At 41.1% G+C, this 144179-nt stretch overlaps 3 protein-coding genes across 4 annotated transcripts; all 3 read right to left on the bottom strand.

Moving 5' to 3' along the window:
• Positions 1-23953: 23953 nt before the first annotated feature.
• LOC139465964 (uncharacterized) lies at positions 23954-32748 on the bottom strand. The gene is made up of 2 exons (XM_071247987.1): positions 30986-32748; positions 23954-24005 (listed from the first exon to the last, which is right to left on the bottom strand). The coding sequence occupies exons 1-2, from the start codon at positions 32746-32748 to the stop codon at positions 23954-23956; spliced, it is 1815 nt and encodes a 604-aa protein (XP_071104088.1).
• A 34647-nt stretch (positions 32749-67395) lies between these two features.
• Positions 67396-128612, bottom strand: LOC139465295 (HCS2 neuropeptides-like). 2 transcript variants are annotated; one of them, XM_071246978.1, is made up of 3 exons: positions 128344-128612; positions 70792-71229; positions 67396-67813 (listed from the first exon to the last, which is right to left on the bottom strand). In XM_071246978.1, the coding sequence occupies exons 2-3, from the start codon at positions 71213-71215 to the stop codon at positions 67740-67742; spliced, it is 498 nt and encodes a 165-aa protein (XP_071103079.1). In that variant the 5' UTR covers positions 71216-71229; positions 128344-128612; the 3' UTR covers positions 67396-67739. The 2 variants fall into 2 exon arrangements, with proteins under 2 accessions (XP_071103079.1, XP_071103078.1); XM_071246977.1 differs by lacking the exon at positions 128344-128612 and adding an exon at positions 87527-87708.
• Positions 124400-139934, bottom strand: LOC139466054 (uncharacterized). Its single transcript, XM_071248068.1, has 3 exons — positions 139926-139934; positions 134558-136251; positions 124400-124805 (listed from the first exon to the last, which is right to left on the bottom strand). The coding sequence occupies exons 1-3, from the start codon at positions 139932-139934 to the stop codon at positions 124400-124402; spliced, it is 2109 nt and encodes a 702-aa protein (XP_071104169.1).
• Between the last annotated feature and the right edge of the window lie 4245 nt (positions 139935-144179).

Genomic DNA, 144179 nt, shown 5'->3' with positions numbered 1-144179 from the left:
ATATTTCAATTTTGAATTGTGTAAAAGGGCAGAGATTATGCTGCTTTTAAGTAAAGAAAAACGTTTAAGAACACCGCAACACAGTGGGGACAGTTTTAATGTCTTTACTCAAACATTTCTTTTGCAGTTGACTCAGCATAGATAAATGTTGCTGAGCTTATGATGAAACAGGGATTTTAGTCCACCAGCAAAAACACCGACACACATCAAGTATATGTATATCGTCAACGCCAGACAATAGCCGCCCAGATAACCTGGTTTAAGCAAGTCTTTTGCCCGAGCTGATTTTCTTAGAAGATGTAGTCTTAGATGAAAACAATGTAAACCTATGGTAAAAAAATGATTTCAGGTCCTGGGTTCGTTCTTTCTAAGATTTAAATTCGAAGAAATCCGTCATTATCATTTTCAGGATACCTATGACTTTACTGATGTTAGAAATAAAAAAAACCAGCAACTTAGTTGAAATTTTGGAAATGTTTGATAATGTTCATACCAGTATTTAAAAGTGTTCTGTAACTTTAATATTTGACATTTCAATGGTCCAGAAAGAACCCGTCGCCTTCCGCCACCGTTGTGCTACGTTTTATCAAATTGTGCATCATTTAATGGTTTTTTACCTTTTTTTATAGAGACAAGCCAAAGATTATTTCGTTCCCGAGATTCCTTAATAATAGTTTCCATTGATGCTGTCGATGCTTTGTTCTGATACAAAGAACGGGTGATAATGATGAATGTTAGTCCTACCTGTGAGTGCTGTTACTCGTGATGCCGTAGACGAGGTCGTGACTGCTGCCGGGACGCTGATGTGTTGGAGTAAGTCCCCTTGCAAGTGGACGACAGTGGTGCCACGCCGTGTAATAAAGGCAACGCGCCGGGAGGGGGTTGGCGAGGGGTGGGGTAGGGGATCGATACCGTGCGTCTATGACGATAGAGGCGGGGCTAAAGACATCAGATTGGATGCGGCATGTAACATATCGATCTACAGTTGGCGATAGTCACTCCGGTCCTCCCCCGTGTACCTGGGGTGAAACTAAACCCAGTGTTAATGATTCACACCTTCCTCTAACGATCCATTTAGTCGTATTACAAAGAAGAAATATACCCCACGATACAATAGAGATCATTATTAATCCCAACAGTGTTCTATACACTCCATCTGCCTCCAAGACGGAGCTCCTGTGTTCCGTCAATGAACTAGATCCAAGTCAACAGGTTTCGTTACAAAGACCATATGTCCAGTGAAGAAACGATGTCCTATAGATATTTTCCTTTCGTATTGGTTGATTTACGGAAACCGTCTCGACGACTGCATACAGACATGGCTTGACGTTAAAACAGCGTTTTATACATAAAGTAAAAACCAAATCATTTCGTGCGTTCCTCTCTTACCAAGATTCTTTTTGTAGATTTCTTTCGTGTTTTCTGCACGAAATGTATTGCCACACATCCTTTGAATATTGTAGTAACCGCAACCTTGCATTTCGTAACCTGTAAATGTAGATATAATTTTTTAAATTTGACTACCGGCAATGACTTTAAAATGTAATATTCAATGCAGTGATGCGACAGTCAAACCATCTTTTTCAATAAGAGGGGGTTTATTGTGATTTAATAGCACCATTGAGTCTGATCCAAATTAATGGTAGAATGAGGTTTAATGCCGCTTCGAATAGTATCTCCGTGATACCATCTTGGTAAGAGATGGACGCACGAAATGATTTGGTTTATACTTTATGTATAAAACGCTGTTATAACGTCAAGCCATGTCTGTATGTAGTCGTCGAGACGGTTTCCGTAAATCAACCAATACGAAATGAAAATATCTATAGGACATCGGTGCTTCACTGGACATATGGTCTTTGTAACGACACCTGATGACTTGGATCTAGTTCATTGAGGTAACATGAAAACAAGGCATTCCATAGTTTGCTAAAACGAACCAAGGATGTCGGACATCATCTCAATGTCGGTGTTGATTTTGTTGCTCGACGGTACAGAAATGAGTGTCAACCAAACGAAGTGACATATCGAAACGGCCCAGACTCAGCTTCAGAAGGAGAGGCTATCTGAACGACCACTGCATCGAGTTTATATGCAGTGTGTTGAGAAGATCAACAATCCTGCAGAGTTCTTCGCTTGGATGAAGTCGTCTGGCCTGAAGAGTTAAACTGAAGGCTTTCTGTTCGCTGCTCAGGACCAGTCACTTCCCACTCGAAACCGTCAATGTGTGATTTTGCCTCAAAATGTAAATATGAAATGTAGTTTATGTAATGAATTTAATGAGACTGTCCAACACATTGTCAGTGGATGCCCAGCTTAGGCACAAACACAGTATCTTAAACGATATGATGGTGTAGCTCGATCATTTTATTACCGTCTTCGCCATGCTTGTGTTTTTTACGAAGAGGTCCATCCATGGTACGACCCGGAATATGAAGAGGGCGTCATGGTAGATGTTAAATACAAACTTCTTTGGAATAGGCCCGTATACAGCCTCAGACGTATCCAGCCCAACAAACCTGATCTTGTCCTTTTTGATAAATGGAATGAAATCATTTACATTATTGAATTTTCTGTCCCTTTTGGCACCAATGTGATTGACAAGATTGAGGAAAAACATAGCAAATATGCAGACCTCGCGTTCAAAATGTCACGCTTGCATCCCAAGTACCAAGTTGTCCGACTCTCCATTGTTCACGGTGCCTTTGGTTTGGTCTGGCCTGCGTGTAGAGGGGTCAAGGTCCATGAGCTCATGATGAGCCTTACCAGCCTGACTGTGCCAGGATCACCCAAACCCTCTTTGCAGCATTATTTATTTTAATCTTATTTTTATTATAACAGTATTCCAGTTATATCGCGGCGTGTCAACTTAATGCGGGAGGAAAGCCCGAAGTGATGCAGGTCTCAGACGTTTACCATTTCGGCGAGACCCTCGAGCACGGGTATGGTGCTGACAAACCAAGGACAAACCAAGGAACATAATCGAGGCGAACCGGGATTCGAACCATAATCTGGTGAGCACAGCGAATCGCGGCGCCTTAGACGACTTGGCCAACCGTGCCCCCGACTAGAGAAACAAATTAAGGGAAAAGAAAATTATTGTTAACAGTAGATTTTACTGTCAATATGGACAAAACAAAGGTAATTGTGTATAAGTAATTAGGGAAATTATCAAGACATGAACTATGGTTCTACAAAGGCTGTACTAGAAACTACCACTTCATACAGATATTTGGGAGTGTATGTTACTCATCACCTATCTTGGGCATAACATGCCAAATATGCAGCAATTCAAGCACAAAAGGTATTGATAGGAATACTAAGGCATATCAATATTCTTGGAGATATAAACCATACTATTTCTTTAGAATATTTGATGTTAAGATACATTCAAGAATTCTATATGGGGCAGAATCTGGGATTGAATAAGTTTGAACAAACAGAAAGAGTACACTTATTTGCACGTAAGAAATTCCTTGGTGTGAGTACAAAAATACCTATCATGATTTATGGTGAATTAGGCAGATAGCTTTATATATTTCACAATATATTAATGTTATACTGAGTCTAACCATGTGATGAAAAGACACAGAGGAAGCAAGCACAAGGGTAGTCAAATTGGCTGATGCATGTCATCGTATCCCAAGTGCGTGGATCGATGCTCATGCTATTAATCACTGAATTCTCTGGTCCAGGCTGTCGGTTACCTAAGAAATATTATAATATCATGTTACTTTACGATAAAAATGGGCAAAGAAGTTGTGTAAAAGATTTGTTGTTAAAGGTGAGGTGAGGTGAGGCGAGGTGAGGTGAAGTGAGGTGAAATTGGGTTTAATGTCGCGTCCAAGATTATTGCACTTACATGGCGACGTGCGTGTACGTGTATGTGTTTGTGTTTGTGTGGCTGCTTGTACTAGTCCGGACTGATGCCGATTTATAGTGCTAGCTCACTGAGATACCATGGCGCAGTTTAACATGAATACCCCACTCAGACACAGTATACTGACTCCGAACCGACCAGTGCTTGTTTTAGCCCCTTAATGCCGAGCGCCAGACAGTGTAACAACAAGTACCATCTTTTAACGTCTTTTGGTATGACGCGGCCGGGGATTTGTTGTTAAAGGTTGGATATGGTTACATATGACAAAAACAGAATGTAGAATTTACGCAGAGATCAAAAGATCTGTATATTTACAAAGTCAGAAAAATCATCTGCATCACGTAAATGTAATTACTACGCAATGTTAAAAGTTGTAAATGTACAGAACTCAACTTAGCTGAGGAAAATATATAGAAATGTGGGATAAGCTTAGCACGCTTTCGATGTTCATCGCATGACTTATAAATTGAAAAAGGAAGAAATATAAATATTAAAAGAGTACTGATAATTTTCCAACTGTGTTATTTAAATGCAGTCGAAGATGAGTACCGCTACCTCCTTGTATGCCCAACTTTTACAATGTTAAGAAATAGATACAAACAAAATTATCATGTCCATCTAAACAAATAAATTTTCATCTTTGCTAAGCAGTACAAACCATGACACCCTTCAGAATCTGTCCATGTATATTTATTATGCAAGGTTACATAGAAAACATATTACAGAACATGTTTTATTTAGTTTTTGTGTATTTGTTGTTTAACGCCGCGCTCAGCTATATGACGACGGTTTATAAATAATCGAGTCTGGACCAGACAATCCAGTGAATGACAACATGAGCATCGATCTACGCAATTGGGATACGATGACATGCATCAACCAAGTCAGCGAGTCTGACCACCCGATCCCGTTAGTCGCCTCCTACGACAAGCATAGTCGCCTTTTACGGCAAGCATGGGTTGCTGAAGACCTATTCTACCCCAGATCTTCACGGGTCTTTAGAACATGGATCATTGTCATATTACAATGTTTGTAACGTACTACAGGCATTATGCAAGGTTACATAGAAACAATATTTCACTTTAGAAATACTACAGACCTGTGGCCTCTTGAGTATCGAAATAAATGAATACGAATACAGACCGCAATCATACAGCAGGAATATTGCTTTGTGCAATTGCTGGAGGTATTGATTTACATTGCTGTTCCATGTTAATATGTTTGTTTCAACTTCAGATAGCCACAATACTATGTTTCATATACCGTAGTCGTTATGCAGGTACCACGCCGTTGTTTAACACTGAAGACTACTTCACTGTCTGGGGCATGGGTGGCCCAGTCGTCTAAGGCGCCGCGATTCGCTGTGCAGAGTTGCGTCGCTTGGGCACGCCAGAAACCTATGATTGTGGGTTCCAATCCCGGTTCGCCCCGATTATGTTTCTAGGTTTCGTCATACCCGTGCCCGTGGGTTTCACCGAAGTGGTAAACGTCTGAGACCTGCATCACTTCGGGCTTTCCTCCCACATTAAGTTGACATGCCGCGATATAACTGGAATACTGTTAAAAGCGGCGTTCAACCCAACTCACTCACTCACTACTTCACTGTCTCTACAGCAGAGGTCATAGCACGTTGGACAAAGAGGAATAGGCATATATCTTCGATAATGCGTCAATCGCAGTTTGCCCATGTCGTTATCAATTCCAGTATGTCCACACCGTGATATAACCGAAATACTCTCCAAGGAGGCATGGAAGCAGCTCCATGACTCCAATATGCTCTTTCGCAGATTAAAGATCAAAAGAACGATTTTTTTACCGACACTATAAAGAAAGGTCAAATTTGATACTGACATGAGACTCAATATGCAAATATTCGCAACAGTAACTTGACAGTTATCTTCAGAACTCCTGTGTTGATGATAACTCTACATTCAGCTGCTGGAGCTAATCCAGGTGGCACATGCGTTATTCTGTAGGTGGATACTTGCCATCTTTGATGACATCCTCTTCTTGCATAAGGCTAACGGAAGAGTAAGAGCACGTCCATTAGCTGTCAAAATACTGCCTCAATAACAAACAAATTCCTCTCTTCCCTGGATCCAACAAGATCCTCGGTTCCTTGGATCCAAGAAGATAGAATGATCTGACTTGAGATGGCATCGAACAATTGGAAATAGGCCAGGGCTATTAACCAAAGTTCCTGCAATTAAATGGGTTAGTTTCATCTCAATGTCTGCGAGTAATTAGAAGCCCCCGGAAACTTAAAGATTTGTGGAATCTAACGCAGTAACGCCTTTGTCACACACGTGTACATGTGTTACTGGTCCTTGTTCCAGAAAGAACTGCCTCTGATACTATCGCAAGAATATTCCGTGAGTGTAGGACAGAGAATACAACGGTCATATAATTAAGGGACGCTTCATAGTAATCTTTCCAAAGGATTGTTTGTTTGTTGTTTAACGCCGCACTCAGCAATATTCAAGCTATATGACGGCGGTCTGTAAATAATCGAGCCTGGACCAGAGAATCCAGTGATTGATAGCATGAGCACCGATCCACGCACTTGGGATACGATGATATGCATCAACCAAGTTGACTACCCTTGTGCTTGCTTCCTCTGTGTCTTTTCATCACATGGTTAGACTCAGTATTTGCTTCCATCTTGAGAATCGTTGTGTTCTTCTACCCACAGTCCGACCCGTGAAGATCCGGGGTAGAATAGGTCTTCAGCAACCCATGCTTGCTGTAAAAGGCGACTATGCTTGTCGTAGGAGGCGACTTACGGGATGGGTGGTCAGGCGCACTGACATGGTTGATGCATGTCATCGTATCCCAATTGCGTGGATCGATGCTCATGATGTCAATGACTGGATCGTCTGGTCCAGACTCGATTATTTACAAACCGCCGTCATATAGCTGGGATATTGCTGAGTGCGGCGTTAAACAACCAACCAACCAACCAACCAGCCCACAGCCCATGAGGTATAAGTTGTACATTGGACATTTATTAAATGTGGTGCTTATCCCTTTCCCTCTCACCTGGCGCAATCACTATTTGATAGTGATAAACACATGCTTATGAAATCGCCGAAATCGCATAATGGACTTTGATCAAGGTTATAACACTCAAGGCCTCAAAAAACTTACAAAGAACTTCATGGTAGGCATGTGATATTTCAAATTTGACGCATCAGTGACTAGAATGATGTTCGATGCTATTCCCTATTTTGACTTGTATCATATGTTCTCGTGTTTTTTCAAGTGAACAATTGACATGCCTATGTATGTGTTTGTGACGGGTACCATCGCTGGGGCAGGGTACGCTCACCTTTACGCGAACACCTGGTATCATCAATATTTGATACTGATTCATACGTTCAAACGGGTTCAACTGCAGCGCGTGGCAAATTTGTCACGTCCTCCTTTGGATGTCGAGATGTTCCTGCGCTGAGCTTGCACGCACCAAATGGTGACGTCACGATTGATAGCGTGAGTCAGTGAATGAGGTTGGGGGCGTTCAGTTACAATTCTTTGTCACCATTAAACAATAAACAATATGATAGTGAAAGATGTATCTTTACCGGAATTTGAAAACCCCCATAGAAAATAGAAACAAGGCAATTGAAGTTTGATTAATTCAAACTTAAATCGAAATCTAATGTAAGATCTTGAAACTTACTGACGTAGAAACGAGTCGCGCTTTCTTGTTTGTTTAATTTTATCCACCATCAAACATGTGTGTATTATTTCTTTTCCCCGGTACATGCAAGACGGATGTCGCCTATCTCTCCGGTTTCCGCAAGCTGCATTGTATTATTGATAACTAATAAGAGATAAACAGGAAGTAAGGACTAAAATATAATATAATAAACATTTTACATCGAACGTCCGCTTGAAAAGTACCAACTCAGCTTAAGATATCGTCCACATGACGTTAAACGGTCTTTCCACCAATTTGAGAAAATAATTCCGACAGACATAAACAGTAATTGCTTGAAAGACAAGTACAGATCAGGTTGTGAGTCTGCCGATATTTACTTCGAGGTATGTTTGGCAGTGATCGTTAAAGTATCAGAAGTAAAATATTTCATTTGTTTGTTTGTTGTTTAACGTCGCACTACAGCTACATATAATATTCCAGCTACACGACGGCGGTCTGTAAATAACAAAGTCTGGGCCAGTCAAGCCAGTGATTGACATCATGAGTACAATCTACGCAATTGCGACACGAAGCCATGCATCAACCATGTCAGCGAGCCTAGCCAACGATAAGCATGGGATGCTGAATACCAATTCTCATCCGGGGCAGAAGCAAAATATCAGGCCATAATATATAGTATATGCGGCATCTAGCATTACAAAAATGAACGAGTGAGCTTTTAAGCCACTTTGAGCAATGTTCCATCAATATGATGTCGGGGACACGCCAAGATTACACTCACGTACTGTATACATGCGACAATTCAAACCCGTTTCTCTGTGACGGGGGAACGCTTGAACCTCTAAGACACTCAGATTTAACAATTACCTATAACTATATATTACCACGTGCACGGCGATGAAAAGTCTATCAAGGAGATCGAAATCCTCCAGGACATCCCATTTTCCACGTAATGACATCGCGAAAGCGTTCCACGGGAATACTGTTTCGCCAACTGTGATTTACAATCAATTCGAAGGCACTTTACAGATCGTGCTCATGTGACTATATTTCATTCCGTATTTTATGCGACCGCCTCCGTGGTCTAGTGGTAGGGCGTCCGCCCGCAGAGCGGAAGGTCCGGGGCTCGATCCCCGGCCGCGTCATACCAAAAGACGTCAAAAGATGATACTTGTTGTTACCCTGTCTGGCGCTCGGCATTAAGGGGCTAAAACAAGGAGTGGTCGGCTCGGAGTCAGTATACTGTGTCTGAGTTGGGTATTCATGTTAAACTGCGGCATGGTATCTCTGTGAGCTAGCACCATAAATCGGCATCAGTCCGGACTAGTACAAGCAGCCACACACACACACACACACACACACACACACACACACGTGCATGCACGTCGCTATATAAGTGCAATAATCTTGGATGCGACAATAAACCCAATTTCACCTCACCTCACCGTATTTTTTGCATTTTTAAATGTATGCGAAATGTCAGATTATCAGATTGTTTCATGAACACATAACATTGCCAGGAACTACAAGGAATAAGGTAAAGTTTATCTCATATTATTTCACAACAGACATTTATTTTGGAGCAGGGTCGATCACCATCTCAGGACACATGATATTTTCGTGTGTAGTCTTTTCGTAAAATTTATAACAAAAGAATGTTACAGATATATCGATTGTTTGGAATGTTTACGAACTGTAAATGACTAAAAATAATCATTATTTAATTCTTATTCTGATTCATTACGAAAATGTATTGATTTGACAAATGAGTTAGTGACGTCACATCGGCAATATTTCAGCTAAATGGTGACGATTTGACAGATGATGAAATATTGGTGATATATGTCCGAGACATACATTTTCTATCAGTGTGTTTTCTCTCTGAAAGGTGGATCCAATAATATTATTACGACTAACAATTATTTATTCCTTTATTGTCTGGAACAAATTATTTTTTTCACAAAAAGGCGCAATGCCGTTTCGGCCTAGGACACCGAAACTGACGGTTTCTCTCTATAAAACAAGACCCAAGACCTGACATTGTCACTTGGTACACCTTGGTTTGTGGGATGCTTGTCGTTCGCCGTCGGTGAGTTCGTTATAAGCATCGCTCCTGTAGCCCGCGTTTACTGTTATCTTGTGTTTGATGTTTGGTGCTGTGTCTATCATATGTCCGCAACCAACCTGTTACTGAAACAGGGATAGCTGTCATCTACTATTTCTGTTACAACCATGGCGATCCGCTGGTCACTTGCGACAGCGTTTCCGGTAAGCGGTTGTGCATTGCGATGCCCACATCCAGCTGTCGCCCTCAGAATCAACAGCTAATGTAGACTCTAGCATCAGAGGGAAATTAGGGGGTAGTAATTCAGGTGGGGTGATGGAAGTTCTTCCATTCTACTAGGAATACTAAAGCCGTTGTGCCCGCGGTTACATTGCAAGACCAATAGCTAAATCCGTCTCAAGTGATTTCGATGTCATTTAGAGAGTAGTTTGAGTGTAATTGGATCACGCTGATGTGTGGGCATTCGAAGAGCGCCCACAGGGCCGTTAGGTGTCATTCTGTGTGTCAACACCTCGGCTACTGGAACCATGGTCCTGATCATAATGTCACGAGCTCAAACCAGTCTTTTGTAGCACCGACCAAAGGCGATATGTTACCTCGCTTATTGCGATGCTGTTAATTGCATCTATTGTCTGATAAGGACATGGCGTTAAATAAGATCCCGATATTGTAGTTTAGGTACATTAAGAACTGTTAAGGTATTGTTCGTCCATGTTATAGTCCAGCCTGACCAATCAGGTGTGGGTGAGCAGATGCTGATGGTGGACTGATTTATCTTGAAGTCAACTGCTTAAGGACATGGCGTTATATAAGATTCCGATATTGTCTTTAAGATTAATTAAGACCTGTACGGTATTTTCGGCCATCTTATAGCGCCTAACGCAACAAAGGAATAACGGTAAGAAGTAGGAACATGACTACTCAGAGATAGACAATACCTGTTTGTCTAACTTATTAAACCCTGATCGAAATACAGTTAAAGACTGTCCTTTTTGTGTATGGGTGAGTGATTCGCTTACTTGGCAACTTGCGTCAACAAGAACAAACCGCAGAGACATGGAGAATAAAACCCGGGTCTGTGGCGAGACAAGCGACAACTGTAACCATAAGGCCGCTCTTCAGGTATGAATGGTCAGATGAAGTACACACGGGGTGTGATGCTTCAGGGCGAATCGTTACAGTAAAAGCGACAAAAAAACATTTCCATGAAGAGGTGAGGTGAACTGGGGTTTAAGGTCGCGTCCAAGATTATTGCACTTATATAGCGACGTGCATGCACGTGTATGTGTGTGTGTGTGTGTGTGTGTGTGTGTGTGTGTGTGTGTGTGTGTGTGGCTGCTTGTACTAGTCCGGACCGATGCCGATTTATAGTGCTAGCTCACTGAGATACCATGACGCAGTTTAACATGAATACCCCACTCAGACACAGTATACTGACTCCGAGCCGACCAGTCCTTTTTTTAGCCCCTTAATACCGAGCGCCAGACAGGGTAACAACAAGTACCATCTTTTAACGTCTTTTGGTATGACGCGCCTTGGGATCGAACCCCGGACCTTCCGCTCTCCGGGCGGACGCTCTACCATTAGACCACGGAGGCGGTCCCATGAAGAGAAATCTTAACTAAAAGCAGCGCCCCTGGTACTATCTGACTATATCATATAGGCATCAAACGTCAACGCCATTTTCTTATGAATCGCTATATAGGGCGGTCGGGTAGCCTAGTGGTTAAAGCGTTCACAAGTCACGCCGAAGACCCGGGTTCGATTCCCGACATGGGGACAATGTGTGAAGCCCATGTCTGGTGTCCCCCGCCGTGATATTGCTGGAATATTGCTAAAAGCGGCGTAAAAACCATACTCACTCACTCACTATGAACCGCTATCAAATAGTGACGACTTGAAGACGCCTGGTAGAACGCCCCGAATAACAGTGCATAGAACCCCCTAAGTCATTACGTATACCCTACTTTCAGTGGGGGTGCCGCATTGTTGAGCTTTAATTACTCCAGCTGTCAACACTGTTCCGATTATCGCCACAGAGCTTGATGGCGTATGTTGGTACTGTGGGGAGCGCCCTGTGGGATAATCACCTGCAATATATATTGCTTATCGATACTTGAAACGGTGGTCAAGCTCGAGGTTCGTCCTAACCCGAGAGCGTGGGACGTTGCTTTAGTGTCAACCACTGATTGGAATCTCGAATATATACAATCCGCCTAAATGCCTGGGATATTTCTGGTTGTGTCATCAACAAACAAACAAAACAAACAAACAAACAGATCACTTTATACATTCATTGCTCGTGTAAAACGTTCAAACTAAACGTTTATCATTTGAAATCATTGGAATCAAAGGTAACTGATATATTCCCCTTTGCTTTTTATTCATATAAACTACAGTAAAGTACGGTTATAACGAACTCAAAGGGACTACTAACTTTAGTTTGTGATAACCGTAGTTCGTTATAAGCATATATACAGTATAACAACAGCAAATAGTCGGGACCAAAAAAGTAAGTTCGTTATATCCGTCAGTTCGTTATAAGCGTGTTCGTTATAACCGTAGTTTACTGTATACCTAGAAACTTGAATCTAGATGAAGATGTTCTATTTTCAAAGTTTTGTGTGAAGTCAAATATATGGTGAATATGTGAACTTCTTAATTTACGCTTATACAATAACATATAGAGTTGGAGTTTCGTTAACATGGCGAAACTGTGAAAAAGACATTAACATATATGAAATATATGTACAGTGTATGTTGTTTGTTTGGTGTTTAACGCCGCACTCTGCAATATTCCAGCTATATGACGGCGGTTTTTAAATAATCGAGTCTGGACCAGACACTCCAGTCATTGACATCATGAGCATCGATCCACGCAATTGGGATACGATGACATGCATCAACCAAGTCGGGTCGCATATATATGTAGCATTTGTGAAGAGACAACTGAAGGGCCAGATTGGAGCTGATATGGAACTAGCATTCAACTACTTACAGACAAATGAAATCAAGAACCTTTTGAATCTTCGAAACATTGATGTAGATAGAAATCGAAGATACCAAGCGACATCTGTTGTAGTATATTACAGCTTGTACTTCAATAAGGAGACCAACTGAACTTTGAAAACCCCCCACATTTTCAGTTTCCTACTGATAGACCCAATATACATGCACGTATCGGATGGAACGAGATGCTGCTGTGTGTATGTATGTGACGTAGCATTAAATCAATATGCCACAAATAAAAAAAACATGTGCAGATCTGATCCTGCAATTTTAATACTGGAGATGGATCGTGCATATGACAAGCAAGTCCAATAAATCAAATTACAACTTTTAAACCTCATAAAGAATGACGTAAGATTAATGCAGTTAATATTGACAGTATTAAACGCCTCACAAGTGTCTGGAGTATTGGTCGTTATGAAGCGCTGTTGTAATTGCCTGAGGGACAAACCTTTAGATCGCCAGGAAGGAAAATCTGGAGGCTTCTTTGTTGACACAGTAATGTTTTTATCATTCTTTTAAAACATACATATTTTGTCAAACCAGAAGAGACATTGTTCGGGTTTATAATGCAATTATTAATAATTTCTAGATACTTAAGAACCTATTTTGCACGGTTTTTAGCCTGTGTAAACCTTTTCAGGCATAATTGCTTCAATATTTTATTTTTTCTAAACGTTGATTTTCTTTAACTGACCGACGTTACGTGATTGGGTGTGGGCTCACGTGGACAGTGTTAATGACGTTCAGCGTGGGCATGGGAACGCATGAAGAACAAACACCCCACGTCTGGCTGTGCTCCCCTATGCTGTCTAAAGATTCAGTTCAGTTAAATTAAAAGCGACAAAAACCATTTCCACATCATCTCTTTCAAAAGCAGAGGAGACCGCATTCGTGGTCTAGTGGTAGAGCGTCCGCCCGCAGAGCGGGGGTCGAACCCCGGCCGCGTCATACCAAAAGACGTTAAAAGATGGTACTTGTTGTTACCCTGTCTGGCGCTCCGCGTTATTAAGGGGCTAAAAGAAGGACTGGTCGGCTCGGAGTCAGTACATTGTGTCTGAGTGGGGTATTCATGTTAAACTGCGGCATGGTATCTCAGTGGGCTAGCACTATAAATCGGATTCGGTTCAGACTAGTACAAGCAGCCATACACACACACACACACACACACACACACACACACACACACACACACACACACACACACACACACACACACACACACACACACGTGCAGAAGTGCAATAAGTGCAATAATCTCGGACGCGACGTTAAACCCAATTTCACCTCACCTGACCTTCAAAAGCAGAGTCTACTGTTTCGACTTTATCATAAGCATATATAACTATTAAATAGTGGTGACGCCAGTTGTTCGTGTAATCATGAGCCTATTCTGCCCTCTCGGTGGCACCCATTATAAACACAATTGAGACAAGTCAATTGTTTACCTAAAACATCTGGTACAAGTCAAAGTAAGGAATTGCATAGAACCTCATTTTTTGTCTCTGATGCGTCAAATTTGGAAGTGTCCTTAACATGTCTACCATAATACTATTAGGCCTGGAATGTTGTAACCCTGATTTAACATCTTTTGAGATAACACCTTATGACACGCTTGAGATGTTCATAGAAAGAGCGTGCTGGATTATACCGCGAAAGATGTGAAATGTAGACACCAAAGACTGGAGCTGCGGGAAATATTCCTCTCCATAAAGGGAAGTTGTCTGTTGGAAAGCTGAAGTCATCCCTCCTGTCATAAGTCCCGTGGAGACTATTTTCTCACTATCATACGCATGGATCTAAATATGATTTGTTTGTTAGTTTTTTTGTTGTTTCACGTCGCACTCAGCAATATTCCAGATATATTACGGCGGTCTGTCAGTAATCGAGTCTGGACCAGACAATCCAAAATATGAAGCAGATGAAGCGGTTTCACTGGTACATTTGTTCTTGTTCAGGAAAAGGGAATTGGCTATCTGATGGTTATTGAATGAAATCCGACCATCGATATAGCTGAAGCTTAAGTTAAACTTCTTGGCCAAATCCCCTCCAAATCACCTTGTTTGATCACGTAAAAGGCGACTAACGGGATCGGGTGGTCAGGCTCGCTGACTTGGTTGATGCATGTCATCGATACCCAATTGCGTGGATCGATGGTCATGATATTAATCACTGGATTGTCTGGTCCAGACTCGATTATTTACAGACCGCCGTCATATAGCTGGAATATTGCTGAGTGCGGCGTAAAACAAACAAACAAACAAACAACCTTGTTTGATCTTGCCAACCCGAGCAGATATTCCAATCACTTGCATAAAAAAGACCAGAAAGAAGGGGAGCGCAGTTGGCGCCCATGGGGATGCCTACTTCTTGCCTAAATGTCTTACCAACAAATTCACATCAATGTTAACGATATGAATTTCAGGATTCCACATTCTCAGTTACCTTAACTCCAGCACCCGTGAAAATCCGGAGTAGAATAGGTCTTCAGCAACCCATGCTTGCCATAAAAGGCGACTGTGCTTGTCGAAAGAAGCGACGAACGGGATCGGGTGGTCAGGCTCGCTGACTTGGTTGATGCATGTCATCGTGTCCCAATTGCGTAGATCGTTGCTCACGATATTAATCACTGGATTGTTTTGCCCTGACTCGATTATTTACAGTCCACCGTCATATAACTGAAATATTGCTGATTGCGGCGTTAAACCACAAGCAAACACACAAGTTAACTTCAGAAGACATTTGCTTTAATTTTGGGCAAATTGACCCGCACCTCTAATGATAGAGATTGTATTATATCTATGGTCACCACGTTTAGTAATACAGTAAAGTACGGTTATAACGAACTCAAAGGGACTACTAATTTTAGTTCGTTATAACCGTAGTTACACATAGCACATATACAACATAACTACAGCAAATAGTCGGGACCCGAAAAGTAAGTTCGTTAAATCCGTCAGTTCGTTATAAGCGTGTTCGTTATAACCGTAGTTTATTGTACATGTCCAATGGGCCAAGGATTGACGTTTTCCGTTCGGTTTGTCATGTGGTGTACAAAGTTGAAAATTCCAACGTTTGGACAGCATTTAACTTGGTTCTTTTCTCGCATTGCAAAAATTCAAACAAGTCCTCTAAGAACCCACATGGTACTAATTCCACTCGTCTGAAATACTCAATTTTAGAAAATTCCCGCCGTGATTGTATCAAGAATTGTGGTTAATCTTTGAGACAAGGATTTGGCATCACCACAAAACACATTCTCATTAGACTAATTACTACATGATCAACACATCTGCGAAGTGTCCTCGATTTTATTTACGGACTTTTATTTTAAGATCCATGACATAAAGACTGCCACGTGTTATTGGTGGCCACTTTACCTGGCAACATTTTGATGGATCTGATCTTCTTTCTCTTTATCGTCATCAAATCCAGGGAGATCACATTTCCAGGGACGTATTGACGTCTTAACCTGTTTGAGAAAACCCTAAATGGACTGCAGCCTCATTACTATGACATGTTAATTGCACGTGTGTGTCCCCATCGTGAGAAATTGGTTCCCTAGACAAAGAACAGAGTAAATTTAGATGTGTCATGTATAACCGATTGCTTTACAGAAAAAGGTACAACTCTTTACAATCTGGAGGGGTAACTTGTGTTAAGACTGTCATTCAGAGCTTGGTATCACTCCATTATCCGAGACTTACTGATGCTTAATGAATCGTATTGATGACTTTATTATCCAGGTGAGGGATGTTTGCACCCAGATGTTAGACGACAGGGAGAAAGGCGTGGGCCCGGTGTTCAAAAAGAGTGATTACAGATAGCTGATTTCCCCTGTACCATCGTATAAGCTGACGAGGGAGTATCTGTCATTGGTTGACGACAGTGGTGTTTGCGAGGGTTATTCTGAGACTGTCTACAGCTGTGGCGTGAGCACAGGGGACGAGGTAATTTCCTCTGTTTATACAGAGGCTTGGTGAAGTAAATGTGTCCACTCCGTGGTATTGGCAGTGTATTGTATCTTACACATGGTCACTTATCGCATCCAACTCGTCAAGGATTGTATTCACGTCATTTGATGATGCTTATACTTTCTTGTCAAATTGTTTGTCTGTATTACTACTAATGTACGGGTCATTGCATGTAACGCAGGACCGCCTCCGTGGCCTAGTGGTAGAGCGTCCGCCCGGAGAGCGGAAGGTCCGAGGTTCGATCCCCGGCCGCGTCATACCAAAAGACGTTTAAAGATGGTACCCTGTCTGCCGGTCGGCTAATGGGGCGGCTAATGGGGCTAAAAGAAGGACTGGTCGGCTCGGAGTCAGTATCCTGTGTCTCAGTGGGGTATTTATGTTAAACTGTGGCATGGTATCTCAGTGGGCTCGTCATCTGTCCGGACTAGTACAAGCAGCCGCACAAACACACACAGACGTACATGCTAGTCGCTATATAAGTGTAATAATCGTGGACGCGACGTTAAACCCCATTTCACCTCACCTCATGTAACGCAGCTATAATAAAATTGTGGCATTGCTGATAGTGAACATTGAGTTAGCGTTAGTATCATTTGAGTGAGTGAGTTGGCTTCACGCCACTTTTAACAATATTCTACATTGAAATACGAACATCGAAATCGATTATCCAAAGACATATTTTAACTATTTAATGTCAATAGTGATTTGAAAACCCTTTGAATTTTCCCTGTGGTTCTTTGCATCATATGCACTAGTGGTCATCTGGAGTGACATGGATTGTTCTTGTTCCAACGACCACCTGTGTGGTCCAGTGGATAGAACGTCTGCCCGGAGAGGGGAAGGTCGGTGGTTCAATCCCCGTCCGCGTCAGACCAAAAGATGTTGCAAGATGGCGCTCGGCATTAAAGGGACATGACAAAGAGTGGTCGGCTCGGAGTCAGTGTGATGTGTCTGATTTAGGCCAAAAAGACGTTAAACCCTTTTTCACCTCGCTCAACATTTCACAGGTTTCGGTGATGTCCAGTTGCAACCATACGGGTGAATTTCCAGAAAAGATATAGAAGTTCGGGATACATATAAATAAAAAAAAAGGGTTGTCACCGTTTTTTTTCCAGTAATATATACATGCATATATCGGTTATTGGTGGAAGGTAAGACTGGAACATCCTTAAGTCGTTTCATTGTTTCGACGGACCTCTTAATCAAATATCGCTTTTTGAGCAGTTCATTTGTTAACACAGTTTAATACTGACACCTGCTTCACTACCAGTTCAACGCCCCTCAATACCATACGAAGACCTAACGGCAGAAACACTACCAAACGCCAAGAACCTAAAGGTGTAGTTTATAAAACTGACTGACAATCAGACGTAGGGGAAACATCCCGTCCCATCAACACAAGATTCAAAGAGCACAAGACTTCAACCATCAAATCAGACAGTAAATCAGCCAACTAGGACCATATCTGCAACTGCCCCTATCCCAACAGCAATTGGGAAAACGGTCAAATCCTCTCCAACAACCTCCATGACTTCGCTAAACGAAAACTAACAGAATCAGTCCACATTCGCCACCACAAGCCATCAATCAACAGCGATCAAGGCTATTTCATCCCATCCGCCTACTATGAACTCATTAAGCAATAATCGCCCCACCAATGTACACTTAGTCCTGTTCAAGTTGCTTCCGGTCTTATTGGCTTTCCCATCATGGGTTCTCTGCCCAACATGTTACAGAGTTGTCCTACTGATGTCATGACTTAACTTACTCATGTTAATGTCGCTCTTGAATTCAATTGTTACTGTTAATTCTTCACCTACTATACCATGTTCATTAAAGTGTACCATGTTCACAAGGGGGCACAGGAGGCGCCGCGATTTGCTGTGCAGAGTTGCGCCCCTTGGGGTCGAGACCCGTGAAGATCCGGGGTAGAATAGGTCTTCAGCAACCCATGCTTGCCACAAAAGGCGACTATGCTTGTCGTAAAAGGCGACTAACGGGATCGGGTGGTCAGGCTAGCTGACTTGGTTGATGCATGTCATCGTATCCCAATTGCGTGGATCGATGCTCATGATATCAATCACTGGATTGTTTGGTCCAGACTCGATTATTTTACAGACCGCCGTCATATAGCTTGAATATTGCTGAATGCGGCGTTAAACAACAAACACAAAACAAGTCCTTGGGCTCCTCAGAAACCTATGGTTGTTGGTTTGAATCCCGGTTCGCCCTGATTATGTTTTTAGGTTTGTCAGCATCATACCCGTGCTCGTGGGTTTCACCGAAGTGGTAAACGTCTGAGACCTGCATCACTTCGGGCTTTCCTCCCGCATTAAGTTGACATGCCGCGATATAACTGGAATACTGTTATAATAACAAAACAATAAAAATAAAATGAATAATGCAGCAAAGAGGGTTTGGGTGATCCTGGCACAGTCAGGCTGGAAATGCTCATCAAGAGCTGACACGCCGCGATATAACTCAAATACTGTTACAAGCGGCGTTAAACCCAACTCACTGACAACCATGTTCATTATTCAACGGTATAAGGATCTTTACCGAACGTCGCCTTTGAAGTTGTTATCCATAAATTGTGTCCAGTTTGTCATGGTACTGTTAAAACGCGCATTATTACGTGTAGAGTGCTGGTAATAATCATATATAAAGGCCATATGTGTGAATCGACATAACTCGTCCCGTATTCATTCTTACTAGTATTTAATTATTGGAGGTTAACGCTTCTAGTAATATGTCTGTAGGCGTTAATTATCAATCCTTAAAGGTTATGTATTAGCGGATCGGTCTTATGTTAATATGATTCAGATGAACATTTCAATGTACCACGTCAGCAATATCCACACTGGGGATATTCTTACAAACGTATTTTGCCTTATTACGTTAAGCGGCAATACTGTGACAGTTCCTCACAGACACGCCAGCCAGCTCGTGTGGAAGGAAGGCCTTAGTTGCCGCAGGTGTACTGAGTCAGATGTTCCAAGGGAAGGGAAATAGACGTTAGGCCAGTGGACTTTAACAACCAGTATTAACTCTAAATTTTAACATTGTATAACGCAGCATAAGCAAATTACGGAAGCGTAGTAGGGCCACGGTGAAATATTCTTTTGTCTAAGTATCTCCAACGTAGGACTTATTATCTTCTACATAGGACTTAGTATCTCCTACGTAGGACTTAGTATTGACTAGAATAACTATCTCCTACGTAGGACTTAGTTATTATTACTTACGCTTCAAGTTCTGTTACAAAACCAAACAAGAAAACAGCGTTATCACTATCCCCCGCCACGAGTGAGTGGGTTTGGTTTAACACCTCTTTGAACAATATTCCCGTTATACCACAGCGTGTAACCTTAATGTGGTGCGATCCATGAGCACGGGTATGGTGTTGAGAAACCTAGAAACAAAATCAGAGTGAACTGGGTTTGGGCCCCACGATCATAGATTTCAGGTGTGCTCAAGGGACAGAACTCGGCGTCCCATAAAGCCTTAAGAAGTGATAAGCACAGGATGGCTTCATATGTTTAGATTAGAAATTAATATGAACGAAAGGTCTCTTCGCTGGAATAAATAAATTTTGGTACCAGTTTTCGAACTCAGTCTTGATAGGTAAATATTCTCTTATATACGCTTGCAAAGTTTCATTCATGTTACATCAGTATTTTTAAGTCCAACTTGTTGCCATGGAACCGTAAAAAATATAATTTCTAAAATTCCTAAATAGCAAAAGGCACCTGTTCAGTGTGTGTCTGGTAAACATGCACAGTTTTGTTAGAAAGAATTGAATGGTTTTGAGTTACGCTCCGGAAACGAACACCATCCTAATAGAACCTAAGTCCAACTTGTTGCCATGGAAACGTAAAAATAAAAAAATAAAAAATTCTAAAAAGCAAAAGGCACCAGTTAAGTATGTAGACATGCCTGGTAGACATGCAAAGTTTCGTAGAGACATATTTAACGGTTTCTGAATAATGCTCCGGAAACGATTTCGGGATGCATTCACACACGAACGGACGCGCGAACGGATGGACGGACGGATCCCATTTAAACATCCCCCGCCTACTTCGTTGGGGCGGGGGATGATAAGGGTCTGGGTGAGACTTGTATCCCATCGCTTGTGGTACCTTATTGCGAACAACTGGTGTCATCACTATTTGATTCATAAACACATGCTTTAAGCAGAGCTTTTTTTATGAGTATTGAAATGGTATCGTTTTTTATTATAGTGAGTGAGTGAGTTATTTAACGTCACTGAGGCAATATTGCAGCCATATCGCGACGAGTTTTTATTATAGACCACTGACCAAATATGGCAATTGCCATGTGTTACAATATATGTTATTACAATTCAACAAAAGGAATTTGAAATGTCTTATTATGCTCTGGAAGGCATGTATTTGAAGAAGAAAAAATCTAAATAATATTTACATTAAGAATGCAATATCTGTTTGTTTATTTGTTGTATAAAGCCGCACTCATCAATATTCCAGCTATATGACGGCGGTCTGTAAATAAACGAGTCTGGGCCAGACAATCCAGTGATTGACATCATGAGCATCGTTCCACGCAATTGGGATACGATGACATGCATCAACCAAGTCAGCGAGCCTGACCACCCGAACCCGTTAGTCGCCTCTTACGACTAGCATAGTCGCCTTTTACGGCAAGCATGGGTTGCTGAAGACCTATTCTACCCCGGATCTTCACGGGTCGAATGCAATATAAATTACATTTACTGTTTTCACCTTCCTCCCTATATAGTGGAGAACTAAAATGTTATCGGTTTATGTTAGGTTATACAAATCGATTCCACCATGCTCACAGCTCGTTAATTTGAATCTTCATGGCAAATATTACCCAAGGCGAGGTCCACAAAGCCCACACATTGAAGCTGTCAGGGCAGAATAAAGCAAAGCATAATGAAGAGACACCATTTTTCATCATTTCCCAACTAATAACAATATCAGATGAAGTCTCTAATTTCAGAATATGACTTTTTTCATCGACACATGAGAGATTACTCGTTCGAGAGTTTTTTCTTGTGATAGAAATTAATAAAAGGCCATTGAGCGTTACAGGCAAAACGACCTTCAGCTAGCTCATTAAAATGTGGTTATTCAAATGTGGGAAAGAAAGGGAGAATGTGGGTGATAACCGCATCAATTAACGTCCTTTGAAGAATTTTATTGGGAGGTTTGAAGAAAGCTGGACAAAAAACGGATCACCCTATTACGATGACGTCACAATGCTTTATTATAACATCTGTGTACGTTCACACACTGCATTTGGAATGAAACGCTCTCCCTTCTTCTCCACAGGAAGATGTGATTTAAACATATTTGTTTCCTCGAGAACGGACTGGTTCGAGCAACAAGCCAACGAGACTTATGTAAACGTTGCAACAATGTACAGAAAATAAAAGTACAGAAACATATTATTAACAATGAATGATATTAATATAAACAAAAAAGCTCATAATTAACGATTGTTCTTCCCACATATGGATCGATTAAAAGACTACTGTAAACGTGACATAAATAATCCACAGCGATGCAAGCCAACTTTCCGATTCTCCCAAATGGATTCAGGAAGTGACGCCTATTAATGACGCCAACCGCATTGATCTCGTTGCTGTTTATTTGTTTATTGATTAACGCCGCACTCGGCAATATACCAGCTATATGACGTCCGTCTGTAAGTAATCGCGTCTGGACCAGACAATCCAGTGATTGACATCAAATAAATAAATATATATGTTTTGGAAGTAATAAGAATTTTTCAACTTTTGCTAATCCTTTCAACTGTTGGTAATAAAAACCTTTTGAATGCCACTTTTGAATGAATCGATCTTTGAGAATTCTTTCGAACTTTGAGACCAGCCCTAACGTTCAGCAAATAGATGGGTTTATGCATATTTCTGACAATCTGATATCATTTAGAAAGTTTTTGACTGTTTCTCTCCATTTACACGATGTTTCATTTACACCATAAATTAGTATCATTCAAAAATATAAAATTTGATATAGAGAATCTGACCCTCGTGTCTTTTGATATCAAATATATGAACACGAGTTGATAAAAGTGGGAAAACTCACGCTTGAGTGGCATGGTATCGAATTATTTCGTCAATCGCTCATTCAGGATACTGGTGAAAAGGAAAGCCACGCTTGCCTCGGGAAGATGAAGAATGGTGATAAATGTGTTTTATTCGGTATGTTGTACACTATAGAGGCCATACATGTAATTGGGTTGCATTTATTTCATATAAAGAACAAATAGAAACAAATATACCCTTTTCTTGATCAAGGCTGTGTTTGCTCATGATAGTCCCATGGATATGGTTAAGTAATATATACATGTAGGTAATTGACTAACATCCCCCGGGAGATGCATTTCACACCCCGAGTTAAAAAGAACGAGTTGCATGTGCTAAAGGAACACATTTCACGTGCATCATGCGTCGATGACTCGCAGTTTTCTCACAGCTGAACATACAGTTCCTGAATATCGTTGTACTCAAAACCTGGAAGAATATGTCATCAGCAACCTATCCTTGCCGTAGAAGGTGACTATGCTTGTCGTAAGAGGCGACTATGTTTGTCGTAAGAGGTGACAAACAGGATCGGGTGGTCAGGCTCGCTGACTTGGTTGATGCATGTCATCGTATCCCAATTGTGTAGATCGATGCTCATGATGTCAATCACTGGAATATCTGGTCCAGTCTCGATTATTAACAGACCGCCGTCATTTAGCTGGAATATTGCTGAGTGCGGGAACCAAAGCAAAACCTGTCCTGTCTATATCTCTCGAAACCCTCCAGTGTGCGCTTCGAGCAGGTCATCGTGAATGGAAATTAGCGCGTTATGAATGTAAATTTATTACCCACTCCTGTTTAAACAATCATGAAATAACTGCCGGCCCACGAGGATGGGCAAAGTTGGAGTGTTGTAATTCAATTAAAATTTAAAATGACGTTATTTGATTGATTGTGACTACGGAATGTGATGGCAACGCGTCAGACACACTCTTGATGACCCAGTGTTGACCCTCTGTTGGCTGTTGAACAGTTCTCGACAGGAATTGCCACGGAGTTTCACGCATCCAATAAGTCTACAGGTGCTTGACGCATTTGCTGATTAGCTGAACGTTGCGTGCCTCTAGTCGAACAACTATGAACCTTTTGATCAAGGCACTATTTAAAGACATGCTGGACAATGACGCCAAGTGCCCCCGGGCTTGATGTGCTGGTGTTGCCTTTCCTCTTGCTTCGTGCGTCAACTGTCGTCCTGTGTTGTAACGCGACAGGGACCCATCAACCAACGTCGGACCGTCCACCGGCGACAGCAACATCATCGACTCCATCCTGACACCCTTCCGACGCACGACGGCGGGCACTGGCCCCTGCAAACAGTAACATTGTGTGTGAGATGTGTAATTGCATGTCTCCAGTACTTAGGCTGACATAAGAGTGGCTGTTTCCTTTGTGCCAAATAACACCTGACAGATGGTTGTTTGAAACTACTTTGTCAACATTTTGTACACGACAGTTGCTATTTATTCTCTCAAATCAATAGGTGGTGGGTGGTCTTATTTCTCATCCCAACAATCAAATGTGGTCGACGAATGTAGCTCTTAGTTCTAAGGTGTGGTGGGTTCACCGTCGCGTTCAAGATTTTTAAATTACACATGTGGTGTGGTGTGGCGTGACGTGGCGTGGCGTGGCGTGGCGTGGTGTGGTGTGGTGTGGCGTGGCTTTGCGTGGCATGGCTTGGCGTGGCGTGGTGTAATAATAAGGGCATGATGATGTACGCCTCTCCATGGAATGTCGTGGCGTGTCGTGGCGTGGCGTGGCGTGGCGTGGCGTGGCGTGGCGTGGTGTGGTGTATCGTGTCGTGCCGTGTGGTGTCGTGTCATGTCGTGTCGTGTGGTGTCGTGTCGTGTCGTGGCGTGGCGTGTCGTGTCGTGGCGTGTCGTGGCGTGGCGTGGCGTGGTGTCACCTAGCACGATTTTCATGTGGTCATCTGTAGTCTTCAATCCGCATGTATTCTTTTAGATTCTAGTGTCAAATACATGCTCATAAAAGGTCTCGTCACGCCGAAGATCGGGCTCGATTCTCCATATGGGTTCAATATGTGAAGCCCATTTCTGATGTCCCCTGCCGTGATATTGCTGGAATATTGCTAAAAGCGGCGTAAAACCATACTCGCTCATTCACTCACTCGTTAAGGGTATTCTTTGCATCAGCTAAAGCTGCACAACATAGCAACGGGAAAAAACTATTAATATACTATTAGTCTTGTGTATATAGTCCTGAAGTTAATTTAAGGTACCGACGTTTACTATAAACTCTGCGTGCGTGATTCCCGTGCAACCTTTCGAGTTGAGTTGATTGGTTCAACTGTGTCATATGGGCCCAGTGACGCAGGGTTAGCATTATGCAGATGGCTGTTACAGTGAATGCTCGTTCCACCCGTGACGAACAGGTCTGGTTGTTGATGAAATGTAGTGATAGCTAAATAGACAGATTTTTTTCATGCACCGATTGTATCTAAATGTAATATCCAGTTATGTATGACTGTTTAATAATCTCGTACCAACTTTGACTGGAATAGGTCCAATAGTTTTTCAGATATTGTAGTAAACGTCTGAGCCTTAAATTACATTCCAGACTATAATTGTCCCGATACACCACATGGCTGTACATGCTGCGCTAGTTAGGCTTAAACCTACTATTTTCAAAATACATTCATCCACAGATTATCAACGCATTCCAAACAGGAATTGAAGACAAAGACGGAAACTGATTTAAAGATTGATGTACATCATGTTTTCACGTGACATTAATGCTAACAACAAAATGAAACACGCACGTAACACTGTATCCAATTACCCCGGTAAATGACGCCATGGCGAGGCCTAACGTGGCCCCCGGATTTTCTATGGGATTACTGGAATCCTCAGAACGAGTAATGAAGATAATTTCTCCTGATCCCCAATGCAGTGTTACACAACCACCTCCACAAGACAGCTAGATTAATGAAACCGATGCTACACGTCTCCCACAGTGGGATTGTTAGGACAGATATACTGCCTAACGATGTATTGTTTCATGGAAGGGTGACAAATAAAAGAGCTAAATCAATCAACAATACACATAAACAAACATAACAAACAAAGCAGAGAGACTATTAAATTGAGTTAAGTGACTTGTTACAATTTATGAAAGAAGGCAATGTCAAGAATTTTCTATATATATGTAATCTGATTTTTTTCTGTTTTATAACCAACTGGATCAATACACGTAGGTCATGATGGCTAAGATACGAGTGAACGAACAACGAACATTCATGTCTAGAAATGAAACACATATTAATGTTATAGTTGTATTTCCATTTGTCATAGCTGTTTACTTTCAGTTCGTCCTGGAGGCGTCTAGCTAGTGTTTAGGTTAGGTTAGGCCGGATCCACAAAGTGTTCTCAGCGCTATATGAGCATTGTAAACATTTACCCAATTCTATGCCAAAAACCCTCATCCATTGTAAACCTGTCTCACAGTCACACAGTACACACATGGTATACCTCATAGTCTTACAATATTACAGTCACATATATAAAGTGCACACACTGTAGGCCTTATAGTCTTACAATAATACAATCACACACACAGTGCACACATTGTACACCTCATTATCTTACAATACTACAGTCACATACACACAGTGCACACATTGTACACCTCATTGTCTTACAATGCGACAGTCACATACACACAGTGCACACATTGTATATCTCATAGTCGAACAATACTACAGTCACATACACACAGTCCAAACATTGTATACCTCATAGTCTTACAATGCTACAGACACATACACACAGTGCACACATTGTATAAACCATAGACGTAAAATACTACAGTCACATACACAGCCCACACATTGTATACCTCACAGTCTTACAATGCTACAGTCACATACACACAGTGCACACATTGTATAAACCATAGACGTAAAATACTACAGTCACATACACAGCCCACACATTGTACACACCATAGTCTTACAATGCTACAGTCATATACACGCAGTGCACACATTGTATACCTCATAGTCTTACAATGCTACAGTCACATACACACAGTACACACATTGCACACCTTATAGTCTTACAATACTACAGTCACATAGTGCACTCATTGTACACCTTATAGTCTTACAATGCTACAGTCATATACACACAGTGCACACACTGTATAAACCATAGACGTAAAATACTACAGTCACATACACAGCCCACACATTGTACACACCATAGTCTTACAATGCTACAGTCATATACACGCAGTGCACACATTGTATACCTCATAGTCTTACAATGCTACAGTCACATACACACAGTACACACATTGCACACCTTATAGTCTTACAATGCTACAGTCATATACTCACAGTACACACATTGTATAAACCATAGACGTAAAATACTACAGTCACATACACAGCCCACACATTGTATACATCATAGTCTTATAATGCTACAGTCACATACACACAGTGCACACATTGTATACCTCACAGTCGAACAATACTACAGTCACATACACACAGCCCACACATTGTATACCCCGTAGTCTTACAATGCTACAGTCACATACACATATTACACAATTGTATAAACCATAGACGTAAAATACTACAGTAACATACACACATTACAAACATTGTATACCCTACAGTCTTACAATACCACAGTCACATGCAAACCCCATCATCTTACAATACTACAATCACATGCACACAGTGCACACATTGTATACCCCATAGTCTTACAATACCACAGTCACATACACACAGTACACACATTGTATCCCTCATAGTCTTACAGTGATTACAGTCACAAACACACAGTACACACATTGTACGCCTTATAGTCTTACAATATGATAGCCATATACACACAGTACACACATTGTAACCTCATAGTCTTACAATACTACAATCACAAACACACAGTACACACATTGTACACCTCATAGTTTTACAATACTACAGTCACATACACACAGTACACACATTGTATACCCATAGTCTTACAATACTACATTCACATACACACAGTACACACATTGTATACCTCATACTCTTACAATACTACAGTCACATACACACAGTACACACATTGTACACCCATAGTCTTACAATACTACAGTCACACACACACAGTACACACATTGTACACCCATAGTCTTACACTACTACAGTCACACACACACAGTACACACATTGTACACCCATAGTCTTACACTACTACAGTCACACACACACAGTACACACATTGTACACCCATAGTCTTACACTACTACAGTCACACACACACAGTACACACATTGTACACCCATAGTCTTACAATACTACAGTCACACACACAGAGTACACACATTGTACACCTCATAGTCCTACAATACTACAGTCACATACACACAGTGCACACATTGTACACCTCATAGTCTTACAATACTACAGTCACATACACACAGTACACACATTGTACACCCATAGTCTTACAATACTGCAGTCACATACACACAGTACACACATTGTACACCTCATAGTCTTACAATACTACAGTCACATACACACAGTACACACATTGTACACCCATAGTCTTACAATACTGCAGTCACATACACACAGTGCACACATTGTACACCTCATAGTATTACAATACTACAGTCATATACACACAGTGCACACATTGTACACCTCATAGTCTTACAATACTACAATCACATACACACAGTCCACACATTGTACACCTCATAGTCTTACAATACTACAGTCACATACACACAGTCCACACATTGTACACCTCATAGTATTACAATACTACAGTCACATACACACAGTACACACATTGTACACCTCATAGTCTTACAATACTACAGTCACATACACACAGTGCACACATTGTACACCTCATAGTATTACAATACTACAATCACATACACACAGTCCACACATTGTACACCTCATAGTCTTACAATACTACAGTCACATACACACAGTGCACACATTGTACACCTTATAGTCTTACAGTTATTACAGTCACACATACACAGTACACACATTGTACACCTTATAGTCTTATAATACTGCAGTCACATACACACAATGGACGCACTGTACACCCAAAAGACGTACAATGCTACAGTCACACACACACAGTGCACACATTTTATACCTCGTGTTACAATGCGGGGGCAGTAGGGTAGCTTAGTGGGTAAAGCGTTCGCTCGTTACGCCGAAGGTCTGGGGCTGATTTTCCCACATGGGTACAATGTCGCCGTGATATTCCTGGAATATTGCTATAAGCGGCGTAAAACCTCACTCACTCACTCACTCACTCACTCAAACCCTCACTCACTCACTCACTCACCCACTCACCCACTCACTCACTCACTCACTCAAAGAATGCATTGCGCCGACTCACAGTCCCTTAACCGTATTATTTTCACTTTTGTCTATCCTGTGATGATGTAGCTTTATATGAAGCAAGTCTAGACTTTTCATAGGTTCTGAATTTCCCATCTCACTTGGGCTCTTTTCCAATTTTAATGGAGTTGTTTGTTTGCATCAAAATTATAGATTTTCAGAGATAAAGAGCTGAGGTAGCTAAATCTGGTCAACACTGTGTGTGAATCAATATGTACAGATTGACGAGGCCAAGTCCGAGTTATTTTATGAACGCTTCATAAACTTCACGTTACAAATGAATCGGGTAAATAGTATATATAAACAAAATATCTTCTGAGACTACGGGGTCATGAGAGAGCAAAATATGTATATCCACAAAGTAAAACTAACTGGTTTGTTACGGAGTGTCTTTGAAGTGATGTTTTGCTTTGAATATTCATAATTATTATGTAACCTCTGCTGTGGTTGTGTATGCAACGTGCGTACTTACCGAAGCGGCACTAATATACACCTGTTGTAGTTTTTATTCACGGTGTATGACTGTGACTTTGTCAGTGTTTGTTTGTTGTTTAACAGCGCACCTCAGCAATATTCCAGCTAGGTGACCGCGGTCTGTAAATAATCGAGTCCGGACAAGACAATTCAGTGATTGATGTCATGAGCAACGATCCACGCAATTAGGACACGATGACTTGCATCAACCAAGTCATCGAGCCTGACCACCCGATCCCGAGACCTACTGGGATCTTCACGAGTAGTCGGTGAGTGAAGATTTAACACCGCTTTGAACAGTATTCCAGTTATATCACGGCGTGTCTGTTTAATGTGGGAGGAAAGCCCGAAGTGATGCAGGTCTCAGACGTTTACCACTTTGGTGAAACCCACGAGCACGGGTATGGCGCAGACAGACTTAGACACATAATGGGGCCAACCGGAATTCGAACCCACGATCATAGGTTTCTGGCGTGCCCAGAGGACCTAACTCTGCACAGCGAATACGGGCGTCTTAGACGACAGAGCCACCCGTGCCTCCCAGGCAGCACTTTAATGCAACGCGTTGTGATCGTACTTTACTACCTGTATTACTGAAGCGGTACTTACATCTGACCACCCGTTTTGTATGAAGAGTTTACCCCACAATCTATACTGGGCATCTTCATGAGGCAAGAGAGTTAACTGACTTTAAAAGTCCAGTTTCCACCTTTGCCGAACTAGGCTGGAATTACTGGTCTCGATCGTAGCGCCACCAGTGGCTATTACCAGTTATGTCCCTTCTAAGCCTCTCCTAAGGACCAATTAGATTCCACCTCTCGCATCACTTGCGTTTGCTTCACACAAAATGGTTGCGCCGGGTCAGGACGATCTGATTGATAATCAAGATCTTTATTGTGGTAAGACAGGTCTTACATCGCGAAATGCATCAAATCACCTGAGCACCTTGATACAAAACATAAAAAGATGTGGAAAATATCTGCTGACAACGAGTTGGCGGTGCACATGCTTTGCAAATCTTGCAATCGACCGAAATCTGCACGACAGTTTACGAACCGGATTTCGATTTCGGTGCGCGATTTTGATTGGACTATGCAGAGAAGTGGTAAACGTCCAAGACCCGCATCACTTCGGGCTTTCCTCCCACATATAGCTGACACGCCGTGATATACCTATACCGGTCTTCGGCGTGACGAGCGAACGTTTTACCCACTAGGCTACCCGACCTCCCCTCAAACATACATGTAAGTTAACACGGCTAGTTAGGAACTGTTTTCAAACACTCGAACAAATATTTTTCTACAAAATCAAACCCTCAAGCAAATTAGTGAACGTTATGTTCTGGAAACTGTTTGAAAACTGATTTTGTCATTTTATTACTATGTGTTAAAGAGTTACCTCTCGAGGCATACTTACACTCGACACAGCGTCAGGCAGATATCAGGAATTGATGTCTTAGCGCTTGTAGTAGTAGTCGTCGTTGTAGTGGTGGTTGTTGTCGATGGGGTTGTCTCTGTTGACGTCACAGTGGCTACAGTCCTCCCTAAGGCTAATGCTTCCATGCCACCGAGAAGTTGTCTCTGAGGACCTCGTTTGGACGTTGTAGTAGAAAATTCATCCCGTTGTAAATTCTGTTTGGAAGATTGGGGTAATGAGTTGCTAGTAATATCCGTGAACTGGGTCTGACTCACATCACCAGGCAGAGAACGAGGATCAACTCCACCATCACCCTGAGCTAGGTACCTCCCGAACATGTCACTGGCTCGGAAGGGTATGCTGTTGGTGTGGTGTGACGGTTCGGTTGTCATGGAGCTCAGCGCTTTGGAAAGAATCGACAAGAGTGACTTATTACTTGAGCTCGTTGCGTCTGCTGTGTGACTGACGCCTGCAAGTTCATTCAAGGCGGCGTTTAAGCCCAGCAGTGGTTCAGGAGCTTGAGGAAGGCGACTTACATCTGTCTTCCTGTTGATGTGCAAACCATGGTTCCGGTCCGCTGCAACATCAAAGCTTTGTGTCATTTCTGGTGCTCTTCTTGAATGAAGCTGGTGTCCATAAGACCTACTCACAACTATGTAGTCAGGGGAAGGGAGTAATGAGCTTTGATCCAGAGTTCCGGACGTCGAACTGAAGACGTTTGGTGCTGTAAGTGAGTCAGATTGAAAATTAAGAGTCTTGACAGAGAGGTATTCCCCATCCAGGTCAAAGCTTGTCTGGGTGTTCAGGTCACTCGGAAGAAGGGTAACCGATGACCTGGAGTAGGGTTCAAAAGTGCGACGAGTGTCCCCTGGGAGATAGGTCGACCGACACTCTGCATCCTCACTGGTTGTCCCCGCTTGTATCGTATGTGTAGCTGTTGGAAATATGGACACAACGTTCGTGTTCATTCTGGTGCTTTGTGAGAGATGTGATAGCATTGGTGCTGAAGCAAGAACCGTCTTGGAACCGTGTAGACTAGACTGTGGTGACCCTGTGGACGTTTCTGTGACACTTCTTGACGGTTGTGGTGTTCGGGTGAGACTGTCAACCATCATTGTGGTTGCGGAGTGTGAGATGGACGAGGTGGTCGATTGTCCTGGAAGACTAGCTGATGATGTGGCTGACGTTGAGTGAGGATGGGGTTCAGGTTCCACCTGGGATGTTGTCCTGACTGTGTGGTGTATTGTTTTTGTAGGAGTTATTGTTAACCGTGTCTCAGAGCTTGTGTCGGTGCTAGACCACGTTCCCAGCTGAGCCACAATGGGTGGAGGACATCTTATCACGTTGTCATTGATGCTGGATGATGTGGTTGAAACTGATGTCGACACTGATGGTGTTTCTAGGGGACCTACATCTGTGGCTGATGATGGTGGTTGTAACGATGACATCATAGATGATGACGATGATGTATTTATAAATATAGTTCTCACCGTATTGGGGAAATATATCTGACTCTGCTGAGACGTATAGATGAAGAGTGAAGACGGAGAAGGGGAGATAACTGTCGGTTGAGTCGTCATTTCATCAGGCTGAATATGTCTGGAGTTAAACGGGAGGGGTGGGTAGATAACGGGCGCTCGTCTTGGTGTAAGTTTCCCAAGTAGGTCGTCCTCGTCCACCGTGAAGGATGATGGGACAGTTCTCGGTGAGGTCACGTGAATCAACGCAAAGGTCAGCAGGTGCACTAGGGATAGGCGCGTCATCTGTCAAGAACAACATGAAATTATAGGCAAGGTTATAACTGAGGCAAAATTAGCATTATCAATTTAAAGATTTTTGTATATATTATCCTAATTTTCACACTCTTTCTTTACAAAGAGCGCGTGTGTGATCATATATGTATGTCAGACATTACTACAGAGAAGGTAATGGAAATCTGAAACGTACTTCCCCCAAACATTTAATTTGTAACCCCATGCCCTCTATACCACCGTGCGGTATTATGTTACCATCCTAACCTATCACTCATTTATGACGAACACACGCGCCATTCGTTCACTGGGGTCTTCCGTAAAAGTTCACACAGCATTATAAATTGTGTTACTCGGTTTACAGATCCTCTGATCGTAAAAATGAGGAACTTGAAAGCTTTAGATTCAGGTTCATAGTTGTTTAGCACTGTCGATCCCGACAATCACACATGTGAAAAAAACCCAACACAAATAATTACCCAAGTTCCAAGCGCGAGAAATACTATTATTGCTTCGCCGGTACTTCAACAAAAATGTGTTTTTATTCTCGCTTAAACCCTAGAAAGTTTAAACATTCCTGTCGCATTTTACACAAATGCCAAATGAAATTAAAAAAGCCACAGAACCTTTTCCATATTCAATAGAAACCTCTGCAAAAAGCAGAATCGATTGTACGATTGTACGATCACGGACGTGAGTTTATGAATCACTATCAAATAGTAATTATACCAGGTATTCGCGAAAAGGTGTGCGTATCTTGCCCCACCAGTGAAACCGTCACAAACACATGCAAAGGCAAGTCAATTGTTTACCTAGAAAGAGACAGAACATGTGGATTGTTTCCTAATACCGACATAGAGACACTGAGGATTGAATTTTATGTTTATTAACAGTCCTTGCTGTTTCTACTATCCACGGCATGATTGGCACCGTGGGTTAAATCGGTATTCTATTATGAATTGGGAAATAACTCGATTCTGATTGGTCAATCAGTGGCTATTAAATCATAAACCCACTCTGATTGGAATAGATTGTTTGACGGCCGCATCACCGCGGAAGCTAATATTCATAAAATAGTTCTTTTTTCAGTCTTGTCGGTAGGCATATTTATATAATTATGTCTCCAATTATAGGTTAAAAATGCAAAGTTGCTGTCACTACCATATTCAAAGGATATGTGGTAATACATTTCGAGCCGAAAATACGACATAAATCAACAAAGAAAATGTATTTTAAGTTTTGGGGACAACAGAGAGCTTGGAGTTGGCGCTGTTCTATATAGAAGTGCGCTACAATGAGCGATATGACGTCATAATGGTGATGTGCGGTGTAGAACGAAGTCTTTGCAATCCATGCTTATATGCTTGCAATGCCTGTCATGTGTTCGAGTGAAGTATTACGGTGTAAACAAACTGTTTGAGCATATACAGCGCCATATTTTGTTTTAAGGGTGTTGTCGGTGAATCTGTAATTCATATCGACAACCCGCTCAAAACACTGGACTCAACCCATGCCGCTTCACTCAAAAGAGTTCTCGTTTTAATTAGTCATGGTCGAATGGAGGTAAACATTCTGTGTTTTCAATGTAGAGCTAGGTTACCTGTAGATCTAACCGCGCTAAATTGAATTTGGAACCGAACGCGCACTTCGGGCTTTCCTCCCACATGAAGCTGACACGTCGTGATATAACTGTAATACTGATAATTTCGGCGTTAAACCCAACTCACTCACTCACTCACTCAGTGGTGAAGACAACTTGGCCATAAGTATACAAGCTGGAACGTTCTGACGTTGAGAAGAAGCATATTTTCGGGGGCACGAGTCACTTGTTACCCGGACATTAGGCATAAGCCACCTGAAATAGTCGGTATTGAAGCATGGTATTCATACACTAAAGCTAGGACTAAGTCACCATGAATAGTCGGTATTGAAGCATGGAATTCATACACTGATACTAGAACTAGATCACCTGGAATAGTCGGTATTGAAGCATGGTATTCACACACTAAAACTAGAATAAAGTCACCCGGAATAGTCGGTATTGAAGGTATTGAAGCATGGTATGCATACACTAAAACTAGAATTAAGTCCCCTGGAATAGTCGGTATTGAAGCATAGTATGTATACACTAAAACTAGAATTAAGTCACCTGGAATAGTCGGTATTGAAGCATGGTATTCATACACTAAAACTAGAATTAAGTAACCTGGAATAGTCGAGATTGAAGCATGGTATTCACACACTAAAACTAGAATAAAGTCACCTGGAATAGTCGGTATTGAAGCAGGATATTCCAAGACGTACAAAAGGGAGTGAGTGGGTTGGATTTAACGCCACTTTTAACAGTATACCAGTTACATCGCGGCGTGTCAGCTTAATGTGGGAGGAAAGCCCAAAGTGATGCAGATCACAGATGTTTACCACTTCGGTGAAATCCACGAGCACGGGTATGGTGCTGACAAACCCAGAAACATCAAAAGGACGAATCTGAGATTTGAAATCTAAATCGTACGTTTCTGGCGTACCCAAGGGGGGGGGGGGGGGGGGGGGGGGGGATTGCGGCGCCTTAGACGACTGGGCCACCCGTTCCCCTACACGTACACTAGACATAAATAATCTGAAATAGTCTGTATTGAAGGAGGCTATTTCTACACGTACTCTAGTCATCAGTCCCCCGGAACAGGACCTGATACTCCTAATACATTTGGGGAACCTCGTTATTAGCCACTGAACCGGGATATTATCAAGTTTTCATAATAATATATTCCACAGGAGTGTTTCTGTTTCACTGTCAAATCATCCACAGGAAACTGTTTTTGCGGACGTTTAAACAGACAAATCAAAATATCTCAAAATGCTTGAATCCGCATGTCAGTATAATGACAACCTATTACCAATACCATTTCCAACATCGACTATACCTGGTTTAAATCGAATCATGTCAACGTCATTCTATTAAGTTTGGTTTTGAGCAGAATAGATCACAACGTTCAGAATGTAGTTAGGCTAGGCAGAACAATCTGTTCTAGCACGGTAATATAATTACATGCGTATTGATGTGAATATATGTACAATGACAGGTTTAATCGCTCAACTGTAGCTATGTATTGTAGCATTCCACAGAGACAAATGTCAAGTTGTAATTACATTCCTCATTGTCTATTTCTGAGAGCAATATTTGTATTAATCACACGATTGACGCGTTAATCTTTCAACCGTGTTTAACTTCTTGTCTTGCTGTCCAAATCCAACTTTCAACATCTCAAGGTTCTTTACGCGTTCCTTCTCCATGTTGTATAAACCAAATCCATCTTAATTGTGACAACATGACACGTTCCTGCTTTAACGTTACACCAACTTTGCCTGTCTCTCTTTCGTGTGTAATATCAGACGTGAAGAATTAAAATTCATCATTTCTAGGTTAACAACAAAAGCAATGTGATTAAAATCAGATCATTTACAGCAATTCGATACCTCTCTGTATGAATACCTGAGGACATTCTTTGTAGGTGACTTCTATTCAGCCCATCGGTGCTTCTAAATTCTTGGTACACGTTAACGAAGCATACAGATAAGCACATCGAAGCACAAGTTCAGATTGCAAAAGATAAAACCGCGCCGTAATATTGGTGTGCGTATTTTATATATGCAGGATAAATATGCATGTTTTTTTTTCAAAAATCAAAATTTCCGAATCGAGGTGGGAAGGAAATGAAGCTTTTTAGAAAGCTGACATATTACTGGCTCAAGAAACGTCTTTCATCGGAATGTTAGCATCCGCCCAGGTTTCTGACACGACCTTCTATGGAGGTGGCATCAGAGCTTTGAGGTATAGATTTCACATTCATGAGGTTGACAAAAAAAGCCCAATGGGATCACACAAGGGAATGGCAATGTATTACAGAGACAACTCTCTCATACGTCTGTGTTGGTGGGTAGGGCAGAACAGTGTGCATACATAGGCCTTGGACACAGCGATGTGTGTCCATTTCACATTTTGAATACCTGGGTTAATACAAGGCATACATGGAAACCTGGGAAACATTATTTATGATGTAATTCATGGCTGTTTCCCTGAGGCAGATGGCATTTCTGAAATTATACAGGTAAATGTGTTCTGTGTGAATGCCTATGAAATAACGTTGTTTGTCTACTGCACTGCAATATTACCCGAGACACACATTGTATGTTCGTTAAACTGCAAGAATACCTAACACACATTCTATGTTCACTACACTGCAAGAATACTTAACACACAATGTATGTTCACTACACTGCAAGAATACCTAACACACATTGTACGTTCACTACACTTCAAGAATACCTAACACACACTGTATGTTCACTACACTGCAAGAATACCTAACACACATTGTATGTTCACTACACTGCAAGAATACCTAACACACATTGTATGTTTATTAGACTACAAGAATACCTAACACACACTGTATGTTCACTACACTTCAAGAATACCTAACACACATTGTACGTTCACTACACTTCAAGAATACCTAACACACACTGTATGTTCACTACACTGCAAGAATACCTAACACACATTTTATGTTCACTACACTTCAAGAATACCTAACACACATTGTATGTTCACTACACTTCAAGAATACTTAACACACATTGTATGTTCACTACACTTCAAGAATACCTAACACACAATGTATGTTCACTACACTGCAAGAATACTTAACACACATTGTATGTTCACTACACTGCAAGAATACCTAACACACACTGTATGTTCACTACACTTCAAGAATACCTAACACACATTGTATGTTCACTACACTTCAAGAATACCTAACACACATTGTATGTTCACTACACTTCAAGAATACTTAACACACATTGTATGTTCACTACACTTCAAGAATACCTAACACACACTGCATGTTCACTACACTTCAAGAATACTTAACACACACTGTATGTTCACTACACTTCAAGAATACTTAACACACATTGTATGTTCACTACACTTCAAGAATACCTAACACACATTGTACGTTCACTACACTGCAAGAATACCTAACACACACTGTATGTTCACTACAGTGCAAGAATACCTAACACACATTGTATGTTCACTACACTTCAAGAATACCTGACACACACTGTATGTTCACTACACTTCAAGAATACCTAACACACACTGTTTGTTCACTACACTTCAAGAATGCATAACACACATTGTACGTTCACTACACTGCAAGAATACCTAACACACATTGTACGTTCACTACACTTCAAGAATACCTAACACTCATTGTATGTTCACTACACTGCAAGAATACTTAACACACATTGTATGTTTATTAGACTACAAGAATACCTAACACACACTGTATGTTCACTACACTGCAAGAATACCTAACACACACTGTATGTTCACTACACTGCAAGAATACCTAACACACACTATATGTTCACTACACTGCAAGAATACCTGACACACACTGTATGTTCACTACACTGCAAGAATACCTAACACACATTGTATGTTCACTACACTGCAAGGATACCTAACACACACTGTACGTTCACTACACTGCAAGAATACCTAACACACATTGTATGTTCACTACACTTCAAGAATACCTAACACACATTGTATGTTCACTACACTGCAAGAATACCTAACACACACTGTATGTTCACTACAGTGCAAGAATACCTAACACACACTGTTCGTTCACTACACTGCAAGAATACCTAACACACATTGTATGTTCACTACACTTCAAGAATACCTAACACACACTGTATGTTCACTACACTTCAAGAATACATAACACACACTGTATGTTCACTACAGTGCAAGAATACCTAACACACACTGTTCGTTCACTACACTGCAAGAATACCTAACACACATTGTATGTTCACTACACTTCAAGAATACCTAACACACATTGTATATTTATTACACTTCAAGAATACCTGACACACATTGTATGTTCACTACACTACAAGAATACCTGGGACACAGTGTATGTTCACTACACTACAAGAATACCTGACACACATCGTATGTTCACTACACTACAAGAATACCTGGGACACATTGTATGTTCACTACACTGCAAGAATACCTAACACACATTGTATGTTCACTACACTTCAAGAATACCTAACACACATTGTATATTTATTACACTTCAAGAATACCTGACACACATTGTATGTTCACTACACTACAAGAATACCTGGGACACATTGTATGTTCACTACACTTCAAGAATACCTGGGACACAGTGTATGTTCACTACACTTCAAGAATACCTGACACACATCGTATGTTCACTACACTACAAGAATACCTGGGACACAGTGTATGTTCACTACACTACAAGAATACCTGGGACACAGTGTATGTTCACTACACTACAAGAATACCTGGGACACAGTGTATGTTCACTACACTACAAGAATACCTGGGACACAGTGTATGTTCACTACACTACAAGAATACCTGGGACACATCGTATGTTAATTACACTACAGGAATACCTGAGACACATCGCATGTTCACTACACTACAAAAATACCTGGGACATAGTGTATGTTCACTACACTACAAAAATACCTGACACACAGCGTATATTCATTACACTGCAAGAATACCTGAGACCCAACGTGTAAATATATAACACTGTAAGAAATCCCATGGACTTATTTCGAAAGGTGATTCGAATTTGATTTAAGGCTGTATTGTATCATGCCGGCCATTTTACATGGACTGTCTGTCTCCAGTCACAAACTCTCGTCTCACGTTACAAGTAAGGTCACACAGGTTATTCCTTGACAAGTTGTTTACTCGCATCTGATTGGATGAACTTGACTGATATATCTCCCACTTTATAGTTGACAGCTTATTGACAGTTTGGTGCATCCACGACTACCGTATCGCTTTACTTGTTTGCACGTCAGTTAGGATTACTTCGCTTTTTGACAATTGTGTCTTTTACTTTCAACAGAAGCTGTTTGTTTGTTTGGTGTTTAGTAATATTCCAGCTATATGACGGTGGTCTGTAAATAATCCAGTTTGGACCGAACAATCAAGTGATTGACATCATGGGCATGAATCCACGCAAATGGAATACGATGGAATGTTTCAACCAAGTCAGCGAAACTTACCATTCAATCTCTTTAGTCGCCTCTAAAGACAAGCACGGATTTCTGAAGACAGAACCTGTAGAAGTATTGTGCGTTTGCAGATATGATCAAACGTTTTGGAAGAATCCGTGAGAGTCAATGCTTTAATAACATGTTCCAGTTTTATCAGTAACCAGAACTACACTAGCTTGTTTTATCGATATTGGAAAATGACGTGTTGCCAGACGGGATCGCGTTTTTATAAGCACACATTAATCTGTAATCGTATTTCCCCACTCTCTATGTAAGTCTAGAGCAGAAACCGAATGATTAAACGCTTTTTTTAGTTTGTCAGTGCCTACGGGTGACAGGCTATATGTCAACGATGATAATCACCCTGACGATGATTCAATCTTCAAACGACTGCGTCTGATATATTGAGATGTGTGTACTGACGACAACCACGCTGCTTATCACAAGAGGTCGACGATACACCACACATAAATCCTTTTCTGTATGAATTATCTATTTATAAGCTTCTTGTGTGAGAATGTACACGTATGTGTCAATTTTAACGTAAATTGTTAGTTAGATCTCATGGTACATGTCAAGTAAGTAATTTGTATAAAAGGCATTACTTTCATCTGGAGAAAAATGACATCTCTAAGAACCCACGAGCATAGTATCCACATTTGTAAAAGCCTCACGTCTCCTCCACACCCATGTGAACATATATTACACTCAGGTCGTAATCGTTGGCATTGTAGATATACTGTATTTGTTACATTAACATCCACACATTATATGTTAAAAAATGCGCAGCTCAGAATACACAATATCTGTGAATATACATTCATAGACTATAGGTGTATCTTTAAATTCAGTTGAAATTTATTCATAATTAGTTTTGATAATTTGCCCCGTCACGTTAGTGATAATGTAAGTGTGCAGCTACAGATTGAATGGTGTACATTATCAGCTTAATATAGTAAAACAGGTAATACCTCACCACATTAGGGATAGTAGGCTTACCTCTTCTGCTGATGAATCCGTCTTGCGTTACATAAGCCCTATAGGTGTTCAGGTGTGTGTGAGTTAGGGAAGTGCTCTACTCCTCGCCATTGTTGAACAAGACTGAGTGTTAATGTCGCGTGGGGGAGGGAGGAGGGGGAAGCTGTGACGGCTTCTTGATTTATGTTGGCCCCAGGCTGGTCCTGGGTGGTGCCTGTGTTGAATACATCACGACGTGGTCGTCTACTGCGACAGGGTCGTCAACAACAGCAGGACGTTGTGTGTGAAAAACTGTTTCATGGCGGAAAATGAGGAATTTCCGCGGGATAGTGTTGTCAATCAAACTAAAGTGTCATTAAGGAACTCGTTAAGCCGGATCCTTAAGTTTCCATGACGATCGCCCAGAACAAGTCGGGGTTAAGAGAAGAGATTAAGGGATTAGGTTGAGAAATATGATGAGTTATTACTTTATTCCATCAACAATGTTATCATTCGGGAGAGGGGTTTCGGATAACACCATTCGTACTGTGGCGGTTGATGTGTAAATCTGGAAAGGGTTAATGTCGCTTATATATTTAATGAAATGCAAGGATGAGGATTCGCTTCGACATAAAAATATAATACGAAATGTTGACTTGCTAGTTAGAAAAGATTAGGGTTAAAATTAACTCCAACATGAACATCGGTCGTCTGTAGTGTCTACAATCTCTCGGATTGCACATAGTGACATCGTGCCTCCATCACAGATCACAGATCGCTGATCACAGAATTCTTGAATCTTCATTTTGACTGCCATTCGTGTCACAGTATTGAGATTATATGAGAAGTTTACTCTTGAGGCATTCATCTTGATGGATAGGCAGTAATTAATGTAAATGAAAATGATAAACAAAATTCTTTGGAATAGGCCCGTATGTAGCCTAGGACCTATATCCAGGCCAACAAACCTGATCTTGTCCTTTTTGATAAATCCAATGAAATCATTCATATTTCTGTCCCTTTTGACACTAATGTGCCTGACAAGATTTAGGAAAAACATGGTACATATGCTGACCTCGCTTCGAAAGGTCATCCATGCATCCCAAGTACCAAGTTGTCCGACTCCCCATTGTTCTCGGTGCCTTAGGTTTGGTACCTTCCAATTTGGCACGATTTTTTACACACCGCCGTCATATAGCTGGTTTAATTTATTCCTGAGTGAGGGGTCAAACAACAAATAAACAAACATACTACTACTACTACTACTACTACCACTCGCTGGAATATTGTTGACTGTGTCACAAACAAACAAACAAACTACCACAATTGGTATTACCTCACATCATTACCCTCGTTGGGTACGTAATTTACACCAGCCTCAACTGTTAGGTCCGATCACCTCTGATATATATCGAAACCCGTAAACCCATTTTACAGGCTTCAGTTTACTGTAATATTTAGGAGAAGAATAGACACGCATACAATTCTAACACTATTATTTCCCACGGCCTAGTTTTTACGGTGCCTGACACAGATTTTGTGCACTTGGTTAAATACACCAGGAGCGGCATTACACCTGATTTCCGTCGAATTCAGCCCTGGCGGAAGTGGGGTTCCAGGTCTGTTCAAACATTTCAAATTGCTCATGGTACCACGTCGTCGATCTGCCATTTTTTATAATTGACTGGCATGGCCGTTGATTTCTATTGACGTTTTTCTCCATACATTTGAACTGTTCGAATAAATCCTATACGGAAATTTTTTCTTTTCACAATGTGCAAGTACAAATCACGTTTCTAAAACGATCTCATGTTATTAGTAATAGGGACGAAGGATTCTACCACAGCAGGATGGTAACTGTAATATGATAAATATATTGAAAGGCGTAAGATTTTTTTCATGTCAGGTTTACTGCTTTGTTTAACGCGAATTGTTATCGGGGTGAAACAATCCATTTACCACCGGTCAATTACTACCCGATAAACCTCAACTGGATAATACGAAAAATTACCACCCGGACAATAACCACTGGCATAATTACCATCTTGACAATTCCAAACCCCGGACGATAACTACCTGAACAATAACCGTCAAAGCTGCTCATGACAAAGGTATACATAAGTGAGTGAGTGAGTGAGTGAGTGAGTGAGTGAGTGAGTGAGTTTTTAACAGTATTCTAGTTATATCATGGCGTGTCAGCATAATATGGGAGGAAAGCCCGAAGTGATGCAGGTCTCAGACGATTACCTCTTCAGTGAAACCCACGAGCATAGGTATGTTGCTAACAAACCTAGAAACATAATCAGAACGAACCGGGATTCGAACCCATAATCATAGGTTTCTGGCTAGCCAAGGGACGCAACTCTGCACAGTGAAAGGTTTACATTAAAGAAAACGAGGCAATGAATGTATTTTATTTGAAACGTGTTTTGAAGTTCAATCAAGATAATTTCAATATAAGGCCACACGATAATTTCACGGAATTTCACATGAATTAATAAAAAGCAATCAAACACATCGGGGGTTAATTTTCACGTAAACTTCATGATGACGTCATTGGGTATGCAGTTCAATTCTTCAAATGAGGTACGTTCCAGCTACTTTATGCCGCTGCATATGTTCCCGTGTTTTTTTGCCTGTGTTTGTGACTGGTGCCACCGGTGGGGCAGGATACGCTCACCTTTTCGCGAACACCTGGCATCATCGCTATTTGACAGTGATTCATAAAGACATGCTCATGATATAGTCGGAATCGTACAATCGACTCAGTGAAGCGAGTAAGTGAGTGAATATTTATAGTCACATCGGCAATATTTCAGCCATATCGTGACTAAATCAAGTAAGACAGTAATGATATATTCAATTTGATTATACAACCTGTCGTCAAAGAACAGTAAAATAACAGTAAAAATGTAAAATAAGAGTATCACAGATATGTAGTTTAAGACTAGTGTGGAATCATAAAAAGATATCACGATAAATAACAAGACATTATAACAACGGGGTCAGGGATCTTGTGATAGAAAAATCAATACAGCCAAGCAGTACATGCTTGACTGTGATTCTTTCATCTCAAGGGATACAGAATGGAGGATCCTCACCAATACCACCAATACTCACCAATGTATAAAAAACATAACTTTCTTCATCAATATTTATCATGTTTATTAATTAATTCTATCTTTTAGAAAACTAATAATTAAATAAGAACTTATCTGATTTAGAAGATCCTTTATGGATGAAACTTTGGACTATTTATCCCTTGTGATGGAAAAATAAACATAGTCAAGTCAGACATTCTTGACCGTGAATCTTTCATCCCAAGGGGATCCTCATCGTTCAATGAATATTCATTGGTATATTTTGAATGGCCAATACGACATCGCCGTATAATTACCTCATCAAATCTGGACTGACAACCCAAGTAGGTATAACCGATATTTGGTGTAATTTCATGTAATGTACTGTACTTGGGTGTCCCACTTCATTTGCATCAGATCTCGGATGTAACATCTGATCACTGGTTTATAATCACTTTATGGAATTATGGTGTCACAGATTTGTTGAGTGATGCTTTTGCATCGGCCGTCGCGTTACCCATTATGCCAACATGACTGGGTAACCAGTAGTCGTTTTGGCCAGTAGCAAGATCATGATATAATTCGACAATTTCTAATAAAAGTGGATTATGAAGAATACCCGGGACACATCGTATATCTATTACACTACAAGAATACCTGGGACACAGTGTATGTTCACTACACTACAAGAATACCTGGGACACAGTGTATGTTCACTACACTACAAGAATACCTGGGACACAGTGTATGTTCACTACACTACAAGAATACCTGGGACACAGTGTATGTTCACTACACTACAAGAATACCTGGGACACAGTGTATGTTCACTACACTACAAGAATACCTGGGACACAGTGTATGTTCACTACACTACAAGAATACCTGGGACACAGTGTATGTTCACTACACTACAAGAATACCTGGGACACAGTGTATGTTCACTACACTACAAGAATACCTGGGACACAGTGTATGTTCACTACACTACAAGAATACCTGAGACACATAGTATGTTCACTACACTACAAGAATACCTGGGACACATCGTATATTCATTACACTGCAAGAATACCTGAGACACAACGTGTAAATATATAACACTGTAAGAAATCCCATGGACTTATTTCGAAAGGTGATAAGAGATTGATTTAAGGCTGTATTGTATCATGCCGGCCATTTTACATGGACTGTCTGTCTCCAGTCACAAACTCTCGTCTCACGTCACAAGTAAGGTCACACAGGTTATTCCTTGACAAGTTGTTTACTCGCATCTGATTGGATGAACTTGACTGATATATCTCCCACTTTAGAGTTGACAGCTTATTGGCAGTTTTGTGCATCCACGACTACCGTATCGCTTTACTTGTTTACACGTCAATTAGGATTACTTCGCTTTTTGACAATTGTGTCTTTTACTTTCAACAGAACCTGTTTGTTTGTTTGGTGTTTAGCAATATTCCAGCTGTATGACGGTGGTCTGTAAATAATCCAGTTTGGACCGAACAATCTAGTGATTGACATCATGGGCATGAATCCACGCAAATGGAATACGATGGAATGCTTCAACCAAGTCAGCGAAACTTACCATTCAATCTCTTTAGTCGCCTCTAAAGACAAGCACGGATTTCTGAAGACAGTTTTATCGATATTGGAACATGACGTGTTGCCAGATGGGATCGCGTTTTTATAAGCACACATTAATCTGTTATCATATTTCCCAACTTTCTATGTAAGTGTGGGGCCTCGCATTGTCCTGTTGTGTCTGTCTTCTGTTTGTCTGTTTGTTGTTTAACGCCACACTCAGCAATATTACAGCAATATGACGGCGGTCTGTTAATAATCGACAATCCGGCGATTGACATCATGAGCATCGATCCACGCAATTGGAATACGATGATATGCATCTACCAAGTCAGGGAGCCTGACCACCCGACCCCGTTAGTCGCCTCTTACGACAAGCATGATCGTCTTTTACGGTAAGCATATGTTTGCTGAAGACCTATTCTGACCCTGATCTTCACGGGTCGTGTATATCTTCTGAGAAAGGGTGGGCAACTGCAGCTTCAGGTTGACATCCCGCTAACTTTGGGCGTTCTAATTTGCACCTGTGTCTTCCTCTCAAGACAAACACCACCACCTTCAAAAAGGTGGACCTCATACATGCATCCTGGAGCCAATTGTTCACCTCTCCGTCGATACACCCGCTTCCAACCACACGAATGAAACAACTTGAGCCTGATTTCGTCACCAAACAGTACCTTAGCCAATCGGGGCGCTGCCAACACTTTAACACCTTGAGGCCACTGACGTTTATCTCACCGATATTGACGGCTCAAGGCAATTCCGCGATTGGGTCTGTAGGTCGTCTTTACACTGTGAGTCCCTGTCACAGTTTTATACAAAATTAAAAAATAACAATTTACAAATTACTCTCTGGCGAATTTCGGCCCGGCAGTAACCACCCGCGGGGCGGTGGGGTAACCTAGTTATTAAAGGGTTAGCTCGTCACGCCGAAGACCAGGGTTCGATTCCCCACATGGATACAATGTGTGAAGCCCATTTCTGGTGTCCCACGTCTCGATATCGCTGGAATATTGATAAAAGCGGCGTAAGACCATACTCACTCACTCAGTTTCCACCCGAACAACTTTTACCTGATAGTTACCACCTGGACAATTACCATCCGGAGAATTACCATCAAGATAATGACCACCCCAGAATTACCATCTAGATAGTTACCACCCGGAGAATTACCATCTAGATAAATACCACCCGGGGAAATACCATCTAGATAATTACCACCCGGAGAATTACCATCTTGATAATGACCACATCAGAATTACCATCTAGATAGTTACCACCGGGAGAAATACCATCTAGATAAATAACACCCGGAGAATTACCTTATAGATAATTACCACTCGGAGAATTAACATCTAGACAATTGAGACTCGTACCATCCGGACAGAATAACCCGTACATAACCGCTAAGACATAATTCACTAACCCATGCATTAGTCATCGTTATAACGCAATACCTCATCATTACTCCTACTGTCATTACCAACACCACTACTACCAACAGGTACCCCTATCCACCAGAGGATTACCTGGTGATTCATCCTTCAATCAAGTGGTATGTGTTGCAGAATGTCAGCCTCAGAATGCCATACTCGTCTGTATTCTCTCTAACAGAAATACAATAATGACGTAATAATATGACGTCAAATATAAGTACGGGAATTGTGACGTAAGGTTTTCCTTCACAATTAGTTAGATATAGATATGCTGCACTCGTCCCCCGTGAATGCCCTAACCATTCTCGGTGGTCAATACGGACCATTAGATGGTTATACATTATTCTTATCATGAAGCTACATGGATGTAGATTGCATAATTGGTTTACTTAATACTTAGGAATTTGAGCAATCCTGCTTTAACCTGTAAACAACATTCACTTCTGAAAGTTGTGTAAGTTTTAACCTCCTTCGGTAGAATGAGACAATGTCATCTCCATAACTTTAATAAATCACTGAGCATTGTGAGCAAATATCGACCTGTGATGTTACAAGCATATTCCCAATGAATACTGCAATTTAATTTAGTCACTGAACACATTAGATTGAATACTGGGCATTTAAAGTCAATGAGGGATGCACATCAGCTCGTGTCACCACTAGTCTCACATCAGAGGTCTCTTCTCTGAACTGATCTTCTCAGGCGTTGGACATAACGCCTGGAAGGGAAAGTCTGCATCCATTGCCTTAGAGCTACCACCATCAGAAGTACCAGGCGTGTACCTCTTGGGACTAGGTGAGCACATCGAATCAGATGTACTCGGTGACCTCAGGGATATAGCTGCCGGATGAGGTTACTGGTTACTGGTTAACGGTACTTCGGCCTGTTCTTGGGATTCTGTACCTTCCCAGTATCTTCTCATCTGGTCCATGTGTGTCCCTGCAGAACCAATCGGTACCATGTACCTCAGTAGACCATGACTTTTCACAACGCGGCCTCTGATCCGTTTCCCTCCTTTCCTCTCCCGGTAGTCCCGAACTAAGCAATGTGTATTGACTTGAAATTCCAGTGGTTTTCCTCAATGTTTCTTGGGCACGGGCGGCCCAGTCGTCTAAGGCGCCGCGATTCGCTGTGCACAGTTGCGTCATTTGGGCACGCCAGAAACCTATGATTGTGGGTTCGAATCCCGGTTCGCCCCGATTATGTTTCTAGGTTTGTCAGCACCATACCCGCGCTCGTGGGTTTCACCGAAGTGGTAAACGTCTGAGACCTGCATCACTTCGGGCTTTCCTCCCACATTAAGCTGACACGCCGTGATATACCTGGAATACTGTTAAAAGCGGCGTTAAACCCAACTCACTCACTCAATGTTTCTTTCCATCATGTGTTTCTTTCAGTTTTTAAAAAAATATTTTGGGCTTCGTCAAGTCCTGACATGCATTCAAGTGCACTTGACGATCGAGGATGAATTTTGCAGGATCCTGTAACACGGCGTTGCTTTGCTTTAAACTTGAAGTTTTATACCAACTGGTTGACTGGTGATGTATCTTGCCCTTCTTGATACACGTCGTGTTTCGTCAGTGCCAACTTGGCAATATGTATGACACCTTTAGCCTGTCCACTCGAAGATGGGTAATACAGCTGGGTCGTGTAAGTAATGATGTAATTCTTTTTGTGTGTGGAAATGTCCTACCCGTTTCTACTGTGAATTAGAGCCCGTTATAACATACAACTTCTGTTCACCCATAAGCAGCCATGAGCCCTCTCAGGTCATCTATCGTCTTGATTGAAGTTGTGGAGGTCATACTGGCTTTTGTATCCATTTCCATCGACTACAACTAGGAACCTACAGTACGGCTGCTGCATTCTCCGGGATATAAGAGTATGTAGATCGTTTACCATATACTGTTAGGGTAAGTACAGGGATGCAACGGTACAACTGGATGTTCGCTGTGGCTGATTTGGAATATTTCACATCCTTTGACAGTGCTTTCAATATCTTTACGCAATCCGGGGTACCATAAATAGCTTTTAGAAATGCATTTTGACGATTCCAGTGTGTTCTGCATTTTGCATCCGGAAATCTTCTTGGAATGATAACCCTTACCCCCGCTGACTTGGTTAATGCATGTTATCGATCCCAAATGCGTGGACCGATGCTCATGATGTCAATCACTGGATTGTCTGGTCCAGACTCGTTTATTTACAGACCACCGTCAAATATCTGGAATACTGCTGAATGCGGCGTTAAACAACAAACAAACAAACATTATTCAATTAAATAACATGTACGAGGTGTATTATATTCCCTTGAAGAAAGGCAATGCTGACGTCACAATACAACGCCATATACAAGTACGGGAAACGTAGTGTGAAGAATTTCCACAAAACTACACAAATGCATAGATATATACAACTACCACTACTATTACTACCACGACTATTACTACCAACCAATACCTACAACTACTACTGTTACAAATAAATATAAGACCGCCTCCGTGGTCTAGTGGTAGAGCGTCCGCCCGGAGAGGGAAAGGTTCGGGGTTCGATCCCCGGCCGCGTGATACAAAAATACGTTCAAAGATGGTAATTGTTGTTACCTTGTCTGGCGCTCGGCATTAAGGGGCTAATACAAGAACTGGTCGGCTTGGAGTCAGTTTTCTGTGTCTAATGTATTCATCTTAAACTGTAAAGCACTGCACTATTAATCGACATCAGCCCGGACTAGTACAAGCAGACCCACCCCCCCCCCCCCCCCCCCCCCCAACACACACACACACACACACGTGCATGCACGTCGCTATACAAGTGCAATGATCTTGGACGCGACGTTAAACACCATTTCACCACACCTCACCTCACCACATAAGAATAGCAGTGCTGCTACTGCTACTGCTACTGTTGCTACTGCTACAGCGGCTATTGTCGCTATTACAGCTACTACTACTAGTACTGCTACGTCTGCTCCGACTCCTACCGCTTTTACTAAAATCTAGCCCGCAATACTCAAGACGCAAGCATCACACACGTGTCTACTGATTCAAGTTGGCATTTGTTCCTCATCACATATATGGCCTTGACTGTCGCTATTTTAACAATTTTAACAATCTAAAAATAACACCCGTCAAACCAATCCACTATATTTGCATTAAATCTTCACATGCATTTGCATTGTTTTACATTTTAAAAACAAATTTGACGGCAATTATTTCTGATGACGAGAAGAGCAGACGCCGAACATTTCCATATAATGAATAATGAATCCTGGACATGAACGTCCTGATTTTAGTGAACGTGTGATGGCACGTGAGTGAAGGATGATGACAGTGCAATGTAAAATACATCTTAACCCTCTCATTTGTAGTCAAATAGTAACTAAAGGGCAGGAGCTTAAATGAAAGAATGGCAGCTTCGGGTATAGGGCGCGCGTCACCTACAGGGAAAGGATGGCATATGCATAGATTTGACGTTCCCCTATGCGACAGGGTGTCTCCAAAACATATTTGCAAAGAAATCACGTCAGCTGTAAAGAAAGGGTGTCAGCCTCAGCGAAAGGGCATCTTTAGAAAAATGACTTTGGAACTTGATTTCTGTCAAGAAACATTGTTAACCTGTTTCTCGATACCATTCACAGTTGTACGGGTATACCACAATGGTAAATCACATTTTATAAAAAAACCCAATAAGGTAGACCTTTTAATCAGTGACAATGTTGTCAAGGAGGATTTAATCGTCGCATATCAAAATTATATTTAATAAGGTAACACTACACCTCAAGGTAATGAAATATTTTCCGATATATTGAGATGCGGATGATGCCAACTGGATTTGATTTAACCAAAGTACATTCGTTTTCAAAACGCCACTAAAAAGGGAGAAAACAGTCGCAGAAACACAGCAAACTTTAGGCCCGAAACATAGCTATAATACCCGAATCAAATACACCACCATCGAATACTAGAAACCATTTCTTGTTAGTTGCATATTTGGCCACTATAAAAAACTATGCATAAATGTTCTTTGTCCGGCGTTTTAATTGAACAATAACAAAATAATTTTTTTTGAAAGATTAAAATAAATGGATAGCAGTTTTCTTTTTGTAGGTTTAAATTTAGTCAGTGAGTGAGTGAATGTTGTTTTACGCCGAAGTCACTCTAGCCAGAGTTGAAATGGTTAATATGGAGAAGTATGTTAACAGTCCGCCTCCATTTCGCTCCGTCACTACAGCCTTTCTTGGTGTCCAACGCGAGAGACAGTCCGAACATTAATGATGACATGTTCAACTGAGACGCTCTGGTTAACCTTTAGTAATTCTGTTACAGACGTATATTGGATGCCAATCATTTACGGAGAAGTACAGGTGTTTCAATTTACGATAGCTACAAAATAAAGTGACACCTTGAAGAATTTGTCAGTCCCAACTTCCTGTAATAGCCATTGGTCTTCAACTGAGTGACATGTCGTATCGTCCTTAGTATCCAATTAGAATATATACTACCGTCATAAGATAAGGGAACTGATGAAATCACAGCAAAGATGTCATGGCGATAATTAGTTGCGGGGGTGTAGATCAATATATGGTGTGTCCACCATGTTGGACTTAACATGCACGACAACCCTGGCAGCATAATGTCAAATAACCTGCGTGTGGTTCCCCTTGGTATTGCTCGCCATTCCGCCTGAAGAGCTGCCTAAGCTGGGCCATGTTTAGTTTGCACGTGCATCTCGTGTTGTTAATGCATGATGTAAAATTTCATTGTGATTAGATGCTGCGTTCACATTCAACGCTAACGGTTTTAGAAATGTCCAACTGAACGATAGCCACATGTACATTCAAATAATTTGTTCCCTTATTTTTGGTCAGTAGTATATAGATGTAATCACATGGGTGAAATGTGAAATGTTTGTTCATCTCTGGAATGTTTTGTTTTTTGTATATTCTCTGCAAAAGAAAATAAACAAAAGTAGTTAAATCTTACAGTGTTGCCGACATCCACACAAAGTTGACATCAATAAATTATCTTTCTTATATGTATCACTTCTAAATGCCATTCAATCTCTTGATGAAGAAGTAAACATATTCTCCGAAACGTTGTAATCCTCAGAATGAAGAAGTTGACATACATAGATTCTCTTCCTTTTGTGTACCACGTTTAAATGCAACTTAAAGACTTGTTTTATATTTGTTCTTTAAAAATCTTCCCTGGGGTAGAATGTGTCGGTGCACGTAGGTAGCGGAGTCCTTACTCACTGACTGGATTAATTTATCTGTCGATATTGTTTTTATAATGTTCACATCGGGAGCATATACTTCAGGTGATTTTATTTTTCGTTGCTGTTCGTTCAAACTAATGAGGAATTAAAGCGCGAATGAATGTTGTTTTACACCGCAGGCATCAATAGTACAGCCTCATCGCGGAGACGGGTAAATAATCGAGTCTGGACCATACACACCAGGTCATGAGTAACGATCCACGTCATCGGGGCACGAGGACTGGTCATCAGCCAAATGACGTAATCTGACCAACCGATCTCCATTTAGTCAGTCTTGGCCACAAAATAGAATTGTTTGTTGTTAAACGCCGCATTATTGTGTATTTTTTTCATTTGAAATTTTGATAATCCTTAAGCAGCTCTCACACTTTGCCGAGGAGGTTGCCGAGCTCTCCCGATCCTTACTCGGTCAGGACTCGGGAAGAGACTACATATTTTCGAGTATCATACGAGTACGCTACGAGTGTATTACGAGCCTCATAGGAGTCTAATAGGAGTCTAATAGGAGTCTATTAAGAGTTGCATACGAGCACAACGATCTCGATACGAGCTGTGCGACTTTGGTACGACTTCGGTACGACTTTGGTACGACTTTGGTACGACTTTGGTACGAGCTGCTAAATAATTCGGCGGGAATTTGTCACATGATGTAACATGGAGGCTCGTATAGCTCGTATTAGACTCGGTCAACTCGGCAATAAACTTTGCAGACGATCCTCATACGGGTTCTGTACGAGCACCACGAGGTCGCCACGAGGGTACTACGAGAAGGACGAGTTTGTTAGGAGTTTGTTAGGAGTTGGCTGGCGGCCCGAGTGTTTTGAGCAGTTCGACCGAGTTTAGTACGACGTAGCTACGAGCTCCATACGAGTACACCCGAGTCAGCTCGGGTCTATACTCGGGACGCAACTCGGCAAAGTGTGAGAGCCCCTTTACTGACATTATAATAACACATGTATGTATTTATTAAAGTATTTAACCGGACTGTCGTAGAAACAATGGTTTGTTATTATTTAATAGGAAATTTGTGTCGAAATTTCAAAATCGATTACATTGTATAAAATGGTTAAAAACATAATATGTTTTTTTCTAGAAACTCAACTGGTGAAGAAGCACAACATGCCTATAGTAACACAACTAGCAACAACACAATTACAAACATGATTATAGAATATTTACTGAAGAAAATATAAACGTTTAAAACTGTTTCCTAATAATATTCATGAGTAAAGTAGTAACTCATTTCTAATAATAACATATTTGGCCCATGTGACGAAATAAGCAAGAACACTTTCGGTTGAGTGTGTATTATTTATTTATCAGCATCACAGCCCAAACGACAATACCACACTGCAAAAAATGTGTTTATGTCCTAGATGCAAATCTAAGCACGTTCCTTGTCCCATAGTGTTGACGCGGTAAGGGTATAAAAAGGTTTAGGGTTGTGCTCAACAGCTAACCCTGTTGGGGTCGGGGTTTGGGATGGCGGTTACTTAAAGACATTGGGTGTTTATTGTAGTTATCAGAATTACATTCATTGACAGCTTCCATTTTCTGTGGAGAAAAACTATTCGCCAAAAAGCAATAACGCGTTCATGAACACAACACTTTTATAGACTCGGCCGTATACGAACATTCAGCGTCTCGATTTGTAATTCTACACGATACCACCTGCGTTATGGAATCAATTTTCTTATTTTCCATTAACTTAGATTATTTTAGGATTATCATGATAATATTGTCCCAAGTTCCTTGTACATCCTAGTGGTATATGTGGTATGCAAGTTCCTGTGAATCTGATTGCACATCTTATTTCAATATGTAGGATACATTTGACCATATATGACTTTAATAATGCCAAATGGTAAACCCTTAAGATAAATGTGTAAACATGTTTAGATTATTAGTATAATACACAATGATATGCACTTTGCCGTAACATATTTAAACAGGTTTAAATTCTAAACCTGTTGACATTCTGGGGGTGTTGTGTTTAACAAATGTTTAGGCTGTGAGAAGTAGCTCATTTCGTGCGTTTGGTCTCTAAACGTGTTTAGATATAATAAGCGAAAAATGTATTCCGTTTAGGACTGTAAGATATTTAGATCTTGTATATGTTTACATTCTAAACACATTCATTACAGTGCAACCCAGACAACGACAATTTGATGATTTAACATCATTACCAACAGTTTTAATCAAAATGTAGAGCATTTTAAAATGTATATTTTACTAACAATGCATAGCATGCATAAAACATAAGCTTGTGTAACTACTCCGTGTCCGTATCACTAGGATGTGATGACACATGAACTGGTACGTGGAATAAAAAAATCATTTAAAGAGGCATGGGAACTGTCTTCATTGAAACGGTGAATTGTTCAGCAGATATTCAATTAGAAATGTTGTCTTTACAAAGTGAAATTAATTCCTTTTTAGAATTCCCCAGCGGCACACAGTTCGGCTGTTGACATACTCGACACCTCTTTGAATATTGACAGGCGTGCATAATCTTGTTAGGTTATACCCTACGTGGATATAGTAACTAATATTGATAATATAGTCAGACAGGAAAGAAATAATCAAGAGCATGTTCGGTTGGGGATTTGCAGGAACCGTCATATTCGTCAGAGATAATTGTTTCGAATTCTTCAGTAATAAGATCGGTTTATCCTCACTTTGCCACCAGGCCACCAGGGAGTAATAGTAGCAATGTTTATACAAGCATGGAGGCCATATCAAAGTCACCAAATACTGAACTGAGTTCACCCCCTCAATTAATGTCAAAAGTGTTCACTGGCAATATTGGTGAGCGAGTTTTCTTATTTGTTGATTAATTACTGATTAACGATCAACTTTCAGTTTGTAGATCCTGCTATATAAGAAGGTTAATTTTCAGTTAATTCACTATCCCTCAAAATCCCAAAAATAAGCTTAAACTTACCCATCTCAAAATCAGAAATTAAAAGTGTAAACAAACAAAAAATCACAAAAAAATGGCATAACCTATATCTAAACTCAAATAGCCAAATCAAAAGAGTGCTCAGCAAACCACTAACCAAACCAAAAATTCTCCATCCATCAAAAAAAATCGACAGAGTAATCACTAAACTCCAAACAGGACACACCAACCTAAATAACCACCTAAAAAAATTAAAAAAACACACTACAGGTAACTGCCCACACTGCAAACAACCAGAAACCCCAGAACACGCACTCATCCACTGCACACACTACCTAACACATCGAACCGCATTACAAACCACCCTCAATCTAAACAAGGCTCTCACTCTAGAAGCAATACTAAACCCACAAAATAAACTAGAAAACTTCAAGGCCTTAGGCGTATTCTTAATCAAAACGGAACTAATAAAACGCATCTAAAACCATAATAACCTACCAAATCAAAATCACATAAACAAACAATCATCCACCATACCCAGCTCCTTTAGTTCTCCTCCCCAACCCCATCGGCATCTATTCCAAATCTCAAAATTCCCAAATTCTATATAAGCCCCCTCTTGGGTTGCACAGACCACCCTCGCCCCTTTCGGAAACACATTAAATGGCCTGGCCGGGCCCGTGTGCGAAATACGCATCAGTCGGAAAGCGCACGTTAAATCTCCAAAGTAAGTAAGTAAGTAAGTTAATTCACTATATCTAAACTCAAATAGCCAAATCAAAAAAGTGCTCAGCAAACCACTAACCAAACCAAAAATTCTCCATCCATCAAAAACAATCGACAGAGTAATCACTAAACTCCAAACAGGACACACCAACCTAAATAACCACCTAAAAAAATAACAAAAAACACTACAGGTAACTGCCACACTACAAACAACCAGAAACCCCAGAACACGCACTCATCCACTGCACACACTACCTCACACATCGAACCGCATTACAAACCACCCTCAATCTAAACAAGACTCTCACTCTAGAAGCAATACTAAACCCACAAAATAAACTAGAAAACATCAAGGCCTTAGGCGTATTCTTTTTTAAAACGGAACTAATAAAACGCATCTAAAAACACAATAACCTACCAAATCAAAATCACATAAACAAACAAACATCCACCATACCCAGCTCCCTTAGTTCTCCTCCCCAACCCCATCGGCATCTATTACAAATCTCAAAATTCCCAAATTCTATATAAGCATCCCCTAAACCCACCCTCTTGGGTTGCACAGACCACTTTCGCCCCTTTCGGAGCTTACCTCTTATTATAATGTCCATAATTTTATTTACTAAATATTTCAAAGATTTCAAACACTTGTAATGTGTATTTGTGTCTTAAAACTTATTGTCTTATTTAACTTAATCTGGGTTTTGTCAGATTTTAGAACTGCGGAGAGATAAAGCAGATATGATAGCAGAAGCGCCAACCTTCTAAATCGTCCAATCCAGTCTCTACCGTGCCAGGGCCAAGGAACTTCCGCCTCTACCACGCCAACGCTCGGAGATCGACCTTCCAGACATCTATACCAACACCTCCGGTGGCGACGACTTCCTTCCTCACTTCGCCGAGCCTGTGCCCTGCCTCTCCTGAGACTTTGTGACATTGACGATTTGTGACTACACGCTCTTTAAGATGCCGACTTATTCAACCCTGCCATCCTCCAGTTTGCAGATTACATGACAGAAACTTGGGTGGAGGTTCCTGGCCGATCCATATGGAATCACTTCAACAACGACGGTGCCAGAACAACTAACCACATGCCAAAATGAAGAAAAATGGACATTCCCACCCCAGCTTGTTCAAGTTCATCAACATCATCCATAAAGAACAATCCAATACTGAAATGATCATCAGCCAACTCCGAGCAGGTGGGCGTCATCCTCCACGTAAGAAGAAATACAGAGAACTAGACCAGCGTCTTCAAAGGGAAAAAGACTTTCTTCTAACTGGCACCAAAACATCCATTGAGTATGCCGATTCAGTGTCACGTCTCATTGAACTGTAAATATGTGTATGAATGTAAATAAATGCTAAATGTAATGTTATTTAATGCTGTGATATGAAGTGCTATATAGAATAAAATAATGAAATACACTGTAAATATGTGTATGAATGTAAATAAATGCTAAATGTAATGTTATTTAATGCTGTGATATGAAGTGCTATAGAGAATAAAATAATGAAATACACTGTAAATATGTGTATGAATGTTTCTAAATGCTAAATGTAATGTTATTTAATGCTATGATATGAAGTGCTATATAGAATAAAATAATGAAATACACTGTAAATATGTGTATGAATGTTTCTAAATGCTAAATGTAATGTTATTTAATGCTATGATATGAAGTGCTATATAGAATAAAATAATGAAATACACTGTAAATATGTGTATGAATGTTTCTAAATGCTAAATGTAATGTTATTTAATGCTATGATATGAAGTGCTATATAGAATAAAATAATGAAATACACTGTAAATATGTGTATGAATGTTTCTAAATGCTAAATGTAATGTTATTTAATGCTATGATATGAAGTGCTATATAGAATAAAATAATGAAATACACTGTAAATATGTGTATGAATGTTTCTAAATGCTAAATGTAATGTTATTTAATGCTATGTTATGAAGTGCTATATAGAATAAAATAATGAAATACACTGTAAATATGTGTATGAATGTTTCTAAATGCTAAATGTAATGTTATTTAATGCTATGATATGAAGTGCTATATAGAATAAAATAATGAAATACACTGTAAATATGTGTATGAATGTAAATAAATGCTAAATGTAATGTTATTTAATGCTATGATATGAAGTGCTATAGAGAATAAAATAATGAAATACACTGTAAATATGTGTATGAATGTATCAAAATGCTCAATGTAATGTTATTTAATGCTATGATATGAAGTGCTATATAGAATAAAATAATGAAATACACTGTAAATATGTGTATGAATGTATCAAAATGCTAAATGAAATGTTATTTAATGCTATGATATGAAGTGCTATATAGAATAAAATAATGAAATTTTTGTGCATATCATGTATCAAAATTTTGAGATGACCCCTGGTGCCTTCTATTGTTTAACCAATTAGCATGCCTGCATACTGGGAACAATAGGTGGTGGCAAAGTGAGGAGATCCCATAAGATCACTGCAACCAAGCCTAAAACAGCAATCGATTATTTGACAACACCTATACGCAAAGTTTAAATCAAAATTTAAGTACTTTAAAACGTATATCATAGTTACACTGTGAAGTAAGCATTATACATATGCAAATTACATAATTACATATAATTCCGTATCACTATATCTTGTGTTGACACACAAACTGATTTTTATATTTAAAAAAAACATTTAAAGAGAAATGGGAAACTGCCTACCATAATACGATAAATAGAAAACAGATATCTTATTCAGATTAATTTCATTCTAATTCTTGCCAAATTTATATTAATTCCTTTTCATGGTTTCCCTAAGGCACACAGTTCGACTGTCACCATACCCGACACCTCTTTAAATGTTGATAGGCTTCAGAGAACGTAATCTTATAATGTCATACTCTCGTGGATATTGTTAAGATCATGAAATCTTCAAACGATTGCATGTTCTGGTTTTGTTTGTTCTATTTTACGATTGATTAAAATAGTTATGTCATCTGAGAAGCAAAAGTAAAACCTTTGAACATTATTTTCCCCGCACAATTCATAATGGATGATGAATATCTAAGACATATTGTCTTTGAAAATAAAAATAAATGTTGTTTTTTTCGGCACAAATTTACAGCATTTCAAACATGGTAGGGGTCATGTGGTTGCAAATTTATTTAATTCCCCAGTCTGCATAAAACCAAATTGAATTTATTTTGACGCACATTTCCCAGCCATAGGTTACTTTTGCCTATATAGAGTTGTGATACATCAATAAGTTCGATTAATCGCTAAAGCCCTGATAATTTAGGTCTTTCAAACTGTTATCATATAAAATGAATATCATTTGATATATAGAGTTCATTGACGCCTTTACAAGAATGGATAAATGTTTTTCCTTGTCACAACATAGAAGGAAACGATGTATACTGAGTCAAATTAAAAACTTCACAATTTTAAAAGTAATCCCATATATGAAATACAACGGACAAATGTATCACAGAAGGTAATTTTTAATCAATATTGTCCAAAGAAGGATTTTAATTAACGGTGGTAAGCATAATTTGTTCCAAGCACCTACGGTATTCGGTAATAACATCAACAGTTTAAATCATAAGTCCCAAGCACGAGAATCTGATGGCACACAAGTTCAGTAGCGTGTATGGCCACCATGTGCGTTGACAACTGCCACACAACGCCTCCGCATGGACATTGTGATGCTTGTGAACACATGATTGGGAAGACGACGCCATTGTTGCTGCAAAATGGTGCCAAGATCTTGCAAATCCTGTGGTTGGTTTTGGAGAGTGCGCAGACTTCTGCAAGAGCAGCCCAGACGTGTTCAATGGGATTAAGGTCGGGAGACCTTGACGGCCAGTCCATGACGTTGACTCTCGCATTCTGAAGGAAATTCCTTGTCAAAATTGCTGTGTGGGATCTGGCATTGTCGTGTTGGAAGATCAAACCGGGTCCATGTCCTGTCATAAAAGGCAGAAGTTCTGGTGCCAGTACCTGGTCGCGGTAAGCAGCAGCGTTGAGGTAGCCACGGATGACAAGAAGCCTGGAACGTGCATTGCCACTGAAAGCACCCCACACCATGACACTTCCCCCTCGAAATCTGTCCACTTCCTGTACACAACACTGGGCGTAACGTTCATGACGGCGCCTCCACACCCTCGCCCTACCATCAGCAAATCGAAGATTGAATCGGGATTCATCACTGAGACAACTTGATTCCAATTCCTCTGAGTCCATCGTAAGTGTCCCTGTGCCCACAATTGACGTTGACGTCTGTGTAATTGAGTCAGAATCGGCACGCAGTATGCCCGTCGTGCTTTAAGGTGAGCAGTTCTCAGACGGTTTGGAACAGTTTGCGCACTCGGTCTACCCCTAAACAGTTCATTTCTGGTTGATGTAGCCGTCAAAAATCGGTTACGGAGGTGACGTAATACAATCTGACGTGTGACGTCACACGTGGTCGACCTGGCCGAGGGCGATCAGCGGTGGTACCCATTTGCTGTAGACGCGTCTGTAAATCATAAACAGTCCGTCGACTACAACCCATCGTCCTTGCGACTTCAGCTACGGACGTTCCCGTCTGCAACATGCCGATGGCACGTTCACGTTGCACATTTGAAAGGTGTGGCATGACAAATGGCCGTAAAGACTTTTGTTTTCTTGTGTTGCTAACAAGTATGGCTGAAAACACGTGCGGTATTATGGCCACGTGACCAGTTGCACGTGAAAAAACACTTTTGCCACTATAGTGCTGTGCACATGTTTTTGATCGATTCACCTGCCAAAAACGGGTGTTATCTGAAGACAATACGTGGCCACAATAAGGGCCCACAATGATAACTGGTCAAAATTTTAGGATTGTGAAGTTTTTAATTTGGTTCAATATATTTACTATCCTGAAGGTAGCTTAGGGTTCGTTATTGCCTCAGTAGTCAGGTCTATTGTTTGAAGAGAGGGGACCAACCAAGGTGAGATAGCAGTTAGCTGTTGTTTTGAACCTGTGTGATACACCTTTCAGTACTGAATAACGAACTCGCTGCTGGTTTGGTTTTAGTTGCTAGCTTTACAAATTACCGAATAACTAAACAGAAAGACAGACTAAACATCTTAAATGTGATAGAATTGTTGGACATAAACTGAATAACGAACTACGTGCTGGTTAGACTATCTTATATGTGATGGAATTGTTGGACATAAACTGAATAACGAACTACGTGCTGGTTAGACTATCTTATATGTGATAGAATTGCTGGACATAAACTGAATAACGAACTACGTGCTGGTTAGACTATCTTATGTGTATAGAAAATTGTTGGAAATAAACTGAATAACGAACTACGTGCTGGTTAGACTATCTTATATGTGATAGAATTGTTGGACAAAAACTGAATAACGAACCACGTGCTGGTAAGACTACCTTATATGTGATAAAATCGTTGGACATAAACTAAATAACGAACTACGTGCTGGATAGGCTATCTTATATGTGATAGAATTGTTGGACAAAAACTGAATAACAAACCACGTGCTGGTTAGACTATCTTATATGTGATAGAATTGTTGGACAAAAACTGAATAACGAACCACGTGCTGGTTAGACTACCTTATATGTGATAGAGTTGTTGGACATAAACTGAATAACGAACTACGTGCTGGATAGACTCTTTTATATGTGATAGAATTGTTGGACAAAAACTGAATAACGAACCACGTGCTGGTTAGACTACCTTATATGTGATAGAATTTTTGGACAAAAACTGAATAACGAACCACGTGCTGGTTAGACTATCTTATATGTGATAGAATTGTTAGACATAAACTGAATAACGAACCACGTGCTGGATAGACTATCTTATATGTGATAGAATTGTTGGACATAAACTGAATAACGAACTACGTGCTGGATAGACTATCTTATATGTGATAGAATTATTGGACTAAAACTGAATAACGAACCACGTTATATGTGATAGAATTGTTGGACATAAACTGTATAACGAACCACGTGCTGGTTATACTTTTTTATATTTGATATACTTGTTGGCCATAAACTAAATAACGAACCCAGAGTTGGCTTGTGTCTCGTTATTGGAAAAAAAGAAAAACGAATAACGTCCCCGCTGCGAACTCCTGGCTGCTTGGGATAGCCTCCTGGTTAAAGCGTTCGCTCGTCAAGCCGAAAACCCGGGTTCGATTCCCCAACTGGTTACAATATGTGGCGCCCTTTTCTCATTAAGCCCTCGGTGATATTGCTGGAATATTGCTAATAGTGGCGTAAAATCATACTCACTCACTTATGCACTTATCCTTGCAAAGACTAAGTAAATTATCATATTGTGTATACGTATGTTGTGCTTGACCAATGTATTTGGTGTCAATGTGAGTAATATCTGTGAAGGTGAGGTGGAATGGGGTTTAACGTCAAGATTATTGCACCCACATTGCGACTTTCATGTACGTGTGCTTTCCACAGCTTGTATAAGTCCGATGTAACAGTGCTAGCTCAGTGATATACCATGCCGAAGGAAACATAGCGTACTGGCCCAGAACCGACCCCAAGCCCCTACCCCACCCCACCACCCCCACCCCCCTCAATGCCGAATGCCAGCATAACAACAAGTGCCATCTTTTAGCGTCTTTTGGTATGACGCAGCCAGGGAATAAAAGAACACAGATATTCCGCTCTCCGGGCGGATGCTCTATCCAAGACACCACGGAGGTGGGCTGTAATATATGTGAAACGCGCTCTAGGTGTCTCCGCCCGTATATCACGGATAAAATGGGCGAAAAACTCATTCACTCACTCAGCTACAGTGATGAAACTACAGAAACAGCCATTGGGAAGTAGCCTAGGACATCCTCGGTCGTTGTATTGAGCGCATGCGCACATTGAAAGCTATCCTTTTATTTTACGTAGTCAAAAACTAAAGTGATTAGCGCAAAATTGTCTTTGTTTTTCTTATAATTTGAAATGTAATTGCGACTTTTTCACAAAGGCTGAACCACAGACTGTTTGCTACAGTGACAGATCAAAGCGGATTTAACTACAAGAAGGAACATTACTTTACCATTGCATCTATGGGCAGCAACTCCAAGAATTAAAACTCTGACAATATCAAGCAGGTTTTGGCCCAATAGACTGAAGTTAATTGGTTTACCACAAGTTGTTGTATTTGTTCAGATTAATACCGTCTATTTCCCTACCTAGCGTTGGGTGTTCTGGTTACTGGAAAGAGTGTCTGCTTCTATTAGCATCTTCATCACCAGTTCTAGTGCTCCACAGGGAGCCATTACTTCTGTCACGTGGACCTAATACCGGAAGTGTCACGTGACAAGGTTGAAATCATCGCTTGTTTGATGACACTCTGAGTATCAGCTCGGTCGTGAAGTCGTTGTATGGGAAGGTTAAGTCGACTGGTATCAGGGCATTACGTTTGGCACTGGTAAACCAATAAATCATGGCTACACTATCGCTTAGTAACCTAACACCATGCGATAAAAGGTAACCGGTTACCGTTGATTGATTGCACACATAACCAGATTGTCTAATTTCTATGGCATTAATAGTCATACAAATACATCACTCTGTGAAAGTCGATAGTCCATTATGACTGTTAGTGAAATGCTACAATTGATCAAATCCGCAGTGCCGGGGGCCAGATGTGTATGCAGAATTAAGTAGTGATGTTTTACCATCTCGCGTGTAAGTGTTTCATATGAAACTAAATCTGTCGCACAATATCTCATCACCCCCATCTATTAAATTGTATTCCTCTGGATTTACCTACATCCTGGCATTGTTCTACTATTGTTCTGCTATTGTTCTACAATTGTCCTGCTATTGGTCTACTATTGTCCTGCTATTATACTATGGGTACACCGGCTTTGCTATGTGTTCACCCTTTTGTCATAGACGCCAAAGGACCAGGGTCTTGCTAATAGCTTTTCTATATCTATTTCCAGATGATTCCTCGGTAAATGTGTAGGATAATTAATTTCGCCAACAGTCGATGCTGTGTATGGTGTTATTTTAAAGTATTTGGACGTAATAGTTTCATCGGGGAATGTTGGTTCGTTCCTTGTGATAATATTTCAGCTTTGAAGATACGCTGTGTGAAATACCTATTTTATAACTTTAGGGAGCTGTGAAGTAAAACCCTGATTGTATTTCACAATATGGAATAATGCTGTCAACTTTTAGTTTTTTTGTAAGTTGTTTAAATATTTTTAAAAAACTATTTTAGCGAGCGAAGTTAATATTTATTTGGGAAAGTAGTTTGAGCTGTCAGCGATAATGACGTACTAATTAAAAGCGAAAAAACATTTCCGTAAAAACAGTCCAATATACGATTCCGATCATATCATAATAATGTGATTATAAATCACCATCAAACAGTGATGATATCAGGTGTTCGTTAAACGGTGAGGGTATCCTGCCTCACCGGTCGTACCTGTCGCAAACACATGCAAAGGCAAATAAATTGAAAATATATGGTACAAGTCAAAGTAGGGAAATTAAATGTTATACATTGGTGGGTCAAATTGTGAAATGAACTGCACATGAATACCGTAAAAAAATGTTTGATGTAACCCTGATCGGAGCTTCAACGTATGAAATCTTCGTAGAAAGAACGTTAACCAAATTCCAATAATTCATTAGTGCAATGATATTTAAAATTGCAATGATAACATTGCTCTATTCCAACATATTGTTTATGCTAATTGTGTGGCGGGTAACGCCCGTAGGTCAGAACATACCAACCCTTTTCGCGAACATCTGGTGTCATCACTGATTTTCTCTGGTTTTGCTGTAGTTTTCATCGGATAATCGAGACTGGTTATTCTCTGGCATTGATGTTCAATATTTATATCACCGTACTGAGCTCTCTGTTAGATTAATGAACCATGTTTACTAACATCGATGCATTGGTTCGTTGTTTTACGACGCACTCAGCAATATTCCAGCTATATGACGGCGATCTGTAAATAATCGAGCCTAGCCAGACAATCCAGTGAGTGACATCATGAGCATCGATCCACGCAATTGGGATCGATGACATGCTTCAACAAATCAGCGAGCCTGACCGCCCGATCTCATTAGTCGCCTCTTACGACAAGCATAGTCGCCTTTTACGGCAAGCATGGGCTGCTGAAGACCTATTCTACCCGGATCTTCACGATTCAACAAGACAAACAATACTGCAAATCGTGAACACACTAAACTTTGGGTCTGAGCAGCAGTAATACGATGGGTAATGATAATGGGTTTGAATCCCAGATCCCAGATTACAAGCCTTTGTTTGGGGAAAATATACACATGTCGTTGGTTTTGGTGAAAGAGTGAGTGAGTGAGTTGGGTTTTACGCCACTTTTAACAGTATTCCAGTTATATCGCGGCGAGTGAGCTTAATGTGGGAGGAAAGCCCGAAGTGATGCAGGTCTCAGACGTTTACCACATCGATGAAACCCACGAGCACGGGTATGGTGTTGGCAAACCTAGAAACATAATTGGGGCGAACCGGGATTCGAACCCACAATCATTGGTTTCTGGCGTGCCCAAGGGGCGTTCGGACGCAACTCTGCACAGTGAATAACGGCGCCTTAGACGACTTGGCCACCGTGCCTCACTTTGGCACCTGCAACCTGCGTCATTGCGTCCCACAAATCGGTGAGGTGATGTGAAATGGGGTTTAACGTCTCGTCCAAGATTATTGTACTCATATTGCAATGTACATGCACGTGTGTGTTTGTTGTGTGCGTGTGCGCGCGTGTGTGGTCAATTTGTACTAGTTCGGACTAATACAGTTGTATATAGTTCTTTACCACTGAAATACCATGCCGCATTTAACATGGATACCCCCAGCTGATCTCTATAGCGGATATAACTGACAAACCAAATCACTCACTCACTTTGGGTTGATTCACAGTGCGCCTGTTATAGCACTTTTGGCACTGTCATTTATTAGGTTAGATCAGCGTGATGGATTTATTCAAACAGTACTTTTCTCGTCTCCAAATCAAAGTGAATCATCTCGTTGTGTTAGAACTACAGAAACAAATACCAGGCATGTCCTCTCTTACTCTGAACCCTAATTAGATCGTCTAGAACTTGATTGAACTTGACACAGACACTAGAACGTAGAGAGGTGAAGTGAAATTTGGTTTTGCGTCGCGCTCAATATTATTACACTTCTACAACGACGTGTGTGCACGTTTGTGTGTGGTGCTTGTACTACCGCGGACTAATGCCGGAGATATAGTGTCAGCTCACTGAGATACCATGCCGCTGTTTACATACATTCCCCACTCAGACACAGTATACTGACTCCGAGCCGACCACTCCTTGCCGAGCACCAGGCTGGGTAAAAGAAACGGGGAAACGCTCCATCCTCTAGACCACGGAGGTGGTTGTACCGTGAAGAAGACGCCACTGCAGGTGTAAAGGTCGTTATCAGTGGTGGGGCAACTCCAAACACAGTTTTGGATCTGGGAGCAAACATCAACACAAATATTCTCATGATCTGTCGGCAATACTCTGTCATAATGTGACGTGTGTGAAATGGTACCACAATGCATCGCATCACAAAGAAACACTGCATTCTTCTTCTTGTTCTATCAGCACCATGACTATTTTCACCACAGAGGTAACGGTGAACGGTCTGCTTTCTTTGGACTTCAATCACACTTCAAGCCGACATGCCGTGACAGAGCTGAAACCATTTCACCCATCCATGACATATGTACGCCGAACATAATATGTCATTTTTTTGTTTTAGCTTTTATATGATCCGTCGTTTTTAATATTTTAACCACAGTAAATCTTGCTTCTTGTAACTGACTTTCATAGGTTGTATTGGCAGTATGGCCTCTATATATCCTCGACAGGGAGTGAATGTGTGTCTTGGTGGATTGTCAGGTGTAACAAGATACAGTTTGAACACTAAATACACTGAGTGAGTATGGCTTTACGCCGGTTTTAGCAATATTCCAGCAATATCACGACGGGGGACACCAGAAATGGGCTTCACACATTGTACCCATGTCGGGAGTAGAACTCGGGTCATCGGCGTGACGAGCGAACGCTTTAACCATTAGGCTACCCGACCGCCCCCTAAATACACTGATCAAGGCGTGTGTGACAAGTGAGTAAGTGAGTGATTGAGGTTTTATTCCTCTTTGAGAAGGGGACACCAGGCATTGACTTCACACAGGAACAACGAAAGAAAGAAGAGCATTACTACATATCACTGTCCATCAACTTGAGAAGATTCAATATTTTCTTAAGCCCGTCTAAGGGTGTTGTGTTCGTATATAATAATGTACCTAATGCATCACGTGACAGGAAATGACGTAATGTGACGTCGGATCAACGTCGTATTGATCGCCCAGCTTCCCCTCATGACAACATGTTGACAGGTTATTTCAGGACTGGGTGTTTGACGTATCTATGAGAGACATCAGAAATGTCAGTATTTACGTACTATGCATGCAGGATGTGTTCAGCTCTCTGACTGAAAGACGAGTACTGATCATGAACGTTTGGAAAAAAAATGTTTAATATTTTTTCTCAAGAAAATATAAACATCAACCTTTGTGAGAATTTTTTGCTGTCTCTTTTTGATGATTTGTAGAAAGCGAAATATGCTTGATGCGATATGTATAACACAAAAATACCTTTTTATGTTTTCAGTATATTAACGATTAAATCTGAATCATTATGAATCTGAGAGTTGGTTTGTTGCTATAGCAACTGTTGAGTCACGGCTTTTCCGTTTCCTAACGACTGTCAGCAGTGGGATCTGGTTCACGGCTCAATGTAAGGTCACCACGTGAGGTCATCGCACAGTCCATGCTGTAGTTGCCCAAATAAGGAAATACCTAAACAAGATGGCGTCGTTTCCTCGAGTTAGCAATTCCGTTGACGAATTCTTCACGTGATAAACTGTCATCACCTGGTGGGAAATAAGAACCAATTATTTTTTTATATATCACATAAAACTGCTTACAATGAACTCTCATAAACTCGAACTCCTTAATTAACACAAAATATAATAACATTCTAGGTCTGGCCGAATCTGTGCAATGATCTAGTATAAACCCACCGCCTCTGAAGTAAATATGATAGAGTTTGATTGTTTGTTTGTTGTTTACCGCCGCACTAAAATATATTCGAGCTATATGACAGCGGTCTGTAAATAATCGAGTCTGGGCCAGACAATCCAGTGATTGACATCATGAGCATCGATCCACGCAATAAGGATACGATGACATGCATCAACCAAGTCAGCGAGCCTGACCACCCGATCCCGTAAGTCGCCTCTTACGACAAGCATAGTCGCCTTTTACGGCAAGCATGGGTTGCTGAAGACCTATTCTACCCCGGATCTTCGAGATCGTGTCTTTACGCCTCTGCCAGGACAGCGGAAGGTTGTAGGTTACAAGATGGTACTTGTTGTTACCCTGAAGGGGTAAAAAACAGGGACTGGTCAGCTCGGATACAGTATTTTGATGATCACAAAAGAAATTATTTATCAAAAATGGTTTTCTATCAATAAAACATGAAAGTAACGAAACACTTCGTTCTTCATTAACTGCTAAATCTTTGAAATGAGTATACGCTTTAAAGTTCGGTGTTTTAATCTCAGAATGTTTTGCTCCACAAACTAATAACAGAAAAGCCTTTGCTATGTACATGGCCGCCTCTTTATCCAGAGCTACAAAACACTCTCTACATGCATGACAAATGGGATGACTTCAGTTTTTTTAAAAGTCAACTTTCCCTTTATGTCAAGCACAATTTATTTTTTCAGGTGAACAATTGACATGCCTACGCTGAGTTTCGCGGACACCTGATACCATCGCTGTTTGATATATCTCGATTCATAAACACATGCTAAGAAATAGTCGGAATCGTACAACGGAGATACGCTTTGATTGTGGACATGTTTCTAACTTTTGTTCCAGAAACACGTGTTAGTGTGCGTGGGCCATGAAAGCACATGCCTAAGATTATTGATAGAGATAAACATCTATCTTCTCTGCAATGAGGATTTATTTTTAAAAAGGACCTTTTTATATTTTGAAGGACAGTATGTCCAGCGAATACTCTTTTATGCAAAACCAGTTGCCTCATTGTATTTAACAGTATTAGTGAGTGAGTGAGTATGGTTTTACGCCGTTTTTAGCAATATTCCAGCAATATCACGGCGGGGGTCACCAGAAATGGGCTTCACCCATTGTACCCATGTCGGGAATCGAACCCGGGTCTTCGGCGTGACGAGCGAACGCTTTAACCACTAGGCTACCCGACCGCCCCTTTAACAGTATTATAAGCATCCATTATTTTTCGTAATTTTAACTATGAGTGACCAGTTTACGTAAACGTTTTTGCTGTTTTATATAGTGTTTTGCACTCTAAATGGAAGAAATATACCACGAGTTGTGTACTGTACAACAAAACCTTGCATGGAGTATACACTACGAGGGGCGCAGCCGTGAGAGGTTTATTCTCCCTCCAGTGTTTTAATGTAGCCAAACAACGACCACGAGTCGTTTATTTCTTATGGTAGACATCAACATTATTTACAGCCTCTTTAAGGGTGTTAAAAGAATTTACAAGCTTTATAAATATTTATCCGTATTTAAATGAGGATGACTCCCTGAATACAATCCGATGTGGGCAACTCGGTCCATTTTATGAACACGTGGGTTGCACAGTAAGGAGAAACGGTGCCAAGTGGATAATTGACGGCTGTCACCTGTACCTTTTCTGCTATTACAGATTTCAATATCTCGCCAACGTTTGGATGCGATCGATCGGCCATTGCGTTAATCTCTTACAATATCCCTGTCTTTGACAGTGCGCATGATGCCCTGTCGAAATGGTACAACTATCACATGTATATGTCTATCAACGACACACACCACTTTTGCCCTGTGAAAGCGGTACAACTATCACCATCAGATACTATAAATCTTGAAATTAACCCAAGCGTGAATTAAATGCGAAAACTGCGAGTCGTCTTTGTTCGCATGAATGACGGTTCGCATTTATGTCTCCAAAATGACTATCAACACTAAGACGGCCTCACTGCACACTTTGGATAGCGGAAATCCCCACCTTGAATATTAACACAAACACGGTTATTGAGGAGCAGTTGTAGTAAGTATATAACAATGTCATTCAAAGAATAGGAATTACACAAGAGGAATCCGATGAGTTATCTATCTATGGCATACATCAATTTGTGTCAATGTGAACAACCTGAGACCTGATGAAAGGTTTTACATTTGAAATGTAAGACCCGCTGCGTTAGGTTTCAAATGTTTAATTCTATCATGACAAAATTAAACGCGAATTCTTTAGGACATTGACTGAAACAGCATCGGTTTCAAAGTAGGACAATATGACGCAACAGTTTTCAAGCTCTCTGATGTCAAAAAACTTGAAATACACGTTTTTAGTCAATTTCTATTGTATTTCCTGTAAAGAGATCTGGTGGCACACATCTTTGAGTATTGTAGAAACCGAAAACCTGCAAGTTTCAACTGTTCAGAAATTCTTCAAGATCATGGTAGAATACAGATTTAATCTACTGTGAATTTCCCTGGTTAGAATTGGTATGCGACAAACGGAATCGGATGGACTTGCTGACTTGGTTCAAACAAACAAACAGATTTAATATGTTTCCCCCACCAAGGACAGTCGGGATCCCCAAAGGCTAGGAAACGTTTACGGAAGCTAACATAAAACCACTTGACGAATTGCACATTTGTAGACCTGTGGGAAATGGAACCCTTGGACGCAATGACCATCTTCCAAAAAGACAATACTCGATCACCAGAGGGACCACAAAGTGATGTATAACAAAGACATGTCGACGTTTTTCCGTCAACTATTAGACATCAATTATCAAATGATTCTACTTACCATTAGCGTCCCAGGCAAAGAAAAGAATGGGCGCTGGTAGACTGAACGATGTTCCAAGCCCTGTCTGGGGTTTTGTCAGTGACTTAGTGTCTTCATTACTATTTGGGTAAGGAGATCCCTTAGGAATCTGGAGTTTGGCTTCTACTTTATTGACGTCGCTTCCGTCATTGTTTCTTCGGCCTATCCTGGGGAAGGTATTTTCATCACTCTGGGTGAAGAAAGACGCCCGTCTCTCGATCCCATCCCTAAACGTGTCCTCCACCCCTCCACTCCTACCTATCCGGGGGTATGTGTTTTCACTACTGGCGGTGTAGAAGCTACGGCGGCCGATGCGGGGGTAGTCGTTGTCCTTGCTGTTGGTCCAGAAGATGCCTGCACAGGAACCCGCCACTGCGAACACCAGGAACACCAAACTCTCCTTCATCCTGCGCCGGGGATCTGTGAACAGTGAGTGAGTGAGTTGTGACTGACCGAAATATTTAATTCAGCAAGTTACTGACACTGTGGAGATCAGTTTGGGGTCAGTAGGCCATTTCATCTGACACACGCCACAGGCCACATGAGTGAGTGAGTGAGTGAGTGAGTGAGTGAGTTTAATACCGCTTTGTATATTATTTCAGTTATACCACGAGGTGCTATCTTTGATTGTTTTTTTTTAAAATCTTTTTTTTAAGTTCTATCTTTGGTGAAACCAGCACGGGAATGGGGCTGACAAACTTAGAAGCATAATCAGGCCTAACCGATTAGAACCCACGATCATAGGCTCCTGGCAAGCCCAAGGGACGCAACTGTGCACAGCGAATTGCTTTGACGAATGTTCGTGTTCCTTGCAGGAACTGAAGCTAGGGTTATTTTTCTCAAATGAATAACTACAGCGGTAGGGACAGATGGCCTCATTAAGTAATAGAAAACACCGAAGATTTAGTTGCGTTACGCCATGATATTATTCAATGGTAGGGACAATTGATTTCAGTATTAGTTACGTACGTCTTGTGATAGCTGGTAAATTGGTGTCCGCGGTGAAAAATCCCATTCGTTCACTTAAATGTCATTAATAAATAACACTGTAAATACCGAAACCCGTTCCAGATTCAATAGAAATATCTGCTAAATGAGCATATGTTTATGAATCACTATCAAATAGTGATGACACCAGGTGTTCCAAACATGTTTAAAGTATGTGTATGTTTCATATGTTTAGACCCAAAACGTGTTTAGATATGACACACCAGGTGTATTCCGTTTAGGATTTAAACACATTGTAAACATAATAAACATGATAAACATTTATAATAAATATGATTAATATAATAGATATAATTAATAAATTTATAAATATGTACACCCGTATAATGTTTTGTCAACACGGTGGTCGCAATGATATAGGCAACTGAGACGAAAAGTGAATTCCCTTTCATTATCAACTCCCTGGGGAGTACATAAAATTGTGACGGAAGAAGCTATGCCTAATTACCTCCAATGTAATGCCACGTTTGCAACATACCTATCATGAGAACTATTGACGTTAATATTGATGACGTAGGTTCATACATGAGTACGCCCACAATCCAGTCCTAATCGTAATAATGGGTTCTGACAAATCGAGTGAAAATAACTGACAATAGACTGTCGAACAGCTATCGTTAAATGTCTAGAGTATCTGCTTTCCAAATGCTCATTTTAGAATAAGTTGCAGCTGTGGACACATAAAACGTAACTACAAAAAATACTGAAAATGGAGAATGGATTTGAAAAGTTGTTTTTTTAATTGACTGTCCACATGGTGCCGTTAGTATTTGCTCTTGATGCTCCTGTTTCTATACATATTTATCGCGTGGCAGCTCTTTTGGGATTCAACCCCGGAATCGTTTAGAAGCAAAATATTTGGTTCGTAATAGCTATTCATAAAACCAGCACGAACTCGGCAATTGCAGGGTCCAATTAGTTATTTTGTACAAAGCATGGCGCACTCGTATGAACAATACCGTCAAGAAATATTCAACGCCTCCATAACCGTGAATGTCACAAGCGTTTCAAACAACAATCTCATGAAAATACATTGTAGAGATGAAACAAGGTGACTGTTTACCCTTTCAGATTATACGCATGGCCTGTCCTCTTTCTTATAAACTATGTCAACGTGAAGCGGGATTGTCACATCAAATTGAAAAATAATTTTAGTTCTGACAAATATTGCAGTAAATATTCGAGGAACATTATACACATGTTAGATATTTGAGCAATGGGCTATAACTAATTTGAATTAAAGCGCAGTTTGACTCAAGTTTTATATTCGAAGAATGATTGATGTATTTTAGCCGAAGCCCCCTGTCCAATCTAGAATATGGAGTTCAAATGTCCCCAAGGAAGTATAATCGCCGATTTATCATTGTAAACTACACGGACGTAGGATGGCTTTAATACCGTCGATGATCACGGCGATGAAAGAAAACCTAAATGATACAGGCGTGAGTTGCATTTATCAAATGCATCCGATAGTTTATGAAAAAAGTATATTGCTCTTTGGTTGCAGTGATCCGTAATTTGAATCTTTGTTTAGCGAAGGCAGCTGGAAAGCGTGATGTGCACGTCATGCGGATGTTGTATCGTTGCCAAACGGTAGAACGAGGAAGTGAAGTGTAAATTTAACAGTGGACAAAACCTATTGCGAAAGACACAGAAATATGAGCTTTGCTCTTGATGAATATTGTTGAGGATAATGGGGGAATGAACTTCATGAAGGAAAATGCCAACATCTGACCCATAACAACGTCGAAGGAGACATGGCTCCCGGAAATTCGAGATGGTGACGTCGGAGGTGTAGTGCAAGGTAACGTTAAACAAAGGTGAGAGAGGCGTACCGTTATGCCGTGGCAACGAATAGACACAATCTGAAGAAATTGGAGCATATATGTATGTGCCTTTATTGTATTTCTAAGGATGAAATACTGTATTTATTGGTTAAAATGAAAAACACCGATGGGGTGAGTGAGTTTCACGCCGCTTTTAGCAATATTCCATCAATAGCACGTCGGGGGACACCAGAAATAGGCTTCACACAGTATGCCCACGTCGGGAATCGAACCCGGGTCTTCAGCGTGACGAGCGAACGCTTTAACCACTAGGCTACCCGACCGCCCTAAAACACCAATGGAAATAACATGACATCACCATATATGTAACATGACATCACTATATAAATAACATGTTATTTAGCGCGGGGTTAGAATTGATATTTTCACAACATGTACAATATGGCGGTAAATCGAAATGTTGTATCATAGGTATGAGTATTTATTGTGTAATATGAGGTTTCAAAACGTGTAGGAACAATACACATAGCAGAGCACGTGACACAAGTTGCAGACTGATAATTGCTTCTGATTTTTTAAAAAGTGTCAAAAACCTTCATGGATTCCAGGCGTTGACACAAAGCTCAGCTTATCCTGTCCCCCGGTGACATTTGTCACAAACACATGCAAAGGCAATTCAATTGTTTTTCTTAACAAACACGGAAACGTATGGTACAAGTCAAGATAAAAAAATGCATCGGATGTCATTATTGTCACTCACATTTGAAAATGTCCTCCACATGTCGACCACAAACCTTTTTGCGGTTATACTAATGCCTTGAATGTTTTAACCTTGATTAAACAACTGTTGACCAAAGCCATATAACGCTCGTTGAATTCGTGACGTGATTGTACGCAAAACAATGTGAAATTTAGGTGAGGTGAGGTGAAATTGGGTTTAACGTCGCGTCCAAGATAATTGCACTTATATAGCGACGTGCATGTACGTGTGTGGGTTTGTGTGGCTGCTTGTATTAGTCCGGACAGATGCCGATTTATAGTGCTAGCTCACTGAGATACCATGACGCAGTTTAACATGAATACCCCACTCAGACACAGTATACTGACTCCGAGCCGACCAGTCCTTGTTTTAGCCCCTTAATGCCGAGCACCACAAGACCACGGAGGCGGTCATGTGAAATTTAGACCCCCGAGGCTGAAGGTGGTGCAACTTTGCGCGACATAAAGAAAACGTAGACTTTTGGTAAGTTGAAGTCATCCTTCTTTATACATAGATATAAATATGAAACTTCTTGGTCAAATGCCCTTGTTAATATTTTGCCAACTTGAGAAGAATTCCTGTCTCGTAGGTCTAACGAAACAAAGAGAGGAGCACAAGTTTTGCACTAGGAAATGGCTGCTTCTTGCCTAAAGGTCCTAATCCCAGATTCTACATCAACGAGGAGGTCCATAATTCCACATATTGTTGCGAAACTTTGAAGATGTAACTATATCTATGGTCACCACGTTTAAGTGAAAATGTCCTTAAAGGTTGTTGTGTGGGATAGTGGAGTATAAGTTACAATTTGAATTCAGCGTGTCACTGACACTGTTGGGATCGGATCAGTTTGGCGTCTGAGGCCCGTTAACTGCCATACGCCACATGAAGCAAGCTGAATCTTGTTGAATGTTTCATGTGAATTGTAACCCAGGATAAGACCTGGGTGATTACTTTGATCCAGAGTAAGAACTTATGGAGGGGCGGTGGGGTAGCCTCGTGGTTAAAGTGTTCGCTCGTCATGCCGAAGACCGGGTTCGATTCCCACATGGGTACAATGTGTGAAGCCCATTTCTGGTTCCCTCGCCGTGATGTCGCTGGACTATTGCTAAAAGCGGCGTAAAACTCTACTCACCCATTCACTTGTTGAAACAGGGGTAACGTGGCCTCATCCCCTTGAAAGACGTACAAGTGGGTGGTCTCAGCTGACAATTTTTGGACGGTAAAGAGAGAGTTAATCATTCATGATCAGACCATCTGTGGGCAATACGATGCCATGGAACTACATTAGCTGTGAGAGGATAAACTTCGAGGAAAGCTCGGCTCCGTGTGCTATTGGCTTAGAACAATGCACCTACGCACAAGTCAGAGTTGCAGTGGCGGGAGTTGTAGACGCAAGCTTTGCCTTTCGTCCCCGTGTTCCTTTCACCTGACCAAGCAACTGCTCATGTTTTCTCTTCCCTGAATTCACATGACACCTGCTTGTAGAGTTTTAACATGGCAGTTGCCTCCATCTGGACCGTCTTGGGTACTAAGATGAAGACATCACAGGGCAGGGATAACAAGGCTAGAGGGGCGATGGGGAAGTCTAGTGGTCAAAGCGTTCGCTCCTCACGCCAAAAACACGGGTTCGATTAAATGCGTGAAACCCATTTCTGGTGTCCCCCTCCGTGCTATTGCGGGAATATTGCTAAAAGCGGCGTAAAACAATACTCACTCACTCACACAGCTAGAACATCACTGGACGAGTCAAAGCAGATTACATTGAAAAATAATGTATCAATTATTATTCTGAATGATTTTCTGTGTGAGATTTGTTAGAACGCGTAGATGGTGATATAATCCATGACCGCAAACTCTCTGAACTAATCACGATAGAATCTTTGTACACGACCAACTAAACAGGGTTCCGTCAGCCACGATGGCATGCGTGAATATGTACGTACCTATTTTGTGACCTAGCTTTATATATATTTTTTAGGACCCTTGCCACTGTAAATCTTTGTTAACCACTGCCAACCACCTTAAACCACCAACCTATTATATACTGAACTTCACCGTGAGAATACTGTTACTGGTATATGTCTGACTAAGTGCTATTTGATTACAGCTGAGAATTCCCTATATTTAACATTAACCCCTCGTTCCATCAAAACCAAATTCTCGCTGGCTTAATAGACATTGCAACATGGCATACGCGATTAAATAAACATTTATGCCAATAGTTCTTGTTGCGCATGTTTCATTTAGAAAAGAAAAGGAATATCCACTAGCTAACACATGGCAACATACAGACAATCCTCCCACTGATCTGATCTATGGCCCATCCATCATGTGGACATTCAGCACAAAACAGATGTATATAGTTAAACAGCGATCAATCACGCGGTTGCACCTTAATTGCTCAAAGCCCGTGTTGGCGTGGAAAGTTGATAAACTGGGTCTAGAGGGTAAAAACAATATAGCTAAACTAATATAGTTAAACTAATATAATCAAACTAATAAACGATATTGATAATAATGATGGTGAGGTGAGGTGAGATGAAGTGAAGTGAGGTGAGGTGAGGTGAGGTGAGGTGAGGTGAGGTGAGGTGAGGTGAGGTGAGAGCTGGTTAACGTCGCTTTCAAGGTCATTGCAATTTTATAGCGACGTGGATCCATGTGTGTGTGGCTGCTTGTACACATTCGAACTTATGTCGGTCTTACAGTGCTAGGCCGCTGAGATTGCATGCCGCAGTTAAAGGCTCATACCCCATTCAGACACAGTATACTGACTCCGAGTGTCAGGCAGGGAAACAACAAGTACCATCTCTTAACGTCTCTTGGCATGACTCGGCTAAAGGCTAGAAACCCCGACCTTCTGCACTGCCCGCAGACGCCCTGTCCAGTAGACCACAGGGGCGGTCCGCTGCTATTAAAGCATTGTCCAGTTCAACATTCTCACATAACCCGTGTGTTATTTCGCTTATTGTGATATGTTGGTAATTGGTTAATTATTCCTCTTAAGGGGATGACAGAACGTCTTTTGGTATGACATGGCCTTGGTTCCAACTGCCGACCTTCCGCTCTCCGGAAAATCACAGGATTGTCTGGTCCAGACTCGATTATTTGCAGACCGCCGTCACAAACGCTCTTTGCACCACAGGGAAGGTCGCCAAATGTTAGCGTGGTCTTATTCATGATGAGGCCAGGTCGCAATGTTGCCTCATTTGAATATTGCAACAGGATAGTAAAATTTTGATTGACGACAACGAAAAGATCTTTTTGCAGCTTCTCAGTGGTAGTTTATTTATTACCTGTCACATATACACAACTGAGTATAATAAAACCATAGATTTAGATATTATGAATCGCCAGACAAACACTTACTGAAACTTCAAAAGAGACTAAGTTATCTCAATCAATACCTTGTCTTGTTCTTCGCTGCCATATAGGGAAATATTACAATAACCTGCCGTCAGTAAATCACCAGGTGGGCTGTTTATTGCCTATGATACCCTCATAGGTACTATTTGGTGAAACGTCCAGGAATGCTTGCCAAAACCTTATACAGAAGAAAACGATTCACATTACTATGGTAAATATAAGGCGTCAACGCCAGAGGAATAATCAATCACAATCATCTGCCGAAACAGATTCCACTGAGCGTAAAAGAGTGTTCGAAGTATATGAATTTATTACTGAAAATGAGTCGTGACACCAGGTGTTCGCGAAATAAAATCAAACAGATTATGAAAATTCTATGTACATTAATATTTAACTGACCATGGGCGATAAAGCTTTAATTTTGAGTTTTTGAAAAATAAATTCATTTTCTCTTCCTTAGTACATACCCATGTACATGTGAATAAAAAATTTGAATTTTGTAAAAAACCTTTGTCCAACACTGGCCACAGCACCGGAGGCCAGTTTGGACATCCTTCCAGGACGCTGAATGCGTTTTTGGCATCCTCTTTCATTTACAAATACGTTTATTTATATTTTCATATAATAAAAAATAGATTAATATTTTCGAAAGCAATAATATCGGCCTTATAGAAGTTCCATCTGTTTTATGATCGCCTGTCTTACATAAATATGCTGGAATGGTATGACTTTATATTTGAAAGCAACATAATTTTTTAATTTGACGTTTACAGGATATACGACTCATACAGTTTGGCCCTCACTCTATGAACGTTCATACTCCACTGAACTCACACACAGTGAAGGTCAAATCTTAAATCATCAACATCGAATCCCAGCGCTAGCTATCGCTACACAAAGGCCTGGGGACATCCCGTTACAAGACGACAATTCCGTCGACTAATCAGAGCGTCGTCTGCGATATCACGAAAATGGAAGTCCTAATGTCTTAAATTTTTCTAATCATGTAACCTCGAAAAGGTTATTACGGGGCATTCTGAGCGATATTTACGTACTGTAGACTAATTCAATTGAAATCCTTCGAGACTTTACTGTCATAATTTTTTTACAGTTTTAATGAGATTGTATTTCAAAGATACCATCCTGGTCATTTTTAATTGATTTCACTGATAATAACCACGGGTTATTGGAAGTAATACGGTAACAGTAAGTAGGGCAATACAAATAAACACCAACCAGTATCTCATATATGCTTGTTACGTACCTCTAATAAACATTAGTTAGATGCGAATCCCCAAAGTGATTGCCAAGTATTCTTGTCTCATACTACCCTAGGTTAATTGGTCTATGGCTTTATTTCACGGTGAAATCATTTGGGGAACACTGTTAGGAAATATTGTCTGTCGACTGCCTGTTTGTTTAAGCAGCTTTGTATTGAACAAATCACTGATATCCGTCGTGCCCTCTCGCCTAACCCTCTCGTTATCAGATCTTGTCAACTTTTCATAGTGATATTACACTACAACGTATAATTACAGTAAACTACGGTTATAACGAACACGCTTATAACGAACTGACGGATATAACTAACCTACTTTGATGGTCCCGACTATTTGCTGTAGTTATGCTGTATATATGCTTATAACGAACTACGGTTATAACGAACTAAAATTAGTAGTCCCTTTGAGTTCGTTATAACCGTAGTTTACTGTAACATAAAACCGAATCCATAAACAACTGTGATCATATTGTGACTTTTAGAAACTCAGGAATCAAACTGCCATTATGTTTCTGAAGTACACTATTGTTTAATTTGTTTGAAGACGAATTTCAGGGGTTTTCTTGGGATTTAATTTTGTATTTAATTTCATAATTAAAACCTTCAACTCCTTCCAGTTATTGTGTTCCGTTAAGATACTTAGAAATTAATATTTTCATTCAAGAGATGGCATTACAGTAAACTACGGTTATAACGAACACGCTTATAACGAACTAACGGATATAACGAACTACTTTTTTGGTCTCGACTATTTGCTGTAGTTATGCTGTATATATGCTTATAACGAACTACGGTTAAAACGAACTAAAATTAGTAGTCCCTTTGAGTTCGTTATAACCGTACTTTACTGTATATTCAAGAGTGTTTTCCAAGATACGCATAAATAGAGCATAAAGCAACCTTGGTCTATCTTGAAAAAAGGTTTGTCGTGTACAAAGTTAATAGTTGTTGATCATAATCATACAGTCTTGATTAATTATTATCAATTTTTAGTTAGCAAGAAATCTTTATCAGCAGAATTATTTTTGAGTTTACTGTTTACATAAACGGACATCTCGATAGTCAGGACCCCCTAGATCCGAGAACCCCACCTTTTGGGCGATCATTGATGGGAATATTTCTCTGTATCAAATTAAATGAAATAGAATTAAATTAAAGTTTTGTTTCGTGTCGGTATGGAGCTCTGGCACTCATCAATCACGTCTTAACAAAATAATATTGTCCAGTAAAATTACCATTTTATATAAATAACGTGTAATAAACTTGTCTGATAGAATTGCAACTGATCCAGACCATTTTAAGTAATGTGTATACAATCCTACCTTCTGGTCGATGAGCCCTTTTGCCACGTTAACCCCAAATAACATTCGTCTTTTAATGGATTGTTAAACCCTGTCTCGCTTTTTAACTTAAGGGTTGTGTATATCAAATCCTATTTTATTATTCACTTAGCTCTTTCACAGGTACAAGGAATCACTTGTCACGCAATAAAGAATTGCCATTGTCGTCATATCCTTGGTTCCTTAATCCGGACATTTGTATTGCTACTCCACTGGGAGCCAGACAATCTCAGTGCTCTTACTGGGAACCAGACAATCTCAGTGCTCTTACTGGGAAGCAGACAATCTCGGTGCTCTTACTGGGAACCAGACAATTTCAGTGCTCTTACTGCGAAGCAGACAGTATCAGTGCTCTTACTGGGAACCAGACAACCTCAGTACTCTTACTGGGAACCAGACAATCTCAGTGCTCTTACTGGGAACCAGACAACCTCAGTGCTCTTACTGGGAACCAGACAATCTCAATGCTCTTACTGGGAAGCAGACAATCTCGGTGCTCTTACTGGGAACCAGACAATATTCACAAATTTAAGGTACAAACGAAGTTTTCAAAGAGCGTTAAAGGACTTTTTCTCAAAATGTTTTTGGTCACGGTTACAACACTTAAGGATTTTTATTTAATGGTATATGTGTGGAGGACATTTCCAGATTTTAACATCAGTGACAGAAATTATGTCTCATCTTTTTTAAAAGCGGCGTAAAACCATACTCACTCACTCAAGTGAAGAATTGACTTGTTTTTGCATATGTTTGTGACGGATGCCACCGGTGGGGCAGGATACGCTCACCTTTTTGTGAACACCTTGTAGCATCACTATTTGATAGTGATTCATAAACATATGCTTGTTATATAGTCGGAATCGTACAATGGACTTTACTTTTAGAAGACATTTCTTGACATCGATTGATTTCTTTTGTTGACAGCTTTGTAAATTTCTTTTGTCGTCAAACCAGATGACAAACATTATATTCTCGCTCTGAATCATTATAAGTAACATTTTCATTTGGCCTTCAATGACTATAGTTCTGTTTTGGCAAAGCGCTAGCGGCACGATCAACGGTTACGAATCTAGTTATGAAATAACTACATGTATTGTACTTTTAAATTTTGTTTGGTCAGATCATTTTAATAAACCTTTTTGACGCATCAGTGACAAATATGTCTGACCCAATTCCAAAATTTTGCCTCGAACAATATGTCCCCGTGTTTGTTCAGGTGAACAATTGACTTGCCTTTGCATGTGTTTGCAACGAATGCACCGGTGGGACAGGATACGCTCAGCTTTTTGCGAAACCTGGTATCATCACTGTTTGATGGTGATTCATAAACACATGCTTATGATATAGTTGGAATCGCGCATTTATTATGAATATGGAAAGGGTTTTGTCCATTTTGTTTATTATATTTATTATTAATCTTATGTATCGTTCCATAGTGTTTGTGTTTTGCAGAGTAAGCACCACTGATCATGTGTTCTAGTCCCAACAAAGTGTTGAACGTCGACCCACATCAAATTAGTCATTCCTCCCACATCACGCTAACACGCAGTGACTTAACTGAAAATGTGTTCAAAACGGCGTTAGACTAAATTCGCTTACTCTCGTTAAATCCTTGCGACTACTCATAATCCCCCATGTCTATCTACAGAACACACATGTAGTGTCGTAAGATCACTTAGTGTCATATTATAACACTTATCTACGATAATATGATTACTGGGCATGACATGACAATGCATGTCGGTCCGTCTACCGAGCAATGTTGACCTTTATACAAGAAATCTCCAAGTTCCCTCGCTTGTTGCACCATTCACATCCACGTCACACAATTAGCCTGTGACAGTGTCTGACACCTACACGCCTTGGATGTCTCAAGAAAACATTTAATGATATTTAGCAGTCATTTTCAGGCGTGTTAGTAACTGCATAAAATTTGATTTAATCTTATGGAAATAAATGTAACTCTTGTTATAACGAAACCTCGATGATATTCGGAAAAAAAACATCTTATCTACCAATGCTTTGAGATACTTTGCCGATGTTTTTTAGTGTGTGTTTGACGAAGATGAATTTAATTCCAAAAATGCCATATTATTGAAAACCTTTATTTCTAGGTGGCGAAATACACCCATAACAAATATATCCTAATCAAAACAGTGAGTGAGCGTGGTTTTACGCCGCTTTTAGAAATATTCCAGCAATATCACTGCGGGGACACCAGAAATGGGCTTTACACATAGTACCCATGTCGGGAATCGAACCCGGGTCTTCGGCGTGTCGAGTGAACGATTTAACCACAAGGCTACCCGACCGCCCCCTAATCAAAACGGAATACAGTTCTAAACATAAAGGGTCACAGATAGACCATTCTTCTAAGGCGGTGCAATTCGCTATGTAGTGTTACGTCCCTTAGACGTACAAGCAACCAAATTCCACATTTGCCCTAATAATGTTTCATAGATTGTGAGCATCATACAAATGCTCATGGGTTTCCCCAAAGTGGTAAATGTCTAAGATAACCATAAACTCGGGCTTTCCTCCCACACCAAATAACTCTCCATGATATATTTGGAATACTGTTCAAAGAGGCGGTAATCAATTCTACTATACGATTCAACCTCTTAACACGAAGTCCCTGGGGTCATGGTAAATATGTGGTGAACATTTCCAAATCTGACCCATCAGTTACCAAAATTGTGTTCGATGCAATTCCCTATTTTGACTCCTTTGACTTGTTTTTGCATGTGTTTGTGACAGATGCCACCTGTCGCTCAGGATACGCTCACTTTTCACAAACGTCTTGAATCATCGCTATTAGATAGTGATTCATAGACACGTGCCCATGATATGCTCGGACTTGTATAAGGGTATCTGCGTTTAGTAGGGATTTCTTATGGTTACTAAAAGGGAGGCGTCACTTGTCACTTGTAATTAATAATCTATGGAAATGGTTTTGTAGGCTTTATATTATGATTATTGAAATAAATTGTTCGAGACCATAATTGTCGATGTCGGACCATGATGACCATAGTGTAGCCTAGTGGTTAAAGCGTTCGCTCGTTACGCCGAAAACCCGGGTTCGATTCCCGACATGGGTACAATGTGTTAAGCCCATTTCTGGTGTCCCCCGCCGTGATATTGCTGGGATATTGCTAAAAGCGGCGTAAAACCATACTCACTCACTCACTTTTACATAAACTTACATAACGCTGTTTCATAATAAGTTCCATCATATTCACGGTATATGTAGTTAAAGCTTATACCAAGGTTTTACTGTAATCAAAACTTTACAATACTTAATACTTAAGATTATACTTTTAATGGTATTGCATCAATATTGAATATCTATTTCATTTGCCGCACATAACATACATGACAATCAACCTTTCATTTCTGTTTTTAAACAATTTAAAGCAGTTTTCCATTCTTCATGACTCTGTGCCACATTGCAATGATCGGATTATTTGACGAACACTCAACATACGTTGTCGTTAGAGTTTCCGTTGCGTATTGCTGTTTAGCATGTGTTAGACGCGCGATCCGACCGGCAGGTGTGTGAAGCAATATCCTTTCTCTACTTAAGCAGAAAAACAATGAGGCGGCACATGTGTACAGACTCTCCGAATTGCATTGTAATTACTCGAAAACGGACAAAGGTACATTGCGCCACGCCTGTATAAAGCGGAGCTGGTCGGTTTGTTAAGTTAGTGAGAAAACATTATAGCGCAGTAAAGGACTCGATCAGTGTCATTCTCGTATTCGATGTTGATACTTCTCTGAAGTCTGCCCAATACCACACGTTTAATCACCGACAATGATAGTAGCCAAAGCTTGTAATTAAGTCGATATGGAGATACAGCCGTCATCAAAGTTTCTGTCTGCTCTGGTAGACGTGTTTAGAATGTCGAGATGACGGGAGGAATATACCCATGGGTAAAAACACCACATATACAACCATTATCATACAAAATTGATACTGATGATTATGAAACAGGTGCAAGCGCAACCGCACAACTATCATTCGTTTACGTAAATCTACCTTATGTGTCATTTGTAAGAAGCTGGGGTTTTGATCTCATGGTCAGGGGACCCTGAACAGTGATTTGCATCAATGACCCCTTGACCAATTAACCATCCCTGTTGTAATGTTATATTACTTGTCGACACACATGACGATTGCACAGCGTGGAGTAAGATTACTGTTGAATCGTTTTATCCTTGTGACCTTTATGTTCCCTGCACATAGGTTCCAGAAAAGACTATTTTTTGTCTCTTTGTTCTGTAACGAGAGTCAACCAAATCAAATGTCCGTTCAATGTATTGAACATCCAACTGAATGAAATACAAGTACACTTCCTAGCAAAGAACGTGTACACTTGAAAATTAGATTTCCAAAACAATTACAAACGTTATCAGAACGTTACTAGGCTGAAACCAGTCGTCGAAAAACGGTAACCTTCAAGTTCAAAAACAACTATGATACACCCGTATCAAATACATGACCATCGAATAACCATTTCTTGTTTGTTTCTATTTTTGGCTTTGAAACCTCAGCAATGTTTAAACATGCATACACGATTGACATGCAAATGGCGAGCAAGTTGGGAGATCATGAAAACATGACATTTTTTATGGATAATAGTTTCTGTGTCGTTACTTACACTCTTCAAAAATAAAGAAACGCACAGGGAGTATGTAGTTCATTGAACCTGTGTACACAAAAACTCCGATATATAAATGGGATATATGTTATTGGAAAATGTTGGTGGCCTGATTTTAGACATACGGTGCGTCAAAACGCAGCTATTGTCGATTTGAAATGTCTGAAACGGCATTGTTTTCACACTTGTTCAAAAATGTCATGGAGGAAAAGTGTAAAGCAAAATGCACATGCAAGTTATGACATTTGTAATTCATGGTAGTTGCTATGAAAAGGCAAGCATAAGCCAATAATTTGTCCACATTTTTCAAGTTCGAAAATGCCGAGACTCAGCACTGCCGATCGGAACACCGCCATAGGACGCATCCAAAGAGGGGAATCGCAGTCTTCTGTTGACGCCACTTATTAACTGAATACATTTAATCTATATTTTGTTGCAATTTTCAAACATGATCTCTCATATGAGTTCTATTTCATTTCATTTCTCTAACTACCAACAAACACGTTCAGCGAAACTTCATCTTTATTCAATGTGTGTGGGGTATGATGCTCGCGTGTTAAACCGAAGGCATGTTTCCCAAATGAGTACACTTGACGTCCCATCCTCTTGAAATACTTTTTCTTAAGTTTATTTTTTTATAACATGTAGGAACCATTTGTGTTAAATGTCGTCTCGATTTGGCACGTGGCAATGATTTTACTGTTGTTTAACAAATATCTTGTCAAACTCACCAAAAAATGAAAAAGGCTTTGCGGGGTGAGGTGAAATGGGGTTTTACGTCCCGTCCAAGATTATTGGACTTGCATGCGCGTGTGTGTGTGTGCTTGTACTCGTCCGGAATGATCACGATTTATAGTGCTAGCTCACATGCCGCAGTTTAATATGAATACCCTATTCAGACACAGTATACTGACTCCGAGCCTACCAGACCTTGTTTTAGCCCCTTAATGTCGAGCGCCAGACAGGGTAACACCAAGTACCATATTTTAACGTCTTTTGGTATGACGCGGCCGGGGATCGAATCCCCGACCTTCAGTTCTCCGGGCGGACGCTCTACCACTAGACCACGGAGGCGGTCTAAGGGCTTTGCGAGGTTTGCTGTCAACTTAAAGAAGTTTATGTTAAAGAAGAAACTCAACTCGGAATGTGAATACAAAAGCAACAAAACCCTTTCCACATTCAATAGAAATCTGTGCATAAAGCAGAGTCGAGAGCACGAATCCGACTATATCATGAGCATGTGTTTATGAATCACTATCAAATAGTGATTATACCATGTGTTCCCGCCCTATCTGAGGCACCCGTCACAAACACATGCAAAGGCAAGTCAATAGATCTCCTATAGTAATCACAGGACATATGGTAAAAAGGGAATTGCACCATGCCTCGTTGTTGTCACTGATGCGTAAAATGTCCTCCACGTGTCTACCATAAACATTTTGAAATCTTTGTTGAGGCCTTGAATGTTGTCAGCGTGATCAAACAACTTTTGATCAGGAACCGTACACATCAAGAGGTTTTTGCCTACTTTAAGCATGTTGGATTTTGTGTTCAAAAGTACTGATTAAAATGTATGACAATTTTCACAATGCTATGAGACGAGATGTAAACGTGATATGCACATGAGAATAATGTATTAAGTTTCGTATAGGAGGGATGAACCAGATTGAGGTCCTCCAGCACTGGTTTCTCATTAATCACACATCACACGCTGGGTTTTGTGAATGGCATGAAAACCATTGATGATTTCAATTCCAAACAATTTTAACAGATCCCTGGATACTTTTGAGAATATAAGCATCCCTTGACGATTTACTGATAGTATTTGGATAGCAGCAGAGACAAAAGCGTAACTCAAATTGATGATCCTGTCATAGAGTCAAGGAGAGCGCTTTCTACTCCTTTATCCGTTTCTCTCGCAGGATACACAATGTCAGCGCTCATCACAGTGCAGCCTCATTATCAGGATGGAATCATGCATTCCGATAATTTTCAATGTTTAATCCCACTTCGACAACAATGACAGTGGTATCGATGTGTTTTTATCAGACATAAATCTTTCATCACAAACTCTGTCCACATTATCATTCGGAATTATGAACCTCTCATTGGCGTTAATGATGCCATTGACTATCTATTAACATCGGTTAAAAGGAAAATGACTTCCTTTGTATTGTCTTTTTATATTAAATATATCTGAAAATATAATTTCGATCAAGAAATAGAAAGAAACTGACAAAAAAAACCTCTTAATTTCAGTGGAGTTTTAAACTGTGCAAAAATCATCATTGTTTATGAACGCTGAACTCTCTTTTTTGTTTTAGCTTCATTTTTGAGCAACACTGTATTTTATCTTCTAATGTATCCTTTGCTGGTTGTTCATACACCTTTAAAATGAAATAACATGATATATTTTTTTTCAATAATCATGAAACATTTTTCCTCATTTAACTTGACAGGCGTCACAAGATCTCTTTCATCTCTTGAAAAAAATGATTCAGTAACTTCATTTTACTTACTGATTAGTTGCATCATGTTGGGTTTTGATGTGTCTACTTTGTTAATGGATCAGTACGTCCTAACGCCGTCCCCGCGATGTCGCTCAGTCTTCCCCTCCCTGTGTATTAGCCCTGACGCGGCGAGCTGGATGTGTCCTCTGCCACTTGTTGACGATGTCGGCGGCCTCTACACTTTTCTAGCCTGCAACTGCCCACTGGAATGTTTTCTGTGTCGTATACACTAGACTTGTTCCTACACTCGCCGCGACCAATCACGTCTCCCCGTCCCGTCCCTCCCCTCGCCCTCCCCCTCCCTCTCTCTGAAACTCCCAGGCAATCACAACTAACTTAAACATCGACACAGCGGAATGAAATGTCAGCTCCACGGAACGTTTTCAAAAGCGTTTGTGAAGATTGTAATTGAATAAATCTGTCTCAAGTCACATGGAATCTAGTAAAATGTTTTGTTAATCGTTAAGGGGATTTGTCAGCGTTCTATCTTTCACGGGAGCCGCTGGCTTGTTCTGTATGACAGTCGATGTAGGCACTCCGATAGCCGGCTATCACGCAAACTGATTGGAGTAATGAGGATCAGTGTTTTACTGCCCACATAACCTGGCCAACCATGCGGCTAGTGCTGCTGACGAGGGGTCGAGTTAGCTTGAGGTGAGGTGAGGTGCGGTGCGGTGCGGTGCGGTGCGGTGAGGTGAGGTGAGGTGAGGTGAGGTGAGGTGAGGTGAGGCGAGGTGAGGCGAGGTGCAGTGCGGTGCGGTGAGGTGAGGTGAGGTGAGGTGAGGTGAGGCGAGGTGCAGTGCGGTGCGTTGCGGTGCGGTGCGGTGAGGTGAGGTGAGGTGAGATGCGGTGTGGTGCGGTGCGGTGCGGTGAGGTGAGGTGAGGTGAGGTGAGGCGAGGTGCAGTGCGGTGCGGTGAGGTGAGGTGAGGTGCGGTGCGGTGCGGTGAGATGAGGTGAGGTGCGGTGCGGTGCGGTGAGATGAGGTGCGGTGAGACGAGGTGCGGTGAGGTGAGGTGAGATAGGATAAGGTGAGGTGAGGTGCGATGAGGTGCGGTGCGGTGCGGTGAGGCTCGGTGCGGTGCGGTGCGGTGCGGTGCGGTGAAATGGTGTTTAACGTCGCTTTCAAAATTATTGCTCTTATATACATGTTGCAACGTGTATGCACGTGTATGTGTGGAATGACGGGGTGCAGCTTGTACTAGTCCGGACGTATGTCGATTTATGCTAGCCCACTGAAATACCATCCAAAAAATTAACCCTGAGACCACACCCCACACAGTATACTGACTCCGAATCCTTGTTTTATCCTCTAAACGCCGAACGCAAGTTTTAACGTCTTTTTGTATGACGTGCACGTGTCTGGGATCGAACCACCGATCTTTCGCTCTCCGGGCAAACGCTGTATCCACTCGCCTACGGAGGCACCAATAGCGACAAAATGTAGCAGAAACACTGCCTATTCCTACACCTACAATATATCTTGGTGTCTATCAATGTCATGACCCATAACGGGATCGGGTGGTCAGACTCGCTGATTTGGTTGATGCATCTCATTGTATCCCAATTGTGTAGATCGATGTTTATGATGTCATTCATTGGATTGTTTGGTCCAGACCCGATTATTTACTTACTGCAACCACATAGCTTGAATATTGTGGCGTCAAACAACAAACACAAATTTGATTCATCAAGCAACAAGGATCAAGCCATATCGCCACTCCGTCGATTCATCAATACAACGTCTTACCATTCATTCATTCATCAGTGCAATGCATAACCATTCATTCATCAATATAACGTATCACCATTCATTCATCAATACAGCATATAAGAATTCATCCATCAATATAACGTCTTACCATTAATGCATTCATCTATATAACGTACAACAATTCATTCATCAATACAACATCTAACCATCCATTCATTCATCAATATAACGTCTAACATCCATTCATTAATACAACATCTAACCATCCATTCATTCATCAATACATTGTCTAACATCCATTCATTAATACAACATCTAACCATCCATCCATTTATTAATACAACGTCTAACATTCATTCATTCATCAATCCATCTAACCATTCATTTTCATCAATACAGCGCAAACCTATCCATTCATCAATCCAACGTCTAACCATTCATTGATCAATACAACGTCTGACTTTCCATTCATCCGTCAATACGACGTCTATCCATTGATTCATCAATACAGCATCGAACCATTCATCATCGATGCGACGTCTAACCATTCATCCATCAATATAACGTCAAACCCACTCATCAATCCATATCATTATATTTATTTATTTATTTATTTATTCATCAATACATCGTCTAACCATCCATTCATTCATCGATCAATCGTCCGACAATGCTTTCGTTGATCGATCAATCGTTCAACCACCCATTTCGTTCACTTATCAATCATCCGACCATCCTTTCGTTCATCAATCAATCGTTCAACCATCCATTTCGTTCACTTATCAATCATCCGACCATCCTTTCGTTCATCGATCAATCGTTCAACCATCCATTTCGTTCACTTATCAATCATCCGACCATCCTTTCGTTCATCAATCAATCGTTCAACCATCCATTTCTTTCACTTTTGTATGTGCTTACTTATGTATGGAACTTCCCCCCATCAACCCACATCTATCCAGGCATTGTCCAACTAGCAGCGCAGGTATCTATATTCCAACCTGTTCAATGAATTCATCCCATCAATTAATCAATGCTTTAACCCAACAATCCATTAATCTAGTCCTTAATTTTGGAGTGAGTGAGTGAATGAGTGCGTGAGTGAGTGAGTCCGTGAGTCTGTTATCATGTATCAAGTATGTCAGCTTAATTAGTGAGGGGCAACTCAAAGTGGCGCAGCTCAAAGACACAGGTGACACCCACAAGCATTGATGGTGCTTACAGACCCAGGAACAATCTTTGGCTGAATCTGTGCATCTTCCTCATGACCAGTCAATCATCATCTGAGAACCTTGCCATGATGCAAGTAGAATCCCATCACCATGGAAATTGTATCTTCCTTGTTTTAGTCAGGCCAGTCGTCCTATTCTACTGAATTTCAATTACACCTTGTGATCTACAATACATATTAATGCCAGTGCTGTAGCAGACAGTCGACTACAAGTGTCCCTTCTTTCCGTCAGATGCAGCAATTAGCATAACGTGATTTCATTAGGTGCTGAGACCCACACTTTAAAGAGTATACAACGAGACACAAGTCTGTTTGGCAGCATGCATGAACAGAGGAAGATGGAATAAGTAAACTGTATATTTGGACAATTATAGTAGTATTCGCTAATATTCAAACTTCAAACGGATTGTTAAAGCGAGCAGAAATTTGATCAAATCTATTTTGGCTAGACTGTCAAGTCCGACTCATCTGACAGGCCTTCAGCGTTACATCCAATAAATACGGTAAATAGTCCATTAGGAGACACATCAAAGTGAATTACCTGAGGTCAGTAATATGGGTTTGTAAACAACATTTACTTGTTAGGACGTTCGTAATAGTGTGGTCAGGTTGGTATGTCACCGACAATATTTAATCTACTTTCAGCCGGAGAAAGCAAGGTCATGTCAGCATTCCCACGTGTTCTTGTACATAACCCATACACAGTCAACGCCTGATATCACGAACACTGATGGAGATGGAGGTCATGTCAGGATTCCCACGTGTTCTTGTACATAACCCATACACAGTCAACGCCTGATATCACGAACACTGATGGAGATGGAGGTCATGTCAGGATTCCCACGTGTTCTTGTACATAACCCATTCACAGTCAACTCCTGATATCACGAACACTGATGGAGATGGAGGTCATGTCAGGATTCCCACGTGTTCTTGTACATAACCCATACACAGTCAACGCCTGATATCACGAACACAGAGGGAGATGGAGGTCATGTCAGGATTCCCACGTGTTCTTGTACATAACCCATTCACAGTCAACTCCTGATATCACGAACACTGATGGAGATGGAGGTCATGTCAGCATTCCCACGTGTTCTTGTACATAACCCATTCACAGTCAACTCCTGATATCACGAACACTGATGGAGATGGAGGTCATGTCAGGATTCCCACGTGTTCTTGTACATAACCCATACACAGTCAACTCCTGATATCACGAACACTGATGGAGATGGAGGTCATGTCAGGATTCCCACGTGTTCTTGTACATAACCCATTCACAGTCAACTCCTGATATCACGAATACCGATGGAGATGGAGGTCATGTCAGCATTCCCACGTGTTCTTGTACATAACCCATTCACAGTCAACTCCTGATATCACGAACACTGATGGAGATGGAGGTCATGTCAGGATTCCCACGTGTTCTTGTACATAACCCATACATAGTCAACTCCTGATATCACGAACACAGAGGAAGATGGAGGTCATATCAGCATTCCTACGTGTTCTTGTACATACCCCATACACAGCCAATTCCTGATATCACGAATACCGAGGAAGATGGAGGTCATATAAGCATCCCCACGTGTTCTTGTACATAACCCACACACAGTCAACTCCTGATATCACGAACACCGAGGGAGATGGGGGTCGGGTCAGCATTCCCACGTGTTCTTGTACATAACCCATACACAGCCAATTCCTGATATCACGAATACCGAGGAAGATGGAGGTCATATAAGCATCCCCACGTGTTCTTGTACATAACCCACACACAGTCAACTCCTGATATCACGAACACCGAGGGAGATGGGGGTCGGGTCAGCATTCCCACGTGTTCTTGTACATAACCCATACACAGCCAACATCGAACCGTAATGGACCTTCACATCAGCTCGTGTTATCACGTCATTGACATAACAATGACGTTAACCACACAATAGAAGATTGAACGGCATCATACAGCTGACTATCCCGGACCATACCGTGCTAATAGGATTCAGCCTTCCTGTTAAAAGCAATCCATTATTTCCTTTAGCTATTCACTATCACAATTTAATTTGTATCACTTATTAATATATTTACTTTATAAATTCACTGATAAATAAATAAATCATGATTCTAAAGATTCGATATTATATCTTGGGCAATTTAATATACCCGAGGGCGCTGTGATTGTTGTAAGTCAACGTTAAAGAAGCACAGGAAATCGTAGCGCCAAGTAGAATGTGGTTTATTGAATCAAAAGCAAATCAAAAGTGTTTTGTATGAAAGGCCATAGACCCACATGCATTAATTGCATGCAAAGCAGTACAGGGTCATCTTTCAAACAGATCCATATGTTTCATTTAAGTACAGGGGAACGGGTGGCCTAGTCGTCTAAGGCACCGCGATTCGCAGAGTTGCGTCCCTTGGGCACGCCAGAAACCTATGATTGTGGGTTCGAATCCCGGTTCATCCCAATTATGTTTCTAGGTTTGTCAGCACCATACCCATGCTCGTTGGTTTCACCGAAGTGGTAAACGTCTGAGACCTGCATCACTTGGGGCTTTCCTCCCACATTAAGCTGACACGCCGCGATATAACTGGATTACTGTTAAAAGTGGCGTTTAACCCAACTCACTCACTCACTCACTCATTTAAGTACATTTCTACTCTTGAAGGCATAGGGGAAATTAACATAAGAAATCATAATATTAATAATTTCTGGTTGCTTTTAGACGAATAATTTTTTGGGCTGAAGGTTGAATTACAAATTAATTTGGTACGTATTGCTTTCCTATGTCTTCTGAGAAAATCAAAACAAGCTTAAGGTAATTTTGCCAAGAAGTTTAACTAAAGCTTCAGGTATATCGATTATCTGATATCTTTCAATAACAATCAAATAGCCAATTCCCTTCCACTGATTTACCCACGGGAACTAGAAATAAAGGAGACCAGTGAGACCGCCTCATCTGTTTCAAATTTAGATCTCTACATAAAGATTCGGAGTGACAAAACACTCTCCACAAGACTGTATGACAAGAGGGAGAATTTCAACTTTCCCGTCATGTCGAGCAATATTCCAGCAGCTCCAGCCTTTGGTGTTTACATTTCGCAACTTTTGAGGTACAATCAAGCATGCTCTTTCTACAAAGATTTCAAAGAGCGTCATACGACTCTTGCTCAGAACTTGTTTGATCAAGGTTACAATATTCAAGGTCTCAGTAAAGCTTTCAAAAGGTTTTATGGTAGATATGTGGTGGCCATTTCCAAATTTGACGCATGAGTGACAAAAATGATGCCCGATCAAATTCCCTATTTTGACTTTACCGTGAGTTCCAATGTTTTTTTCAGGTGAACAATTGACTTCCCTTTGCATGTGTTTGTGATGGGTACCACCGGTGGGGCAAGATACGTTCACTTTTCGCGAACACTTGGTATCATTACTATTTGGTAGTGAATCATAAACACATGTACAATCGACTCTGCTTTATTGGATATGGGAAGCGTTTTGCCGCTTTATTTAAATTTGTCTCTGCCTCTAGGCTCATCTTAAAAAGTGTATGACAATCAAATCTAGAACTAGATGATAACATATCAGTCCATTCTTGGCATTCCAATCTGGCTTGAAAAAGTTATAATGAGAAACACGAAACAAGCCAGCATAGCCAAGACATTACTTGCCCAGTTCTGTCTACCTACAGAAACAAGATTAAACATTTGCCTTATGGCAATTATGTTAAATTTAAAGATGTAGTAATCAATTGTCTAAGGAACTTATATTCTGGTACAACTTCTACAATTTCACGACGACAATACCACATCTAACATTTCCACTTTTATGATTATTTTCGATAGGTTGATATTTAACTGCTGAACAATACGTATCTAGAATATTCAATTGCTTTTGTTGCTCACTTGCTCTATCAGAAAAAAAAATAACATCATCAGCAAAAATGGAAACCATCCATGTACATCAGGGAATAATTGTACTCCTCGTAGACATGTATCAAGAAACTCAGCATCCAATTTTTTGGACCGCCTCCGTGGTCTAGTGGTAGAGCGTCCGCCCTGATAGCGGAATGTCGGGGGTACGATCCCCGGCCGCGTCATACCAAAAGACGTTTAAAGATGGTACTTGTTGTTACCCTGTCTGGCGCTCGGCATTAAGGGACTAAAACAAGGACTGGTCGGCTCGGAGTCAGTATAGTGTGTCTGAGTGGGGTATTCATGTTAAACTGCGGCATGGTATCACGTCGCTATATAAGTGCAATAATCTTTGACGCGACGTTAAACCCAATTTCACCTCACCAGCATCCAATTCATTAATTAAGAAGGAAAAATAAAATTGTGGTTAATACACAGCCCTGTTTTAGTCCGAAAGGGCAATTGAAAGACACAGTAAAACGAGCCTTTACTTGCATATTCTGTAACAGATAAATACATAAACAGAATCATATTCAACATTTTTACAGGAAGATCACATTTTGGGAGAACATACAGAAGTTACGTTTTTCTGTCTACAGAACCAAATGCTTTTTAAACAGTTATATTTGAAGACCTGAACACTACGCAGTCAGGAGTAGTCACAAGGGGTGTGGGGGAGGAAAAGGTCAGGGCTATTTGAAATACATCACGGTCATTGACATGTAGTATTTCATGCAGACACATTATGAGGGCGTACGTCTGGACAATTTTTGAGATCGGTGGAGACATGTCACTGTAGAGGGCATGTTTTGAGAAATTAGATATTGCAGGAGTTACGTCACTGCACTGGACACGAGTGTGGGAAATAAAGAGGTCGATAATGCAGGTGTGACGGCAATGTACTGGACACAAGTGTGGGAAATAAAGAGGTCGATAATGCAGTCGTGACGGCACTGCACTGGACACGAGTGTAGGAAATAAAGAGGTCGATAATGCAGGTGTGACGTCACTGCACTGGACACGAGTGTAGGAAATAAAGATGTCGATAATGCAGGTGTGACGGCACTGCACTGGACACGAGTGTGGGAAATAAAGAGGTCGATAATGCAGGTGTGACGGCAATGTACTGGACACGAGTGTGGGAAATAAAGATGTCGATAATGCAGGAGTGACGTCACTGCACTGGACTCACTGCACTCGAGCCACTCACCACACGCTTAGTGAGTGAGTGATTGAGTTGGGTTTAACGCCGTTCCTAACAGTATTCCACGGCGTGTCAGCTTAATGTAGGTGGAAAGCCCGTAGTGATGCAGGTCTCAGACGTTTACCACTTCGGTGAAACCCACGAGCACGGGTATGGTCTTGACAAGAATAATCGGGGCGAACCGGGATTCGATCCCACAATCATAGGTTTCTGGCGCACACAAGGGACGCAACGCTGCACAGCGAATCGCGGCGCCTGAGACGACTGGGCCACCCGTGCCCCCACCACGCCCTTCGAAATCAAGGTAGACGCTTCAAAGCCCACTGAAAACAACATGGTATTCGCCGCTTGCCGCCAAAGTTTTGTAACGAATTTAACTACACCATGTAAGATATTCGATAAGTGCTGAACGCATACCTCAATTTTTTTTTTTTCACCATTGCACATTTTAATCAAACTTGATCCAATGATAATGTAGCTTCAGAACAATCGTATGCACTATTAATGTTTTAGCTGCTGTTTGTAAACTTCCTGTATGTAATGTCGACGTCATGGGACGTATCATCTTGTGTTCGAATTTTTAACTTGACTGTAATGGAGGGGTTCGAAATATTGTGACGGTAACAAAATGGCGCCTGATTGACTCGTCTCGCACCATTATCACTATAAAATAAACACGACATGGTTATTAAGCGCTAACAGAAATAAATGTTCTCAAATGAAAGACCTAATTTTAGTGTATTGGAATTGTTATTAGACACTTAATCAGAAATACTTCTTTTGGGGGCAGTAACCTCACAACACGAGGATACACAAGTGGCATCCGCCAACACAGAATTCAACAACGCCATCTCTTTAATCTCCCTGTGAAATTAGATTACCTATTTCGAACCCAAAGTTACCGTTATCTGATTAGTTGTCAGGTTAAAACTAGGGGATAGGACATGGCTTGTATAACAGCAATGATGACATGTTTCCAGTTCCTATCAAAAGTGATCAAATACAGCTAATAGCCCTATGGAAAATAATCCGCATACTCCCTGTCGCAAATAACGCCCATGAAAATACAGCTATCTACATGCAAGTTCATCTTAGCCAACGTGATTTAGAGATTAAAGAATTGACAGTGTATCTAAAGTTGACTATACCAGCTCTTGAGCCGGACGACACCCGCTCTCGGTGTCTGGCTATATATAGTGATCCTAACAGTTTAAAAGCAAACTGCAATCCATCATAGCGTCTGTGTTGCCTGATGTTTTTACGTGACCGTACCATGCCACTCCGGACTTTGTGTTGTGTTACATGCGCACATCACAGAAGATTAACTGCATTAAAAACAGATCCGGGCTTCCATTGCTGTTTTACAAAACTTGGTATTTCGAAATACGTTCGTAATGACAATTTTTCACATGTTTGAGAGGAATATAACGACTTGTTATACCATTTTAACATTTCCATTGAGAGCTGTAAATTCTATCATTCACCTCATCAGTCCACCTGACCACCCGATCCCGTTAGTCGCCTCTTACGACAAGCATAGACGCCTTTCACGGCAATCATGGGTTGCTGAAGACCTATTCTACCCCGGATCTTCACGGTCCCCTTCACATGTCTACCAATAGATAAAAGCAATGTTTTATCAACCGTTTGAGCGTCTAAGGTTCTGAATATTGTCCATGGTTTCATCAGGTTAAGCAACCAGAGTCGCCATTTAACGATTAAACACGGGCCTTCCCTCTTACTAAACTTATTGAAGGTTTTTTTAAAAGCTATTTTTATCATGCTTTGATTTCCAAATTAAACTCTTGTGTCTTTAACCCGACCATAGTTCAGCCGTTAGTGTGTTTGTTCGTTTCGCATTACGGTCTGGGTTTGAACCTCTCTAGCTGTAAGTGTGGTACCCATCTGGTTGAGATTGTCGTGCTTTCGGGAATTTATGATATTGAGTCATTGTTTTGCCCATTCGTCACCACTCGGCCCTTTCCGTAACCTGCAAGAAGACTCGTCCCCCTATCGATGAATGTTATGTGCGAAAATACGAAAAACTAATCCGAATGCGCGTATGATTTCGAGTTCTTCGTCAAAGAATCCCTCAGAAATAATTTTTGATTTTACATATGTCTTGCATCTAAAAATATATCCAAGACACAGTTAAATGTGTTCAATCATACTATATAATTCCGCTTGTCCAGATATGCTTTAAAATGCATCTGAAATATACACAATAAATGGGGATATATATGTGAACCTTTACGCAACGAATTGACAATTGTTTTAGGTATGCCCCTTTGTGCTAAGACGGAACCCTGTCGCAAAAATGGCCATGAGAGGGGCACGAGTCGCTATTCGGCTTGTCCGGTGGATAAACCGCGTTGGTCACGAATGTGTTTTGCCACGTGTGGCCATCTAAAGGCTCTGATCCAATAGGCATTCGTCATTTGGGTCACGTGTGGTGCCATTATATCCAGATAATGTGCTCCAACCTTATACAGTGCTCACGCTGTTTGTACCTCGACATTTACACACAAGCAGTGGGATCGTGGGTATTGAATCAAAGTGAAATGCCGTTTGCGTGATCTGTTCGTTATATACACTGATGATCTGTGGTTCTTGAGTATTTGTCTGTGCTCAAAGGCAGATAGCGATCTCGTGGACTACTTTATCGGGACAAAGAGAAGAGGTTCGTGACCAAGGGGCTTGGGTTCTTCTTGCCCTTTGTGCTCGTAATTGTACCTTTATCAAGTCTTTGAAAGGCATTTAGAAGTAATACACATAAGGGAGAGAAATTATGAATGATCATTCACCTGATGAAGGAGTAAGTACATACTCCGAAGCGTTGTGTTCCTCATAATAAAGAGGCTGAACTTTTTAAACTTTTATCGAAACGTGTTGTTATATTCGATCCGACAAAAACACTCAGGTGAGGTACTATATATCACTCGTTCATCTAAGAATTGACTTTCACTTTGTGTGAGTTCATTGGAGTTTGACCCTTCACAGTGTGATGGCCAAACTGTATGAACGTCGGCGCTTGCTTCGTTTCAAGAACACGGTCTCGTGAAAAACGTCAAATTGTGTAGTTCATACATTTATGAACGTCAATTTCCTGGTCATGTGACCGACCTCTCGTCCAATGGAAAAGCCGTATATCGCGTAAACTTCAAATTATATACACTTGTGAACGTCAATTTCATACTCGTCGAAATATTAAAATATAATTGTCTGAACCATAGATCTGTATTTAGTGTTAACTTCGTTGAAAATTCGTAACTCATTCGCGAGGCCGCCGCGATATGGCTTGACTATTGCTAAAAGCGGCGTAAAACAACTCACGACGAACAACCGGATATAACAACGGGGTGACGTGAGCAGTTGTTAATTCACGAAGAACGAGGATACCGTCAGGTTGAAACCAAATAGCTTCTTGTGCAAACGTGTGAAGTGAGTGAGAGAGTGAGTTTGATTTTACGCCGCTTTTAGCAATATTCCAGCAATATCACGGCGGGGGACACTAGACACTTCACACATTGTACCCATGTCGGGAATCGAACCCGGGTCTTCAGCGTGACGAGCGAACGCTTTAACAACCAGGCCACCCGACCGCCCGCAAACGTGTGAAGACCGTTCTAAAGAGCACATTAAATATACCGACTCACTTTTGTTATGTTTACATAGGAATGTACACCACAGTCACTTAAACCATTATCACTTGAAACAGGCCTCCACTGTTTACACATTGCAGTGATACTCGGTATAGGATTGATCAGACTCATCCTTTGTCTCTTGGAGACATTCGATGTTAATGATAGTTCATTTTATCAGAGGTTATTTTATGGGAGATTTGGTGATTATATTTTCAATGCTGGACATCATTTGTACTGCTATAACATAATTTGTTTGTTTGAAATAACATGATTGAAAGTAATAGGATATCTTAAATTCTTCTGTCGACTATTTGGACTTGTAGCATATGTTCCCGTGTTTTTTTTCAAGTGAACAATTGACGTGCCTTTGCAGGTGTTTGTGACTGGTCTTTAATAAATAAATAAATAAATAAATAAATAAATAAATAATAAAATAATGGTTCTGTACTGCTGAACGGTACAGAAATGAGTGTAAACCAAGCAAAGTGCCATGTCAAATCGGCCCAGACTCAGTTTTTCAAGAAAAGGCTTTCTGAACGACCACTGCATCGACTGTGTTGAGAAGATCAGCAACCCTGCAGAGTCCTTAAATTGGATGACGTCGTCTAGCCTGAAAAGTGAAACAGAAGGCTTTCTGTTTGCTGCTCAGGACCAGTCACTTCCAACTCGAAACCGTCAATGTGTGATTTTGCATCAAAATGTGAATATGAAATGTAGATTATGTAATGAATTTAATGAGATGGTCCAACACATTATGAGTGGATGCCCAGCTTTGGCACAGACACAGTATCTTAAGCGACATGAAGAGGTGGCTCGATCATTTTATTACCGTCTAAGCCATGCTTGTAGTTTTGACACAGAGGTCCATCCATGGTACGACCCGGAATATGTAGAGGGCGTCATGGAAAATGATAAATACAAAATCCTTTGGAATAGGCCCGTATACAGCCTCAGACATATCCAGGTCAACAAACCTAATCTTGTCCGTTTTGATTAATCCAATGAAATTATTTCTATCATTGAATTTTCTGTCCCTTTTGATAGTATTGTGATTGACAAGATTGAGGAAAAACATGGCAAATATGCAGACCTCGCTTTCGAAATGTCACGCTTGCATACCATGTACCAAGTTGACCGACTCCCCATTGTTCTCGGCGCCTTGGGTTTGGTATCTCCCAATCAGTTGCCTGACATTGGGAGAGTACCCGGATTGGCTACCAGGAATACAGCCCTTCTGACAATCTGGGTAATGCAGAAGGCTGCAGAGTTATGGAGTCTCCACATTCTCCGAAAGGTCCTGGGTGGGTTTATCCAAGCAGCGCTTCCTGGGAGAAGTCCCATTCGCTGTCTGGGCTGCCTGTAGAGGGGGCAAGGGCCAAAAGCTAATGATGACCCTAACCAGCCTGAATGCGCCAGGATCACCCGAACCCTCTTTGCTGCATTTTATATTTTTAATCTGTAAATAATAATAATAATGGCTAGATGATGTATGCCTCTCAGTGGTGGGCCTAGATAAGCAGGATTTATTCCCCTGAACTAAACGTACATCACCCATTGGGGCTAACCCCATGAAACTGGTTCAAAACTGGGATACAGAAAGCCAAGAAAACATTCAATTTTCAACTCGGCAGCCCAGTCAGCCTCCCTCCGGTATACAAACCAACCAAACTGGAGATGAGACTTGCCCCAGGGGGAGGCACAGAACCCGCCCAAGAATATCTTGGACGCAACAACTTAAGTCCACACGTAAGTGTGCGAAAGCAACAGGGTGGCCAGAAATACCACGAGTACATGGCAATTTGTTGAAGCAGCATTGGGACAAAGCCATGCCAGTGTATGCACATCTCACATAACAAAACATCCATGACCAGCTCCGGCCACTAAAATAATATTTGCGCCGTGAACCTGGTGAGCTAAGAGCCAACACTCGTCAGGCGCCTTTGCATGAACCCTCAGTTCCAACAGTAGCAGACCCGAAATTGTAAATGAACTTTCGCATTATTCTCCCAAAATTACCTGATGACCTTGTCAACTAATGAGCCACACATGGGCTCACAAAATGAAATTCCTGATGGTTGCCCCGAAGATTTTGAGTTTTCTCCCTCTTCCGACCCTTCTTTTGTCAATGGTCTTAGTAATGATCCTTTGTATATTTTGTTTATGTCATTCTATAATCAAATCTGTGATTTACCGACTGAGAATGTTAATAAATCCACAGAATGAAATTGATAAATTAAATTAAATCATTACTGTCACTCTCAGTGCGGACTGTTCTTTGCATGACATTAACGGTTGCGTGTATGCTGCTGCTCGAACATTGGGGGAACTCCATACAGTTTCCAAAGACAATGAACCACAAAAGGGTAATAAACAAAATCTTCCAAAGGAAAACCGGTTCCAAATTAAACTAAATGAAACAAGGAAAGACATGTCCTGGATAGAACTTTGCCTAAAATTACGTTCGGCGGGGCAAAACGGCAAAAATCAATTTGGAAAACCTAATACAAGACAACAAAAGAGAAGATTCTTAATCAAATTCTTGATTCTCTGAAAGCAAAATTAAAGGTGTGGACAGAAAGAAAAAGAAAGTGGGACAAAAAAATAATTTCAGACAAAACAAATTGTTTAAATCTAATGAAAAGCAATTTTGCAGGCAACTAAATATATCCAATGGCAGTGATGATATATGACCCGCTATAGATTCCAGTGAAAGGTTTTGAAAACAGCTGTGGTCTATACCCAGCATCTGTAACCTCGGGGAACGATGGGTAGAGGAATATAATGTCATTATGATTGTGTAGACGAAAAAATAAAATCACCATTGCCTGAAAAATGTAATTAAAAAGTCCAAATGTAATACGGCGTCAGGACTTGATGGTATTCGAAACCGGTATTGGAAACTGTTTCCTTGTGTCCAAACACCATTTCTTCACTGTTTTAATTCTCTTGTGGATACAGGGGATGTTCCGCCTTGGTTGTGCAAGGGTCGAACAATACTTCTCCCAAAGAAAGGTGATTTGACTGATCCCAAAAACTTCCGCCCTATTACTTGTCTGAATACACAATACAACATATTTACAGGATGTCTTACAGATCTTGCGTCATCATACTGCGGATCCAATGACATTATTTACATGGAGCAGAAAAGAGCCAGAAAGGGGTGTTGGGGTTGTATGAATCAACTACTAAGTCTGAAAATGATCCTTGAAGAGGCTAAAACCTACCACCGTAACCTCTCAATGTGTTGGATAGACTACAGAAAAGCTTATGATTCTGTACCTCACGAATGGATTTTGAAGTGATTGGAATGTATTGACTTTCCCAAACGACTACTTGTTTTACTCAAATCTTTTATGAATTGCTGGTCAACTCAACTTGAGATGTATGGGGCAGTTGGTGACTTCAGAACCCATTTCTATCAGAAGAGGAATATTTCAAGGCGATTCTTTTAGCCCTTTGCTTTTAGCCCGTCACTAATCATTTAAGCTTTTTGCTCAGCAAAGAGGAAGGTTATCAACCGGGACCTCCTACGCACAGATCCCCAACACCCCTTACTCATCTCCTTGACATGGATGACCTTAAACTTACTGCCAATGGAGGATCTACACTGAAACAACAGATTCTGCTTGTCGAGTCCTTTTCTAATGATATCGGCATGTCCTTTGGACTCGACAAATACAACATTCTTCATTTGAAACGTGGCAAGGTAGAAGAGGGAGAATCAGTCAGTTTACTTGGAGGAGGAGTTATTGGCCTATTGTGGAAGGTCAGGCCTATACGTACTTAAGGATGCAGATTAGGGACAAATTCCAGAATGCCCACATCAAGGGCAAACCTCGGGCAGAGTACAAATGTAGATAAAAATAAATAAATAAATAATATCGTCTAAAAGAGCATGCTCAATTGCACCTCACACGTCGTGAAAGGAAAAATATAGTTGAAGCTGCTCGACATAAAGGGAAAGAGACTATTGGTTACGCTGTCCTGTACGTCTAGTTCACGTGGGTACATACGTGGAAGGAACTGGCTATTTAACCTTTATGGACAGAACTCAAGTTTGACTTGACATTTTCTTGGCAAATGTCAGTGTTTTGATTTTGCTAATCGGGCACACATTCCGATTCATTTCCATACAGAAAGGAGATCACCACAAAGGAGAGCGAAATATGTGCCCATGAAGAGTACAGCTTCTTGCCTAAATGTCCTGTCCCCAAATTTCACATAGAGTTTTGCACATTTGCTTTCATGTTTAACACATTGTCCTTAACCTTTGAATATAGAAATGCAACTTTATCTATCGTCACCGCGCGTTGTGGCAAAGGCAGAATGGATCAATGACGTTTCCCTTAACGTTTTTGGTGGGCAATATTAGAGGGAAAATCAAATGTCTACAGAACTGAACATGAGATTGATTAATCCAAGTTTTGAGAATCCAAATTTCATTAATTCCACTTGTCTCAAATACTGTCTGTTAATATAAAATATCATCATACTCTTTGAGAGGCAGTCAGTGGTACGTTTTCCGAACCCTGCATTAAATATCTCTCTTGGCGGTTTTAGAGAGCTTTGGAACCCATTACAAAAGAGGAATGTCTTCAGGTTTTAGCCAATACAAAGGTTTACAGTACACCGTTCCACAAAGGATCATACCGCAACGACTATCGTAAGCCAGTGTTAAAGTATGGAAGTTACGATCACCCTAGCGCTAAGATGGCTTTGTTAAGTGTTAATATATTTGGGGCTTTGTCAATTTGAGCACCGACAAACTATGGATGGTTGACGGGGACAGAATAGGTTAATTTTCAACTTTGATTCCTCTTTTTCAGTTTGAACATTCTTTCCATGACAACATCTCGCACTGACTTAACCTGTTCCGAAAGACATTCAAGCGATTGGTCGATCTTCTCCTCCTGTGGATTATGCTTACAGATAACGCGTTTTCATACCAACAAAACCCTACCCGTCATTAATGTCGTCCATTTAGCTTTTTCCCGTCACGCATGACGCCATTTTGATGGAATGTGCCATTGTTTTATTGCCCTTAGTTAAGTTCTATAACACGGCATTGTGCACCTCATACCCGCTTCATTGATTGCTACTCAGAAACAAAGACGGCTCTGTGGAGCGCATCACAGAGCTAGCGATTGATGGTCCCGGTTCTAGAACCCTCCTCCGCCGACAGGTTCACCACTAATGGCTTCCTGTGCGGATATATTAATCCCTTTTAAAATCCAAACATAACATTTACTTATCGTGAGCTTGGATATGTTAGAGGAGGGTCGTGCATTTGGAGGTAATTGCGAGTATCATTTCGTTGTATAAACGTCATTTTATCATCCCCTTGTAATTCCTGTTTCAATTTATATTCATTTGTCACGCTACATTGGTGTTGTTGTTTAACGCTAAGCGTTGAATCTGAACGAGTGGAATACAAACATGATCATTTTGTCAGGATATTCACTGACACAAAAGTCCATTATGATACGCCTGTTCTGCACAAAACAAATGCGCAATAAGAGACTGCGCATGATTCGTGGTCACGCGATCATGCGGACGCTTATAGCACTAAACACGATATTCCGCGAGAATCTGAGGGGACGAAATGTCAGTGTAATGTTACCAATCACATGATAGACTTTGTGTATGTGAACACTCCAAATTACTGACGGTGGGGATGACTGTCGTTACTGTAATACTATTTATAAATAGTACAACCTTTATTCGACCCGTGGAGATCCGGGGTAGAATAGGTCTTCAGGAAACCATGCTTGCCGTAAAAGGCGACTAAACTTGTCGGAAGAGGCGGCTTACGGGATCGGGTGGTCAGGCTCGCTGACTTGGTTGATGCATGCCATCGTATCCAGATTTCCTAAATCGATGCTCATGATATCAATCACAGGATTGTCTAGTCCAGACTCGATTATTTACGGACCGCTGTACATGTAGCTGTATTATTGCTTAGGGCGGCGTTAATCAACAAACAAACAAAACCTATATTCTCTAAAAAACAAAATGGCCTTCCTCCATGCATGAACAATTGTTTCTTTGCAATGTATGATTGCGACAAAAAGTGACTGAATATTGTTTATGACCACAGTCTGCAGCATTTGAGGTATGTCACAGCGGCCTGTTTTTTGTTTATTTGTTTGTTGTTTAACGCCGCACTCAGCTATATTACAGCTACACGACGGTAGTCTGTAAATAATCGAGTTTTGACCAGACAATCCAGCGATTAACAATGAGCTTCACCCCTGGCCAACTGACGATTATGTACTATACTTTTTGTTGTTGAATTTACTACTGTTTCTCACGTTTGCTCTCGCATAATCAAATGATTTTGTATTTTATGTATTTAAATGTATTAGTATGGGAGAAAGGTGACACAAACGTTGATCTCTCCCCTTTCCCTCCTCTGTCCGTCTTTCTGTCCGTCCGTCCCTCCCTCTCTCTCTCTCCCTCTCTCTCTCTTTCCCTCCTGTCTGTCTTTCTGTCCGTCCGTCCCTCCCTCTCTCTCTCTCTCTCTCCCTCTCTCTCTCTCCCTCTCTCTCTCACACACACACACACACACACTCCTTCCAACCTCTCTTATTCCCTCTCTCCTACCACCCTTCTCTCTCCCCTCTCCCTACCCGACCCTTTCTCTCTCTCCCTCGCCGCCCCTCACACCCTCCTTACACCCCTCATATTCCCTCTCTCCCACCCCCTTCTCTCTCCCCTCTCTCTACCCGACCCTTTATTTGTCTCCCTCGCCGCCTCTCACACCCTCCTTACACCCCTCATATTCCCTCTCTCCCACCCCCTTCTCTCTCCCCTCTCTCTACCCGACCCTTTCTCTCTCTCCCTCGCCGCCTCTCACACCCTCCTTACACCCCTCATATTCCCTCTCTCCCACCCCCTTCTCTCCACCCTCTCCCTACCCGACCCTTTCTCTCTCTCCCTCGCCGCCTCTCACACCCTCCTTACACCCCCTCATATTCCCTCTCTCCCACCCCCTTCTCTCTCCCCTCTCTCTACCCGACCCTTTCTCTCTCTCCCTCGCCGCCTCTCACACCCTCCTTACACCCCTCATATTCCCTCTCTCCCACCCCCTTCTCTTGCTCCTCTCTCTACCCGACCCTTTCTCTCTCTCCCTCGCCGCCTCTCACACCCTCCTTTCACCCCCTCATATTCCCTCTCTCCCACCCCCTTCTCTCTCCCCTCTCTATACCCACCCTTTCTCTCTCTCCCTCGCCGCCCCTCACACCCCCTCATATTCCCTCTCTCCCACCACCCTTCTCTCCGCCTCATCCCCAACCCCTCTATGATATGGAGACTTATTGCATCTATTGATGCTGCGTTTTAAAGGTTGTCATCACCTTCACTCTTCGCGATTAATAACGGTAATAACCTTTGATAAACGCTCACAATGCGTAACCCACCCACAGTGAATTTAACGATTATTCCTTTTCAATCGATTGAAAACGTTTTCGTGTGGAAATAAAAAAATGCAAATGGTGGTTGTATATCACCGAAATTGCCATGTGTTTTTTAAATGAGTCCCCTATGTCTAGGCAACCGGCATACCACTTAATTTGTTTTGGCATCCAATTCAAGAACGTTTGAGTCAGATTAGTATACGAGCCAAAAATATTTTTTAATCAGAACTTGGATGTTCACATTAAATGCATGACCCTGCGTGATCATAAGCTTAGAGACAGATATTATTTGTATTTTCACTCTTTGCAAGAAAAAAAAGACGAAAAGTAATTTTCACATTAAAATATTGGCATCCAATACCAGCTAACAGATCATAGCATCCAGAGTTCTGCACTACACAACCAAAAGGAGGTTAGCACGGTCAATATCACACCGTGTGGTGGAATATATATTATGGCATATAAGTGGTCCCCGGTGAACAATGCTTATCAGAGTCGACTAAAATGGATCATTAGGCCATTTTTGGCTGATAGCATGAGTGAGTTCGGTTTAACGCCGCTTTTAACAGTATTCCAGTTATATCGCGGAGTGTCAGCTTAATGTGGGAGGAAAACCCGAAGTGATGCAGGTCTTAGACGTTTACCACTTCCGTGAAACCCACGAGCACGGGTATGGTGCCGACAAACCTAGAAACATAATCAGGGCGAACCGGGCTTCGGCCCCACAATCATAGGTTTCTGGCGTGCCCAAGGGACGCAACTCTGCACAGCGAATCGCGGCACCTTGGACGACTGGGCCACCCGTGCCTCCCTGATAGCATGACATGGCGTGCCAGTGGCACTGGTCTTCGCACATACAATCAGTCACTGGATTGCCAGCTTATACTCGACTTTTTTCAGACCGATGTGACATAGCTGGAATAGTGCTTACTGTGACGTAAGTATAATGTACATCGTATGATTCATGCTGAATAGAACGGTACAAAAATACAATGTCTTTGAGCATTGATCCATCAATAATTTGAGAAGAGGCCATCAACATGTAAATGGAGTACTAATATCAGCTAACGGGGAGATGACACTTAATATCAACTGTTATTTGAAAACGCCTGATTATGTTTGTAGTGGCAATAGCGAGGTGTTTTCGTCTCTGATAAGCTCTAAAAAGCTCTGAGGCGTACCAGTTACGATATTCGATGAAACAACGTTACGTAAAATGTCTTTGAGAAGTACAACTTAAGATTCTACACAATGATACAGTGCCATGTGTTCACATGAAGCATTTTCTCCCGATAAATGTCCTGAAATGGGTTTGAAGCACAGAGGGGTATATAGCTATGTTTTCGCAGCACTTCGCAATATTCCAGTTACGAGTGGTGATTGATACATTCTGAGGCTCACTTTAAAAGACTTGGCCTTAAGACATAAAAATATTCATTTTTCAGAAAAATTCCTTTCCACATTGATACACATTTACAAACAATGTTGGAGGGATTTTATCCCAGTTTCGTACAAGTTCATCTCTTTGTTGTCCAAAACCTTCTGCTGCTGTGACGTCATCGTTCGAGTCGAAACAGATTTCGGCTAGAGTTTTCTTCGTGTTTGGGAACAGATCGAAGTCTGACGAAGCCAGATCAGGAGAACAGGGTGGGTGCTGGCGGAGCTCAAAACCACACTCGTAGGTTTAATGGCAATGGTTAATTTGTACTCTGAGGCATTGTCCTGATGTGGAAGAGCACACCTTTTCGCAGCATCCCCCGTCCCGCAGTCCTTATTATATCCCGTAATTGCCCCAACAGTGTAGCGTCATATACTCCTTTTGTTGTCTGGCCTTTTGGAAGATAATACACCATGATGACACCCTCAGTATCCCAGAATCAGGAGGCCATCATCTTTCCAGCTGATGGGACAATCCTTGCCTTCTTTAGTGGTGATGATGTCAAATGCTTCCGCTGTTTAGATTGTTGTTTGGATGTGGTGACCCAAGTTTCATCAAGATTCGCAAGTCGTTGCAAGAACCATTCTGAACCAGCTCAGTTCGCGCAATTGTTATGGATATACCTCTTTGACGTCATGTCAGGTCCAGAACAAAATATTTCACTGTTACGCTGATCCTTCTATGTTAGGGTCAGGGCTTATCAATACACCCACAATACGCCATTTCACTGAGCATTGATCCATCAATAATTCCAGATGACATATTAATAAACTGTTAATATCAGCCGTCGAGGAGACGACACTTAATACTAACTGCCATTTAAATACGCCTGATTATTTCTTTAGGAACAATAGCGAGATGTCTGCTGCTCGGAATAGTTCTAGAAATCTCTGAGGCGTGCCGGGTAGATTAACCCGTGAAGATCGGGTTAGAACTCATCTTCAGCTTCCCATGCTTGTCGTAAGAGGCGACTAAAGGGATCGGATGGTCAGGCTCGCTGACTTGGTTGATGCATGTCATCGATCCCAATTGCGTGGATCGATGCTCATGATATTAATCACTGGATTGTCTGGTCCAGACTCGATTATTTACAGACCGCCGTCATATAGCTGGAATATTGCTGAGTGCGGCGTTAAACGACCAACCAACCAACCAACCAACCAACCAACCAACGACAAGCATGCCACTTCCTCTTCCTTTGTAGTTGAAGCCAATCTCACATTTTCAGACAATTAAATTTTATCGGAAAATATTGTGCTTAATCACCTCAACTTCCTCAAGTTTGTCCATTTTCCATTAAATATTCTATTCCAAATTTAAATTTAGCGCGGTTAAATCTACAGGTAACCTAGCTCTAAATTGAAAATACAGTAGGCTTATCTAATAATTGATAGTGTGTAAATCCTCACAGACAACCGCGTGTGATAGTTTGATTTTTGAGAATTGAAGTAACGTTTGTAGAAATTAAATCTGATAGCAATAAAAAGGTGAAAAGGTTTTGGAAGTGAAATATTTTACTTCTGATATGACATTTTCCGATTTACGAGATGTGCTCGTATCCCTATCGCTAGTGAATGGATATCAAACGCATCAAAGAGCAACGGGGTCTCTGACCATGGAACGTTATCATGGTCGTGTGTATAACTACTCTCATATCTTGGATAACAGGATGAAAGCGACCAGTTTGTAATGAGAATGAACAGAATTATTACAAAAACAGGAAAACAAAAATTCTCAACATATTCATCAAAACGATGCATTCCGCCAAATTACTATTCCTGTTCTGTACTGTCATCCTCTTCTGCTCGGACTTTGGGGATCTTTGGGGGGGATTACTTGGAGGTAACATTTGCTTTGTTTGTTTGTTTGTTTGTTTGTTTGTTTGTTAACCCCGCCCTTAGCATTATTCCAGCTATATGGCGGCGGTCTGTAAATAATCGAGACTGGACCAGGCATTCCAGTGATTGACATCATGAGCATCGATCCACGCAATTGGGATACGATGGCATGCATGAACCAAGTCAGCGAGCCTGGTCACCCGATCCCGTTAGTCTCCTCTTACGACAAGCATGGAGGTAACAACAGATACGGCCTCAGTAATCCTTTCCAATCTTTATTATGGTAGACGTGGACATTTCAAAATATGACGCATCAGTGACAAAAATGATGTCCGATGCCATTTCCTATTTCGACTTGTACCATATGTTGCCGTGTTTTTTGTTCAGATGAACAACTGACCTGCCTTTGCGTGTGTTTTTGGGTGAACCGGTGGGGCAGGATAGTCTTACCTTTTCACGAACACCTGGTATTAAGGCTATTTGATAGTCATTCATAAACACATGCTAATGATGTAGTAGGATTCGTGCTCTCGACTCCCTTTTTACCTTATGTCCTGTGATTATTATAGGAGATCAATTGACTTGCCTTTGCATGTGTTGGTGACGGGTGCCTCAGATAGGGCGGGATAATGGTATAATCACTATTTTATTTGTTCATAAACACATGCTCATGATATAGTCGGATTCGTGCTCTCGACTCTGCTTTATGCACAGATTTCTATTGAATATGGAAAGGGTTTTGTTGCTTAATTCACAGCATGGAGCTCAACTTCAGTATTCTTTCTTTTTATGGAATTTAAAACCTCGGTCATCAGCGCGGCGTTAACGCTATGAATACAATTGTCAAATGATGGCAGGCAGCATGAACATGCCATGCAAGTAGACAAGTTGATGTGTGCGTTTTCGGTGTTCGGTGACAAGTTATAAATATAATTCGATTTGATACTGGTATTCGTTTAGATAGAACGCATTTTTAGTTCAGTTTTTTTTTTAACAGAAACTTCTTTATGCAGACAGCAATACTTGCAAAGCCTTTAGACCGCCTCCGTGGTCTAGTGGTAGAGCGTCCGCCCGGCAAACGGAAGGTCGGGGGTTCGATCCCCGGCCGCGTCATAACAAAAAACGTTAAAAGATGGTACTTGTTGTAACCCTGTCTGGCGCTCGACATTAAGGGGCTAAAACAAGGTCTGGTAGGCTCGGAGTCAGTATACTGTGTCTGAATAGGGTATTCATATTAAACTGCGGCATGTGAGCTAGCACTATAAATCGTGATCATTCCGGACGAGTACAAGCACACACACACACGCGCATGCAAGTACAATAATCTTGGACGGGACGTAAAACCCCATTTCACCTCACCCCGCAAAGCCTTTTTCATTTTTTGGTGAGTTTGACAAGATATTTGTTAAACAACAGTAAAATCATTGCCACGTGCCAAATCGAGACGACATTTAACACAAATGGTTCCTACATGTTATAAAAAAATAAACTTAAGAAAAAGTATTTCAAGAGGATGGGACGTCAAGTGTACTCATTTGGGAAACATGCCTTCGGTTTAACACGCGAGCATCATACCCACACACAATGAATAAAGATGAAGATTCGCTGAACGTGTTTGTTTGTAGTTCGAGAAATGAAATGAAATAGAACTCATATGAGAGATCATGTTTGAAAATTGCAACAAAATATAGATTAAATGTATTCAGCTTATTAGTCTGAAGCCAGATTTTTCTTTTGAAAATAATATTTTCAAAAATCAATATTGTTCCTGAATACTATTCTTGAAATATACTACTTTAATTCATCGAGAAATCGTATTCTATTCGTAAACATTAGTAATATGTAGGCGTTACAGCAGCGCTCGGTGTTGCAAAAGGACTGAGTTATTCTGATAAATGTATGTTTACCATGCAATTCAGCTGACAATACGAAGGTGGTTCTCAGTCATAGTGATTTCCTGAAAAGGTTGTCCTCGACAAATTCAGTTTTGAATCGCATTTTGTGATTTCGTTTTTTCCTTGCCTGCAATTGAAGGCAAGTTATACTTATATATTTTGTGACAGAGCATGGGTTGCTGAAGACCCGTTGACCGAGGTACCGTTTTCGCCAGCCGTTTTGCTGAGGCGCCGCTTAGCCAAACCCCTTGAAGTCGCGCATTCTGATTGATTTGTCGGACTTTCGCTCATAACATTCATCGATAGGGGGACGAGTCTTCTTGAGGGTTACGGAAAGGACCGAGTGGGGTCGAATAATGTCACCTTAGCCATTTTGAAAACAGAGAGAGACGATTTTGAGTCTGAGTTTTGGGTATTTATGGGCGCCGTAATGTTGTTGATGTTGTTTTTTTCATGACTGACTAAATTATGAACATTATACAGTAAACAACGGTTATAACGAACACGCTTATAACGAACTAACGGATATAACGAACTAACTTTTTAGTCCCGACTATCTGCTGTAGTTATGCTGTATATATGCTTATAACGAATTACGGTTATAACGAACTAAAATTAGTAGTCCCTTTGAGTTCGTTATAACCGTAGTTTACTGTAGCATGTACTCAATGAAAAAGGGAGGTGAGTTATAAGTTTCCCTAATGTAAAACAATATTTGTTTATATTATTTACCTGTCAATTACTTTTTGTACAACTGTGTAAATAAACTTAAAATGACGCTGAAAAGAATTATATGTTATCGTTCACCTGTAATGTTTATACCATTTGTGATTTACTTTTCTTTTTCTAAACATGTTTGTTCTCTCTAAACACATTCATTGTCAAACACATGCAATGGCCTATCCTCTCACAGACTAAACACCACCTAAACACAACATCCGCATAATGTAAACATGTTTAGAATTGTATACACCTTAAGACTTGTTTAAATTAACTGCATGACAACAGGCTATAGGTAAAACACGGATAAGATGTATGATATATAATATTGACATAAGATGTGCAAACCGAATTTAGAGGCACGTGCATAACAAATATACCACCAGGACTTACACCTTGGTACGGGGGTACGGGTGGCCCAGTCGTCTAAGGCGCCGCGATTCGCTGTGCAGAGTTGCGTCCCTTTGGCTCGCCAGAAACCTATGATTGTGGTTTCGAATCCTGGTTCTCCCTGATTATGTTTATAGGTATTTCAGCACCATACCCGTGATTGTGGGTTTCACCGAAGTGGTAAACGTCTAAGACCTGCATCACTCCTGGCTTTCCTCCCACATTAAGGTCACACGCCGTGATATAACTTGAATACTGTTAAAAGCGGCGTTAAACCAACTCACTACAACTTAGTACAATACTAACACAAACATGTACTAATAAACCAAGCTGATGGAAACAAGGAAAAGGACACAAGTGACTTCAACAGACTCCGTAGGTCAGGTGGTAGAGTGAAGGACTAGAGATCAAGAGGTTGCAGGTTCGTTTCCTGCTAGGGTATAAACTTCTTTGTATTCATAAATATGTCGTTGCATTACTCAACATAATAGTACTTATCTCATACAGGAAGCTGACGATGAAAATATATCCGATTACAACATTAACCTGATTCAGTTAGTGACGATAGACCAATACTAGTCTAACTTGTACAAAAATGCTAGAAAAGTCTACAAACATCAGTCAGTGTCTGAGTGGAAAGTAGACGTAACTATTTCTGCCAGTGATTTTTTTATCAAATCTTAGAGATAAAAAAACATTCGTGCACGTGAAATGAAGCTGGGGAAAATGGCGTGATATGTCAATATGTTGAAATATAAGTAGAAGACAGCTAAACATGGATTAGGAATATTCTTGTATATCTGATATATCTGATTGTATATTAAATAACGCCTGCCTGAAATCTCCACTTAAATAAATGCAACGCTTGGAAAAAAAGTATCTAGGAAGAATTATCATAGTATTCGTCACCACAGTTTACAATACAGGAAGCCGTATTAGAAATAAAAAGCGACAAACCCGTTTCCATGTCTCCAATGAAGAAAGTCTCAATCTTTTTATCAAAACCTATTCCATGAATTGTTTGTGTTGATAAGTGTGGCACACCCAGTAGGCATTCCAGGCGCCGACACACACAGCAGATTGTCGGACTACAATACATTTGCCCTCATCCTACGACAATACGTTGACATGGCTTGACGTCCAATGGAAAACATTGTGGTCAGTTCTCACGTTGGTTACACGTTCTTCTTGTGCAACACACATTGAAAACAGGTCGCTGTACATAGTGCTTTCCCTGGAACGTTCCAGGTTCCGCTGCTCGTGGTTTCGAAACCAACATTCCCAACGATAATTACCTTTGGTCGGTTAACACCTTGCCATCAATTATTGGCTCCTTCTAAATGATATGACTGGAATAAGGAAACGTTTCTCGGACATCGGAGAGTCACTTTATCGTGCGCGTCTATCATCTTATTGCTAATGATACACTGTTTTGTATATGATCCCGTGTCATAGGAATCATACCCTGTTATCCATAAATGACAATGTATCAAACAGAAGAGTCAACGTGAGCCCGGTTGTGTTTTGTTGGTTATCTTGAAAAAAGGTCCTACCTCCTCACTTCTGAGAAAAACGTGAAGGAGAAACATTTAATATTTTTATGCAGCCAAAATATGTTTGGATAAATTACCACATGTAGGAGGCAAATGATATAGTCATGTAAGGCCGTATTACATGTAGAAGGCAAGTGGTATAGTCATGTAGGGCCATGTTACATGTGGGAGGCAAGTGGTATAATCATGTAGGGCCATGTTACATGTGGAAAGCGAGTGGTATAGTCATGTCGGGCCATGTTACATGTGGGAGGCAGGTGGTATAGTCATGTCGGGCCATGTTACATGTGGGAGGCAAGTGGTATAGTCATGTAGGGCGATGTTACCTGTGGGAGCCAAGTGGTATAGTCATGTCGGGCCATGTTACATGTGGGAGCCAAGTGGTATAGTCATGTAGAGCCATGTTACATGTGGGAGGCAAGTGGTATAGTCATGTAGGGCGATGTTACCTGTGGGAGCCAAGTGGTATAGTCATGTCGGGCCATGTTACATGTGGGAGCCAAGTGGTATAGTCATGTAGGGCTGTGTTACATGTGGAAGGGAAGTGGTATAGTCATATCAGTCCATGTTACATGTGGGGGGGAAGTGGTATAGTCATGTCGGGCCGTGTTACATGTGGGAGCCAAGTGGTATAGTCATGTAGGGCGATGTTACCTGTGGGAGTCAAGTGGTATAGTCATGTAGGGCTGTGTTACATGTGGAAGGCAAGTGGTATAGTCATGTCGGGCCATGTTACATGTGGGAGCCAAGTGGTATAGTCATGTAGGGCTGTGTAACATGTGGAAGGCAAGTGGTATAGTCATGTCGGGCCATGTTACATGTGGGAGGCAAGTGGTATAGTCATGTCGGGTCATGTTACATGTGGGAGGCAAGTGGTATAGTCATGTCGGGTCATGTTACATGTGGGAGGCAAGTGGTATAGTCATGTTGGGCCATGTTACATGTGGAAGGCAGGTGGTATAGTCATGTAGGGCCGTGTTACATGTAGAAGCAAGTGGTATTGTCATGTAGAGCCATGTTACATGTGGAAGGCAAGTTGAATAGCCATGTAGGGCCGTGTTACATATGGGAGGCAAGTGGTATAATCTTGTAGGGCCGTGTTACATGTGGAAGGCCAGTGGTATTGTCATGTAAGGCCGTGTTACATGTGGGAGGCAAGTGGTATAGTCATGTCGGGTCATGTTACATGTGGGAGGCAAGTGGTATAGTCATGTAGGGCCGTGTTACATGTAGAAGCAAGTGGTATTGTCATGTAGAGCCATGTTACATGTGGAAGGCAAGTTGAATAGTCATGTAGGGCCGTGTTACATATGGGAGGCAAGTGGTATAGTCTTGTAGGGCCGTGTTACATGTGGAAGGCCAGTGGTATTTTTTATGTAAGGCCGTGTTACATGTGGGAGGCAAGTGGTATAGTCATGTCGGGTCATGTTACATGTGGGAGGCAAGTGGTATAGTCATGTCGGGCCATGTTACATGTGGAAGGGAAGTGGTATAGTCATATCGGTCCATGTTACATGTGGGAGGGAAGTGGTATAGTCATGTCGGGCCGTGTTACATGTGGAAGGGAAGTGGTATAGTCATGACGGGCCATGTAACATGTGGAAGGCAAGTGGTATAGTCATGTAGGGCCATGTTACATGTGGGAGGCAAATGGTATAGTCATGTCGGGGCATGTTACATGTAGAAGCAAGTGGTATAGTCATGTCGGGCCATGTTACATGTGGAAGGCAAGTGGTATAGTCATGTCGGGGCATGTTACATGTAGAAGCAAGTTATATAGTCATGTCGGGCCATGTTACATGTGGGAGGCAAGTGGTATAGTCATGTCGGGCCATGTTACATGTAGAAGCAAGTGGTATAGTCATGTCGGGCCATGTTACATGTAGAAGCAAGTGGTATAGTCATGTAGGGCCATGTTACATGTGGAAGGCAAGTGGTATAGTCATGTAGGGCCATGTTACATGTGGGAGGCAAGTGGTATAGTCATGTAGAGCCGTGTTACATGTAGAAGCAAGTGGTATAGTCATGTCGGGCCATGTTACATGTAGAAGCAAGTGATATAGTCATGTAGGGCCATGTTACATGTGGAAGGCAAGTGGTATAGTCATGTAGGGCCATGTTACATGTGGTAGGCAAGTGGTATAGTCATGTCAGGGCATGTTACATGTGGGAGGCAAGTGGTATAGTCATGTCGGGGCATGTTACATGTGGGAGGCAAGTGGTATAGTCATGTCGGGGCATGTTACATGTGGGAGGCAAGTGATGTAGTCATATCGGGGCATGTTACATGTGGAAGGCAAGATTCTGTTACTACATGGATCATAATCTTTGCGATATGTTGGATCCTGATTATTCTTTCGTAACCTGAAACCGTTCGGGAAAATATATAATATGTAAAAGAAGTAATGTTCTTTTTATTTTCTAGAGCACTATATACTGTCAGTTCGAGTCGAAAAAACAATAACCTATATTGTCACATCAATGATGCATACGCCATTCAAGAATCTACACATGATGCCCGGTGAATGTACTGGGAAATCAATGTTTCTGATGGTACTGCTGATTGCATTGTACCGCGCCGTTAAATAGAGATTTTATAGACGTTTCAAACACTTGTAGGAACGACGTCCGACTCATGAACACAAAGTTTTTGTGAACACATATTGAATGTCGGACAGACTTATGAAAAGAAATTAGTGCATATCACGACCTTTAAAAAGTGTTTTTTCTACTTATATGCAGAATTATGTTTGATAACAACCCTATTCCACTCATCTACAACATGAAACCATTCATCAGTGAATCACTCTCTCACAAACACTTCGGGACAGCGAGTAAAGGCATGTTCTCATTGAACGTGAGCGTCTTTGTTATATCTTTCGTGGGCTATCAGTTAGTGGGTTTGACGATACATTTTGTTACATTACACTCTCTTGTACAAGTATAAATACGATTTTCCTATTGAAAAAATACATTTCAAACAATGATATAGAAATTCGAGTAATTTCGAACACACATACTGCACCCATCACAACGCGAATATTTACTCCACCATTACCAGTGTTTGACCTTCGGGGTGCTGTAGGCGTTGCAATGCGCCCTGTTGCTGATTTTATGCTGTTTAATGTGTTGTGTTTTACAGAAATCTTCTAGAACAATTATTTATGATAAATTAGTGATGAAGGCAATGGATTGTTAGTAGTGGGATGTGGGATAAAATAGAATGCGATATTTGATACCAAAAGTAATCTTGTATGTAGAGACCTCATTGTTTATATTCGCTTGTGCTGTAATTACGTTTACTAGCGATTCATTCCTGTATCGAAACACAATAAAAAGAGAAATACAAGAGAATGATTTAATCTGTGGTGGTATCGAATGAATAGCGTGCTGATAATTGATATTAGCAAAGTTAAGCACTTACTCGGAAACAGAATGAGTGGAGGAGTCTGTATGATTTTACGCCGCTTTTAGCAATATTCGAGCGATACCATGCCGGGGCTTCACACAATACCCATGTGGGGACCGAACCCAAGGGAACGCATTAAGCACTAGGCTACCCCACCGACCCCGGCTACAGAGACAAGGGGAAACATGAGGCGTATTAAATCCATTTCAAAATGTTGTTTTTTCTTACTTTTTTAGCAGAAATAGAGTGAAACAATTATCCAAACAATATTAAATACATTTTCTGACATCTCATGCCTTAAATTCACTTAACGATGAATGAATGATTGTTCTATTTATTTACTATTTAATTCTTATATTTAATAGAAAGTGTTGATTTTAACTCTAAAATCTCCAACCTCACTAATTATTGCACATAACACGTAAATAAAAGTGACTAAAACATTTCCATAATCATAAGAAATCACAACTAGCTACTAAAAGTCCATTGTACGATTCCGAATATATCATAAGCACGTGTCTATGAATCACTATAAAGTAGCGATGATACGGGCGTTGGAAATGCAATATCTTTAACTGTTTCGGGCGTAATGCCTTCTAACGGTACGTACAAGTAAGAGTGAGTGAGTGAGTATGGTTTTACGCCGCTTTTAGCAATATTCCAGCAATATCACGGCGGGGGAGACCAGATAAGGGCTTCACACTTTGTACCCATGTCGGGAATCGAACCCGGGTCTTCGACATGACGAGCTAACGCTTTAACCACTAGGCTACCCGACCGCACCGTACAAGTAAGAGTTAACTATGGTCGTAATATAAGATCGGGTGTTCTTTAACTTTATTTTAGCAGTATATATTTCCAGTGCGTTTGCCATCTGATTTGCAACCAAATACAGAGACCATGGATTCGTGTAAATGCACAATGTATACTGCACAATATTTGTTTGCCAGTCAGCAATATTCCTACTACATGTATATGAAAGCGGTCTGTAAATAATCGAATCTGGACCAGACAATCCTGTGATTGACATCACGAGCATGGATCTATGCAACTGGGGTTCGGTGACAAGCATCAACCACGTCAGTGAGCCTGACCATACTGTCGCCTATTACGACCAGCATGGGTTGCTTGGGGCCAATTCGAACCCGGAATCACACTGAGTGTACTGAACACTAGAGAGGTGGGTACTGACATGAGTCTGGATGAAGATGAGGTAACCGTCCCCATCAACATTTTCTTGTTTTGTTTATTCATTCAGATCAGTGGATACAAGTGAGTCACATGTGCACTATTAAATAGTTTGACAAAAGAGTGGGTGTCCCTATGAGTTACTTAGGCATGTTCGTAGTTTCTGGAGTACATTGCAAAAGTCATCAAAACAATGCTTTTAAGAAATATATTTAATAAATTTATATTTAGATTTGACCATTTTCTTTCAAATTGTCAAATTTTCTGATTTCAAAAGGCAATAAATCTTTCTGTCTTTAACACAGCACATAACATCGTAATAAATGCTTCTAGTGAAAACTATTTTTTTAATACTTAATACATAAATATTTTTTTACCAGCAAGTATAATGTGGTTCATTAAGTCGTTGTTATTTCCGTCGAATAAAACTGTATATTTATCAAATTATCCTCTGGACATTTATCTTCAATGTCATCATTTAGTTTCATCCATAACGTTTGGACATAATCACATTCCCTATATACAGGAATCCCCATCAACAGTTTATAGTGGAATGGGGTCAGCTGGGCTGGCGTTACGACAATCTGATACGGATGTGGACGCTGTGGTGTCTGAGTCTGCGTGTCTGTAGGGTAAGTCTCTACGTCATAATGGAGATACCTGATAGGATATTTGATTAAAAGATAATTATTACATCGTTTATAAGGAAGGCAAAGAAGATTTTGTTTATACTTAAGGGCAAAAACTCGAGTTGATGTTATCTATGCTTTTCATATGGTCTTTTATTCCAGTTAATTCTCGGTTACGTAGTGTATAAGAGTGAGAAGTTCACGACGTCTGTACTCATCCAACAAAGGATTCCTATTTTGACGTTTTTTACGTACAAATTACGTTTTGTCTCCGAAAATCATTTTTACCTAACTATTATTATCAATATCCAACTATACAAAAATTTACTTGTCTCATGAATTGCCAATGTCAGTCATGACTTATCAAGTTTTGTAAATTTATAAAAAGTGGATTGTCCTTAAAGAAATAGGTGCAAGATAGATTTTATTACGATGAATGTGTGAATATTTTCTAATGTTGTTGATTGTTATCTGAATGTGTTCCAGTACAAATGAATATGTTCGCTTCCACATGAGTATAGCGGACACGGGTGACCCAGTCGTCTAAGGCGCTGCGAATCGCTGTGCAGAGTTGCGTCCCTTGGTCATGCCAGAAACCTATGATTATGGGTTCGAATCCCGGTTCGCCCCAATTATGTTTCTAGGTTTGTCAGCACCATACCCGTGCTCGTTGGTTTCACCGAAGTGGTAAACGTCTGAGACCTGCATCACTTCGGGCTTTCCTCCCATATTAAGCTGACACGCCGCGATATAACTGGAATAATGTTAAAAGCGGCGTTAAACCCTACTTTACCCTATTTTTTGTGTTTGATTATATGTAACACGTATGTCCTCTACATCAAAGTGTTTTTTGAGAAATAAGCATTGTTCTGTTCTATCGTTCTGTCGCATGGTGTGTTCTATGATATATTCCATATATGACATATCATTATGACAATTCTTAGACACATGCGTACGCTTCCATAGTTCAAAAAAAAAATTCACAAAGCATTAATTCAGGTTTTATTGACTGTTTGCTATTTTTGTTACACTTTTAGACATGAGTTAATGCTTTGTGATAATTGTGAATTTTTAAACTTAGACGATAAATATCGTTTTGCACTTGTTTGCCTACATTACAAGAAAAGGAGACATAGTTTAAATTCTTGTTATTTTCATCAGAATCCATCAAAACAGAAATTTGCCTCCCTGGTGTCCTAAAAGAATGATAATTATTATTATCGTTATATGGGCTTTTGTTTTTTATTTAAAAAATAATGTACACGTTTCTCGTTAAGCAGAATTTTATATCTGTATAAAAGATATAGATTTATTTATAGATATATATTTTCATTTCTATTAACGTCATACGCTCACTGTCTTACTTATGTTATACGAAAAGGAAATTGTTGTCTTTGCCACGAGGCCGTTAATACTGAACAAACTCTCTCCCACACACTACATATCTTTACAGAAATGTAAATTGCACTTTCGTAATTATGGGAACTAAATAGGTTTGATGGGTATTAAACAGCTGCCAACGTTTACTCCACTGGCGATACACATTAGTTACTGCTATAAAGACTGCCGGTGCAATAAGGGGAATGTTTTCAGCACACATTGACACGAATTCAAAGTGTGCCATATTCTTTCGCAAGGGTAAGTGAAGGTGTAGTTTCCAAAATGGATAATACCATTTCCACCTTAACCTAATGATGAGCATACGTAAATACATTTTTAATATTACATGGTTATATATTGATCAAGATTGAGATATACAGTATGAAGAGTCTTATGAACCCATGGTTATTAGTGTGTGTGTGTGTGTGTGTGTGTGTGTGTGTGTGTGTGTGTGCTTGCACTTTATGATTTCCGATGCTATTCGCTTTCTTCACTTGAATCACATGTTCCAATGCTTTTTCGGGAGAACATTGACTTGACTTTGCATGTGTTTCTGTGGGGAAACGTACGCTCACATTTCGCGAACACCTGGTATCATCACTATGGGATTAATAAACACATGCTCATGTTAAAGTGGGAGTCAGTGGAGATCTCTTACGAATATGGAAAGTGTTTGGTCGCTTATATTAGTATTATCGAAGAGCTGAATTACATAATGTGTGTCACCGTGTGACAATTGATCGAACTATAGCTCGTAAATACATCCATAGCTCGACGACATACACATGATACATCGACACTTTGTTAACGCTCAGTCGGGAACATGACGCCGTGATACAATAGTTACAATATACCTGATAAAATTATTAAATACTGACTACCGTTTACAAATGTACTTACCTTTCGTTTATATCAGAAATAAATGAAGAAGTTTATTTATAAATAACGGCCATATGGCCCATATTTCGTTATACATATGAATCGGAATTTCTGCTTTGATTTGAAATTCAAAACAAGGATATTTGGCCAAGAAGTTTAACTTAAGCTTCGGGTGAATTCATTGTCTGATATCGTTCCACAATGGCCAAATAGCCAATTTCCTTTCCACTGATTTACCAAACTGAACACAATATAGGAAACCAGTGAAACCTCCTCATCTGTTTCATATTGATATCTGTGTATAAAGATTCAGAGTGACAAGAAAGTCTCCTCAAGACTGTATGACAAGAGGGATGACTTCAACTTTCCAATAGTCAACTTTCACTTCTTGTCGAGCAATATTCCTGCAGCTCCAGCCCTTGGTGTCTACATTTCACAACTTTTGAGGTAGAATCTACCCTGCTCTTTCTACGAAGATTTCAAGGACAATCAAGTTGTGTGATCAGGGTTACAACATTCAGGGCCTCTGTAAAGCTTTCAAACAGTTCTATGGAGGACATTTCTAAAATTGATGGATCAGTGACAATAATAATGTCCGATGCAATTCCCTATTTTGACTTGTACCATGTTTGTGACGGGTGCCATCGGTCGGGAACCTTTTCACCTTTCGCGAACACCTGGTATCATCATTTATGATATAGTCCGAATCGTACAATGACTCTTGACTCTTTCACTGGGTGCGTTTAGCGTCGTTTTGAACAGCATTTCCGTTTAATCACGGCGTGTCGGTTTAGTGTTGACGAAAAGACCAGTGATGCCCGTTTTAACCGTTTACGACTATGGTGAATCCCACGAGCTCGGGTATTGTGCTGACAAACACGAAATCATAAACAGGGCAAATCTGGGATTCAGACACGCCTAATGGCTAAAGACAACTGGATCACCCACGCACTACGAAGTGATAATACGCATAAGCATTGTTTTTTTTTATACCAACAACCATGCACAGAGAAATGAGTTATGCATCTAATTAATTAATTCATTCATTCATTAATTCGAAATTAATCCTTCAATTCATAGACTAGGGGCAATTTGTTCGAATGCGACATTCAAAATCTTAAATATACAATTAACAGCCCATACTATCTAAATCGATTCTTGCAAACCTTTGAACCGTCCCAGGGCCTTAAAAAGATTAAAAATACTCTTACTGCTGTGACCAAACCAATCAAGTAATGTAAGCACACAACACAACTCGGATCTGCGGTGCCATCCACATCACAAGAGGGGTTATTCGTTTTGCTAAAAGCCCTTCTTTATGACTGTGCGAGATTTCCGACTCATTGCCCTCAAACGAAATGTCCACTTTCTCCAACTACCCCCTTGGTTGTCTTTCTATATCTATCAGTTCGAAAAAGTTCGTTATTTCACCCTCAGTGTCCAATGGCTTGTCAGTGCGAGTACCTCCGTCTAACTGCCCCTCGGTCCCAAGTGTGTCGTGCTCGGTAGAATGATCACTATCCAGTGGTGGGTGTTATCTTTTCATCAAGATTCCTCTGTATAGTGTGCAAGAGCTGATAAACAAACAGCTGAAAAACAGCTTAATGAACGGTGGTTGCGTATTTAAGTAAATTGTCACGTTTATTTTTCAAATGTTGATGTGACGCTACTGTAAGACTACAAGTACATCAGTCGCTTGTACATACATCCCAGGGATACATGTTTGTTTGTTTGTTGTTTAACGCCGCAATCAGCAATATTCACATGGATAAATGGATTATTTACATGGAACTTATGTATTTTAGAATAAAATTCATTTTAGGAGCCAATTGATGAGAATTAATTATTTCACACATCGATGTATTTTGTTCTCTAATTATTTTTTTTTTAATATCTGTAAATAATTGAGTCTGGGCTAGACAATCCAGTGATTGACATAATGAGCACCGTTCCGCGCAGTTGGGATACGATGACACGCAATCAACCAGTCACCGAATCTGACCATGCATCCGATCCATTTAGTCGTCTCTTACGACCGGCATAGGTTGTGGGGTCATATGGTAAGACACAGATCATTTTCTAAATAATTGGTTGTGTCGCCATATATGATTCAATGTACAGAGAAAACATGAATGGTCAATACGTTATTTAAATACAATACCATATATCTAAACATTCCCGCAAATAAAATATCCGATAAAATTGGAGGATATCACTGATTTTGGAATTACGATCACGCGCTGTATGCCGTGATGGCGAAGGATGCGACCGAGGAATGACAATGGCTTCACATAATCCTGCTGCGTCAAATGTGTATTCACAGAAGGACAAAATAATATTCCTCAGGGTGACATATACTGTGAATTTTTGTTTGAAGAAAAATGTGAAGCTTGTGGAATATGAATACCATTAGAAGAAGATATGTGATAGTGAAGACTACAATCATCTAATGTATGCATCCACATCCACACTCACATCCACACCCACATCCACACTCAAATCCACACTCACATCCACATCCACATCCAAATCCACATCCACACTCACATCCAAACTCACATCCACATCCACACTCACATCCACATCCACACTCAAATCCACACTCAAATCCACACTCACATCCACATCCACATCCACACTCACATCCACATCCACATCCACACTCAAATCCACACTCAAATCCACACTCACATCCACATCCACATCCAAATCCACATCCACACTCACATCCAAACTCACATCCACATCCACACTCACATCCACATCTACATCCACACTCAAATCCACACTCACATCCACATCCACATCCACACTTACATCCACACTCACATCCACATCCACATCCACACTTACATCCACACTCACATCCACACTCACATCCACATCCACACTCACATCCACATCCACACTCACATCCACATCCACACTCACATCCACATCCATAGTACACAGACCAACAATCAACTGAAAACGTGTTTGCAATGAGAAACAAAAAACCTTGACATACAATGTAAATACCTTTGTATGTAGGAGATTATATTTCAAATATTATTGTATCGTGGGCTGTTGGCCTTATGACTCACTAAAAGCATTTGTCTGACATATGAACACTGGACTGAATATTTGACGTCTTGCTTAAAATTCCAGCGCTTTCAAACTGGTTATCTAAATTATGACAAGAAAGTATTGATGTTTAACTTCTTTCTTACATTTGTAGCGACATTTAAATGGCGACCCAGAAACCTTTATCAAGTAAATGACGTACACATGTAATGAAGAAATTGATCGTGCATCTCGTTATTAGTTACTTATCAAACTTATCATTGCCATCCAAAGAAATTGGAGTTTGTCATCAAAAGAACAAGTATGTGCCTTAGTAGGTGTATTCCACTAAGATCACAGGGTCTACAGAATTTAAGATGCGAACAAAACCTTGGTCATGAAATTCATCCAATATCTTCCTTTACATGTGAAGTAGACTTCGATAGTATCAACCCTTTACTCTTTTACTAAAAGGCTAATTTAAAGGTTTTCTTCAAGCTGTTCTTTTAAATATCTGAACATCAGGTTTTTTTCTTTGCTAGTACAATTTGAGAAAAATATTCAGCTTTCGTCATCGACTTTACTCATTGCTAGATTTTTCTCTTGCAGCTCGTTAGATTGGCTTTCTTCATTTAGCCATAGGTAGGTACTTCATCAAATATACAACACCTAAAGAGACGGGCTATGTGATCATATCCAAGAATTATAATGACAAAATGGCAGTAACAAAACATTTTCCGTAACTTTAAGATTAATAAAATGCATCGCAATTTAACTTTAAGATTGATAAAATGCATCGCAATTTACCTGAAAAAAATTGCCTGTATAATGTACCTTATAGTTCTAACTGTTCGGTGTACTTTAACCACTGTAAAATAAGGTGTGTGTGACTAACCTGACCATACATATAAGATTTGATTTAAACACATAATGTGTTATCAGCATGAAACAGGGAATACAATTATATGTGTGAATGTGTGCGAGGATTACATTTGTGTGAGTGAGTGAGTATGGTTGCACGCCGCAGCAATATTCCAGCAATATCACGGCGGGGGACACCCGAAATGGGCTTCACACATTGTACCCATGTCGGGAATCGAACCCGGGTCATCGGCGTGACAAGTGAGTGAATGAGTGAGTATGTTTTTACGCCGCTTTTAGCAATATTCCAGCAATATCACGGCGGAGGACACCCGAAATGGGCTTCACACATTGTACCCATGTCGGGAATCGAATCCGGGTCATCGGCGTGAAGAGTGAGTGAGTGAGTATGTTTTTACGCCGCTTTTAGCAATATTCCAGCAATATCACGGCGGGAGACACCCGAAATGGGCTTCACACATTGTACCCATGTCGGGAATCGAACCCAGGTCATCGCCGTGACGAGTGAGTGAGTGAGTATGTTTTTACGCCGCTTTTAGCAATATTCCAGCAATATCACGGCGGGGGACACCCGAAATGGGCTTCACACATTGTACCCATGTCGGGAATCGAACCCAGGTCATCGCCGTGACGAGTGAGTGAGTGAGTATGTTTTTACGCCGCTTTTAGCAATAGTCCAGCAATATCACGGCGGGGGACACCCGAAATGGGCTTCACACATTGTACCCATGTCGGGAATCGAACCCAGGTCATCGGCGTGACGAGCGAACGCTTTAACCACGAGGCTACCCTTACCGCCCCTTAAATGAAACAAACAAGAACTGGCTATTCGATGGTGATGTGTTTGATACGGGTGTCATAGTTGTGTTTTGGACCTCAAATATTCTACGTTTTGGCGACTGTTTTCCGCCTAGTCGGGTTAAGATAACGTTTCCATTTGTTTGGACAATCCTATTTTCATATTTATACTTTCCCTTACCCGGCATTTTACTTCAAACTTGTCAGAAGTTTCAATACATTAAGGGGGCACGGGTGGCCCAGTCGTCTAAGGCGCTACGATTCGATGTGAAGAGTTGCGTCCCTTGGACACGCCAGAAACCTATGCTTGTGGGTTCGAATCCCGGTTCGCCCCGATTATGTTTCTAGGGTTATCAGCACCATACCCGTGCTCGTGGGTTTCACCGAAGTGGTAAACGTCTGAGACCTGCATCACTTCGGGCTTTTCCCCAACATTAAGCTGACACGCCGTGATATAACTTGAATACTGTTGAAAGCGGCGTTAAACCAAACACACACACTCTCTCAGTTCCATAAAATAAACAGGGATTCATTTCAATAATTAATGGATTCATTAGGTTTTAACTAATGCCGTGAACTCACTACCTCCACTGCCACATTGAAGGGACGCCGACATACAAGTTGATTACAACTGGGTTATTATTTTCAGAAGTCTGATACAGTGAATGGCTTGTTCCATTACATGTAAAGGCGACCACTTGGTCATTTTCAACCCATACACAATGGAAACGTAAATTAAGAATCAATCAATAGGTTAAAGGGAACAGTACAAAGTAACACTAAGTGAATACAGATAAGGATAATATACTTTTCAAGTTCAACACTTCTCCTTACCAATATCACAATGTAACTAGGCGATTGGACTCCCGCAGACGGGATACGCATCTATTTCGTCAGCCAACGTGCAACTTTAGTCAGGAAACCCGTTTATCCGGTGGATCAATTCGAGTGGATTAATGAGGTTCAACTTCCTTTTCTTTAGGCATGTTGGTCATGCGAACAGACTGTCCGTTATATACGACTGGTCATTTTCTGACAGTTATGTAACGCATCAGGCACATGTGTCTTACATCAGAGTTACAGGTAGCAGAGAGTTGTTACATCTTCAAACACTATTTTCGTCAAATGGGCGACAGACAACGATAAATTAGCGGCTTTTCCATATGGATAGTTAGCACGCTATATGTACCAATATATGTTAGCGACGCCGAAATCTCATTGTTGGCTCAATACAGTTTTGATCAGATTCTACATAGTCTGAAGCAAAACAGTTTTGTTAAAGGGAAACATGCATGCATTCATTTCTGTAACTTCGCGCAAAGAGTTGACAATGAACCGTATTTTTGCGACAATGTGTATTATTTTATTAACTTTTTTTAAATTTCGTCAATTTAAACAAAAGTGTCTGTATAAACTTAGGTGTTCATTTCCGTGAGCCTCAATGAAAGAGTTGCCAATGAACCGCATCTCTTTGCGACAATGTATGGTATGTCATCGAGGATACGAACATTTTAAAGTTTGAGAACACAAAAGTTTGTCCTTTTAAACACAAAAGTACATGTATGATTTGTTTTACTTTTTGATTTGCTGTGTGAAAGGGTATCTTCTATGTGGAAACAGTATAAAATAAAGAAGATGCTCAAAAATCAGATAGTAATACTAACCTTTAAAAACGTTCCGCCAATAGATAATACGGCACAATTAGCACTTGCTACCTACAAGTACGTCTTTCCAAACCACTGATGTTAATCCACCTGTGATGTCTGTGTCCTCAATACCTCTTCCTCGCGACCGCTACCAAACACTACCATCCCTCCTCAGCCGGCGATGACGTCGTTTGAACTTCCAGAGCGTAGGAGCAAGTTTGGTCACACGCATCCGCCTTCCCCTTCCCTTCGCAAACTCATCCCATTTCCTATGTTATTTTACAGTAGTAGGCATCTGTCCACGTGGCCAATTGGCTGAATGCTTGTGGAGATTATGACTGTCAAAGAGGCGCCTTTAACCAATCACATGTCTCACACCCAAATATGCATTTACGGGTCATTTCAAAATATCCTTCAGTTTACGCGTTTGTTAATTTCACACTAACACACCGAGGCAGTGCACTTTGTTGTGTTGGATTTATTACCCCAAATCTCGTGCCCCACCTTACACAGTCGAGAGCCGAGTACTGTATTCTCGTCTCCCGGGACCAATGGATCGTGTCTGTGTCATTACCCAACCCCATATACAGGTCATTTGATGGCGAGGGAGCGGCCCGTCTATTCCCTCACTTAATGCCCCTGGATCCAGGTCCGCGCTCAGCTAGAGCAAATCGAGAACCATCCACAACGAGCGTTAAACATAGACCGGAAGTTAACCCGACGCCATAATGCAATATTTCCATTATGAGAAGATTTATTGGAGGCGATCAAACATTACTACCCGATCACTTCCGACAACAGAGCATTAATTAAGGAAAAAATAGTTATTTTCTGTATCCGAAATCATTTCTTCATGTTAAATGCTGTTTAGGATTGGTTTGACAACAGGTCGTACTCTCTGGTCGTCCGCCTATATAGAATGAGCTATAACACCATATAAATTGGTTATATTCAAACACTGTAGTGGTAAGGATGTAGTACTGGTATTATCTTGTAACACGACATTGCATGAAATTAGTTGCGATTCTACTCTCACACATCTCATACTTGTTTTACGATGTAACCAGGTTTTCGTATAACGCCTTTACAAACATAGGAAAAACTATTGATACATGATATAACTCATAATTGTAACTCATTGACAATTTGTAATGGAAATCTGTCAATACATCAAATTGTTGAACAGAAACTAGAATAGCTTGACAATGTTCGTGTTACATGATTGGTTGACGATTCAGTTAATCAGGAAACCATATAAATGTTCATAAAAAGTATCAAATAATAAGTAAACAATGACAACAGCAACAATAATAACATCAAAATGTTAATATGAAATGTAGAATATGCAACGAACACAAACAGTAGAGGGTGTCATGGAAAATGATAAATACAAAATTCTTTGGAATACAGCCTCAGACGTATCCAGGTCAACAAACCTGATCTTGTCCTTTTTGATAAATCCAATGAAATCATTTAAATCATTGAATTTTATGACAAGATTCAGGAAAAATAATGCAAATGTGCGGACCTCGCTTTCGAAATGTCACTTTCGCTTGCATCCCAAGTACAAAGTTGTCCGACTCCCAATTGTTCTCGGTGCCTTAGGTTTGGTACCTCCCAATTTGTTGACTGACATTTGGAGAGTACCCGGGTTTGCTACCAGGAATACAACCCTTCTGACAATCTGGGTAATGCAGATGGCTGCAGTGTTGGGGAGTCTTCACATTCTCCGCTTCCTGGGAGAAGTCCCATTAGCTGTTTGGGCTGCGTGTAGAGAGGGGCAAGGGCCCTGAGCTGATGATGAGCCTAACCAGCCTGACTGTGCCAGGATCACCCAAACCCTCTTTGCTGCATTTTTTATTTTAATCTGTAAATAATAATAATAATAATAATAATAATAATAATAATAATAATATAAGATGTAGATTATGTAATGATTATGTTGTCCGACTCCCCATTGTTCTCGGTGCCTCAGGTTTGGTACCTCTCAATCTGTTGACTGACATTGGGGGAGTACCCAGGTTTGCTTCCAGGAATACAGCCCTTCTGACAATCTGGGTAATGCAGAAGGCTGCAGTGCTGGGGAGTCTTCACATTCTCCGAAAGGTTCTGGGTGGGTTTGACTAGGCACCCAAACCCTCTTTGCTGCATTTTATATTTTAATCTATAAATAATAATAATAATAATAATAATAATAATAATAATAATAATAATAATTGTCAGCACATTTGGGCTCCTGTGGAATAGTATTCCACAATGCGGGGGCAGAGATTGACAATATCGTGAACATTGTCACCATTAGACATCAAGAAAGGAGGGATTGATAATGGGAATAAGATTTACATGCAGTCTATGAAACACAATACATTTAAACGAATTCCACCCCTTTAAATACTTTTCGTCCTGATGCTGGTGGAAAAGGGCTGTAAAGACTTGCTTTTTTTATAATCTAGATTGGTTTTCTTTTCATATAATACATATATTCCACAGTAATAGTGCAGCACGAAATGTGAGTGAACGCTAGCATGTGGGTAATTTGACCCGATAATGACGATCCAGCTTGTCAGGGGAGCTTTCTCTTGTCGTTGAGGTGAGCGCTCTAAAAGCAACCCATCGTTGTATATTATGTGTTTACTTCAACAGAACTCCCCTACCACCATCGGCCTCATTAGTGAAGAATTTACCAAAAAAACTGCAATAAAACCCATGCCTTTACACTCCTCTTTAATACACTCGTCTGGGAATGCATTGGGCATCAACACGTGTTAAAACATTTGAAGTTGCGGCGAGACACGTCAGATGTTAACACACGGTGCGGAATCAACAAGGGCTTTTTGATGCTACAATTCGCATGATTTGAAGTCACTTGCCACCGTTAAAACGCTTATAAGATCAAGCTTCTGGTAATGTTTCTGTTACTTCTGTGTAATATGCCTCACGAGCAGCCGATAAACAGTTGTAGACTAGTACAATATCTAAAAAATGTTAATGTTGGGGGCATTTTGGGGTAAAAGTTGGGACTATTTAACATAATTGATGTATGCTGAATCCGATCAATCCGATTTCCATGCGACAATTTGTGTTTTTGACCATCCAATATGCATAAACAAAATGCCAATTTTTCATGTTACATGAATCGTTTTTTGTATTTACTCTGTAACCAGGCATGCATTAAAGACAAATAAAGTGTGTGTACCTATTTGACTCCCAACCTTTACCCCAAAATGCTCCTTGAACCTTATACAAGGCCTTTTAAAAAAAGTTTGGTAATGCATGTAACGTTTATCATTATTGACTGAGATAAGCTTTACTTCAGAGTCCTTGAGATGGCAATGTTCGTTTCAACAGGACTGATTCTCTCTTGAGAAGTTTATAACATCATAAATATTGTACTTTTTCCAAAATTATATAGACATATAAAAATTATATCCGAAAATAAAAGTCTTTATATGTTTTATACTTTTTTCAAAGGCTTCAAATTATATCAAATTTTAGTTTCAGAATACCACCGTTCTCGCTATCGCCGAGGACATCCCATTACAGGTCACGTCAGAACGACCTTTCGCGAACCATGATCGACCAAAGAAATGACTAACAGGAAGTCAACGTTAGCCACTAAGAAAGCAGCTTTCTAAGCTTTGCGGTACCAGTTTCAAACTTGCGACTTCCATTCCAGACTATGCTTTTTAAAGTATTTTGAATAAGTCATACAGTCAGTAACAATTGTTTTGTGTTGAGCTTTAGAGGTTACATGATTAGGAAACATATTCCGCTGACAATGTAACATAACAATATGAATATTTCATATTTATTTTTTTATTACGTGTTTGTATCGTTATCTATCGTGAAGTTGTCCGATTTTCGATCACGAAGTTGATACTGCTTAATTTCGTTTATCCGACATACTCGTTAATCCGACATAATCATATGCAACCAACCATTTCGGGTTAACGGGACTTGACTGTACTTCTTGTTACATCGTCTGGCGCTCGGCATTAGGGGCTAAAACAAGGACTGGTCGGCTCAGAGTCAGTATACTGTGTCTTAGAGGGGTATTCATGGTAAACTGCGGCATGGTATCTCGGTGTGCTAGCACTATAAATCGGCATCAGTCCGGACCAGTACAAGCTGCCACACACACACGTACATGCACGTCGCTATATAAGTGCAATAATCATGGACGCGACGTTAAACCCCATTTCACCTCACCACCGTAAGGGGCAACTAACGGGATCGGAAATTGGAAAATACACTGTGTATACATATAACCCCAGCAACCTATTCTTGTCGTAAGAGTCTATTAAATGGATCAGATGCATGGTCAGGCTCATTGGCTTGGTTGATGCATTTCATCGTATCCCAATTGCGTAGGTCGATGCTCGTGATGGCTCGATTATTTACAGACCGCCGTCATATAGCTGGAATATTACTGAGTGCGGTTTTGAACAACAAACAAACAAACAAACAAACAAACAAACAAACAAACAAACATGCATGTGGGGCGTACGCGGGTTGTTGAGTAGTGAAAATACATAATATTATAATATTTGTCCCGGTACCACAGTCCACCGTCACCTGGTTGATAGTAACGTGTAACGGTGACGAACCGAACCGTTGCTCGACTATTCCTGTGTACACACAAACTACCGTTATGCAGCTGTACATCCCAACTGGATGCCACTAGTTCCTCTTCTAACCGCACTGTTACCGCATTACCAACTGTCCTTATCCCCACACCACCAACCACAACCACTAATTCGTTTCACACACCTCAAATGCTCAACATTTCACAACAAATAGTTCAGCTGGTCTGAAGGGGAGCAGTGGTAATACTGATACGGGGGCTTGGTATAATACGCTGCAGACATGTCGCTAAGTGGGCTTCTTTTTAGAGGTTTTCGACGTCTTTTGGTGAAATGTAGGGAGACAAAACAGATTTATCTAAGTGGCAGGGAGTGGAGGACACACGTGGTTCAGTATCCCACTATCACCGAAATTACAGGGACAGATGTTTGTGATCAAATCAATTCCATTTTATGTTAGTGTAAAATCTTTCTCGTGTGTGGTACGTCTGTAAAGAGTGAACCCATTGACTGGAAAGGCTAGGCTAACATCTAATCTCTGAAATGAATATATTTTACAGAAATATTCGACAGATTATTTTCATCATATATAATAAAAAGGAGCCAACAGACTTTCTTCATTTTCAGAAACTGCAATAATCTAGACTTGCCACATATTATAGACTTGCATGGTCTGTATTGGATATATTCGTTTCAGGGTCTGTATGACAGATTGTGCAAGACTACTAAAAGACTTCTTGAAGGATATGGAGGTTGGGCGTGTTTCTAAACGTATGGAGTTAATACAAAATCATCATCACTATATATCTCGAGGCATGTTAGACTAATATATAGTCTCTGAAATGAACATATCGTACAGAAAAAAACAGTTGTTCAGTTATCTTAATAAAAATTTAATAAAAAAGGGAGCCCAGTGATTCTCTTCCTGATACTGCAGTAATCTAGACTTGCCAAACATTATAGACTTCCATGGGCTGTAGTTGATATGAATGTATCAGGGCCTGTAAGACAGACTAGAGGCATGTCTGTGATAGTACGTAGTGTGTTATATACACAGTGAGTGAGTGAGTATGGTTTTAAGCCGCTTTTAGCAATATTCCAGCAATATCACGGCGGGGGACACCAGAAATGGGCTTCACACATTGTACCCATGTCGGGAATCGAACCCGGGTCTTCGGCGTGACGAGCGAACGCTTTAACCACTAGGCTACCCGCCTCGCCCCGTTATAAACACAGGGGTTTCAAACGTAGAATGGAAACATGTTGTTGTTGCTCCACGATTTCCCATTGCTTTACATCTTAATTATATAAACCGCCACCGTGGTCCAGTGGACAGAGCGTCTGCCCGGAGAGCGGAAGGACGGCGGTTCGATCCCAGGCAGCGTCAAACCAATAGACGTTAAAAATTGTACTTGTTGTTACCCTGCCTGACAATCGGCAAAAAGGTGTTAAAAGGACTCGGAATCAGTTTGAGTGTGGTATCCATGTGAATGACTGAATGACGTCTCAGTAGGCTAGTTTTCTAAAACCGGCATTAGTCCAGACTATTACAAGCAGCAACACATACACGCATGCCTGCACGTTGTTATATAAGTGCAATAATCTTCAACGCGACGTTAAACTCCGTTTCGTCTCACCTCAATTCTTACATGAGAGATGCAGGACGGGAAGAGGGAGAGAGGGGGGAGGGTGGTGAGCGGGCTGAGGGCGAGAGATGCAGGACGGGAAGAGGGAGAGAGGTATGGGGCGGGGGGTTGGACGAAGGTGGTGGGCGGGCTGAGGGCGAGAGATGCAGGACGGGAAGAGGGAGAGAGGTATGGGGCGGGAGAAAGGTGGTGAGCGGGTTGAGGGCGAGAGATGCAGGACGGGAAGAGGGAGAGAGGTATGGGGCGGGAGAAAGGTGGTGAGCGGGTTGAGGGCGAGAGATGCAGGACGGGAAGAGGGAGAGAGGTGTGGGGCGGGAGGAAGGTGCTGGGCGGGCTGAAGGCGAGAGATGCAGGGCGGGAAGAGGGAGAGAGGTGTGGGGCGGGAGGAAGGTGGTGGGCGGGCTGAAGGCGAGAGATGCAGGACTGGAAGAGGGAGAGAGGTGTGGGGCGGGAGGAAGGTGCTGGGCGGGCTGAAGGCGAGAGATGCAGGGCTGGAAGAGGGAGAGAGGTGTGGGGCGGGAGGAAGGTGCTGGGCGGGCTGAAGGCGAGAGATGCAGGACTGGAAGAGGGAGAGAGGTATGGGGCGGGAGGAAGGTGCTGGGCGGGCTGAAGGCGAGAGATGCAGGGCGGGAAGAGGGAGAGAGGTGTGGGGCGGGAGGAAGGTGCTGGGCGGGCTGAAGGCGAGAGATGCAGGGCGGGAAGAGGGAGAGAGGTGTGGGGCGGGAGGAAGGTGGTGGGCGGGCTGAAGGCGAGAGATGCAGGGCGGGAAGAGGGAGAGAGGTGTGGGGCGGGAGGAAGGTGCTGGGCGGGCTGAAGGCGAGAGATGCAGGACTGGAAGAGGGAGAGAGGTATGGGGCGGGGTGCGGGAGGAAGGTGGTGAGCGGGAGGGGACGGTGAGGGCGAGTGATGCAGTACGGGAAGAGGGAGAGAGGTGTGGGGTGGGGGATGGGAGAAAGGTGGTGGGCGGGGTGAGGGCGAGAGATGCAGGACTGGAAGAGGGAGAGAGGTGTGGGGCGGGGGGTTGGACGAAGGTGGTGGGCGGGGTGAGGGCGAGTGATGCAGGACAGGAAGAGGGAGAGAGGTATGGGGCGAGGTGCGGGAGGAAGGTGCTGGGCGGGGTGAGGGCGAGAGATGCAGGACTGGAAGAGGGAGAGAGGTGTGGGACGGGGGGCGGGGGCGGTGGGCGGGAGGAAGGTGGTGGGTGGGAGGGGCCGGTGAGGGCGAGTGATGCAGTACGGGAAAAGGGAGAAAGGTGTGGGGCGGGGGGCGGAAGGAAGGTGGTGGGTGGGGTGAGGTCGAGAGATGCAGGACGGGAAGAGGGAGGGAGGTATGGGGCGGGGGGTGGAGGAAGGTGCTGGGCGGGGTGAGGGCGAGAGATGCAGGACGGGAAGAGGGAGAGAGGCGGGGGGCGGGAGGAAGGTGCTGGGCGGGAGGGGGTGAAGGCGAGAGATGAAGGACGGGAAGAGGGAGAGAGGCGGGGGGCGGGAGGAAGGTGGTTGGCGGGAGGGGGTGAGGGTGAGAGATGCAGGACGGGAAGAGGGAGAGAGGCGGGGGGCGGGAGGAAGGTGGTGGGCGGGAGGGGGTGAGGGCGAGAGATGCAGGGCGGGAACAGGGAGAGAAACGGGGGCGTGAGGAAGGTGGTGGGCGGGAGGGGGTGAGGGCGAGAGATGCAGGACGGGAAGAGGGAGAGAGGTGTACTGTGGGATAGGGAAAAGGGACGGATGTGTGGGGCGGGGATCGGGAGGAAGGTGGTGACAGGAGTGATGCAGGTCGGGAAGCGGGAGGGATGTGCTTAGGATAAATGATGCATGTGCAGATATTGCATGTCAAGGGGAAGCCGACTCTTTGAGGTATCCGGAGGTGTTAGCAGAAGTCACCCAGGCGTTAATCGTTGTTAATCAAAATCACGGCAGATATTCACGCTTCATGTCGTTCTCGTTTTTTTGCTCTCTAAATTGACGACAGAGCAACTCGGTTGTTGTTGACGGAAGGCCCCGAGTCTCAGCTTCCGCCTGTCCCGAGAGCCCTCCGATAGTAAATCCGAAGGGTGTGGCGGACAGGGATGGAGCACGGATTTCATTAACAAATAAGGCTTCAACAGTGCGGCTGCTTTGCCAAGCTTATGTGGGACGAAGAAATTGCGTCATGTGCACGCATATCACATGTCACAATGTAGCCAGGGACAAGAACTACTTGGTGATTACCCAAGGGTCGACGCCAACCACGTCCTTAAAAGTCCACTTCCATAAGACGAATATCCAGCGTAGAATCAACAATGCTTAACTGCACATAAACAAATGAGAGAGAGAGAGAGAGAGAGAAAGAGAGAGAGAGAGAGAGAGAGAGAGAGAGAGAGAGAGAGAGAGAAAGAGAGAGAGAGAGAGAGAGTGGGGGGTGGGTGGGAGAGGAGATAAGTGGGTCGACTAATACCGGTTTTATAGCGCTTGCCTCCTGAGATACCAAGCCGGAGTTTAGCATAGACCTCACTCATAGACACAGTATATACTGACCAGTCCTTTTTCTACCCCCTTAATGCCGAGAGCTAGGCGAGGTAAGAGCAATAACCATTTTTTAACGTTATTGTGTATGACGGTGCGGGGGATCGAACCAGCGACATTCGCTCTCCGGGCAAACACTCTATCCACTAGACCACGGAGGCGATCAGCTGCCTCAGATATGTGGGTAGCTATGTCTGCACTGAACAAAAGCACGTTTTATGCTCTTATACACAGACAATGCTTTAACAAAGACGTGTACTTTCAGGAATGGTATTCTGCTCTTCTGTATCTAATAAGGCAAACTATCATTGTGTATTATTACTACCGTGTACGTGTTAGAGTTGTGCAGTGATGCTGGTGATGTTTACCACTCGTCACTTGTTGTCCACTGTACGTTTCTGTAAGAAAACAGTTTCAATGAACACTTTAGCCCAGATTTGTTTGTTTGTTTGTTGTTTAACGCCGCACTCAGCAATATTCCAGCTATATGACGGCGGTGTGTAAATAATCGTGTCTGGACCAGACACTCCAGTGATTGACAATAAGAACATCGATCCACGCAACTTGGATACGATGACATGCATCAACCAAATCGCCAAGCCTGACCACCCGATACCATTAGTCGCCTCTTTTGACAAGCGTAGTCGCCTTTTACGGTAGATCTTAATATTCATAACTTCCACTTATCAATTGCAAATAGACGCAATTTACTTATAAAAATCAAGCCATTTACTTGTCTCATGTGATATCGCTTTGTCGCTGTTTTACACATTTTAGATAGGGCAACTACTCAACAACGTGACATGTTTTGACCTTGAAAATGTCGCGTGTTCACATTGTCGCCCTTTGTTCAAATTTTAAATCAAAAATGTCATTCACAGCGCGACTATGAGACAACTGATCCAAATGTCCCCTCGTGGCATTCTCGTACTTTGGTAAAATTTGACACAGTTTTGCTTATTTTTGTGAGACAATGTCCTTTGTATGATTCCATAAGGTAAACAAAGCGACAAACCCCTTTCCATATCCAATAGAAATCTCTGCATAAAGCACAGACGATTGTACGATTCCGACTATATCATGAGCATGTTCATTTGATGTCAAGCATTTGATGATGTCGATGGGGTCTTGGTTATTGTGACATGCCTTACAAGACCAGAGATACAAGCACTTGATCATACTTAGATATTTCGTTTGAAGATGTGTCAGTAGCTACCTAGGTATATCGGGCAGATGTATATGATGCATTTATAGGGTTCCTCCCTCTTGAAGATTTTACAGAAAGCAAAAATTCGAAGCTATGTTTCGGCAGAATGTTAATTGGGCCCAATCATAATATTTCAAAGTCTTTTTTCTTTACGCGGGTTCGGGGTCTTACTCAACCTCCGGCTCAAGTCACTCCAGAGTGACCTGCTGTTTTCTATCAATTTTGAATTTGTGTTAATTCTTTTACAGTGTCACATTAAACATGTCGGCAAAGAGACGGATTTATGCATACCACGTTAGAGTCGGAGGCGAGTGCTATGACACCTAACGAGGGACGCATGAAACCCCATGTACCCATCGTGATAACGCTACAACCGACATGTTTCATTGTGACACGTAAAAGAATAAACACAAACTCAAAATTGAAAGAAAACAGATTGAGCTGAAAATAACTTGTGCTATGTCACGTGATGTCCGCTGACTCGGAAAAAGCGCACGGTTTTTAGCCTTGAAGCGTGGTATAAGGGATTTATTCTGTCTGTCAGAAATCCACGTGCAGCCTGTATTGCTCGTGGCGGGGTATAAGAGATTTTTTCCCCCGCTGAGAAATGCATTACCCTCGAAGGATGGTTTCACAGTATTTCATCAAGATCATGTGGACAAATTAGATCTCATCATTCTGAGTTATGATTAATAATTTTATAGTTATATATCACCGAGTACCACGAGCACGGGTATGGTGCTGACAAACCTAGAAACATAATCGGGGCGAACCGGGATTCGAACCCACAATCATAGGTTTCTGGCGTGCCCAAGGGACGCAACCCTGCATTGCGACTACTATCACTATCAAATACTAGTAGTGATGACAGCAGGTGTATCACAATGAACACAATGTTCTTCCAGATGGACAAACGTATGCGTCACATCATGTGATCCTGACGGTCATATATATAAGTAGAGGAAGCCACGGAACTGCTACATAATACAACTAGCGTCATGGAACCGTTACAAACCATCTTATTGCATATCGAATTCGGTTTCTGCATGAAAAATTTGGAATATGAGGCATTTTATGAACAGTCTCGTCAGAGAATTAACACAGATTACAATGTAAAATGTTATTTAACATGAAAATACAACCGAACCCCGTTGTCTCGAACTCGGATGTGTCGAATTCCTGGTTGTATGGAACTCACAGTCTCGTCCCGGTTGGGGCAGATAGGAATGAGGTAGATTCGGACGTGTCGAACTCCCGTTAAGTCAAACTTGTTCTCTAGTCCCCCAGGTGTTCGACAGGGTGCGACTGTATATGTTATGTGGTTCTTAAATTTATTCCAACTGTATATATCTGACGTGAAGCTCCTGTGTAAGGTCGGATCAGAAACATGTTATATGATAACTACAAGTATAGATGTGTTTGTCGATAAAAATAGCTCTCTTCTAGCTCAAACCCGGATGAAAATTGTTTTTGAAATACTGTTACGAGTGTACGTGAACCATTTGCAAGCACCATTCATTTCACAATTTCACTCGCATCAGCAAGTTCTGTCATGTCTACAGGGCCAATGAAGGTTTCACGATGATTCAAGCAATAATTATTTTTGTCAAGAATTTTCGGCGACAATATACTTTTTCCCCAGAATATCACATGGTCAACCCCTTACCCCTGCCATTCTTATTTTGTTTCCTGCAGTACAAACCTTAAGGGTAATGGTGTCTGACTATTTGTTATGGCCATATGTAACTAGTTAACAGCTCAGCGGTGTTGTTACGTTTTGAACATTGTCAGCAAAACGCGACCTAGCTGTTAAATGGGCTATTAGACGCCCTGGTTTCAAAACATTGGTAAAGTGTATCTCGAATCATACACATTCATGTGACGAAAGCATATATTAAAACATTTCCGGAACATGTTTTGGGGATGTTTTTTACAACATTTTTGCGGGGAATGGTCATGAGATAATGTTGTCATAACGTATTTTATCCTTGTAACACAAAGTTAGTTCACGTCGTTGTGACAACGTCCATAGTAGTCCACAGAATAACGTTGTAGGGACGCAATATTATAAAATTGCCACAACGTATAATACAACTTACCACAACGTGAACTACAACGTTCCCACTACGTAAAAATACAACGTTCCCGCATCGTTAAATACAACGTTATCACAACGTTGTGACGACATGAATATGACGTAACACAACGTTAACCCATGACGTTGTGACAACATACAGAATAACGTTATATGGACGTAATATCCCTAACGTTACCACAACGTTGTCACAACGTGAAATTGTTAGCTGGGCAGAAATGGATCAACACTACAAACGATAAACTACATTTTTTTAAGCCGAGTCAAGTCTCCTGGATATAAGGGGCGGGGGTGTATTGGTTAAAGCGTTCGCTCGGCATTCCGAAGGTCCGTGTTCGATTTCTCAAAGGGATCGAATGTGTAAATCCCATTTCTGGTATCTAGTGATATTGCTGTAATATTGCTAAAGCAGCATAAAACTACGCTCATTAATTTATGACAATATTTTGTAGATAAACGGAGGGGCAAAAGAAAGTACATGTTTTGCGAGTTGTTTTTTTAATGATATTGGAAATAAGAAGAACTGTTGTTAAATTTGATTATGTCTATTTAACCATCACTCATTCCTGTAACAGTTTGTACCCATCACGACATTGCTGAAACATGGCCGATGTGACGTTAAATATTAACTCACTAACTGTAACAGTTTGTGAAACGTTATCTGTGGCTTTGTAATTTTGAATAAAAAATATATTTGTTCAAAGACGCCTAGGAACTGAATTTATAACCTCATGGCCAATACCATGTTTGAAATGATGCAACTATGTGCCGAAAAAAGCAGATTTAAAGATAAGATGTCTAAGATACCCATCAGCAGTTGTGTATTATGCGGATTATTTCTTTTATATAAATTATATTTTAAAACGTAATGTAGAAGTATTTTTGGAGTGCTCATTAAGCTTGCTTGATAACGGTATTAGAACCTACACCGAAACGTCGCTCTTAATTGTAATAAAGAAGTTGTTCATCTATAAATGATATCCTTACTTAGTACTCCAACTCCTAAATGCCTATCACAGAAATGCTGATTACGCGACAGAACAGTTATGTTTAATATAATAAGATATTTTCGATTGAAAATAATAAAAATAACATTTTAAAATCAGCTGAGAGGTATAGTTTGTTTTGCTCCTCAGTTTATAGATGTTTGAATAAGATAAGTTTATTTCTGGCACTAACTGTTACCCTTACTTGGTTGTAGAGACACTCACAACGTGTAACGGTTCATGAAGGATGCAGTTTAGCGCCATCCCGTGCTAAACCTGAACAACCTGCATCAGCTTCCCTTCCACATCAAGCTGACAAGTCATGATATAACCATCTTCCCGAGGCAAGAGAGTTAACTGACTATAAAAGTTACATTTTTACATTTTGGCTGGTTCGTAAATCCGGTTCGTAAACTGTCGTGCAGATTTTGGTCGATTGCAGGATTTGCAAAGCATGTGCACCGCCAACTCGTTGTCAGCAGATATTTTCCAAATCTTTTCATGTTTTTAATCAAGGTGCTCACGTGTTTGGTGCATTTCGCGATGTAAGACCCCTTTTATCACAACATAGATCTTGATTATCGATCAGGTCGTCCTAACTGGGCGCCACCATTTTCTGTGAAGCAAACGCAAGTGATACGAGAGGTTGAATCTGATTGGTCAATAGGAGAAGCATAGAAGGGACATAACTGGTAATAGCCACCGGTGGCGCTACGATCGAGACCAGTAATTCCAGCCTAGTTCGGCAAGGGTGGAAACTGGACTTTTAAAGTCAGTTAACTCCCTTGCTTCGGGAAGATGTGATATAACTGACATACTACTGAAAGCGGCGTTAACCCAAGCTCACTCTTTGGGGATTCACAATACCCTTTTTCTTTCTTGCATCAATAACAGCAGTATAAAATTTCGGTCATTATCTCAAAGTGATGGGTTGTCTATGATTGGATGATCGGTAATGAAAAAAACATTTTCAAATCCTTATGACAAGGACAACATGCATTGAGGCTGTCTTCAAAATAATCAAAACTATTCATAAGTTATCTTCCTGGCATGACCCGTGGGCGCACAAACAATAAACTGGTTTCTCTTCAGACAGGTTAACGATGGTCAGCCAGTAATTGATGGCAGTCAACACAAACAAACGACAGATCAGTTTATCAAGATTCTTCCTTTATGTCTTCGTTTATACTAACGTCTGGTCTCTGAAATGAACATATCTTACAGGAGAAATAGTTGTTAAATGATCTTGATAAAAATATAATAAAAAGGAGCCCAGAGACTCTCTTCATTTTCAGATACTGCAGTAATCTAGACTTGCCAAACATTATAGACTTGCATGGGCTGTATTGGATATATTTGTATCAGGGTCTGTATGACAGACACGTCTGGTTATATTTCTAGGTTTGCCAGCACAATATCCTGCTCAGGTATTTCACCGATGTGGTAAACGTCAAAGACCTGCATCACTTCGCGCTTTCCTCACACATCAAGCTGACACGCCGCGATATAACTGAAATATTGTTCGAAGCGGCGTTAAACCCAACTCACTCACTCACTGTCATGTTACATGATCTCTTTAAACTATCGTGCCTGGATTAATCTTTGACATTGTTGATGATAAATAGCTGGACATTGCTCCTAAGTACCGAGTTATGTCTACTCTAATAGCTTGGTTTGTGTCGATTACATTAAAGAGGTTTTGCCTATTGTGTGTCAATAGGAATTGTGTGACTCAGTAAACTCCACGTGTATTTCAAACATTACCGTTGCCTTGGAGACGCAGAACGCTTACAGTTCATATGAACTTTTGATAATGTGTACATTTTATTTGTATGGGTGTGTCTATTAGAACAATCTATTTATTCCCATCTGTATCTAACACACTATTTATTTACTGAACACCGTCAAATATATTTATGTTTTCACAATTAACAAACACAACATGTCAACATGGTCAAAAGCACTTCTCCGTTTGAACATATAAATAATTCTGAACAAACAATTTATTTCGTATCACACATTAAATGCGAGAAGCCAGTGCGGGCTGGTTGATCGATATTTACACTAGCAGTGAAATGAACACCCAGCACATATTGTTGAGACAGCTGTTTCCCCATAGTAGATCGCCAACTGTGCACATACATAAATCATTATGTCCGTCAATGCTGTACTAAACTACAGGACAAAAGGATGTAAAGTACATGACACACCCATGTGTGATGGTAACTAAAATAGAACAATAAATTGTGATTCGATGGTGTTTTATACGGGTGTCATAGCTATGTTTTGGACTTAGGTTTGTAGTGATTCAGCGACTGTTTTAAGTCAGTTACGTTTTGATAACGTTTGTAATTCTTTTGGTCAAATCCAGTTTTCAAGTGTATACTTTCTTTTACCCGACAGTTTATATTAAAATGCAGCGAAATATCCTATAATATTTGAACAATTACATAGCATGTTAACTGTCTGTATATTCCTTTAAAGTATATAACACATGTGGTTGTCTGTGTATATCCCTTCGACTACGGTGTTAAATATATGCATGGACACAGCTGGTGGGTATCGGTTTTACAGGTCGACATCTGCCATACTACTGCATGAACGACGTTTAACCATATTCTCTCACATAACATCGACTGCATCAATCCAGGAAATGGAGGTTGAATAATAACGCACATGCACAGACGCTATTCAGGTCGGACACCCCCCTGAAGATCCGGATTGAAATTGGTCTTCAGCAACAATGCTTGTCGTGAGAGGTGACTAACGGGATTACGTGGTCAGGCTCGCTGACTGGGCTGATGCGTGTCATCGTATCCCAATTGCGTAGGTCGATGCT

This window comes from Haliotis cracherodii, unplaced genomic scaffold (assembly GCF_022045235.1).
Source record: "Haliotis cracherodii isolate W230 unplaced genomic scaffold, xgHalCrac1.p SCAF_18, whole genome shotgun sequence".
NCBI lineage: Eukaryota > Metazoa > Mollusca > Gastropoda > Lepetellida > Haliotidae > Haliotis > Haliotis cracherodii.
Note: the sequence above shows the minus strand (reverse complement) of the source record. Positions and strands in the feature narration are given on the sequence as shown.

What these genes read in the sequence shown, in the direction of transcription:
- LOC139465964 (XM_071247987.1), bottom strand. Translation starts at nt 32,748, where the DNA reads ATGACGCGCCTATCCCTAGTGCACCTGCTGACCTTTGCGTTGATTCAC. An exon ending in TGCCTGACGCTGTGTCGAGT is followed by an intron (nt 24,006 to 30,985) that starts GTAAGTATGCCT and finishes TACTGTTTGCAG; the next exon opens with GGGCCAGTGCCCGCCGTCGT.
- LOC139465295 (XM_071246977.1), bottom strand. An exon ending in CTTTGCCTGGGACGCTAATG is followed by an intron (nt 67,814 to 70,791) that starts GTAAGTAGAATC and finishes ATTTCCCACCAG; the next exon opens with GTGATGACAGTTTATCACGT.
- LOC139466054 (XM_071248068.1), bottom strand. An exon ending in TCCCGTCCTGCATCTCTCAT is followed by an intron (nt 124,806 to 134,557) that starts GTAAGAATTGAG and finishes TGTGGATGTAAG; the next exon opens with TGTGGATGTGGATGTGGATG.